The sequence below is a fragment of the Phascolarctos cinereus genome, unplaced genomic scaffold (assembly GCF_003287225.1).
Source record: "Phascolarctos cinereus isolate Bilbo 61053 unplaced genomic scaffold, phaCin_HiC Scaffold_4;HRSCAF=312, whole genome shotgun sequence".
Classification (NCBI taxonomy): domain Eukaryota; kingdom Metazoa; phylum Chordata; class Mammalia; order Diprotodontia; family Phascolarctidae; genus Phascolarctos; species Phascolarctos cinereus.
The window spans coordinates 667,116,625-667,249,234 of NW_027555847.1; the positions used below are offsets into that span (position 1 = coordinate 667,116,625).

Here is a 132,610-nt window from a genome sequence, read left to right on the forward strand (position 1 = left end):
GGGAGGTTGGCTGTCCAGTGACACTTCCCTAGCCCCACCACTTAAAAACACAGAATGTCAGAAGGCAGAGGTCCATCTTAGAGAGCATCTAGTCCAAATCCCTTATTTCACAGAGAAGGGAAATGGTGCCCACAGAGGTGAAATGATTTTCCCAAGCCCATATACCCCATAAGTATCAGAACAAGAGAATGTCCCAACCATGGCTGTTTCCACTATACCACATTTTACCTCCTCCCCCCCAAGATAATAATAATAGTTTAATGTAGCTAGTGATGAGGGCGGGGCCCAAGCCAAGATCTTCACCCTTTGCCTCAAAGGGAATCTGACTCACAGGCCCCAGACCCTCATCTCCCTTTGAAAGCCTTAGCCTTACCTTTTAATCTTATTCAGATGTGCCCTAAAAGCCTTAGGCTCCCTCTTGTCTATAGGCCCCAGAAAGGCCTTCCTTTATCTCCTTTTGAAAGTCCTAGCCCCACCTTGATTTTGTGCAGATGCCTTTCAAACTTCTGCCTTCCTGTTCCTCCATTATCTATTCCCATTGTCTATTCAATCTCGCCGACCTCCCCAATTAGAATTGTTACCTACACCCTTTACCCAACCCCCTTCTCTGGCCACCCAAAGTTACTTTAGTATTTAAGATCCACCTTGGCGCTCATTCAGAGGCTGAGAATCTCACGCTCAAAAGGCTGAGAACCTCTCTTGCCCGTTTACGGGCGTCACCCGGCCTATATGTTTTACCACCAATAAACTTTTCCTCTGGCTGAAGAAGATTTGAGTTGAATTCCTTCAGGCAGGGCCCTTTACCGCGATCTTGGGGTCCCAGCACCCCAAAACCCCTAGACCTCTTCAGCTAGCATCTATAAAGCACCTTAAGGTTTACAGAATACTTTCTATATGTTTTATTATTACATAGGCATTAGATGATAAAGTAGATAGAATGTTGGGCCTGCCTCATATAGGGCTGTTGTGAGGATTAAGTGGGATAATATTTGTAAAGTGCTTAGCGAAGTGGCTGCACACACTGTGTGCTAAATAAATGCTTATTCCCTTCCCTCATTCCTTACATATGTTATCTTATCTGATCCTTACAATCACTTGGAGGTTGGTTTTATTATTATTATTATTACTATCATCATCATCTTCATCATTCCCATTTTGTAGCAGAGGAAACTGAGGCAGACAGGGTCACACAGCTAGGAAGTGTCTGAAGCAGGATTTAAACTCAGGTCTTCCTGACTCCAAGCCCAACTCTTTATCCACTGTGTTATTAGCTACCAAGCTGGACTCCCAAAAAAGATATAGGTGTCTGAAACAAGAAATGGATTTGGCTGGGGGGATGGGGAGTGGGGTTGTGCTCACAGGGACTGCTTCCTACTGGCTTGTTAAAAGATTAATTGGATTAATTTGGAGGAACAGCTTTCATGGTGGAGAAGGAAGAAGAGGCAGGAGAATTATGATTCCTAATAGGCCTAACCCTACTCTCATTCCTCCAGCCCAGATTTCTGTCTCTGCCCCTGACGACCTCACCTCTGATTCATCCACAAAGCAATAGTTTATCATTTGTCAGGAACATATGAATGGGCTGAGAGAAGAGGGAGGAAGACTAGAGCCAGAGCTTTTGGGGGCAGAGCCAGAGAGGCAGCAGCCAGAAAGGGGTCAATGAGTGCTGACCAAGTGGCCTCCTCAAGCAGCCCATCTTGCTGGGTTAAGACTAAGATTGGGATGTTCTGTCTCCCTCATTGATGGGACTAGGAACAATTATGGTGGGGGGTTTCTCTCAGCTCACAAATGAAGGCCCAGAGGGTAGATGTTTCTCAGCCATGCCACACAGCTGTCTAGAACCCAGGTCTCTGATTCCCAGGCCAGGATTCTGTCTGCCACGTCATCCTATTTTTCTCTGCCTCCTCTTACCCCTCCCCTCTGTTCTTGAAATGGGACGAGATATTCTCTGATCTCTTCCCTTTCGGCATCTGTGTGTTCACAAATAGTTGGCAGCTTTCCCTCCTCCATCCGCCCTTCTACCCCCACCCCAACCCTCCTGCCAATAGACCAGTTAGGTTAATTCTTCCTTACCACCCACTCTCACACACCACATCCCTCATCCCCCTAGGAAAGAGGCTTTGTGGGTTGGAGGGACAGCTAAGGAGAGAAGAGAGAGAGGCCTCAGCAAGGCTTTAGAATCAGAGGTTCCCAAAGTGGGGGCACTGAACGATCCAGGGTGGGGTGATAGTAGTTTAAAATGATACAAAATTTTTTAAAACTGCTAAAGGTTCAAAGACAGTAGATTTCCGGGGGGGCACTGAGCAATTTTTGTAAAAGGGGCGGTAGGCCAAATAAGTTTGGGAATCCTGGGCCAGCTATGGTGTGAGGAAATTTCACTTAATTTACACTACTCTAAGCAGGTTGAAGACCACGCTATAAGCCTAGGCTGAGCCTCTGACTCTGAACCTTTGACTTAGCCACAATCCAGAACCCAGACAGAGCCAGGAACACTGAATTAGAGAGTGCAACTGACACAGTGAAGTGGACCTTCACTGTTAGGGGACAGCTCAGAACCAGAGACCTCCAGGGGTAGATCAAGAAGGCAGTCTTCATATACCAACTTTGAACGGATATTCCTTACTGTATTGATCCAAGCAGGCTTAATCACTTTGGAAAGACAGGGGCACTGACTTCAAGTACCTGAAGGGAGGGCTGCCGTCAAAAAGAGGGCTGTCTTGTTCTGACGAGCCCCAGAGGGCAGAACCAGAAGGAAAGCAAGGCATTTCCCAGGAAACGGATTTCCTCTGGTTGAAGGTGATAGCTTCCTAACCATGAAAGCTTCCCATAAATAAAATGGGCAGCCTTGGGAGGTGGTGAGTTCACCGTCTCTAGAGATTTTCAAGCAGAAGGCAAGATAATAGACTACCAAATATCATGAAAAGATTTTGAATCAGAGATCTGAGTTCAAATCTAGCTCTTCTCCTCCTTAGTCAAGTGCCCCCGAGGAAGTCACTTCCCCACTCTTGCCCTCAGTTTCCTCATCTGTAAAATGAGGAGGGGGAGTGGGTTGAATCTAGGGTCTCCAAGGTCCCTTCTAGCTCTGACGCCAAGATTATGTAACAAGCAGAACACATTCCTTTGCAACCTGTATTTGAATCAATCCAGAATTCTTAACTTCATAAGAATTTAGAATTCTTGAGTCCTAGACTCAGAGGTAGAAGGACCAGAGGAATCGACTGACGACCAGTCCATCAACAGAAGGAGTTGGGAGAGGAAGAAAGGCAAAAACACAAAAAGCAGCTCCTGGCCTCAGGGAGATCATCTACTAATGGAAGCAGCTAGTCCAGCTCCCAGCTGCCTAGAATAGGGATGTGGGGAGGGAGACATGGGCAAAAAAACCCCAGGTTAACTCTCTATGTGCTGAACTGTTTGGGGGACGCAGCCAAATCTCCCCTTTTCTTCATTTCCTACCTAGGACAGCAGCCCACCCACCCTCAGAGAAGCCAGGGACCACAGGAAGTGCCTTGTTATCAACAGTAGGATCCCAGGGATCCCTGTCCGTAGGATTTTCCCAGGAGGTCTCTGACAGGAGACAATGACATCAGCCTCAAGACTTGTTTTGCAGCCTCCAGCCACCTCCCAAGCCTTCCAGCCAGTGGGCTCCCTCGGCCTCCCCCCCACCCCAGCTCTGCCAGAAACCCCAGCCAAGTCTGGCCTGTCAGAGCCATCCAGATCATCAGTAACGTCAGGAGCCTCAAGGGATGGGGGCCAGGAAGTTTTTTGCCCTGTGAGCCAGCCTCCTCCAGGCTTCTAGCACTGCTTCCGTTGCTCCTATTGGAACACAGGAAATCGGGGTTCTTTGATTCAGAGGCATGCAGGTAAATGTTTAACAACCAGCTCTCCAAAACTGCATGACCTACTTTTAATTTCAATCTGAAGTATTAACATTTTCTCTATCACTTTCTTAAAGCTATCTAATCAACCAAATAATAAACAAAGTGCTGATTTTGTAGCATTTGCTGATTTCCGAGATGTGAATACTCCAACTGACAATTTAGCAATCTGCTCTCAGAGCCGTACCAGCTGGTTCCCGCCCACCCCTGGTTCTTCCTCTCCTGGCTCTTCTGCAGAATTACCTTGACCTTAGGCTAGTCTCTTTCTTTCTTCAGGCTTCCATTTTCCCAGGCTCAGGGGCTGGTCATAGGGTAAGAGAAAGTCCCAGAGCAAAATGACTAGGCAAGAAAAGGCACTATGAAGATTGATGAGGGAACTGGAAATGTTTAACCCACAGAGAAGAAGACTTAGCAGACACAGGACATTCTCAGGGACTTGAAAGCCTGTCCTGAGGGAGTGAAATTTCCTTGTTATGCCTGGCCCCAGAAGGCAGAATGAGGAACAAGGAGTAATGTAGTACAGGGGAATACTTCAGAGATTCAGAGCCAGAAGATGCAGATTGGAGGCCTGGCTCTGCCACTCCCTTATTCGAGGTGTAAGACAACCTCTCTGGGACTCAGTTTCCTCATCTGCAAAACGGAGAGGAGAGGAAGAAAGAAGAATGGTATCAGGTGACTTCCAAAGTCCCTTCTAGTTCTAAACCTATAATCCTAACATACCAGTAGAAATGTTTTTGTTAGTGGCAGCTAGGTGGATAGAGCACCGGCCCTGAAGTCAGGGGGACCTGAGTTCAAATCTGGCTTCTGGACAAGTCACTTAACCCCAATTGCCAAAAAAAAAAAAAAAGAAAAAAAGAAATGTTTTTGTTTTGCCATAAGAAAAAACTTACAAGAAATTTGAGCTGTCTAAAAGTGGATAGACAGCCAGTGTAAGTAGTGAGTAAGCAGTGTAAGTAGAGGTCTTTAGGTAATGAGAAAACAGGACTCATTGGAAAAGACCCTGATGTTGGGAAAGGTTGAAAGCCAAAGGAAAGGGGGAAGGCAGAGAATGAGATGGATAGATATTGTCAATGAACATGAACATGAACTTGGACAGACTTCAAGAGATAATGGAGGATAGAAGGGCCTGATGTGCTATAGTCCATAGGGTCATGAAGAGTTGGACAAGACTGAATGATTGAACAACAATAAAAAATAGTCCAGGTGAGAAGTGAGGGTGCCCTGAAATGGGGCGATGGATTGCTATGAGTAGAGAGAAGAGGAATGTTACAGGAGATATTTTGGTGGTAGAATTAACACAACTTGTCAGCTAATTTCATTGTGGAAGGAGGAGTGGGGAAAGTCAATGATGAAGCCAAGGTTGCAGACCTGGGTCACTGGAAAGACAATGGTGTCCTGAACATAAATGGAGATGTCTGGAAAGAGTGGGTTAGGGGAGAGAAAAGATAAGTCTGCTTTTGATATGTTGAGTCTGGGATACTTATGGCATATCCAATTGGATGATTGGTGATGAAGCATTGGAGCTCAGTAGAAAGACTAGGCCTGGATATATGGATCTGGGAGTCATCTTCATAGAGAAGATAATAGAACCTCTAGGAAGAAAGGCCAGAAAGAATCACAGACAAGCAGGACTGCTTTGAAAGTTATGTGTTGATTTTATATAGATTTTAAAAGAAAAGCAAGCTGTACGTGATGGATTCAGTTTCACATCCAGTCCTTTTTCTCTTTTACTACATGTGTAGAAATATTCATTTTATATGGTGTTTATTAAATTCAGAAGAAATTTTTAAAAATTGAACTGTGGGAACTGATGAGATCACAAAGAATATGGTTGTAGAGAAAGAAAACAAAAGGGCTTTGGGGGATGCCAGAGGTTAGGAAGCAGGACACAGATCATGATGTAACAAAGGACCCTGGGAAGTAATGGGGAGAGAGGTCAAAGGAGAACTAGGAGAGGAATGAAAGAAAACCCAAGAGGAAAGAGTATCTAGGAGAAGAGGGTGATCAATAGTGTCTAAAGCAGGAAAGAGGTCAGGAAGGAGAAGTACTGAGAAAATGTCATCTAATTTAGAAAATAAGACATCATAGCCTCATAGATTAAGATCATGGAGGCCATTGAGTTCAGAGATGGGAGATGTTTGTAGGGGGAAGGAGTTAGTAAATGGAGAAGAACTAGAAGTAAAGGGAGGGCAGCTGCCAGAGGAGACAGGAGATGTGGACAAGGGGCACACATTGACCTGGACAAGAAGGGTCACTTCCTCCTCAGAGACTGGAGCGTAGGGTGCTTTCCCATATGACCTACTGCCTCCCCTAATCTGACCTGAAACTGGGGCCTGCCCCACCCCAAGCTGCACTCCCCGAGCCTGGGCCTCCCAAAAGGGCTTCCTGTTGTTGAAGTTTTATCTCCCGGATGCACCAGGCTCCCCAAGTACCAGGTTCCTGCCTGAAGCCAAACCTAATGTTATGCCCCTAGTGAGCAGAGGACCCAAGAGGAAGAGATGGCCATGGACAGTTGGGGCTGTGAGGGAGAGATGAGGCCAAGAGAGGCTCCCCCGCCCATCAAGCTGATTCTCCCTCTGAAGCATCCTACATGTCCCTCAAACCGATCTAGAACTCTAACCCCGGGGTGGGCTGGGGCTGGGGGAGGAACCCTGGAGACCTTGCTCTCCCAGAGGGACCCAGGCTGCAAACAGATCTAGGCCCCTGGAGGGCCTGAGAAATCCTCCTTCCCCACTGTGGGAGCTGGAGAGTCTGGGGCCAGATACAGCTTGGACAGGCGTGCCAAGGAAGGTGGCTGTAGTCCATCCCACTCCCACCCCAAACCTGGGTCAAGGCAGAACTGGTAACAGGCTAACCCTGGGGAACCATCTCTGACCCTCAGAGGTTCAGATGCCTGGTCAAGGTTGAGCAAATCCATCCTAGACTGAGAGGCCGTTTCTCTATTCCCCTCTTCTGCCTTCTTTCCTGCTTGTCCACTTCTGATAATCCTATTGCCTCCACTAGAGATGTCTGCTTACTGAAGAAACTACCTGGTCAGTCCATTTCAGGAGATGGAACCTTTAATCTTCCCTCTTCCCCAGCCCTGGCTGCCCCAATTTCCCCTCTTCCATGTGCCCCCCCTCCACTCTAGTCAGTGACCTCCTGCTTGGGATGGGGTGAGAGTCGGGGTGAAGGCAGCAATTTTGCTTGTTCGGGGGCACTATCCGAATTTTACCAGCCAGGGTTCCACATTCCTGGGTTCTTTACTTGGTTCTCATCTGAGGGAAAATGGATTTCTAAGGAGTGAGTGGGGACAGGAGAGAAGGAGAGAAACCTTCCATATTTAATAGCCTGAAAAGTCTGGATTTAAGGATCTTCCTGCTGGGCTGAAACAGAAACCAGAGACAGAAAGCCTGAGGTAAAGATGGACACACAGGGAAACTGAGGCAGGGACAGAGAAAATGAGGCAGAAACAGAGAAGCAGGATTACTAAGAGAGTGCCTAACATAGGCCATCACACATTGTAAGAGTTTAACAAATATTTATCAAATCAGAGAGAGAGAGAGAGAAACTGAGGCAGAGACACAGAAACATAAAACCAGTGAAAGACAGAGACTAAGAAAAATTGAGAGACAAAGACAGAGAAACAGAAGCAGAAAACTGACTCCCCCTCCCCTCTCAGCACAGCTAGACAGGAAGGGACTATTTATAACTCTCCCTACCAACCCCTATCCCAGCTAGGAGGCCCGGAAACGACCCCCATTAGCCTGTGGGACTTACCCCTCCCTGCCCAGGCTGGGGGCCCTAAGGTGGGGAACCTCCCTGCCCAGGCCCTATGAACATTGAGCTCCGATGTCCATGGACAGCCTCAGACCCCTCCTCCTCTTCCATACCTATTGACCCAGCTACCTTGTGGTTTCTTTCCTCATAGACCCGGGAGGACAGCCCCAACCCCACAGGAAACACATCTAAGGTAAGGAGTGGGGGGAAGGTTGTTTGACTCTAAATGCTTTTGATGGAACGTCCCCAAACCCACTCCTGCAGCCCCCTCTCATGGACCCCTATAGCCAGCCCCCAACATCTTGGGCTTCACAGCCTTGACCCCTCTGCCCTGTTCCCTTCCTTCCCTCCTGTCCACCCAACCAGTAGTAAACTCTTCCTAACCCCAGTAATGAGGGAACTATTTTTAGCTTGTCTTGGCCTCATAGACCATCTCAGGCAATGGAATCTCTTTTTCTAGGTTCCCGGGCCCAATTCCATGTGTCTGCTTGGTTAGCAGCCCTTCTCCTGGAATTTGCACCTCAGTTTCCCTATGACCCACAGTATTCCATCTACAGGCAGAGACAACAAGGGGCTAGCTAGGCGTGAGTGCTTATTCCCATCCTCCTCTCCTCTCCCCCTACCCTCTCGAGCTGCGTCAGGCTTCCCCACCCCAAGTCCTGGCCCTCTGCACTCCCTGACTGACCCCTGACCCCTGTCCAGAGCGAGCACTCCGGAGCCTGAAGGGGTTAACCCCCACGTGCTTCTCCGTCCCCAGCCCTCCTCCCCTTCTCCTCCCGGCTCCCTCTCTGTCTGTCTCTGTGTCTGTCTCTCCAACACTTTCAGTCACATCCGCCTGCGGGGGCACGGCTCCCCCAGCTCATACATCCCCAGCCTGTGCAGATCTTTCTGATTTCCGCAGGATCTCTCCGTCTGCCCTGGCCAGGCTCTCCGGATCCCCTGCTCCAGGTGAGTGAGCTTCAGGTCCCAGGCTGGAGCTGATTTTTCTCTCTCGGGATTTATTTCCCCCAACAACCACCGCCCCCCTTTGCCCTCTTCCCCACCGGCCCCCCACCCCTGTCTACCCACTCCTACCACTACAGGCAGGAGTAGGGGCTCCCGGCTGGACTGGCATGGCTGCAAGTGACTGGAAAGGGAAAGCAGCTGTTCCCACCAGAATCCCACCAGTTCCACCACTAGCACCAACATGCCTGGCCTCTAGTCGAGCCTTTTATGGAAGAGATAGGAGAGGTCTTTGGGAAAATAAATCTAGTGACTGGGAAACGGGGGGTACAGGAGGAGATGGGGGACAGGCTTGGTCAATGGCACATGGAGGCCCCCCTCACCTCTGTCCTCCTAGGCTGCCCCAGAGACAGTCCTGGGCTGGGCTGATTTGAACCCTCTTGGGGAAATAGAGAAACACCAGCTGCTCTAGCCTAATATACAGCCTGATTGGAACCATATGTGGGTTGGGTGTGACAGTGAACAACTGTATGATTCAGAATTGTGCATGTGTATGATTTGTGGTACTGCATGGGGGTGATACATGTGTGAGATGGATGACTGGGCAAGATGCACATTATGTATAACTGTGAAATTGTGTGACCGCTTGTGATTGTGTGGCTGTGGATTGTGTAATATGGTGGCTAAGGTTGCAGTTCTGTGTGACCATTTGTAATTGTGTGTCACTGAATGCTGTTTGTCATGGGTCACTTGTTTCTTGCCTCTGGCTCAATGTCAACGGGACCCTGCTGCAGTTCTTCATTTTCACACGTCCATTACTTTCAGTGCCTCGTTGAGTGTGTGTCCTGAGAAGGAGGGTGGGTGAGCAATTGCATGTGCAGATGTTTGGGATCTTAGGAGAAACAGAGCGGTACCCGTGAAATGAACAGAGAAGCTCAGGGAACAAATCTGAAGATGTTCCATATGGTTCAGTTTTTATTTTGTGTAATATGTCACACTTGTATCATGTTCCATAGAAGGAAAATACGTTGGGAAGTGTTTGACAAGGGGTGTATGTGTTTGCACATGCACATGTGTGTAGCTGTGTCCAGTGTGCATAGGCATCCATGTGGATACACGCATGTGCAGGGTACCTGCTCCACAAACAGGAAGAGTGAAAAGGAAGCCCACAAGGTGTGAGGTGTGTCCGAGGTGTGGCTGGGGCAGGAATGGGAAAAAGGATCCCCATCCTCAAGCAGTGAATCAGGTAGAGCCGCCAGCTCTGCTGCTGAGGGCCACTGACAGGCTTCCATGGACCTGGAGCTGCAAGTTGCCTTCCATTTTACAGAAGAGGAAACTGAGGCTCAGAGGTCAAGGGACTTTCCCACAGCCACAGAGGTAGTAAGTGAAAGAGGCAGGCATTGGGAAATAAATAACAACAACGGCAAAAACAACAATGATATGTAGCATTTATAAGTAGCTTTAAGGTTTAAAGAGCACTGTACATGTTATCTAATTTGAATTGTCAATCAGAGATTAGCCCTTCTAATCAGACCCTGATGCTTTTCTTGGGGAAACCACAGAGAGATAAGACTTGAAAGACCTGTCTCAATGTAACCAGGGAGAGTTTAGAACCACTAATGATGAAAGCTGGGCAGGGCCTTAAAACATAAAATGTCAGGGCTGGAAGGGGCTTTAGAACACAGGGTGGCAGAGCTGGGAGGGGTCTTAGAATATAGAATGGCAGAACTTTGAGGGTCTTAGAACACAGGATGGCAGAGCTAAGAGCAACCTTAAAGCAATGAATGGCAGATTTGGAAGGGACCCTAGAACATATAATGTCAGAGATAGGAAGAACCTTAAAACACAGAAAGTGATAGCTGGACAAAACCTTAGGAGATAATCCAGTTCAACCCCCTCAGTCAATAATGAAACTGAGGCCCAGAGAAAAAATGCCCTGCCTAAGATCACAAAGAAACTTAAACTTAAGATTGACCTAGGCCAATATAGAGTCAACTGGGAGATCCTTAAATACCAACTGAAAGGTAAAGCCCATAGGTGCTCAGAGGAGGAAGAGAGGAGGGAAAGACAAACCAAAGCCATAAGGGAAGACTTCTGAGAGAAAAGAGGTTTTGCAAAGGATAATTATGGTTTAGCTAGAAGGAAGAAGAGCTTCCAGACACAGGACAAGTTAGAAAGGTGGAATGAAGCCCTCTTGCCTGTTAAAAATCTGTAGTAGTGGGAGTTGAGCAAGCCGGGGTGGATGGTTGGGGGAAAGGCCCCAGAGTGCGTTACCAATAAGGTTGGCTGCAGCTCTCATATCAGTGGGACTCAGATAGGAAGAAAATACCCCAGCCTCATATATGGTAAAGTATCAGTCTCCAAAACAGACTCTAATATCAGGGGCTCCTATCCCACTCACTGCCTTCCTCTATGTACCCCTGCCCAGGATCTAAAGAAAAAAGTGATATTGGTGATACCACTGAGCTCTAAGGCCTTTTTTAGCTCCAGAGCTGTAGGAGTGTCCCTCTCTTCTGGTTCCTGGCATTCGGAGTCCAGTTTCCCCATCCCTTCTCAGACGGTGACTCCTTGTTTCAACTCCTTCCCCAGAGAATAGTGCCTTTATGAGTCTATGGTTCTGGAATCACAGAATCTCAGAGCTAGTTGGAGAGCTTGGAGGACCACTGACCCAAACCCCTACCTGAGTAAGAATCCTCTTCACAGAATCCTATCCCCACCTGTGGTTTAGCAGGATCCAAACAAACAATCCATTTAATATAAATTCATTAAAATACTCCCTGGCAATAGCAGTTCCCAAGCCAGCTAAAAGAATTCAGGAAAATAAAAGCGATTGGCAAGACATTTAAATGCAGCTGCTGATGTGGTTAACTCACATCTCCCCGGTTCTGCTAGTAGTTCACAACCTCAGCACCAAGTGGTCATCTACACCTGAAGACCCACAGCATGGGTTCATAACCCTTTTCTGTGTCCTGGACCCCTTCGGCAATTAAAGTATAAAATAAAGTACATGGCATTAGAGAGGAAACCAATTATATTGAAATACAGTTGTCAAAAATATTTTTTTTGGTTCTCAGACCTCAAGTTAAGAACCCCTGCAAGGTGACAAGAAATTTATTACCTCATGAAGTGGCCCCATTGTACCTTGAGACACTATGAACAGTTCCACATATGGAACTGAAAAATGCCTCTTTTCAACTCTGCCTGTGTTGGGCTTAATCGTTCGCCCAGGGGCCAGCCAGAACATGTCCATCCTTTCACACGGCAGCCCCTTGAAAAGATACTTGAAGAGAGCACTCGTGTGGCTACCAAGCTTTCTCTTCTCCAAGCTAAATGCCCCCAATTCCTTCAAAGGATCTTCCTAAGATGTGGTTTCTAGGTCCCTTCTCCATTCTAGTCATTGTCCTCTGGAAGTTTCTGGCTCATCAATGGCCTTTCTAAAATGTGCTTCAGATGGGGTCTGACCAGGGCAGAGGATAGGGGAACTTTCCCCTCCTTTTTTCTGTTTCCTTAGATATAGCCTAAAGTCGAAGCTAGAAGATGTCCGGTTAAGTACAGAGAAACACAACCCTAGCAGCTGGCTATTTAAGATGATAAATTTTTTGACCACAGACACCCATGAGACAGATCAAATCCAAAATGGCCCTCAGTCCCTTGTAGTCTCCTTGTATGCCTTGCTGATGGTGGCAGAGTTGGTGGAAAGGGGACAGAGGTTGCTAAAAATCCCTATTTTTAGTCTACCTACTAATTGTTGGCACAGAAGATGTGATGTCTTTGACTGATAACCAAGAAGTTGACCTGCTACTGGAAGAACTAAACCACATCTTCAACAGCCACGAATTATAAATGAAACTACAATACTTAAAGACACTATAGATAAAATAATAGTTGGAATTTATTTATCATTAATATATATTGCTGAATACATATAAAAATAATAGAAATTTATATATACATATATATGTATGTATGTATGTATAGGTTTGCAAAGGGCTTTGCACACATTGCCTCATTTGGTCCAAAGAACAACCCAATAAGGTAGGTACTGTTATTATCCCTATTTTACAGATGAGGACATTAAAGATTAGAAAGGTTAAATGATTTGACAAGGGTCACATAATGATTGTGTCTGAGCTAGGAGGTGAACCCAAGTCTTGCCGAATCAAAGTTTCACTCTCTACTTGGTAAATTAGAAGGATGGCCCTCAGGTTTTCTCAGAGGAGGCAAATAAAGAGCTCGACAAAGTTGGTTTTGACATGGGCCCAAGGAAAATGAGAAACAGCCTTTCATGAAACATTGGGTCATCCTAAACTGCAGAGCTTCTGATGAAAAGAGTCTACTTCTGCAGCAAAAGACAAAAAAGGAAAGAAACTCCACAAGGAACTAGACAAGGTCCCCAAACCAAGTCAACACATACTTGGATATGCCTTGACTTCAATGTAAAGGTGGGCGCAGGAGTGAAAAGGTGAAAATATATTGGAAAAGATGGTCAGGTTGAAAAAATGTTGGCTAAAGGCTTATAGATTAGTCAGAAGGCTCACATGTATGTAGCATGTATATTTTCTTCAAGAAAAGATTTCAAAAGTATAGGAAATAGTGAGAATCAAATAACACCACAAAAAGTAAATGTGATTTCATTTTAACAGACAGGAAAGTTCTATTTATTGACATCAGAGTAATTTCTGATCTGTATACTGCCAGATCATTGTCTGGTTAAAAACAAAAGCCAAAATTCATTGCAAATTAGAAGAAAGAACAGAGAAGAAAATAGTGCATGAAATCCCAACAGTTCCAACTCACCATATTTAAACAAGTTAAAAAATACAAAATGGATAAAAGTAAAGACATTACTAATATCACTACTCATTAAAGAAGTTTAAGCAACATCAAACAGTTGCCACAGTGAAGAGCTCAAATGAGCCTAGAGACTTCTCCAGTCAAAAAAACAGCTGATGTCTTAGAGACCTGGGCAGCAAGGACAACACCAGATTATAATAAAAACTCTTTCACCAAACATTGTGAAGGAGGATAATGGAAAAATTAGAAATAATAGCACTTTACACACTAGCCTGCAAAAAGCATGGCATGTGACTCCACTATCTGAGAAAGTAGAAATGGCATCGAAGAAAACAGAAAGAGGCTACACTTGACTAAATAAACACAGAAGAAATCCTGACTAGAGACAACACAAACCTAAACATGAAAATTATACAAAGACCATATAAAATGAGCATTTCCATATACAAAGTAGATCAGAAGAGGATTGTAACATGAATCTGCAAATTGCTGTAATGTCTGACTTGCTTTTCCTTTTAAGCAAAGAATAAATTCAATATGTAACTTAATCTGATCCTGTTTCTCTGTTTCCTTTTGGCCCTTTTGCTCTCTTCTGTGCATTTTTAAAACTGTTTCAATGACCTTTTTTTCCTTCCCTCTTTCCTTTCTTCCTTCTTTCCTTTATTTCTTTCTTTCCTTTCTTTCACACACTTATCATTAATCTCCCTGTTCCTCCACACCCTTCACCCAAAATGGGTATACATACTCAAGCAAAACAAATTCCCACGTTGGTCTTGTTAGAAAATATGTCTCATTTTGCACATTGAATCCATCACCTCTCTGTCAGGAAATGGGTAGTAGGTTTCGTAATCAATTCTCTGGAATAATGTTTGATCATTGCACTGATCAGAGTTCTTGAGTTCTTTCAAATTTGTCTTTACAATGTGGTTGTTATTGTATAAATTGTTCTCCTGGTTCTGCTCACTTTTCTCTGCATCAGTTCATACAAATCCTCCCAGATTTCTTAGAAAAAATCCCTTTCAGTAGTATTCTACTATGTTCATTTGATCAATCACTCTCCAGTTGATGGGCACCTTCTTAGTTTCTAGTTCTTTGATGTAATAATAAAAAAAAAAAGAGTTGCTACAAATATTTTTGTATAGACGGGTTCTTTTTTTTTTTCGATGTCTGAGTTATATGACTGGTAGTAGTATAGCTGAGTCAGAGGGTACACACAATTTAGTAGTTTTTTAGGTATAGTTCCAAATTGCTTTCCAGAATGGCTAGACCAACTCACAGGTACACCAACAGTCCATTTACTTTGCCTGTCTTCCTGCAGCCCTTTCAATAATTGTCAGAGTTGCTTTAATTTCTGTTTCCTTATTTATTAGTAATTTGGAGCATTTTTTCATATAACTGTTGATAGTTCTGATTTCTTTGAGACATGCTTATTCATATCTTTTAACGATTTATTTATTAGCAAATAGTTCTCTTTATACGTTGTTGTTTTTTCATTTGTTCTCAAAGAGGACAATGTCATCATGAGGGTGATGTCTTGACTTTCGTGTGAATTGAATTTAAGTGAGGCAGAGCTGCACAAAGTTGTCAGCCTCACTCTATCAATCAGCTCCTTATATATTTGGGATATATTCATTATTATCTTTTTCTAGCACTCTAAAGTGATTCTTTAGTAATTTGATTGGTATAGCACTCAGTAAGCAAATTAGCTGAGGTCGTATTGTGATGTTTATTCCATTGACTGGATATGTGTGTGTGTGTGTGTGTGTGTGTGTGTGTATGTGTGTGTGTATAAACACATAAATGAATAATTATTCATCTCTAGTTTGGTCTATATTTATTTCTACAAAAAGCATTTTTTAAAAGTGCTCATAGTTCCTATATGTGTCTTGATAAGTAGATTTCTAAATATTTTATACATTCTGTAGTTTTTTTAATATAATTTTTCTATCTTTTTCTGCAGGGTTTTGTTGGTAATATGTTGGTAAATATTGATGAGTTATGTGGGTTTATTTTATAATTTGCAACTTTACTAAAGTTATTGTTTCAACTGATTTTCAGTTGATTCTTTGGAGTTTACTAGATAAACCATCATATCATCTGCAAAAAAGTGGTAATTTTGTTTCTTCTTTGTGTATGTTTATTCCCTCAATTTATTTTTTCTTGTCTTATTGCTATAGCAAGCATTTCTAAAACTCTGTGAAATAATGATGTAATCTCGAGGTAATCTCAATTTTACTGGTATTCTGGTATTGTCTATTTTATTTATACTTTACCTAATACTGAATCAACTCTGTATTTCTACCACAAATCTACCTTAGTTCTACTGTGTAACTTTTAAATATATTGCTGTCTCCTTTTCACTAAATTTTATTTAATATTTTTATGTCAATAGTCACTAGCGTATTGGCCTATAGTTTTATTTTTAATTTAATTTAATTTTAAATTTAAATTTTCAATCAGCAAAAATTGTCCTTTTCTTTCTCCCATCCTACCCCTCTCCCAAGTGAGGAGAGAAAAGCAAACCCTGTTACAAACATGTATAATTAAGCAATTGGCCATGTCCAAAAAAATTCTAGTTATATACTCTGAATCCTTCACTTCTCTGTCAGGAGGTAGGCAGCATTTTCATCATGAATCCTCTGTAATTGGAGTTGGTCATTATGCTAATCAGATGCTAAGACTTTCAAAGTTGTTTGTTTTTATGATACTGTCATTATTGTTCTGGTTCTATTTACTTCTCTGAACCTATTCTCTTCATTATTTCTTACAGCACAATAATATTCCATGCCATTTATATACTATAATTTTTGAGCCATTCTCTAATTGTTGAGCACTCCCTCAGTTTCCAATTCTATGCCACCACAAAAAAAAGTTGCTCTAAACATTTATTTTGCTCACAACTCATCCTTCCCTTAATCTATTCTCTTTGTTATTCCTTCATCTCCCTTTTCAGCTTTCCCTCCCATTTCACTTTTTAGTGAAATGCATTCCTGTACTGAACTGTGTTTTATTTGACCAGTTCAGATCAAAGTGAGATTCAAGTGTCATCCACTCCCCCACCCCTTCCTCCTTGTTTGCATAGAGTTCTGCTGGTGAGCTCCAATTAAGTGAGATAATTTTCCCTAACCAAGATCTTCTTCTTTCCCCTCCCCTGCCCTAGGTTTTTCCTCTTACCTCCTCTCCATTATTTTTTAAAGATGATCAAGACATAACAGAACCACTATCAGGCCTTCTGCCTAATTAGACAGTTTATCCTAGTTTAATCCCTTGTGGATGTTCACTCATGTTTACTTTTTTTATGTTTCTCTTGACTCCTGAGGTTGCACTTCAAATTTTCTCTGCAACTCCGGTATTTTCATTAGGAATACTTGGGAGTCCTCTGTTTCATTAGAGGTACATTTCCCCCCATAGAATCATATTTAATTTTGCTGGATATTATTCTTGGTTATAAACCTATATCTTTTGCCTTCTGGATTATTATATTCAAAGTTCTCCACTCCTTTGTAGTAGTGGCTGCTAAAGCATGTGTGATCTTGACTATGGATTCTTGGTACTTGAATTCTTTTTTTCTCACTGCTTACAGTACTTTTTCTTTGACTTGGAAACTGGATTTTAGCTATAATATTCCTTAGCATTTTCATCTTGGGTTTGTTTTTGTGTTTGCTTGTTTGTTTTTTTTTCCCAGGAGGTGACCGGTAGATTCTTGCTATTTTTTTTTTTGCAAATAGTATTTTTTTCCAATTCCATGTAAAGATAATTTTCAACATTCATTTTTGTAAGATTTTGAGTTGAAAATTTTCCTCCCTTCCCTCCCTCCTCCCCAAGAGAGCAAACAATCTGATATAGGTTATACATATACAATCATGTTAAACATATTTCCACATTAGTCATGTTGTGAAAGAAGAAACAGAAAAGGAAAAACCACCCAAAAAACCCCTGAAAATAGTGTGCTTCAATCTGCATTCAGACTATCAGTTCTTTCTCTGGATGTGGATAGCATTTTCCATCAAGAGTCTTTTGGAATTGTCTTAGATCATTGCATTGCTGAGAAGAGCCAAGTCTATGAACGTTAGTCATCGCACAATGTTGTTGTTACTGTGTACAATGTTCTCCTGGTTCTCCTGGTTCTGCTCACTTCACTCAGCATCACACCATACAAGTCTTTCCAGGTTTTTCTGAAGTCTACTTGCTCATCATTTCTTATAGCATAATAGTATTCCATTACATTCATATACCACCACTTGTTCAGCCATTCCTCAATTGATGGGCATCCCCTCAATTCCCAATTCTTTGCCACCACAGAAAGAGCTACTATAAATATTTTTGTACATGTAATTCCTTTCCCTGTAGTAGAGTCTTTCACTACACTGCAAAGACTAGTATTGATCTTATCATAAACATTATTGAAAAGGGGATACCAGAAGGGACCTCGGAGATTCTTTCATTTTCACTTTGTCCCCAGGTTCTAAGAGATCTGGGTAGTTTCTTTTATGATTTCTTGAAATAGGATGTCTAGTTTTGTTTTGTTTTGTTTTTTAGTCATAGCTTTCAGGTAGTCCAGTTAAATTATTTCTCTTTGACCTATTTTTCAAGTCAGTTGCTTTTGCTATGACATATTATATTTTTGTCTATTTTAAAAAAAAAACTTTCTTGTTCAACCCTCAACTGGATGGAGGCGTTTACAGATATTTCTCTTTCATTGTCTTTATTACTGTCCCTTGTGGTACATTTTTTAGACTTTACTGGGTTGTTTATGTGGTCTTGGGGCTCAGGCTTTAACACACTTCCAGAAGTCACTGGGATTGATGTTGAATATAATAAAAAATCTTAAAGGTAATAATAGTATTATCTCCCAAAATAACAGGAATAAAATATTAGTCACTACTATAGAAGCATATTAAAAACTTCCTTTATAGTTCAACTGAAAAACATTAAGAAATAAGTTTAAAGTCTTTTCTAGAATTTTCCTTCTAAGAAAATGTGTAAGAGGTTAAGAATCAAGACTAAGGTAGAAGGAGGAGGTCTTTCTTTCCTTCTTTCTTTCCTTCTTTCTTTCTTTTTTTGGTGAGGCAATTGGGGTTAAAGTGACTTGCCCAGAGTCACACAGCTACTGAGTGTTATGTATGTAAGGCCAGATTTGAACTCAGGTCCTCCTGACTCCAAGGCTGGTGCTCTATCCACTGTTCCATGTAGCTGCCCCTTAAGTCTTTCTAAAGCTCATTGCCTTCCCATCTGAAATGAATGGGCTATAACCCTCTTAAGGGCAACACCTTATCCATACAGAAATGATCAATATATTAAAGAATAAATCTTTTCTTCCTTAGGAGAGTGGTCAAGGAGGGAATTGAGTAGTTCTAAAGATTAAATTACTTTTCTAATTCACTACTGTTCTGGAATGTTAACCCCAAATCTTCACATATTGTTACCTTTTCCTCATTCAATATTTCTATGTGTCACCTCAAATTATCTTGGGGAAAAGAAATGTCCAAGAGCAGAGTAGGGACTATGTCAGTTTGGACTTTTCTATCTCCAAATAAGAAATCCTGAGATAGAGAATAACATTAAATTAATAAGAAATTGTTTCTGACAAACGTGCCTAAAACCTAGAATACAGTACAGAATTCATATTTTACTTTGATGATACCAACCTACTTTCTCATCTATAAAATTTTTATGAGTGGTCTAGGGCACACAGGATGGGTATTCTTGATGAAAAGAAAGGAGCCAAATTGGCTGTCAGATGAAATGTTCTACAGCAGACATCTTTACAGTGACATGATTGACGAAGAGATGAGATGTTAAAAGGGGGGGGGGACTTTTGACTCCATTGAGCAAAATGAAGCCTTGAAAGTTCTGCCATAAGCAAGGGCTCTTCTGTGCCCATGTTCAGATCACATAAGGTCTCCTGATACCCCAAATGTTTCTTTTGCGCCATCCATAAATTTGATAAGTATGTCATCTGTGCATTCATCTAAGTTATTGATAAAAATGGTGAACAGAATAGGACCAAGGACAGATTTCTGGAACACAGAAGTAGAAACCTCTATCCAGGATGACATTAACTCCTCCCTACTCTTTGGGTCCATTTATTCAATGAAGAACAAATCTCTCCAAACTCTACTATTATCCAACTCTCATTTCTAAGTTGTGGCACAACTTGTCCATGAGGATATTGTGAGTTTTTCAAATGCCTTGCTGAAGCCCAGATATCTGATTTATTCCTTTTTAATCAAATATATTCGTACATTACCACATTCAAATCATGGAGCCACGTATTACCGAATATCACTAAAACATGTCTGCATTTACCTCCTTGACTTAAAATCCCTAGTTCACCTTATCACCCACACTCTCTCCTTTTGTATATAGACATCTAGGGTCATGATGGACATTGTCACATGTAAACTAGGCCTCTGTTCTGTTATTCTTATTCCTTTGTCATATCTGATGCTTTCTGTGGTGTCCTGCTCCACAGATGTAGGTAACTAGTTCCATCCCTTCCTCTTCCTGCATTTTCAGCTCAAATCCCTTTGAATCAGGTCAGTAACATTCAAGCCCTCATTAAATGCACTCCATCCCTAGCTCCTCATTCCTGTATCTTAAATCCAAATCTTGTTCTCAGACACCATTTCCTTCACCAGCTACTCACTCCCCACATCTTCTTGCTTTAGCTACCTTCAGCAGTGACAAAAATACCATCTGTGACCATAAGGTCTTTAATTTCTTGCCCAGGACTCCAGCGATAACTTTGAGGTTCCTTTTGGTGATATCCTATGTCCCTAGGTGAATTACCATAAATGAGTAAAGGTTTTAGACTTCAGATGGCTCTCAAGAAACTTTCTGTCCTACACATAATACAACACCCAGAAAGGGATCTTATTTCCCAGTTACTCATCTCTGGTCCATATATAGCTGTCTTACCTCATGGTGTCACCAACCCTCGAGAACTATTCCTTCACAACAATAGCCAGCGTTTATATTGTGCCTTAAGGTTTGCAATGTACTCTGCATGTTATCTCATTTGATCCTCACTGTGAGGTAGATACTATTATTATCCCCATTTTATAGATGAGGTTACTGAGGCACAGAGAAGTTGAGTGATTTTCCATGGGTTACACAACTAGGAAGTAGCAGAGACAAGATCAGTCCTCTCCAGCTCTTATTCATAATTCTATTGACAAGACAATCAAAAGGCCCTAATCTGAGAGGATGGGAGGTTAAGAAGGACTTTTTTTTTGATAGCAGGCTCTCTTCTTATCCAAATCTGCTTTCACTGAACTCTAATTAGCAAATTCCTGCTGGAGTCTTAACCTAAACAGTAGTTGCCTTCAACTTATCAGGAGGCTTGCCAAAGGAATGGTACAGTCAGACTTTATCAGACTCCTCCTCTTTCTTCTCTTCTCCTCTCTTCCCTCTCTCTAGATACCATATACGTGCATCTTTCTTCTTCCCTGTCTTCTGTGGCACAAAAGTTCCAGTTAGGAGTCCATGATTCCAAGACTCTATGCTTCCAGAATTCTTAATATTCTAAGGTAGGCTTCTAACTTAGACTCCACTCCCAAGGAAGAAAAATAAAGGAGGTCCTAGGTCACCTAGCTCAACAGAGACAGAGCTGGGACAAGCCTTTCAGGTTAGGGCTCTTTTGCAACAGCAGACAAGAGACCCAGGGGGCCTGGACCCCAGATTCACTAGCCAGAGGCTGTTCTAGATTCCTTAGAAGGAGCTAGGACATATATTTTTCTGAGCTCCCTGCACTTCCCTTCTTCCCTTAGTGATCCCCACCTTGGCCCTAGGGTGTCCCTGTGTTTCTGTCCCAAAATTGCTACTTACAGATCTGCCATTGAAACCAGACCATCTCTCTCCCATTTGTCCATCTCCTCCTTTCTATTCCCACGACCTCACTCTGGCATCCTAGTCTCCTGGTCCAGATCCCCTGGCCCTGGACCCAGACTCCTTCTGGCACTGACTATACTGAAAGTCTGAGAATTTTAAAAGTCCTGAAAGTCCCAAGTTCCCAAGCTGGCTGATGATATGTATTGTTCCTTGGAAGAAGTCCTGGTTGTCTCTTCCTCTTTGGAAGGGGGAAGACTTCCAGCCCCCTCCAGCACCTACATTTCCTACTTTCTGCCTCAGAATCATAGACTCATACCTTGGAGGATTCTTAGTGTATAGATCGGGAAACAAGTCTAGTGACTTGCCCAAGGTGGTAAGGCTCATACCAGACTCAGGTTTCCTGGTTTCCTTGGCTATTTCTGATACTCTGAGTGGAAAAGTTTGGTTAGGGAGAGAGAAAAAGAGAGAGAGAGAGAGAGAGAGAGAGAGAGAGAGAGAGAAGAGAGAGAGAGAGAGAGAGAGAGAGAGAAGAAAGCTGAACAGGCAGGGAGGACCCTGAACTGATTCAACTCTGCTCTAACTCTTAGCTGTTCTACCCATCTAGGTAGTTAGGTGGCACAGTGGATAGACTATTAGGCCTTGAGTCAGGAAGACCTGAGTCCACATCTAGACTCAGATACTCCCTAGCTGTGTGACCCTCAGAAATTCACTTAGCCTCTATTTGCCGTAGTTTCCTCAACCGTAAAATAGAGACAATAATAGCACCTACCTCCTAAGGTTACTGTGAGGATCAAATAAGATAACATTTGTCAAATGTTTAGCGCGGTGCCTGGCACATGGTAGATGCTTAATAAATGTTTGTTCTTCATCCCTTGAGACTTCAGTTGCAGAAAGATTAAGGGTGGGCAGATATCTGGGGACCAAGAAGACAGCATTCCTTTTTCCCTCAGCCTGGAACAAACAAGCAAAAATCAGAAAGATAATGATACCAAAGAATCCGAAAGACCCAAAGGTCTTAGGATGTTTCAAAATATGTGTGTGTGTGTGTGTGTGTATTATTAATATATTTTGTGTTTAACATCATCTTAATTTCACCCTGTGTCTCTACTCCTCTCCCCCTCCCAGAAAGACATCCCACATAGTATTTTTTAAAGAAAAACACTCAGCAAAACTGATCAATAAATCAAAAAACCTGAAAGTATATGCATCAGACCAATGGACCTCTCACCACTGCAAAGGAGTGGGGGAAGGTGTCCTCTCTTATCTCTTCTTAGGGGCCCTGGCTTGTTCTTTGTCATCCTACAACATTCACTTTTGATTGTTTTGTGGTGGTGGTTATTTCCATCTCCATTGTTGTCTTCCCTGTGTATTCTGCTTTCTGGGCTATTCTTGCTTCATTCTGTCTCTGTTCATGTAAGTCTTTCCATGCTTCTCAGTATGCATCCTATTCTTCATTTCTAAGAGCGCAGAAATATGGATAGAGCACCAGGCCTGGAGTAGGAAGACTCATCTTCCTGAGTTCAAATCTGGCCTTAGATACCCACTAGCAGTGTGACCCTGGGCAAGACACTTAAACCTGTTTACCTCAGTTTCCTCATCTATAAAATGACCTGGAGAAGAAAATGGCAAACCACTCTAGTATCTTTGCCAAGAGAACCCCAAATGGGGCCACAAAGAGTCAGACGTAACTGAAACACTAACCAACAACAAATATTATGTTATATTCATGACCCACCATTTGTTTATTCCTCAATTGATGGGCATTTATCTACCTTCCAGTTCTTTTTTTTCCAGTATTTTTTTACACTTTTTTTTTTTGGCTAGGCAATGGGGCTAAAGTGACTTGCCCAAGGTCACACAGCTAGTAAGTATCAAGAGTCTGAGACCGTATTTGAACTCACGTCCTCCTGACTCTAGGGGCCAGCACTCTATCCACTGCACCACCTAGCTGCCCCCAGTTTTTTTACTATCACAAAAAGTGTTGCTGTGAATATCTATATATGAAGTTTTATTTTTTATCAATAATCAGATAATCCTAGGATGGAGTGATGGAGAGGGTAAGGACGAGGCAGGGACCATGGACAGAGATGGGATTAGACCCATTTGTTTTCTGAGTATCTCTAAGCCTTTCCCAGGTCCCTGGGAAGGGGACTTAAAGGAAGGAAGGGACCCAAGCTATTCCACCCAACTTCCACCTTGGGCAGTGGCTCAGCAAACCCTTGGAGGCAGGAGAAGGGAGGTCATAGTAAATATGCTTTGCTTGCCATAACCCCAGTACTACCCCTCACCCTAGATGATTAGGGGCAGGGAGACAGGAACTTGAAACCACCTGCAGAGAACTTAAAACCACAAGCTAGGGATGCCCACGCATGCCTAGTTCAAGTTCTCAGCCTAGCCCAACCAGATCACAGGCCAGCTGGCATCTGAACAGAGTTTGTGCTAGTATGCCCCTCAATATGTGTGTATGTGTGCATATCCAGTGTTTGTCTATCTTGTATGTTTCCATTTTTGCCAACAAGAGTGTCTATACATTAGCATGCCCATCTTTTGTGTATATGTGTATGTTAATAGTGTCTATCCCTCTATTCACATACACACACACACACACACACACACACACAACTTACAAGATCAAACACTTTGAGAGCCCTACAGGAAAGAACAAAAAACAAGTTACTGATTATTGGGGAGATTTTTGTAAGCCCCTGGATCATTGAAGTAAGGTCATCTGCTTTCCCTAGATCTTAGCAAAGAGAAAAGTCCCTGAACCTGCCCCCACAGAGATAGTGTGTGTGTGTGTGTGTGTGTGTGTGTGTGTATGTGTGTGTGTGTGTGTGTGTGTGTGTGTGACAGACAGAGAGAAAGAGACAGAGAGAGACAGAGAGAGAAAGAGAGACAGAGACAGAGAAAGACAGAGAGAGAAACAGAGACAGAGGAGACAGAGAGAGAGAGAAAGAGAGAGAGACAGAGAGAGAAAGACAGAGACAGAGAGAGAAAGTCAGAGACAGAGAGAGAAACAGAGACAGAGGAGACAGAGAGAAAGAGAGAGACAGAGAGAGAGAGAGAGAGAGAAAGACAGAGACAGAGAGAGAGAGAGAGAGACAGAGAGAGAGAGAGAGAGAGAGCGCGAGAGAGAGCCTCACATCAGCACCACAAGCTTCCAGGTAGAACCCTGACACTAGCTTTACCAAATAAAGATGGCTTACCATCTTCCCCAAGAAGCTGTCTACCATTCAGCTGTATTGGGGAGGGCAGAAGGCTCAGTCCTGGAACATGCCCTCTCAAAGGTCAAAGTCTCTCGGGAGGTAGAAAAGGGGCAGATGTGGACATTGTCATCTGTGGGAGACTCAGAAGGGCTAGACTTGAGCCTGCCCCTTGGGGGCAGTCACAGTCTAGGGGAAACAGAGAGCCAACAGAATTACAGAATCTTCTAGTTGGAAAGGACCAGCTGCTATTTAGCCCAAACCATGCTAGGGGGAGAAATGGAGAGAGCACTAGGTCTGAAATCAAGAAAACCTGAGTTCAAATTCAGCCTCAGACACTTAGTAGCTGGGTGACCCTAACAATTCACCTAACTTCTGTTTGCCTTAGTTTCCTCATCTGTAAAATGGGGATAATAATAATAGCACCTACCTTCCAAAGTTGTTGTGAGGATCAAATGAAATAATATTTGTAAAGTGCTTAGCATGGCATCTTTTACATAGTAGGTGCTCTCTAAATATTAGTTGTTGTTGTTATCGTTATTATTATTATTATTATTCCCAAAGAATCCCCTTTACCATACACCTGACAAAAAGATACTGAGCCTTTAGTTAAAGACCTCCAAGGAGGATAAATCCATGTTGCTGGAAGCAGCCCATTCCACTTTGCTATAGCTCTAATTAGGACTAATTAGAGGTAATTAGAAAGTTCTTCCATCCAACATAAATCAGCCTCTTTTGCAACTTCTCCCCACAGCTCCCTGGTCCTGCCCTTGGGGACCAGGCAGAACAAGACTAATCCCTCCCCACAAGACAGCCCTTTTAGGTACTTTGAGATACTGCCAGGTCCCCTCCAGCATTCTATAGTCAAGAAAAGTGAAAATAGCTCCTGCCTTTAAGAAGCGGGTTGGGTGGGTCATAAGGATTGGGAGTCCAGGGAACAACATCACAGAAATAAGGAGTGTTTACATGATACGTACAAAATGGATACAAAGCAACCTTTGGGGGGATGCACCGGCAGCTGAGGAAATCGGGAAAGGCCACCTGCAGACGATGCCCACTTGAGTTAAGTCATAAGGAAGCTGGGAAGTCTAACAGTTAGAATTGAGGAGAAAGAGCATTCCAGGCATTGGAGATAGCCAGAGCATGGGCAATATGGTGGGATTGGAGGAGACCAATGTTAAAACTCTGGCAAGATATGAGGGGCCAGTGAAGAGCTCTAAAAGCCAAACAGAGAAGGTTTTACATTTGACCCTGGAGGCAATAGGGAGCCACTGAATTTATTGACCACCTTCTCCTCCTAGATACCCTTTTCTTTCTGGATTTTCATGATATGTCTGACTACTCCTTTGCAGTTTTCTTTGCTGGATTCTTATTTCATGCCTACTAACTTCGGTGACCCCCAAGCCTCTGTCCTGGGGTCCTTTTCCCTTTTCACTGGCAGCTAGGTGGTGCAATGGATAGAGTGCTAGGCCTGGAGTCAGGAAGACCTGAGTTCAGATCCTACCTCAGACACTGATTAGCTATGAGACCTTGGATGTCATTTTATCTCTGTCTGCCTTTATTTCCTCAACTGTAAAATGGGGCTAATAATAGTACCTACTTCCCAAAGTTGTTGGGAGGATAAAATAATATTTGTAAAGAGTGCTGCAAGCTTTAAAGTACCATAATTGCTAGATAGTGTTTTTCATCTTTATATCGGGATTTTTTAACCTGAGGTCTGTGAACTTTTTAAAAATATTTTTATGACTTGTATTTCAATATAATTGGAGGGGGAAAATGTGATCAGATCTTCATTTTAGAGAATTCATTTTGCTGCCAGTATAGAGGATGGATTGGAGTGGTGAGAGACTTGTTGCAAAGACTAATTAGAAGGATGTCCCAATACTCCAGGCAAAAAGTGATGAGGGCCTAAACCAGGGATGTGGAGCCAACTGGAGATTAAATTTTAAAGTGTGTTAAATGGAAAACCCATTGTTAAACATTTACCAGCATACCCAAACTACCACGGTGGTTATATGGGTGAAAAGTAAGGGATATGAGAGATATTGTTGAGATAGAAATGATAAGACTTAGCAACTGATTGTATATGTAGGATAAATGAGAGTGAGATGATGAGCATGACACCAAGGTTGGGAACCTGGATGACTGAGAAGATCACAGAGCTGGGACTGGAAGAGACCTCAGGATATTTGTAACAGGAAGGGAGGAAGATAGGGGGTTAGGGGAGGAGAGGAGAAAATAATGAGATCTATTTTTGGACATGTTGGTTCTGGCCTCCCATTCAAAATATCCTCTAGGAAGTTTGGTAATGTTGGACTAGAGCTCAGAAAATGGAGGAAGGTTGGATATATAGATCTGGAAGTCAGCTGCAGAGAAATGAAAATGGAACCTGACGAGTTTACAAGGTCACAAGGTGAGAGAACAGAGAGCCAGGATTCTCACCCTTTTATGTGTCCTGAACCTCATTGGTAGTCTCACCCTTCTTGGAATGGTTTTTTCTTTTGTTTCGTTGTTCTTTTCTTTTTTTTTTTTTTTTGTGAGGCAATTGGAGTTAAGTGACTTGCCCAGAGTCACACAGCTAGGAAGTGTTACATGTCTGAGGCCAAATTTGGACTCGGGTCCTCCTGATTCCAGAGCCGGTGCTCTATCCACTGCACCAACCTAGCTGCCTTGGAATGTTTTTAAATGCATAAAATAAAATATATAAGATTCAAAGAAAATCAACCATTTTGGAACACAGTTATCAAAAAAAATTTGTTTTTAAAGTTCAGGGATTCCAAGTTAAGAAACCTTGGTGTAGAGAGAAAGGAAGAGGTCTCAAGACAGAGTCACAGTTAGTGGGCATGACATAGATAAAGTTCCAGCCAAGGAAACTGAGAGGGTACAGTCAGACATGTAGGAGAAAACCAAGAGAGATCAGGGTCATGAAAACCTGCAGAGGAAAGAGTATACAGGCAGACAAAGTGGTCAACAGCATCACGTGTTGCAGAGAAGTCTTCAGACTGAAAAAAGGCCATTCGATTTTAAGAGACCATTGGTAATGTGGAAAAAGAAGTTTCAGTTGAACAATGAGGTTTGACTCAATTTTGCAGAAAGTTTAGAAGAGAATGAAAGAAGAGGAAGTGGAAGCCCCACGTGCAGATAGTTTTTTGAGGATTTTCACTGTGAAGGAGAGGAGAGATATAAGATGATAACCAGTTAAGAAAACAAGCATTTATTTAGAGTTTACTATGTGCCAGGCACTATGCAAAGAGCCAGGGATACAAAGAAAGGCAAAAAAGAGTTCCCTGCCTTCAAGGAGCTCACATTCTATTGTAGTATATGATACACAAATAACTAGATAGGAGATATTGAGAAGGTGGAAACTAATCTCAATGGGAAAATCACTAGCTGCTGGAGGAGGGAAAGAGACTGAGAAAGAAGGTGGGATAAATAGCAAGGATGGTAGAAGCTAGTAAGGGATTTTGGTTTTGGTTTTAAGAAGGGGAGAGACCGCCATGTTTATAGGCAGCCGGGAAGGCACCAGTAGACATGAAGGTATTGGAGATTAGACAGAAGGGGATGTTGCAGAAGCAATCTGGTAAAGAAGATGAGAGGGGATGGGATCAAGGGTCCACGTGATGATACTGGCCTTGGCAGGGAGAAGGGTTGTTGTTATTCAGCCATGTCCAATTCTGTGACCCCATGTGAGGTTTTCTTGGCAAAGATATTGGAATAGTTTGACATTTCCTTCTCCCCTTGATTAAAGCAAACAGAGGTTAATGACCTGCCCAGAGTCACACTCTTACTGAGTGTCTGAGGCCAAATTTGAATTCAGGTCTTCCTGACTCCAGGTCCAGTACTCTATCTACTGAGCCACCTAGCTGCCTCCAAGAAGAAGGGCTGGTCTTCAAAAGAGAGGGGAGTAAAAGAGAAGATAGTGGGGTGTGCTATCAGGAAAATGTGAAATGAAGAGAGTGGAATAAGAGGAAGCTCCCTGATGAATGGTCTCAATTTTTTTTTTCAAGTATGAGGAGAAGTCCTCAGAGGAAGGATGGGGGGAGGTACTGTGGGAGGCTTAAGAATAAAGAAAAGATGGGGCAGCTAAGTGGCGTGATGGATAGAGCTCCAGCCTTGGAATCAGGAGGACCTGAGTTCAAATGCAGCCTCAGACACTTGACACTTACTAGCAGTGTGACCCTAGGCATGTCACTTAACCCTGATTGCCTCACACAAAAAAAAAGAATAAAGAGAGAGTCTGAAATAGCTTTGATGGTGAATAGGATAGAGAATCAATTAGGGGAGGAATAAAAGGATAGTGTCTTGCTGGAGTCAGGGCCTAGTTAAGAGCCAATAACAGCAGTTTGTGGTGGGCGGGTCACCATGATCTCATGACTTCTTCCAGCTCTGTGTAGCAGCATCTCTTGTTTCTGCAAACAGTCTTGATACGACATGAACTTGAGGCTTTTCGCCCATCTGAACATTCTCCAGCTTATCCATGGCCTTAAACCCAGAACTATACACAAACAGAAAGGTCACACAGTTTCAGGAACAGGGCTAAAGGCTCGGAATGGGACGGCTTTGAGGATGATGAGGTTGGGGAAAAGATCAGATATGTGCAGAAGGGACTCTCTCATCCTATGTCAGGAGGGGATTGGCCTCAGAACCCATACCCTAGGGAAGGGTGTATGGTGTGGGGTGCTTATCTGCACATGTGATTTCTAGAGGCAGGCCTGTGATCGCCACAGTAACTGCCAACAGCAACACCCACAAACCCCCCATAGACACATACACACACACACACACACACACACACACACAATCTTTCTTGCCCAAGGTGGATCAGGTTTCAGGAGCCTGAGGAAGAGAGACCAAGATAAAGTTAGCTTGCTATGGTCTAATGAAAAAAACACTAAATTTGGAAACAGGAAATATGGGTTCAGTCTCTAGTCCTGAAACAAATTAGCTATGTGACCTTGGACAAGCTACCTTCCTTCTCTTGAACCTATCTTCCTTACGTGTCAAATGAGGATGGGGCCCTGTGGTACACACACCTGTAATCTGAGCCACTGGGGAAGTGGCGGCTTCGGATGTCTAGAGCTCAGGAGTTCTGGGCGGCAGTGGACTGCAACAGGGATGTCCACACATTAATATGGTGACCTCTCTGGGAGAAGGAAGGCCACCAGGTTGCCTAAAGAGGGCCAAAATTACTCATGTTGGAAACTGAACAGGCTAAAGCTGCCATGATGATCAGTGGGATGAGGCCTGGGAGTAGCCCCTGAACCTCCGAACTGAGTGACATGAGGAGACCCATCTTTTTAAAAGATGGGGATTATTGATCCTTGCAATGCTGACATCATAAGGACATTGTGGGGAAAGTGCTTTGTCTGTTGTACATGCTTATGAAAACGGAAGCATTTTTATCTGAAGCAGGAACAGAGACCCAAGTCTTAGATCCTTGGGGTGCATCTAGTTACACCATTTCTTGTCCTTCTCTATCCATTCCTCAATGTTCCTCCATCCTTTGCTCTGTTTTCTCTCAAGGTGGGAGGGGTTAGGACTAGATTGAAGGGGTATTGTGTGGTCCTAGGGGAGGGGTGTGTGTGTGTGTGTGTGTGTGTGATAACAGTAGTTGATGGGATTCAACAGTTGTTGGGAAAAGGTCGGTGTTATCCCTTTGGGGACACGTGCTGCTGTTCCCTCCTTCTTCTCTTCCCCTACATGAGTATCAAAGATTCTTGGTAGGAGTCTTTTCCTGACCCAGCCCATAGGCCTTGGCCTGGGAAGTGGTGGAAACAGCCATGGCACTGGAATCCAGTATCGCCTCGGCCTAGGCCTGGCCAGATAGGCCTATCCTAACCATGACATTGACCCTAACCCCGGCATCCTGGTCTGACCTGACCTTAGCCTCCAGCCTTGGTCCCCACACGTGGCCAGAACATCTGGCTCCAGACAGGCTGCAAGGAAGGTCCTGAGCTGATGGTGGGGGGAGGTTCCGGAAGAGCTTCCTGAGCAAAGAAGTTGAAGAATGGGATGGGGGAGGGGAGAATCACAGAATCATGAAATCTCAGCATTATGAAGGCCCTCAGGTTATTAAGTCCAACACATACCTGAACAAGAATCCCCTCTACCACATGCCTGCCAAGTGGTCATTTGGTCTTTCCTTGAAAACCTCCAGTGATGGAGAGCTCACTGCTTTCCAAGGCAGCCAATTCTACTCCGTGATGGCCTTGATGCTAAAGAAGTTTTTCCTGATGTCAAACCTTTATCTGCCTCTCAGCAGCTTCCACCCATTGTCCCTATTTCTGCCTTCTGATGCCAAGCAAAACAAGTCTGATCCCTCTTTTACCTGACAACCATCAAATGTTTGAAAGAACTGTAACGCTGCTTTCCCACCCCCAACCGTCCATTCGATGCTTCTTTTTCCCCAAGCTGAACGTCCCCAGTTCCTTCACCGTATCCCCAAGTGGCATTATCTCAATACCCTTGCTGCCCCTCTCCAAACCTTCTCTAGCTTATCCTTCCTAAATGTCTTTCCTAAAATGTGATTCCCGACACTGAACACGTACTCCAAATGTAATCTAATCTGAATAGAGCACATCCAGCCCATTACCTCCCTTGTCCTGGGAGGTCTCTCTCAATGGAGCTTAAGGTGCATTAGCTTTTTTTTTTTTTGGCTTCAATAACTGTTGGTTCATATTGGGCTTACTATCTATTGAAACCTCTAGATCTTTTCCAAGTGAACTGCTATGTAGTCACGACACCTCAAGTGTAAAATTTCCCCTTTATCCCTATTAAACTTCATCTTACCAAATTCATCCTAATATCTTTAGATCTTGACCCTTTCAACCATCATGTTTGATAAGTATACCATCCATGTCTTTATCCAAACTACTGATAAAAAGGTTAATTACAGCGTCAAAAAGAGAGGTCCCTAGGCTACTGTACTGGAGACCTCCTAAGCTGACATTGAACTCTTGATGACTTCTCTGTGGCTTCAGCCATTTAGCTAGCTCTGAAGCCACCCAATTAACCATCTAGCCCACATCACCCCAGATTATCCACAAGAACAACATGGGATGCTTTTGCAAGCTGTGCCAAAATCTAGGTTAACTTATACGGACACATTACTGTGACCGACCAGTCAAATGACCCCACTGAGAAAAGGAAAAGAAATTCGCTGCTGTAGTGGAGCCATGCCAGCTCTTTGTAATCAGCTCTTCCTTTTTCTAGAGGTTCATTAACAGTCTGCCTCTTTAATATTGTCAGTGATTTTGCCAGAAATGAACGCCATGCGACCTGTCCCCTCATTTTCTGACTGCCTTGCCTTGGGAAGTTGGCACAGAGGGACAAATGAGCCTGGTGAGAGAAACTGGAGGCCTATGAGAAAGACCACTGGGCCTGGGTCTCACTGCCTGCTCTACTAGATAACAGCTGCATTACCTTAGGCGAGTCACTTTTACTGTGAGCCTCAGTTTCCTCATCTGTAAAAGGATAGGTTTTAACTAGATGATTTCTAATGACCCTTCAAGCTCTTTCACCTCCAGAATCAATTCAAAAATCCTCTGTTTGGCTCTCAAAGCCCTTCATGCTCTGGCCCCTTTCTACCTTTCCAGTCTTCTTCATATGCTTAAAATGTACCCTGCCATGCAGTGACACTATCCTCCTTGCTGCCCCTCAGACAAAACTCTCCGTCTCCCGATTCTGTCCACTTTCACTGGCCATCCTCCCTCACTCCCTGTCTGGAACTCTCTCTCTCTCTCCATATCTCTGCCTCCTGGCTTCCCTGGCTTCCTTCAGGTCTCAGCTACTCGTCCCACCTTCTGCAAGAAACCTCTCCTGGCCTCCTTCAATCTGAGTCTCCCTTTGAATTTCTCCCAATTTACCCTCTAGATATCTTGTGCATTCGTTCTTAGAGGTTTGTGCTTGGTTTCCCTCTTTAGACTTTGAGTTCCTTAAGGGCAGGGACTTTCTTTGTATTCACAGATGACTGACTGGGTGACTGACAGACATTCTGCAATTCTTCCTGCAGAGAATAGGGAGAAGGAGCCCAGCCTGACTTAAGGGGAGGGATCCTCAAAGAGGAGGTGGACCTGGAGTATGGGATGTCAGGCTGAGGATCTGGACTTTTCGCTGTGTGCGATGGGGACCTGCTGAAAGCTTCTAAACTAGGGAAGGTCCTTATCAGAGTTGGGCTTTGGAAAGTCAACTCTGGCGCTTTATACAGGAGGAAAATAAGTAAGCAGGCCTACAGAAGGAGCCCCATCTCCTTCCTCTTTAGTAGTCTAGGCAGAAGGAAATGAGCCTAATACTCAGATGGAGGCTCAATGGAATCAAAGAGAGGATGGATATGAGACACCATAGGATGCCACAGCTGGGGGAAGGGTTCCTGCTCCCCTTTCTGGCCTGAGGCTTCTGAGGGGATCAGAATTGATCCCCTTTCCTCAGGGGTCCAGCAGCTGCTCAGGCTATCTACCCCCCTCCTAAACCTGGCATTTGGAGCGTCTATTGAAGAGATGGGAAGGGGATGCTAGATTCAAGAAACAGATGCTGTTGTCTTAGGACCTGGGGGAATGAGTTCTGACACTTTGGAAGGGGAGAACAGCATCCCTTCTGGTCAGTGGCAGAAGCAAGCAGGCCCTGCTGTGTTCAGGTCACATCTGGAGAGCTGCATCAGCATCTGAGGAGAAACGTGGACAAGCTAGAGGGGCTCTGTTGCCTTACAAACAAGGGGAGGGGGAGGGGATGGGTGGGGAGGGGAACTTTGGGAAAGAAGGGAGGAGCTCTCTGAGGCTTTGGCCAGAGGCCCAGGGAGCAGGAGCATTGAGAAACTTGGTCCCAGGAGTTGATTCCCCACTGGATAATTTATAGAGGAGATAAGAGACAGACAACTGCCAGCGGAGCTTTAACCCAGCCAGGGACCCAATTACAATGATGGGAAAAGGGCCTGGGCTGGAGGGGAAGATCCAGAGGTTCCAGGGCTGAGGGCCAAAGTCACCTTGCCACCTGTGGCACTGGACTCATCACGCTGCTCCCCCCCTCAGGAGTCTTCCATGCTTCCCTGTCCCTGACCCCAAGCCAGGGTCTGGCCTGGGCACCTCTCCAACCCTCTCTCCCCCTGCTCCCTGCACCATCCCTCTGCCCTTGGCAAGTCTCCAGATCCCTGTTAATGTCCTTTCCCAATCCAGTCCCATCCCTACCCCCAAACCCAGTGATCTCCTCTCTCCTCTCTGCTTTTTTAGCCTTCAAGGCCCAGCTCAAGCCCTTCCTCCTCCAGGAAGCCTTCCTTAGCCACCCCAATCTTCAGTGGTTTTCTCCTTCCTTGAATCTCCAACAGCCCTGACTGCGTGGCCCGTGGCCCACACATGACGGCATGGGATCATAGGATGCATCTCTGTGCCACGCGTGGGAGTCATTCATCTCCCCAGTCGGACTGTGAGCTTCCCAAGGAGAGGCAGGAGGGACTGTGCCATCTTCTGCAACCCCCACAGCCCAGGACCCAGAACACCAGGGGGCCCAGGAACAGCTCCACGGGCAGAGAAGGGGACAGACCCAAGCTCAGAGAAGGGATAAGAAGTGTGGAATGCTTCATCCCAGGGAGGCTGAGGCAAGGACCAGAGAGGGATGCTGCCCCAGCTTTGTGGAGGGAGCAGTGTCGTGGAAAGAGAGCTGGGCTTGGACCCCGGAGGGCTCGCACTGCTAGCTCACCCTGTGACCATGGCCCAGTTACCTTCCCTCTCTGAAAAGTATGTGCTTCCCAGGATTGGGTTAGGAAAGCGGCCACTTCGAAAGGCCACTGAATGGTGCAGCGGATGGGCTGGGCCTGGACTCAGGAGAACCTGAATTCAAATCCAGCCTCAGACACTTCCTAGCTGTGTGACCTTGGGCAAGCCACCTAACCTGTGCCTCACCTTCCTCCCCTGTAAAATGGGGATAATAATAGCACCTCCCTCACAGGCTCAAATGAGGTAATACTTGCACAGTGCTTAGTCTTGTACCTGTCACACGGTGGGTGCTTAAATAAGCATTTTAATGGGTGCTTATGCCCTCCCTCAGGATCGGGAGTATTTATCATTATCATCATCATTATTATTATTATTACTGTTATTATAATAATTATTATTGTACTACTATTATTATTATTAGAGCAGAAGTATGTGGGGCTTGAAAGAAAATCCTGGGACTCTGGTCCCCAGATTGCCTTTGCCAAACAAATACTCCCCACCCACCACCCTCCACCCTCCTGAAGGGTTCAGACAAGGCAGTTGGCCCCTGACTTACCAGGTCCTGTCCTTTATCTCGGACTTATTTCCCCTCTGGAAGATGATTAGCTGGTCCCTAAGACAGGATCGTCCCCACCTCTGACTTTCTCTGTTCCAGGCTCTCCCATTTGACATTTAAAAAGCCTTCTTAAACTTTACTCCCTTCCATGTTCTGCACAACACAACCTCTCTGGTCCTCTCTCAATCTCCCATCTCCACACTTTTGCCCTGGCTGTCACCCAGGCTCTCCTTCCTCGCCTCTACTTCCCAGCTTTCACTGGCTTGCTTAAAGACTTGACTCAAATCCCACCTTCCACAGGAAGCATTTCCCAATTCCCCACTTCCCTCTCCTCCCTCCCCAGTGCCTTCCCTCTGATATTACTTTCCATTGTATTGTTTACATCATTTTGCACATTAGTTATTTACACACTATCTCCCCTATTAGAATGTGAGCTCCCTGAGAGCAAGCATCATATTTCTGCCTTTCTTTGTATTCCTAGCACAGTGCATGGCATACAGTCAGAGCTTAATAAATGTTTGCTGACTGACTGCCGTCCTCTGGTCTAAGGCCCCTTCCCAGCTCTGGCGTTCCCTGTTGTAAGTTCCTTTCCCGCTGACTCCGAGATGCTACCCTTCCGTTATAACTGATATTTCTGTCTTTGCCCCCAGGGGTATCCTTGAAGGGGACGCCAGTGTGCCAGGCAGAAGCCATCCTACAGCCACACATCTTTTGCAAGTTTTGCCAGGGAATGGGGCTGTGAGCCCTGCTTTTGCCATGTGCCTGCCAGGGGAAGTGGCCCCATGCCTGATGCCAACCTCTCAAAACACCAGTGCCCCTGCCCCACTGCCCTGTTCCCGGCCTATGAACATCAGCCAGGATGAACGGCGGCTCATCGCTTCACCCTGGTTTGCTGCCACCTTCTGCCTGGTGGGCCTGGCCTCTAACCTTCTGGCCTTGGCGGTGCTGGCCAGCGCCCGACGGGTGAACAGCTACCGGGCTCGCTCCTCCTTCCTTACCTTCCTCTGTGGCTTGGTGCTCACTGACTTCCTGGGGCTGTTTGTAACTGGCTCTGTGGTTGTCTCTCAACATGCCACACTCTTTGACTGGGCTGGCACTGACCCTGGCTGCCACCTGTGTAAGTTCATGGGTGTAGCCATGGTTTTCTTTGGCCTGAGCCCGCTCCTCCTGGGCACTGCCATGGCAGCCGAGCGCTTTGTGGGTATCAACCAGCCTTTTTCACGCCCGGCAGCTGCATCCCAGCGCCGGGCCTGGGCCACCGTGGGACTAGTATGGGCAGCCTCCTTTAGCCTGGGCCTCCTCCCTGTCATTGGCCTGGGTCGATACACCATCCAGTACCCCGGCTCCTGGTGCTTCTTGACTCTGGGGTCCCAGGTGGGTGACGTGACCTTCGGTCTGCTCTTTGCGCTGCTGGGTGCCTTTTGTGGGCCTCTCCTTCATCTTCAACACCATCAGCGTGGTCACCCTGTGCCGTGTCTACCATGACCAAGAGGCGGCGTGCCAGCGGCCACGAGACAGCGAGGTGGAGATGATGGCACAGCTGCTGGGCATCATGGTCGTCGCCACCGTCTGTTGGATGCCTTTGTTGGTGAGTGCCCTCAGCTGTCTGCCCTCTGCCCTCATCCCATTGTCCCCTTTTTGGGAGAAGATGAAGGAAGGGGAAATTAGCACTGGTCCTGACCATGCAAATCCCTTAGAAGAGGCCTCCGATGGAGCGAGCTCTGGACTTGGATCAAACTCCACCACAGTTACAAACTGTTGAGTCCTTTCAGTTGTGTCTGACTCTTTGTGACCCTGTTTGGGGTTTTCTTGGCAGAGATACTGGAGCACTTTGCCATTTCCTTCTCCAACTCATTTTACAGATGAGGAAACTGAGGCAAACAGGGTTAAGTGACTTGCCCAGGGCCACACTGCTAGTGAGTGTTTGAGACTTTCTCAGCCTGTTTCCTCTTTTGTAAAACGATGATAATAAAAATAATAATAACAAAATTAATACCTACCTTACAAGGTTGTGAGGATAAAATAAGATGAGATAGATAGATAGATAGAGATACAGTTATAAAATGCTTTGCAACCCTCAAAGTGCTATATTAATGTAAGATATTACCATTATGGAGATGGAATCCATTGATGCCCCTTGTTTATGCAAATCCTTTTGTGGATAATTGCATATAGGACAGAGAACATCAATACAGGGAGAAACTCTAGAACACCAAACATTGAAGGTAGAAAGGACCTTAAAACGCAGAATGTTCTAAGTGGAAGCTGTGGGCTAGGTGAGGCTGGAGGAGATGTGAGAGATGAGAGGTGAGAGGTGGGGATGAATTGCAGAATGCAAATGCATTCACTGTAAGACAAGGGCCTCTTACTGACTCTAGGGAAGGAGAGGGAAAAGGAGAGAATCTCAGAGGTAGAAGGGACCTTAAATTGTAGAATTACAGAGCTGGAAGGGATGCTAAGACATGGAAAGTCAGAGCTAGGAGGCTCATTAGAATACAAAACGTCAGACGGGAAGGGCCCTTAGAATGCCCTTAGAACACAGGATGTCAGAGTTGGGAGGGCCCTTAGAACACAGGATGTCAAGGCTAGGAGGGCCCTTAGAACACAGGATGTCAGAATTGGGAGAACCTAGAGACCAGTCAGTCAGTCAAATAAACATTTCACCTCTCTCCTACAAAGCCTTAGGCCTAAAAAGGGAAGGTCACAAAGTGAGTAAAGAGCAGAGCCAGGACTTACTGGGGGCCCCTGACCCTCCCATCTAGAGTTCTTTCCAACACACTATAGTTACCAGGAATTTTCTTTGTCAGCTTGCTGGAAATTGAATACCTATTTTCAGTGTAATAAGTGGAGGAACTCAGCTATTCCCCCAGCTCCTCAACCTAGTTTTCTGTAAACTGGATCACCTGCCCACAGGTGAGCTGGTTTGTTTAGCTGGCTTGTTGGAGGTGGGGGATGGGGGCAGATGGAGGTAGCATTGTTGTCTAATGGGTTTTCTCAAATCGAGGCCTGATTTCCAGCATCAGTGTTACAGGTCATAAGTAATTCATGAGCTCCTTCCATCTCAAAACTGTGTTTAAAAGGGAGTAGAAGCTCGTTTGTGTGTAAGGTCCCTTCCACTGCCTTGGCCTCGATTTCCCCAGCTATAAAATGAGAGGGCTCAACTGGATGATCCCTCGGTCCTTTCTAGTTCAATTCAATAAACATTGATTGAGTACCTGCTGGTGCAAGGCTAGAGGCTCAGGGCTGGGAAGACCAGCAGAAGCATCACGTGGCTCCTGCCATCTAGGGGTATCGGGTCGAATAGTCTAGGAGGGTGTTACAAATGCACAAAGAGCCAATGGAAAGAAAAGCGTGATAGAGCACAGGAGAGCCAAGCCCAACGCTATGAGAAATTTGAGGACCCAGAGATCATTTGCACTTGGCAGCCAGGGGAATGGAGGGGATGCAGAAGAGGGGGCTGGGAGTTGTCAGAGATGGCTTTAGGATGGCGTCTCTGAATTGGGCCTTGAAGGAAGGAAAGTACCCAAATAGATGAAGATGGTAGAAAGCGGAGGAGGAATGAGCAGGGTAGAAGGGAAGTGGCTATTTCAGTGGCTTGGGGAGAGGGGGGAAATAATCAAAGGGACAGGAAAAGGTAGCAGGAGCTACATAGAACAATGAGAGAGATAGTGTAAGAGAGGCTGAAAAGGTGAGTCGGAAATATTACATGAGTACATAACCCATAACCATCTTGTGGGGGGGGAGGAGTAAGGGAGGGAAGCAGAAAATTTAGAACTTAAAAAATTTTTTAATGAATGTTAAAAATTATCTTTACATGTAGTTGGGAAAAAATTAAATACTATATTAAAATATTTTTTAAATAAAAAAAAAGAAACAAAAATATTAGGTGAGGCCATTGGTTGTAAGATTAGGAGCCACTGCTGGGAAAGGGCAGAGGTTAGGAATAGAAGGAAGAAAGGAGAATAAGGGAGCACTGGGGGCAGCAGGGAGGGGGTTAAAGTCTAACTGCAGAGGGCCTTTGGAGGCCAGGGTCCTAAGTTTAAACTTTACTCAGTAAGCAGTAGACATTGAAGCTTTTTGGAAAAAGGAGTGATCTCACCATAGAAATGTAAAGGAAGGTTACTTGGACACTAGTGAAGAGGATAGATTGAAGAGGAGGCAGGAAGACCAGTAAGAAGGATCTTACAAGAATTGGGTGGAGATGAGATGAGGGATCTACCCTGGGGCATTTTAAGAGCGGAGAGGAGGGACCATGTGTAAGGAGATCACCAAGGCAGAAAAGATGAGACTTAGCAACGGATTAGATGGATAGCAAGAGGGAAAGACTAGGAAAAATGAAAGGTAACATCAAAAGTTATGCCAAGGATGGGCAGCTAGGTGGTGCAACGGATAGTGCATGATCCTGGAGTCAGGAGGACTTGGGTTCAAATTTGACCTTAGACACTTACTAGCTGTGTGACCCTAGGCAAGTCACTTAACCCTGATCACCTCAAAAAAAAAAAGAGGTATGCCAAGGTTGATTGAAAGGTTGGTGTTATTAACAGATAAAGAGAAGGTAGAGATGGAAAATGATCAGATCAGTTTTAGACACATTGAGTTTGAGGTGCTAGCAAGTAGAGTTAGAAATATGGAAATGAAGTTTCGGAGAGAGGTCAGAAATGATATCTATTTTGGAGTCATCTGCATAGAAGACATGGAAGTAGAGATCACCAGAGGAGACCACAAAGAGAAATAAGAGGGCCTACGATAGATCCTAGTGAGAATGCCAGAGCTGTAACTAGGGAGGAGTAACTGGGAGCTTTGCTCCAGCTAGAACATCAAATTTAGAGGGTGCTGAAAGCCCTTGCAGTCCTCTGACATATAAAAACAACAGAGCTTAACACACTTCATCCCCTTGGCAGTCACCCCAAATAAGCTCCTTCCAGACCCAACCCAGTCCTGCTGTCCTTATCTCTCCCCCTGCTCCATCCCACAACCCTACTGGGCACTGTCCTGGGGTCTCTGATGGATCTGGAAGTGCAAGGATTGGAGGGCACAAGGCATCTTGTGATGTGAGGAATGGATCACCGGGCCGCCTACTGCCAAGATTGAGATGAGGAGGGCTGAGGCATCATGGGGAAGTACTAAACTGGGAATCAAGGAGACCTGAATTCAAATCACACCTCAGATACTTACTGTATGACCATGGACAGATCATTTAGACACTATGAGCCTCAGTTTCCCCATCTGCTAAATGAGGAGGCTCCGTCTCTAAAATCTATGATCATATCATCGCTTCTTCACTCATTTATCTGTTTCTTCCCCATATGGTACTACTACTTCTAAGTTTTCTGGACTCTCTTCACACTGACAGTGGATGAGCTCCAGCCCTAGCCATGGGGTGGTAAAGGGCCTATGCTACTATATTAAGGGATTAAGTTGGCATTGACTCAGGTCTAGCTGAGCAGGTATCCTCCCCCGCTGACAAAAATGGTCCTTAGGGGGCAGCTAGGTGGCACAGTAGATAGAGTACTAGCCCTGGACTCAGAAGGACCTGAGTTCGAATCCGGCCTCAGACACATAACACTCACTAGTTCTGTGACTTGGGGCAAGTCACTTAACCCCAATTGCCTCACCAAAAACACAAATAAAGTTTTTTAAATGGTCCTTATATACACAAGTGCTCCCACAGAAAAAAAAGGAAAAATCACAAGCCCGTGTCGTCTGGCCTCCATTGTGTGTGGAAAAGGGACATCCGCTCTGCCTGCCTGGATCTGTGAACACAAGAACTGTCCTGGATTCTCCTATTCACCCCTTAAAAAATCCATTTGAAGACATCTTTCATCCCCCTTACCCCATAACCAGTTGGGGCTGCCCCAGGCACAAGAATCACTAGATGCCATGTTTTAAGGGTAGCCGGGGAAGATAAGGAACCAGTAAAGGAGAGAGATGTTCAATCAGGAAAAGAACCATGAAAGAAGGGTATCATGGAAGCCAAGGACAATCCAGCGTTCAGTGCTGACAAGAGGTCAAGATGAATAAGACAGAAAAAAGACCATTGAATATGATGAAAAGGAGATTTGCGAAAGTAGAGGGGATGTAAACCAGATTGCAAGGGGCAGAGGAATGGGGAGGTGAGGACAAAGCAGAGTGCATTTATGGTATAAGACCCTATTTCTAAGAGTCTTGCATGTTTTATGTTCTTAGGCCCCTCTTAGCTCTGATATTCTATATCCTAAGGGCCATTCAAGCTCTGATGTTTTGGGTTCTCATGTTTTCCATAACTGATTTCAAGTCTGGGCAAATGGGAGACAAGTTCTGGAGAGAGGGTCAGCCATGAGGCTGAGTTATTTCTTGAGTTATTCCCTTAGGAACACACAAACACCAGCTACCCCTCCCCTGTCTGTTTTTGTGGACAAGATCCAAAGGGAGGGCCAGGAGGGAAATGCATTTCTTGGCTATGAGCTGTAGTGGAGAAATACGATGCTTCCCCTGGGGTTTGGCTGGTGCTCAGGGTCCAGGCACCCTGCCTGCTCTGCTAATGTCTGGCACTGAAAGCTCCAGGGACGCCTAGGGAAGAAAATGGGTTGGGTATCATGTCTCCATACTGATCCCCAAAGAACCCCTTCCAACCCCCCCCAAATTTGAGCCCTTGACTAGACTTTAATTCTGTATAATTTATGCCTCACTTCTTTCAAAAACATACACATATGTGTTCCATACACATGCTATGCACATGGGTCAGTTGATAATATTCAGAGGGGTGTTTTGTTGGTGGTGATGTTCTCCCCCAACACTCCCTTCGTGGAGCCATCATAGAACTCTGTGGGTGATGGATAACTCTGCCCTATACATATATACATGCATGTGCATGATGGAACATTCAACCAGATGGGCTGCAGAAACACTGAAGGGACCCATAATCCTCCTCGCCCTCTGAGACCATGAAAACATTCGTGAGATCTGCTAATGATAATCCTAAGACTTTAGAACACAGAAAGTGAGAGCTAGAAAGGAACCCAGCCCAGAGAATGTCAGAACTGGGAGGGCCCTTAGAACACAGAAGAGAGAATGTCAGGGCTGGAAGGGAACTTAAAACATGAAATACAGGATGTCAGAGCTAGGAGGGACCTTAGGGCATAGAACACAGAACGTCTGGACTAGAAGGGAACTTAGAACACGGAACACAGAATGTCAGAGCTGGGAGGGACAGTAGAAATCATATTGTCCCATGTGACAAGGAAAATGAGGCCCACAGAAGTAGGGGGAAGGGGAATGACCACACAGAATCTCAGAGCAGGAAGAAGTCCGTACGACCGTCCAGCCCATACCACACTTGACAAGAACCCCCTTTCCAACATATATAAACAGTGCAAGAGCTTTTGCTTGAAGAACTCCAAGGAGGAAAGAGCCTACTCCCTCATTTTTTTTCTTTTTTTTGACGAGGCAATTGAGGTTAAGTGACTTTGCCCAGGGTCACACAGCTAGTGAGTATCATGTGTCTGAGGCCGGATTTGAACTCAGGTCCTCCTGACTCCAGGGCCGGTTCTCTAACCACTGTGCCACCTAGCTGCCCCTACCCCACTCCCTCATTTTAAAGATGAAGAAACTGAAACCAAAGAGGATAAATGACTTGCCCACAGTCACACAGATAGTAATGGCAGACAGGCAGGATTTGAACCTGTGTCCTGCCTTCAAACCAGTGCTCTTCACCCAGTGCTCCTAATTCTGCCCTGTCAGGCCAAGCAGAACAAGGCTGACTCTTCTTGTACACAGTAGACTTTTGCACCAGACTTGCCCAAGGTCACACAGCTAGGAAGTGGAGAAAGCAGGTCTCCTGACACCTGGTCCAAAGCTCTTCCCCATTACTCCCAGGGTCCCAAAGCAGGTATTAGAGATCTCTGAGGACCTTAGGAGAGTTAACACCTCCTTCTCCAAGAAGGAACCCCAGAACATCTCTCCATCATGCAGAAGCCCGAGTGAAGAGAATAGCCCGCCTCAGAATGTGATAAGGCAGGGCTGCACGCCTGGGCCCTAGCCCCAGAGCACACCTCACTCTGGCCAGAGACCCAGGAGTCGGCTATTTGGGGCTGGGGAGATCACCCCACCAGCATGTCGGCCCCCAGCCCATTCTTCCCCTCTCCTGCAGGTCTTCATTGCCCAGACGGTCCTTCAGAGCCCACCAGTGATGCTGCCCAGTGGCCAGCTGCCCCGGCATGCAGAGCGTTTGCTCCTCATCTACCTTCGGGTGGCCACCTGGAACCAGATCCTGGACCCCTGGGTCTACATCCTGTTCCGCAGGGCCGTGCTGAAGCGTATCTACCCTCGATTGACAGTTCGGCGTTCCATCCCCTCTCTGGAAACAACCATCCCCCACTCTCTGCAGCCCAAGTGCACCGAGGAGCCACAGCTACAGTAGCCCCAACTGGAGAACAGGGGGCACAGAGGCCAATCAGCACTGCTGGTGGCAAGAACACTGGGCTGTCTAAGCACTAAGTCTGGGAGGGGGCTGCCATCAAGAGAACACAGATTCCAGGCTTAGCAAAGTGAAGCAGACGCTGCATTGTGGACATGTGAACAAGGGGGGGGAGTGAAGTAGGAGCAGGGGGCTTGGGGTCAGAAGGCAAGCCCTAAAGAGATATCTGGGTTCAGCACCCTGGACCCCTGGGGACCTTGTGCTCTCCACTACACTCCTGCCCCCTCCTAATAATTAAACTCCCTTACCCATCCTCCCAGTTCTCCATCGGTCTGATCTGATTGATCAAGTCTATGGGTGGGGGGCGGGGAGGGCATTCAGGGAAGATTGGGGGGAGTGGAGGAGTAGGCACCCTGGCTCTGGTCACTATCATGATCCCTGTTTTGAATGGAAGGAAAAGAGGGGCAGGTTCTGAGGACCTTGATGGGCCCTTGTGGCCTTCCTACCCCCATTTTAGAGATGAAGAGACTGATCCAAGGTGGGGGAGAGACTCTGTAGGTCACAGAAACACAGAATGTCAAAGCTGGAAAGAAACCCTGGATTCTAGAACAGAGAATTCAGGAACTGGAAGGTATCATAGAGACCAATACCTTCATTTTACAGATGGGGACACTGAGTCTCAGAAAGACAAAGTGACATGCCTAATGTCACCCAGCGAGTTGCCGGCAGAGCCAGAACCAGAACCCCAAATCGGAATTCTTTCTTTTTTCCAGGGAAAGACCCTGGAAAGGTCTTTCCACACATACCCATACCCCTCCCTACTCCCAACCTCCTACCAGCCTTCTTCCTTTAGCCAATAAGGACACATCCAAACATAGGAATTGCTTTTAATCTCCACATGCCTCAAGATACAGATAGAAGCGACTAGCTGAGCACTGGGGGGACCTAGATGTCCCTTCTCCCCAGTTCTGGATCCCTTTACGGGCCTCTGAGCCAAAGACTCAGCACAGGCCAGAGCCAGAGGAAACTGAACCCCCTGTTTCCATCTGGCCCCCCCGGCTCCACTTGATTCCGATATCTCCTCCTGGGCCCTGGCCCCAGCTCCCTGGGATCCAGGCACTCTGGGCAAGAGGAATAGAACCACCTTGGGGAGGGGTCTGTGACAACCCACCCTGACCAGGAAGGGACCCTTGAGGAGTAGGAGTGGTCCCCCGGATCCCAGAGCAGGACTTGGGGGGCCCTGAAGGAGGATAAGGGAGAGGACCTCGGGTTAGAGGGATAGGGACCGGGGGATTGTGTGGGGAACTGGGCCGGGGTCTGGGGCCCAGGGTGGAGGGGCCTTGTCTGGAGGCCTGCAGCTGAGGGTTGGGGCCTTGAGCCAGCTTCAAAGGGCTGACAATTTGGGCTAGCTTCTGGGGTCCAGAACTCTGAGCCTGTTTGGGATCTGGCATCTGGGGCTCAATGGTCACAGCTAACTTTTGGGAACTAGAACCCTGAACTTGCTTTGGGGGGTCAGATGCCTGTGCTGATTTCTGGGAGTCTGGGGTATCAACCAGCTTCTGAAGGCCAGTGCACTGAACCTGTTTTGTGGGGTCAGAGATCTGGGCTAGATTTGGGGGGCTAGAGAACTGAACCTGTTTTAGGGGGCCAGAGGGCTGAGTTGGCTTCTGGGGGACAGAAATCTGATCCTGTTTGGGGTCAGAAGGCTGGGCTAACTTCTGAAGGCCAGAGCAATGAGCATGCTTCAGTGAGTCAGAGGGCTGGGTTGGCTTCTGGGAGCCAGATAATTGAGCCTGTTTTGGGGGCCAGAGGGCTGAGCTGCCTTCTGGGGAGCAGAAAACTCAGTTTGTTTGGAGAGATCAGAAGGCTGAGCCAATTTCTGTAGGGTAGAATGCTGATCTTGTTTTGGGTCAGAAGACTGGGCTGACTTCTGAGGGTCAGAGCACTGAGCATGTTTTGAGGGGTCAGAGAGTAAGGCTGGCTTCTGGGGGCCAGAGAATTGAATCTGTACTGGGGAGTCAGAGGGCTGAGCCAACCTCTGGGAGCTAGAGAATTGAACCTGTATTGGGGGGTCAGAGGGCTGAACCAACTTCTGGGGAGCAGAATGCTGATCCTGTTTTGGGTCAGAAGACTGGGCTGACTTCTGAGAGCCAAGGCACTGAGCATGTTTTGAGGGGTCAGAGAGCAGGGCTGGCTTCTGGGGGCCAGAGAATTGAGCCTGTTTTGGGGGGTCAGTGATCTGAGCCAGCTTTGGAGGTACAGGGGGCTGGGTCTGCTTTGGGTGGTCAGATGGCTGTGCTAATTTCTGGGGGCAAGAGAATTGAACCTGTTTGGGGAAGTGAGAAGACTGGACTGGCTTTTGGGGGCCAGAGAATTGAGCCTGTTTTGGGGGTTCAGAAAGTTGAGCAGGTTTCACCAGACCAGAGAACTGAACCTGTTTTGAGAGATCAGAGGGCTGAGCCACCTTTTGGGGGGCCAGAAAACTGAGCCTGTTTTGGGAGGTCAGAGAGCTGAGCCAGCTTCTGGGGAGCAGAGTTCTGGGTCTGTTTCAGAGGGTCAGAAGACTGGGCTGACTTCTGGGGGTCAGAGAATTGAATCTGTCTTGGGGGATCAGAAGATTGAGCTGGTTTCAGCAAGCCAGAAAACTGAACCTGTTTTGGAGGATCATAGGCCTGGTCTAACTTCTGGGAGCCAGATAATTGAGCTTGTTTTGGGGAGTTAGTCATCTGGGACAACTTTGGTGGGGCAGAGTGCAGTTCAGCTGACTGTGCTAATTTATGGGGGTCTAGGGTCTTATCCAGCTTCTGAAGGTTAGAGTACTGGGCCTGTTTTGGGGGATCAGAGATCTGAGCTGGCTTCTGGAGGCTAGAGAACTGAGCCTCTTTTGGGGAGTCAGAAGACTGAACTGGCTTTTGAGGGTGATAAAATTGAGCCTTTTGTCGGGGTTCAGAAGATCGAACCAGATTATGAAGACCAGAGCACTGAGCCTGTTTAGGGGAGTCAGAAGGCTGGTTCTGTTTTGAGGACTCCAAGGGCAGGGCTGGCTCCTGTTTTGGGGGGTCAGAAGTTTGGGCTGGCTTCTGAGGACCAGAACCCTGAGGCTGTTGGGGGGGCTCAGAAGGCTGTACCATTCTCTGGGAGCAGGTTATCTGAGCTAACTTTGGGGAGCTAGAGCCTTGAACAGGTTTTTGGGAGCCAGGACACTGAACTTGTCTGGAGGGTTCAGAGGACTGGGATGGCTTCTGGGAGCCAGGAATTTGGGCCATCCTCTGTGAACCAGAGGGGTGGGCTGGCTTTCGGTGGCCAGAGTACTGAGCTTGTTTAGGGGTGTCAGAAGACTGGCCTAGCTTCTGATGGCTGCACTGAGGCTGAGCTGACTTCTGCAGACCAGCTTTCAAAGCCTGGGTTGGTGCTTGGGGCTGGGGGACTAAGCTGGGGGTCTTGGGCCGGGGCCTGACAGGCGGGGGCCGGACCAGGGTTTCTGGGCCATCCTGGGTTTCAGGGTTCTGGGCCAGAGACCTGCCTAGCCGCAGGCTTCCTTGGCCTCTCCTATCGCTGCCCACACTTCCACCACAAATTCGTCGGGGAAGGCAAACTCGCCCAAGACGGAGTCCAAGCCGCGCGCAAACTCCTGAGCGCTCTGAGTTTCTTTGGACGTCTCCACCAGAGTTGAGGCTGAGGTAAAGGTAGAATGAGGTGAACCTGGGAGCCACAGATCTCAACTCCCATCCCTCCTATCTCTTGACTCTCATTTTCTCCTGACCCCATCCTCTGATCCGTCTCATCCTTCACCTCCATCTGATCCCATCCCTACCATCCCAGCCATCCACCACCTTCCCCTGGCTCCAGACTTCAACTAATCTCTTCTTTCTTCCCTACAACCCAACCTCCTGGGACCCTCCCATTCCTCCCCTTTCCCAACATCTCTCTGTCTGTCTCACTACTCCCACATCCCCTTCCATTCCCCTGCCCCTCAGCTCCAATGGCCCCACCCCACACTGTAGCTCCCAAAGTCCCTTCCTCTCCCATTTCCTTCTATCCCCCAGCTCCAATGGCCCCTCCCCACGCCCTGTGGCTCCCACAGCCCCTGCCCCTCCCCAGGGTCCCCACAGGCTTACCCTGGCCCCTTACCCAGGTCTGGGTCCCGGATGCCCATGTAACTCTCCAACAGGTCATCCACCCTTCGGGCAGCCTCCTCCTCAAACTCACTGGGCTGGGGCAGGAGGGAGGGGGTGGGGTCAAAGATTTGGCCCCCGGTCAGGCAAGGTGGGGAGCATCGTAATCCTTGGATCCGACTATACCCTTCCCTCTCATCTCAACCTCCACTTCATCTTGGGCCCATTGGGGAAACCCCAAGAATCTGGGTGCCTCCTTCTTTCCCTCCCCACCCCACTTACCACCTCCTCCACTGTGGCAGAACCCTTGGACCGGAGGCGAAGAGTCTCCCTCCCACTGGTCACCTTCCCCTCCCCAGGGCACTTGCTGCTCCGGGTCCTCTGACCAATCATATCTAGAAGATATAATGTAGGAAAGAGAGTCAGGGGAGGAAGACTCTAAAACTAATATTTATATTGGTGCTCTCTAGAGCACCTACCCTGAGTAGGGCAAGTCTAGAACTCCTTCCTTGTAAGCACTTAAAAGGCCTGTAGCTGATTTTCTCTAGAACCTGCTGTTCTTCCAGATCCTGTCCCTCACAGGCAGCTCTAGAACTCATGGTCATTCCACAGCTCTCTCCCATGGGCAGTAGACAGCCCTGTGTCCCCCAAATGTCTCTAAGATCCACAGTGGTTCCAGATATCCTACTCCACAAAGCAGGGACTTCCATGGACATCTCTAGAAAATCCTTTTTCTGGAACACTAATCCTACCTAAACTTGCTTCCACAGCATTATTCCCTGTCCCACCACCAATTCAGCTATTCCAGAACCTGTTGGGGAACCACTTTCAACTGCTCTTGAATCCAAATGGATGGCATCATACATAGAAAAGAGCACCTGCCTCAGAACCAGGAGACCTAAGTCCCAGTCTAGTTATTCAACTTGCTGACTTTTGGACTGTGGCCAAATCAGTTAGCCTCTCTCAGCCTCAGCTTCCTCATCTGTAAAATGGGGGTGTTTCTATTTGTGCCACCTTCTTCAGCTCATCCAAGTGCTATGTAAACTTTAACCACTTCAAGGTTTGGCTTGGGTGATTCCAACCTTCATGACTTGATGACTTCAAGTCCATTCATGACTTGAGATATGGCTCCATGAATTGCTATGGCTGAATAAAAGTCCTCACCTCCTGGCCAAACTTCAAGAGGTATGTGTGTCCACACTTCCCTAAGCCAGTCCTGGCACAACAGACATACAGCCAACCCTCTAATCCATTCTTGGTAGGACTCAGTTTATCTCTCCAGCTTGAGTTCCTTTAGCAGAGCATTATGAGAGCCCACCTTTTGGAGGTAAAGCTTAGATACTGCCGTTCCACTCAGGTCCTCCTTGGTGAAGAGGCGACCCTGGGCTCTTAAAGAACATGGCAGTGGGGCACAAATTCTGACAGGTCTTGCTAAGGCAAAGAGGTGACTAGATTGTACCAAGTATGGGCTTAGAGACAGACTATATGTGTGACATTGAGCCAACAGTGCCAAGAGTTTCATCAACAGACAACTGGTCACCAAGTAATGAAGCCACAACCAACCACAAAGGCCATCATGAAAGGGTCAAGGTCTATCCTCGTAGGAAAGACCCATATTGATGAGATCCAGGATCTCTGAAGAATCAGAATGTCAATATGACTTCTTCTGTCATTAGTCCCCAAATCCATCTCCCTGCTGCCCTTAGAGCAAGACTGCTGCTCTAGAACTTGCTTCCTTTCCTGTTTCTCTCTGGACTATTTCAGAAGCCCTTCCACCATGAGCTTCCTTTTCCCACTAACTTCCTCACCAAAGGCCCTTTTGGGCTGCACTAGCCTCAAGGTGAAGGGCTGGGCCTTGGGCAGCTCCCGAAGCATCTTGGCCACCTCATAGTGTCGGCAGCCCACAATGGTCTGGTCATTGATGGCCTCTATGCTGTCGCCCACGCACACCGCCTCAATCCGGTTAATGATGCTTCCTTCCTTGATCCTCTGTGGGGAGGAGGACAATGGTGAAAGGAAGAGTTCCCCACCACCCCTTCCACTCACCTCCTGAGCCCCATAGCCCCTGAGCATCCAGCCCCATCATCTGACCCAAAGGCTTTCTGAGCATTCTTAGCAAGGGAACATATCCCACATCTCCCCACTTTCTCCCAACCTCCTGGTTCAGTGATCTCCAAACACTCATAGTAGCCAAGCACATTTCCCTGGAGACTAAGGATCTCTAAGCACTCAGAAAACAAGCTCATCTCCCTTGAAGATAACATATTTTTCAGCATGCCTAGTGACTCATTGACTGAGAATGTCACTCTGGGGATGAGAGATCTGTAAGCATTCTTGGTAATCAGGCACACCTCCTTAGGGATGACGAATCTAGGGGATCTTTAAAGATTCCTAGAGACTAAGGGCTAGGGATCTTTACACTTTCAGTTAACAAACACATCTTTCCCTCTGGGAGCGATCTCAAAGAACTTAGTTGCCAAGCAAATCTTTCCCCTGGCCAAATTTCCCTCAGATTGGCTAGGGATCCCCAAGGGCTGAGGACCAAATTTCCTCCTGTTTTTGCCTTTCCTAGATTCCAATGCCTGGCACCCAGGTTCCAAGTCTACCCTCCTCTCCCCTGTAGTACCCATTCTTTCTCTTCCAAAACTCCCACTGGTCTAATTCCATTCCCCCTAAGAGCTCTCAAAGCCCTGGAGAATAGGGAAGCATCCACTTGCAGTAGAGCCTGAAGCTCATCTGTCCCCAATAGAATGTAAAAACCTTGAGGATGGGCACTGTGTCATTTTTGTCTTTGAGTCTCTGATACCAAGAACAGCATCTGGAACATAGGAAGCACTTACTAAGTGCTCATCTATTGGTTGAGGCTGGAGATAAATAAAGAACCAGGGATTATGATGGGAGTAAATGACAACCACTAAAAGAAAAAAAAAGAACTGTGGTTTGTGGATAGATTTCACAGGCCCCAAGAACTTGGATGGGAGGGAAAATACCTTATTTTTAACTTCTAACTGAAATTTAGCATTCCTTCACTTATTTAAAAAATATTATTTCTGAGAAGTCATCGAGTGGTTTGCTGAGGGGAAAAATGTTTGCACAACACACTCTTAAACTTAATTTATATCATTAACATTTTCTCCATCACTTTCTTAAATCTGAGTAATCCAATAAAGCAAGAAATTTAGCACTGATTTGTAGTGTTTGTGGATTTCTGAGGTGTGAGTAATCACACTGAAAATTTAACAATTAGCTCAGTGAGCTGGTTAGGGCTGGCTTCAACATACTCCTGTCATAGGCTTCATTAGATTGCCAAAGAAGTCCAGAAAAAATGGTTAGGAACCCTTGATTTAGGGGAAATATCAAAAATGGTACAGGACCTGTGGTAACACTGTGAAAATAGATCCATGCTTTTTTTTGTGGGGGAAAGTGGCAACTTTAAATAATTTCACTCCTATCCTCAGAATCAGTATCTCATACCCTGACCATACGGTGTGTGGGGTGAAACTGGGGGAAGGGGGAGGAGAAGGGGGGGTCAAGAGGTTGCAGGGAGTGGGGAAGGTCCTGAACCTAGAATATCAGAATTGAAAGGGCCCTTAGAATATAACATAAAATGTCAGGGTTCAAAGAGGCCTTGGTTAGATCAGAGAACTGAAAGGGACGTAGGAACCATTTGGAACATCCTCTTCATTTTACAGAGAGGCCTATTTTACCATTAGGTCCAGAAAGGGAAAGACATTTACCCGAGCTCATCCAAGAACCCAGGTCTCCTGACTTCCAGCCCACTGCTCTTTCTGTTGTCCAGTCCCCAATACCTTGATGAAGGCATAGCCCGCCCCGTTGTCTGTGATGGTGAGCCCCAACGCATCCTCTGTCTTCGTGACCTCCACCTCCTTAGTCTCACCACGTACATGGGCAAAGATAAAGTCCTCCAGACCAATCTGGCCCCCCAGCAGCTTCTGCATGTCCACCTTGTGGCTGTTGAGAGTGCAAAACAGAATCTGCCTCCCCACCAAGGAAATGGGGAGAGAGGAAGCCACATGGTTATCGGGAGATGTCTGGCCTTCACTCCCCAGCCAGCCCCATCCCAGAGTAACCTAAGCACTGGTCCAATCCCATTGGAATTCAATCCTGTCTGAAGACTAGACAAGTGTTGTACATTCTTTGGGCCTCAGTATTTGAGTTAGATGCTCCCTCTTTCAGAACAGAGAGAGTCCTTAGAACATAGAATGATAGAACAGGGAAGAGCCTTAGAGAGAGTCCTTAGAACACAGAATGATAGAATAGGAAAGGGCCTTAGAGAGATTGCATATGTTCTAAGGATTTTCTCTAAGGCCCTTCCTTGTTCTATCATTCTATGTTCTAAGGACTCTCTCTGTTCTGACTCTCTGCGCCAAGCTCTTCTAGCTCTGACATTCTATGTTCTGAGGCCCCTCCCTGCTCTGACATTCTATATGCCAAGTCCTCCTCCACCTCTGACATTCTATGCCCTAAGGTCTTTCTTGACATGCTGGGTTCTCATGTCCCTCCCAGCTCTGACAGTCCATGTCCTGAATTCTTTCCAGTTGACATCCTACGTTTTGTTCTCCAAGCTCCTTCCAGCTCCAGTGCGCTAGGATTTCAGGAGTCTAAGTGATCTACTTGCTGGGAGATACAGAGCAGGTGTTATCATTTCCATTTAACAAATGGAAAAGGGAATGCCCAGACAAAGGAAGTGACTGCCGATGGTCACACAGCAAGCCAGCTGCAGAGCCAACACTGAATCCATGCCTCCTTATACCACCTTGTTATGGTCCACAATGCTCTGGGTCCCCCAAAGAATTTAAAGAACAATATTAAGGAATGCCCTTCTCTTCCCCATGATGTTCTTTGCTGTCCCTTAGAGTGTTCAGTACTTTGGAATCCCCTCTCTTTCCACAGTAAGGTTTCCAAATGCCATCTCTATACATTATGCTTCTGACCACGCAGGGTCACTAAGACAGAGGTACTTAGAGGCAGCTAAGTGCCAGAGTTGATAGGGTGCTGGGCCTGGATTCAGGAACACCTGAGTTCAAATCTAGCCTCAGAAACTCATTAGCTATGGGACAAGTCACTTAACCTCAGTTTCCTCTATTGTAAAATTGGAACAATAGCACCTACCTTCCAGGGTTGTTGTGAGGATCAGATGAGATAATATTTGTAAAAGTGCAAAAAATTAGTGCAATGCCTGGCACATAATAGGTGATTGATAAATTAATAAATATTCCCTCCCTCTCTCCCACTTGGAGAGTTTTCTTTGATTCACATTTCCCCTGCATTATTTCTGAATCAGCACCATCTATTTACATCAGGTTATGACTGGGAGGGTAAATTTAGAGCTAGAATGGAGTTCATTTGAGTCTGACTTGCTCATTTTACAGGTGAGGAAACTGAGGCTGGGAGAGGTTAAGAGAATTACCCAAGATCAGAGGTCAATAGTAACAGAACAGGAAAAAGAAGTGAGGTCTTCTAACATCCTCTTGACTAGATGCTAGAAAACACACTCTTGTAGCCTGGAGTGTTTGGAGACAGAGAGGCAAGGGAAGGAGCAGCAGATGCCAGGCTAAGGCATCCATTATGATGGTGGTGGCAGCAAAAGGGGACAATTTATCTTCCTTACAAAGTCACTAATGTGAAAATATGTTTAATAGGAATGTATATGTATAGCCTATATCAGATTGTGCACCATCTTGGGGAGAGAGATGGGGAGGGAGAGGGAGAAAAATTTAAAACTCAAAAGCTTATGGAAGTGATTGTTGATAAATCAAAATCAATTAATAAAAAACTAATAATAATAATAAAAGGGGACAATTTAGAGACTAGGGTAGATCTACAGGGCTTTGAGCACTATGGGAGCTCCGCAGGTCTTTGTCAAACTGCCCTGGATTGAGTCTCTGACCTTACAGAGTCGAGCAGGTGCATTCGAAGGCTAGAAGTTTTATTAAGATTTTGATCTGATGATGGTCAGGAATCAGGGAAAGTTTATAGCAAACAAAGTCCTGGGGCCAAATACAAAGTCTCCAGATCAGCTAGGGGTGGGAGAAGAGTACAGAGAGTCCAGGGATCCAGCCTCCACTGCCTCATCCTAAACATGCAGCTCCAGAGGCTCCTTCCTGCCTCTCCTCTTCCTCACAGCCTAGAGTTCTGAGTGGATCCTGCTGGCTCAGAATAGATCTCCCATCCCCACTCTCCAGCTCTTTCTTTTCTGAATCTCTCCTAAGATCACCTGTACCCCAATTTCTGGTGACTGAGTGTCCCTATCTCAAAGCTGAAATCGTACCTCCCCCCTCCCCAGGGATACTCTGCCACCCTGCTGGAGATGCCCATGATTCCCCTGCGGTCTGGAGATGTCAGCCCCTGGAATCTGGGATTGCTAAAGCTCAGCTCAGATAAGTGGATACAGCACTGGACTGGGAGAGAGGAAGACCTGAATCAAAATCCTGTCTCAGGCACTTACTGGGAGACCCTGGACTAGTCACTTAATCTCTTTCAGTCTGTTTCCTCATCTGTAAAATCAGCTGCAGAAGGAAATAGTAAACCACTCCAGTATCTTTGCCACGAAAACTCCAAATGGGGTTATGCAGAGTTGGACAAGACTGAACAACAACAACCATGATCAAGCAACATTTATTAAGCCCCTACTGTGTGCCAGACACTGAGCTAATCAATGGGGGTCAAATGAGATCACTTTATAAACATCTTCAGTGCTATAGAAATGTGGTCTATTGTTATTGTTAGTTGTAAAGCATTTTCCATACCTGATCTTTTTTGAGCCTAAAATGACTCTGGGAGGTGGGTAGGATCATAGGATCAGAGATTTAGAACTGGAAGGGACCAAAAGGGTTAAGGGACTTATCCAAGGTCACACAGCACAGGTGAAGAGGCAGAAATCAATCAACCAATAAATATGCATCAAGCACCTACTATATGCACTGTGTTAGAACACAAATACAATGAATGAAATTATCTCTGCTCCTAAAGAGTTTACAAAACTAACATGTTTTCATTACTATCCCCATTTAACAGATGAGAAAACTGAGGGACAGAGGGAAATGACTTGCTCCCAGTTAGTAAGGATCAAAGTTAGGAGTCTCAGGGCTCCAAAGGCCATTACTCTTTCCCTACGCCACACGCCCCAGGAGTGAGCTATCCGGATCTCCACGGATCTAGGACCCACTACCCTAGCCAGGGATCTAAGGACTGGGATGTGGGATCAGCTCACCTCAGTGGGGGAGATGCCGAAGGCTTCGGCAATCTTGGCATACAGCTCCCGGACATTGGTGAAGCCTTCAATCTTGCCCGTGGGACTGCCATGAGCCAGCTGGGTGTGGAACACCAGTCGGGGCCGGATGCGAGGGGCGCTGGGGCCCGGCGCTGCCTGCTCAGCAGGTGAGGGAGGGGGTGGCCGGGGGGGCAGAGGGCTGGGCCCCCTGTGCCTCCCGGGCCCCTCCACTCTCCATGGGCTTGCCCAGCCACACAGGGGGCCCCAAGCGTCCGACGGCGCCGGCCGGATCCGGGCTGCTTCCTTCCCCCCCTTCCCCTAGCCGCCCCCGCCTCCTCCTGCTGACAGCCGAGCTCTGGCCTGTAACACAAGCCCAGGGGACAGCGGCAGACACAGGGAACTTGATCCCGGTCCCAGGTAACTGACACCTAGGGAGGGAGGAGCCAGTGAAGGCCCAGGTGGTGGTGGGGGGGCGGGACCCCGGTGTCTCTGCACCTCTGACTGCTCAGTACTGCTGCTCCCTGTCCTGGGGCCTTCACAGTTGGTACCCAAGGGGGGAAGGAGGATCAGATGGGTCCTCTGTACTCTCCTCACATGGAATCACTGTCAACTTAGAGCTCATCCAGAGTAGCTACCTTTTACCAAGGAAGCTGAGGCCCAGACAGAGAGACTTTCCTAAGGTCCCAAGTCAGGGCTATGGCCCTGAACCTAGGCAGGTGTTCTGCCTTCCCACCGAAGATGGTTTCCCAAACTTCCTTGTTCTAGTCAATGCAGGGAAGAGAGCTCCTGGACCTGCAGTTAAGACGCTCGGCTCTGTCCACTCCCTTGGGTGACCTGGACCTGTTTCCACTTCGGTAAGATATTACCTGCCTCATTCCCAAGAGGGTCAGGAGGTTTAGAGATAGCCCAGATATTATCATGCAAATTGGGGGGACTGTTGAGGCCTGAGGCTCTGCCAGGTCCTATCAATCCCCAGGTAATGAGACCTGCCCTTACAGGGGCCAACCCTGCAGAGGGTTGTCTGAGCTGGGGTGAGACCCGACCAAGGGTAAGTCAGTAAGTGTGGGGCCTTCGGAACCCACTGAAAGATCTTCTAGGACACAGCCTGGAAACAGCACCCAGAGGCCTGCATGGCCCAACCACCTAGGCACAGAACTAGAGTCAAGGTGGCTGCTGGCCCAGGCCAGTTCTTCCCTTTTATCACCCCCCCCCCACCAACAAACTCATCAGACAGAGACCCACAAATGGATTTGTGCTGAGTCCGTTTTTATTTAAAAAGTTGATTACTGTAGTCACAGCTGCTGCTTCCAGGAAGGCCTGCGGGCTATAGAGGGGAGCTGCCTGGCTCCCTATGGGGAGGCAGTATGGGGAATAGAGAGGGGAGGCATGGCCTGGGGAAGAGACAGACAGGAGTGGGGAGTCCTAGGAAAGGCGTTGATTTTGTAGATCATGGGGAGCCATTAAGTCTTCTGGAAATCCCAGGCCCAGGAGAGGCTCTGACCCTCCCCTCCCCCATCTCCTATTCTGGGAGGGAGGGGGCTATCAGAAGGTAAGCTAAGTCAGTGAGAGAGAGAGAGAGAGAAAAGCAAGTGCAGGAGAGGGAGCCCAGAGATGGCGCTAGCTCCCATGTAGTTAGGTGTTGGGCAGTGCTATGCTGGATTTGTGTGAACTGGCTGAATGTGTCATGGGTCCTATCTGTGCCCACGTGCTGTTATGGGCACCACCCATACATTGGACTGTGGGGCTGACACATGGCACATGCTCTCTTGACCCTGGCCCATGCAGGGGAAAGGAGAAAAGTTTGAAATAGCTTAGAGATCACCCTGGAGGTTGGTGGGGTGGGACACCAGCCCTGGAGAAGGCAGGAGGATCCAGAGGTGGGGGCTTCCCCCACCCCCAAGAAGGCACAGACAAGACTCCCCAAAACCCATCGAGCACCTCCCTACCCCCTTGCCCTGGGTCCTGACTCAGCTCTGGGGCTGGCAGGCCCTGGAGGAGGTACAGGGAGGCCCAAGGCTGAGCCCTGCCCAGTGACCCAGGAGAAAGGGGGGCAAGGGGCAACACTAGATTGCTGGGACTGATCCTTCCCCAGGATGACTCTGGATCCACAAGGGCCCTTCCTCTGGCCACTACTCACAAGTGCTCACTAAAGATAGACAGGAAGGAAAGGGCCCGTCAGTAGGAAGAGGGGAGGAGCCCCCCCCCCACCAGCCCTGCCAAGACTCCACCCTGTACTGAGGGACCTCCCTGAGCCCCACCTCCTCAGAACAGATCTGGGCCTTGCAGGGAGGGAGCATCCCTTAGTTGGTTTCCACTAGTAGCCCGGTAAGGCAAGTTCCAATGATATGCCCTCTCTAGGTGGCTCCCACTCCGCCTATCTGATCTGGGGGGAGGGGTACCCTCTCCCCATCATCCCTACAGACCCTGCCCAGGGGGGCCCACTAAGATCCCCTGTTGGGCCTACTCAGTTGGGCCTACCTGGCTATCCGAGACAGGATCTCCTTGATGCGCACGATGAGCTTCTCATGCTGCAGGGGGTCCCTCTCAATGGCCCCATGCAGCTTGGCCATATAGAAGTCCAGGGTACTAAGTGTTGGCGTTTCCCCAGTGCCTGGTGGGAAAAAAAAGGGAGAATGCCAGGGTCCTGAAGACGATGTGTTCCCCACCCCCCACCCAAGGGTGTGTCTTGGCAGGTAGAAGTGGGATTCCTCAAGAGAGACACCTGGGTCGAGTCCAGGGCCCCATGCAGGTGTGGGACATGCCAGGAGGCCCAGCCACCGAGAAACAGAGCGGCTCACCAGGTACAGGCAAGGAAGCAAAGCTGGCCGTGAGCGCCTGGCGGACAGCTCGGAGCTGCTGCTGCAGGGCCAGGGTCCGGCGCTCCTCCCTGGCTACCTCCTGCTCCAGCCGCTCCCGGGCACTGCTCATGCTCTGAGTGTGACGCTGGAGGACCGCGTTCTGCTCCTCAAAGGCCACGTTCATCTTCCTCAGACGCCGGAGCTCTGCTTCCCTGGCTGGAAGATGGCAAGCCCCCTCAGAGCCTGCACCCCCAGCTAAAAGCCACCTCTAGGCTCAGCCCAGATATTCAATCCAAAGCCATTATCAAATCTCTCTCTCCTCCAAGGCCCAGCTCAGGGTCTGCTCCTGAAGGAAGCCCACTCTCCTTGAGTCCCAGGAATCTACCCTTTAGTCAGACAAGGCTGGAGCAACCAAGGACCATCGAGTCCATTCCCCTCAACTTACACGTAGGGTGAGATTTCTAAGAACTGACATCGACAAGGTTGGTGAAGCACTTTACAGCTGTTATTCTACCTGATTTTCAAACTCATCCAAGCCCCCAAGTACAGCCTGAACCAGATCAAAATGTAATTGGGAAATGTTGAAACAAAAATGCCAGACAACACAGATGACTCATTTCTATTTGGGTTTGACAGCAACACTCACAACAACCTGGGTAGGCCCTACAGGTCTTATCCCCATTTGAGATGGGGAGATGAGAAAACTGAGGCAACAAGAGGTTAAGTGGCATGCCTACAGTCACACAGCTGGTGAATGCCAAAGGTTGGGTTTAAAGCCAGGCCTCTCCTGATTCCGAGTCCAGCACTCGTGCCATACTGCCACACAGAGGGGAATTGAAAGGAGTTGCCCACAACATTTCCAATGCTACTTGGGAAAGGAATGACCATGGACTGCCCCATGCCTCTGCCCAGGATCTCTGTGACTCTGTGACCAGACTGCCGAGCCTCAGTCGGTCAACAAGTATTTATACAGCTGCAGCTACAAAGAAGGGAAAAACAAACACAGCACAGGTCCCTGCTCTTAAGGAATCTGAAGTCTGATGGGCCACTAACACCCTTCCCTTCCTATCTCCAGCACTCAGCGCGGTGCTTGGCACATAGTAAGCCCTGAACAAATGCTTGTGACTGGCTCCTCCCTCCTTCAGACCCATTCATTTTAGGCCTCCTGGGTCCATATCTAAGGCCCCTCTTCCTCCTCCCCTGTGCCTCGGGGCAGTCCTAGAAGATTCTCCCTCTTAGAACCCACAGCTTACTTCAAGAATCAATGCACTGCCTTCAAAGACTCTTCACTGCTCCCCTCCGTTGTGGGTGCTTCCTTCCCCTAACCATGGTGCATCTTTGTATGCATCCTGTATTTAATTATCTGTGAACATGCGGAATCCCCCAGGAGAATGTAAGCTCCTTGAGGGCAGGGCTATTTGTATTTGTGTTCCCAGGGCTTGGCCTTAGGCATTTAAGAAATGCCTGCTGAGTCAGGACTCGAACCCAGGTCTTCTGGCTCAAAATCTGGTCCACTTTCCACTATCCCCTGGCTTATAAAGCACTTCCCTCCTCATCCTCTAAGGAAGGTAGTTACAAGAATTATTACTGCTATGTTAAAGATGGGGAAACAGGTTCTGTTCTGGTAGTGTAAGTGTCCAGGGTCACAGATGGTGGGATCAAGAGCTGGAGGAGACTTTAACATTGCCTGGTCAGTGCCCAGGCCCAGGAGTTTAAATGATTTGCATGTGGTTACTGGACCAGTAAATGTTAATGGCCATGTGGGACTAGCACCCAGGCCTTCTCAATCTCAGCCCAGGATGGTCGGTCTCCTGTCCTGTGCTGACCCTCACAATAAAGATTCTCTCCCACTCACCCCTCTGAGGTGCAAAGATGGTTATTCCCATTTTGCAGATGGGAAAACAGACTCAGACTGGCACAGAGTGCCAGTGACCGATCAGGACTGAACACAGCTCATCTGATCTCAGTGCTTCCTTCATGTGCATCCACTCACCAGTCAGACCTGCTGGGGGTGGGTGGAGGGGAAGGGAGGAGGCCTTCTCTGTCTCCTCTCTCTAGGATGGACAGTATAGTCATCGAGAGTGAAAGAATGAGCCTTTGCCTGATTGCTTCTAGCCTCTTTCACTGATTCTGGACAGTTACCTCCTGCCAGCTGCCCCATCCCCACAGCTCTGGGTGGCCTCCTGAGAGCTCTGGTCAGCCCTCTGTCTTCTTGCCAGAGTCCTGGGATGCAGCAGGGTCAGAGGGTCAGCTGTGGCCAGGGTGGACACTCCAGGCCTGATTCCCTCCCCTCTCCTCCTGCCACCCGATCCCTGCCCCCAACGACATATGGCTTTATGTCACCTTGCCCGTGACCCAGAGAGGGCAGAAGGAGGAGGAGGCTCACTGAGCATGCCTCACCTTTGTTCTGGTCCAAGAATTCCTCAGTAAAGATGGGGACATCAAAGGTAGAGAAGCCATCAAAGTCCCCGCCCTGGAGGGTGGCAGAGGAAAGCAACATTCCTGGGGTTGGCAGAGAAGAAACAGACCTCTCCCTGGCCCCAAGAGGCCCCTCCCAGGCTTTCCGGGCCCACATAGGGGTCAGCCCAGCTCGGCAGTGCCCTCTTCTGGCACTCACATGGCAGGCCCTCCTTCCCAACAGCATAGGTCACAAACCACTCCTCCCTCCCCTCCCTGCCTGTAGCATGAAGCAGAGCCCCCTCCCCCAGAATTCCCAGGGCCCTACCTTGTGTCCATTCAGGAGGGTGTTCATGGCTGACGCTCCTGGGTCCTCTAAGGGGAAAGGAGAAGCAGGTGAGGGTCTTGGAGAGTTGGAAAAGGAATAAGGTACACCTTGGGAACCCCGCCCCTAATACACACACATATACACCTACCATACATACATACATACACACGTGTGCATGTTCACATACCCACATGCATATATGCCCACACACATACAGACACATATAGATACCCCCCCTCACACACACACACACACCTTTCTTGGCTTTCTTCTCCTGGAGTTTCTCTGCACACATCTTGTACGCCTCAGACTGCTGGTATTCACGGAGCTCCTTCATGTACTGCTGTTTTTCCCTCTCTGCCTCATCAAGGTAACGCTAGGGACAGAGATAGGGACCACATGGGAGGGCTGCTGGTGCATGGGCAGGGAAGGCAAGGGAGGAAGGGGTGGGAATCCTCTTTGGGCTGGATCCCCTTAGAAGGGAAGACCCTGGCTGGGATTCACTAGAGGAGAAGGAGAAAGAGGAGGTAGAGGCATTGATGTAGAAGAAAATCTAGCTCTGGAATAAAGGGCCTATGTTTGAGTCCCGCCCAGGGTGTATCACCTTGGACAAGTCCCGTGGCCTCCCAGGGCCTCAGTTTCCTCATCTGTAAAATGAGGAGCCTGTACTAAGCAGCCTCTGAGGTTTCCTCTAGCTGTAAAGCTAGTATCCAAGGATCCACTACAGAAAATTGATGGAGAAACCTACACCCATGCAGGAAGAGCCTGGTGGCCAGTTCCAAGGGCTTCTGGGAAATCCACAGTTTCCAGGGAGGGGTCTCAGGTTCCCACCTGCTTGTCTGTGGGTTGTAGCTTGCTCCACTCAGCCCCCAGCATCTTAGTGATCTCAGGGAAGGGCAGGTCTGGGTGCAAGGTGCGGATCTGCTCCCGTCGCTCATTCAGGAAGCGAACGTAACCAGTGACCGGTGCCTTTGGCCCATTGGGAAGAATCTTCTTCCTCTTTTTACCTTTGGGCCAACCTCGCTTCTTCACAGGCTAGGAGGAGAAAGGCAGGGATAGTGACCTCCGGGGAAAAGGCAAAGAGCAGGCAGAAAGCCAGGGCCCCTTCTCCCACAAGCCGCAGGCACTCACCTCCTCTTCTGAGTGCCCTTTCTCCATGCCGCTGGCCCGAGGACCCTCCATTTTCTCCTGCTTCACCGGAGCCAGCCCTGCAAGGCTCCCCAGATGCTGCTGTCCAGGGACCTTCCCGTTGCTTGGCCTGAAATCCAAGCCATCCATCTGTCAGGATTCCAACAGAGCCTCCCCTGGGCCCCACGCCCATTCCCATCCCCACCTTCACTTAAAGAGAAAAAGGGTGGGGGAGCAGAGAGAAACCAGTGGGGACCACAGGGACTAAGTCAAGCCAGGGCAAGAAGCATTTATTAACCGCTTACATGGGCCAAGCACTACTAACGACTGGGGTGCCAAGAAAAGACCCTGCCTTCTGGGAGCTCACAGTCTAATGAGGGAGACGCGGAAGCAGCTGCGTACAAAGGTGAAATAGGGTGGACAGAAGGTAATCTTAGCAGAGCCCCGCACGGACCACAGAGCAGAACCTTCTGGAGACCCCGACACCCGGACCCCCAGGGCCTGGCCCCGGGGGAGCATCCTACAAACTCGCGACTCACAGGAAGCCTGGGACTAGCTGCTTGGGGCTCTGGGACATGACTGACAGTCCTCTCCCGTCGCTGCCGCCGCCGGTGGGGGGGGGGGGCCTCTACGAACCTGAAAGATAAGAAAGCCCACCCAGGCAGGTGGGGTAGGGGAGTGGGAGGGAGGCACTGCCCCAGGCCCTGGCTGAGTGCAGAGATTAGGGTCTGGCAGCCTCAGTCTCCACTTCTGTAGAATGGGTTAGACAGGGATACTCCTCCCCAGACTCCTAACCCAGACGCATCACTCATCATCCACAGAGCGCTTAGAGATCTCAGAGGACAGCGTCTGGGGGCGGGGCTTGGGGGGCGGGGAGATGAAACTCCCTAGGTTGGAGGAGGGGGGAGGGGGATGGATCCCACGGCGTGCGAGTGGGGCACACAGCTGGATCCTGCGGATCCCCCCGGGTCCCCTCCAAGCCCAGGGCAGCGGGAGGGAGGGGAGGAACCCGGTGGATCCCTTTGTTGGGGGATCTCCTCCCCCCCACCCGGCGAGGGAATCCTGCCCACCTCCCCGGCTTCCCCGGCTCCCAGCCCCGATCCCTTCGCCCCCGAGCCCCCCAGGGCCACGATCGCCCCCGATCCCCAAGTCCCGCGGCAGATTTTACCTCCTGAGCAAACTTTCTTGGATCTTCGGGTTCGGACTCTCAACCGCCCTTGGCCACGCCCCTCGCCCCGCCTCTCCCGGGTCCATCGCCGGTAGGGAAGGGGCCCCGCCCCCGACTCACGCTCCCATGCTAATAAGCGGGGCCACGAGCTCTGGGATTGGACCCGGTCTCTGGCGCGGGGCAGGGCCATGTAAATAGGACCACAAAGCGACTAAGGGATTGGTTGCAAAGGGGCGGGGTTTCGGGTTGGGCGGTGGAGCGTAAGGCTAAAAGTGCGTCAAGTTTGGCTGCGCCCGACCAGATTCGGACCAATCCGGGGAGAGTGCCTCCTTAAGGGGCGGGTCTTCTGAAAGGGCAGGAGGCCGACCCGAATACTCCAGCCTCTCTCGTCCACTCTTAAGAAGCCCGCTTAACGGAACGAAGGCTTACGCCCGGGTAGCCTGTTGGTCACCGAGCAGCCGCCGGGGGGCCGGACCTGAGTCTTGGCGAGTCAAAGTTTTGCATCCCACGGAGAGAGCGTGCTTTGAGATCCTCAGAATCCCAGCTCCTTCGAGTGTCTGTCTGTAAAATGAGGTTTGGTTAAAGCGAACCCCAGAATTTGCGGTTTGGGGGTGCCATCTAGTCCCACTGGCATCTGAACAACATTCTCCTTAATAAGGTTCCTTGAGCAAAGGTCGTGCAGCCTGGGCTTGAATACCTCCAATGACTGGAGAGCCCACTACTTCCTTCCCAAGCAACTCTTTGCACGTTTGGACGTCTGTCTCTAGTTAGGAAGTTTGTCGAATTGTCTTTATGCTGCTGACTCCTTGCAAAGCACTTTGCACGTATAAAAGAGACTGCTAATAAAGCATTATGTAGGGGTTGATCAGGATCTGATCAGCCAGACAAGGTTATAACCAGTCAGCCAAAATTTATCAAGTCAAAAAGTATGTATTGCGCACCTACTGCGAGCCAGGCACTCTGCTTAGCACTTTACTGGAGGCATAAAGAAAGGCGAAAACAGCCCTTGACTAGAGCTCACGATCTAGTAAACAAGTACCTGTTACGCTCCAGGCATTGTACTAGTCTCTAATGCAAAAAAAAAAAGATAGAAATACAAAAGTGAGACTATCCTTGCTCTCAAAGAATTCTGGAGGAAACATGTCCAAGGATCCGTTAATTCAGGATATATACAAAATAGAAGCACAATGAATTGGGAGAGTAAGAACTGCTGGAGGAATAGAGCCTTGAAGAGAACCAGAAGTTCCAAGAGGCCAAAAGGAAAGAGTACAATTGTAGTCAATGGTCGATAAACACCTACTGTGTGCTGAGCCCAGGGGATACAAATAGAAAGACAGTTCCTACTGTCAAGGAGCTTACAATCTAATGGAAGACAGTACTCAAAAGGAAGCTGAAAGGGCTGGGTGGAGAAAAGAAGGGAAACAGAGGTGATGGAGAGATCTAAAGAAGTCCAACAGCAGTGAAGCTGATGGGGAATGAGAAGACCGTGGTGAGGTCCTGGGAGCCCATAGTCCTGTTCTCCATTCAGAGGGTCCAATCAAAGGGACAGAAGGTAGTGATGAGATGTGAATATTAGGCAGATCCGATCTTTTTTTTTATGTTGTACTATATTTTTATTTATTTTGTTAAACATTTCCCAATTACATTTTAATCTGGTTCTACCTGCTGAGGAGTTTTGCAAGAAGGCCAGAAGTTTGACACCTCTGGTCTATGGTAATTCACCAACTAGCTGCCCTACATTGGGAAGGATCCATACCTAAACCCACCCACAGGTTACACTTTCTCACAGCTGTCTCACAGTTCCTTTTTTTTTTGAAATTATAATTATCTTTATTTTTTCCACTTAATAGTATTTTATTTTTTCCATTTACATGTAAAGATAGTTTTCAACATTCACTTTTATAATATTTTGAGTTCCAAATTTTTTCTCCCTCCCTCCTCTCTTCCCCCCTACCCAGGGTGGCAAGCAATCTGACATAGGTTATACATGTACAATCATATTAAACATATTCCCACATTAGTCATGTTGTGAAAGAAGAATCAAAACAAAAGGGAAAAACCATGAGAAAGAAAAAAAGAGAGAAAATAGTCTGCTTCAATCTGTATTCAGACTCCGTAGCTCTCTCTCTGGATGTGATAGCATTTTCCATCATGAGTCTTTTGGAATTGTCTTAGATCACGTTATTGCTGAGAAGAGCTAAGTCTATCGAAGTTGGTCATCACACAATGTTTTTGTTACTATGTACAATGTTCTCCTGGTTCTGCTCACTTCACTCAGCATCAATTCATGTAAGTCCAGATTTTTCTGAAGTCCACTTGCTCATCATTTCTTATAGCACAGCAGAATTCCATTACATTCATATACCACAACTTGTTCAGTCATTCCCCAATGGATAGGCATCCCCTCAATTTCCAATTCTTTGCCACCACAGAAAGAGCTGCTATAAATATTTTTGCACATGTGGGTCCTTTTCCCATTTGTATGATCTCTTTGGGATATAGCCCTAGAAGTGCTATTGCTGGGTCAAAGGGTATGCACATTTTTATAGCCCCTTGGGCATAGTTCCAAATTGCTCTCCAGAATGGTTAGACCAGCTCACAACTCCACCAACAACGCATTGGCGTTCCAATTTTCCCACATCTTCTCCAACATTTATCATTTTCCTTTTCTGTCATATTAGCCAATCTGATAGGTGTGAGGTAGTACCTCAGAGTTGTTTTAATTTGCATTTCTCTAATCAATAGTGATTTAGAGCATTTTTTCATGTGACTGTAGATAGCTTTAATTTCTTCATAGGCAGATTCAATCTTACAGGGTAGTGAGATTTCCCACCTTGAACATGAGTAGAGAGATGAGGATAGATGAAAGAAATGTTGAGGAGGAATCGACAAGATTTGGCAGTTCATTGGATAGCGGGAGAAGGGGAATGAGTAAAGAGTCAAAGATGATTAGAGGTTGTCAGGATGGCAGGAAAAATGATGATATATTAGACACAATAAAGAAGTTAGGAGGAGAGGTGGGTTTAAAGAAATAGATAATGAATTCTGTTTTGGACATGTTGAGTCTGAGATGCCTATGGAAAACTTCAAAAGGAGATTCAGACTGAATGGAACTCAGGAGGGAGATGTGAGCTAGATATACAGGTTTGAGAGTCAGCCTTATATAGATGATAGCTAAATCCATAGGGGATAATGAGATCACTTTGAGAGTATAGAAAAGGAAGAGGAGGAATCCTAGGACACATCCCAACCTTAGGGAGCACCCTTGCTTGGCAGAGAGCCAGAGAACCTGTAGAGAGGACTGAGAAAGGTCAGACTGGTGGAAAGAGAACCATGATAGAGCAGTGTCATGAAAACCCAGAGAGAAGAGACTTCATAAACTTGTCAACGTTTTTAAATGTTGCAGAGAGGTCAAGAAGGATAGAATCTAAGAAAAGGCCATTGGATTTATCAATAAAGGGTTCATTGATGGGCTTGCAAAGAACAGTTTCATGGAAAGGCAAGTAGGAGGTAAGAAAGTGGAGTCTAGAAGTACAAGCAGCATTTTCTAGAGTTTAAACTGTGAAAGGGAGGCAAGACATAGGATGATGGCTCAAGGGGATAAGAGGGTCAAGTGGAGGATGTCTTTCAAGGATGGGAAAGATGGAAGATCTGGAAGACAAGCCTTAGCCGCTGCCTCTCCATGGCTGGAGCCAGGACCTTTTGCCATTCCTTCCCTGTCCCTTGACCATTGCTATTTCTTGGAACTAAATGATGAGGTTACCGGAGGGGAGTTGAGGAGAGGGATGATATGGAACCCCATTGGAATCCTACCTATAACACTAATCCTTTCCCAGTCACTGTTACTTAATCACTGATCATCCGTCATCAGTGAAGTGAAGGCAAGAACTGTCTTTTGCCTCTTGTTGTATCTCCAGCTCTTAGCACACTGTCTGGCACATAGTAGGCATTTAAAAATGTTTATTGATTGAAATGAGTATCGATTGAACTAACACCCAGGTACGAGAAACATCTTCCTCTTCCCAAGGAGATGCCAGTTGGAATATGTACGCCCTTCATAGGAAGATAGGATCAGAGTCGCAAAGTGTCAGCTCCCTATAATCTCAGTTTGTTGATGGGGTTCCCCCACTCAGAACTCCTACACCTGAAATGAAATGACTCAAGTTTAAATTTGGTTTTGCCATTTCCACCCATTGGCCCTCTGGAGCCAAGGAAAACAAGGCTAATCTCTCTTCCATTTCTCAGTTCCTCAAATACTGACAGATAGCTATTATAAGTCTCCCTAGTTTCCTTCAGAGTAAACTTCCTTAGTTCCTTTTATAGATTAATATGACATGATCGTCATCATCTTGGTCATAATCCCGTGGTCTCTCTCTAGTCATGCCTTAGAGTGCCTCTAGCTGAACATAATACTCCATATTTGGTCTCACCAAAGATTACCACCTACCTAGTGCCACCTATGATCAAATTAGCTTTTGGGGCTAATATAACTTACTGTTGTTTAGCTTGTAGTCCACTAAGGCCCCTAAATCTTTTTCAAATGAACTGCTATCCAGCCATGCCTCCTCTATATTATACTTTTGAAGGTAATTTTTTTAGTTGTTCTTGAGTCATTTTTTCAGTCATATGCAACTCTTCAAGACCCCATTTGGGGTTTCTTGGCAAAGATGTTGGAGTGGTCTGGCATTTCCTTCTCCGGCTCATTTTACAGATGGAGAAACTGAGGCAAACAGCATTTAAGTAACTTGCCCAGGTTCACACAGCTGTAAATGTCTGAGGGTAGAACTCAGGAAGATGAATATTCCTGACTCCAGGCCCAGCACTCTACCCAATGCACCACCTAGCTGTCATTTTTTTTTCAGACCCAAGTGTAAAACTTTATATTTATCTCTAATAAATATCATCTTATTAGATTCAGCTTCACGTTCCAGGCTGTCATAATCTCTGGAGATCCTGAAGGTCATCCAAAGTCTCAGCTATCTTTTCCAACTTTAGTTCATATATAAATTTGACAAGTATGGCATACCTTTATCTAAGCCATTGATAAAAAAAAAATTGAAGCAAGGCAGCTAGATGGCACAGTAGTTAGAGCTCCGACCCTGGAGTCAGGAGGACCTGAGTTCAAATCTGGCCTCAGACATGTAACACTCACTAGCTGTGTGACTCTGGGCAAGTCACTTAACCCCAATTGCCTCACACACAAAAAAAATAGAATACTTAATGTTGCAAATCATTCCTTTGAGAATGTTTGTGAACACTGCCAGGAATCAAAGACAAGGTCACTGACCTATAGTTTACAGACTCCACTCATTTCCCTTCTTTGAAAAGGAGGACATTTGTCCTCCTGTCCTGGGGCATCTCTCCATTTCTCTTGGCATCTGTACTAGTACATCTGGGCCTGTTAACTTGACTTCATCAAGGTTAATTGGGTTTTTCCTCACCTGAGTAATGTACAATACAGCTCAAATGCTAGTTCTTACAGGAGTCCTTTCTTCTTTCCTCCTATTCCCCCTCCTTGTTACCTCTCTCCCCCTTCCCCTCAAATGCCTTCTCATTCACTCTGCATATATTTTGTACATATCTATGTTTGTACATGTTCTATCTACATACGCTATTTATGTACATGTTGTTTCTCCCAGGAAAATATAAGCCTCTTGAGGCCAGACACTTTCATTTTTGTCATTATGACCCATCACCTAGCATAGTAGGGATTCAATAAATGTTTATTGAATTTAATCAAATTACCATCTCCTCACTTGTGCTGGCTATTGTGTCAGGGCCTATTCTTGTTGTTCAGTTGTTCAATCATGTATGGCTCTGCATGATCCCATTGACTGTCCATGGGGTTTTCTTAACAAAGATATTGGAGTGTGTTAACTGGCCTTGCCTGATCCCAGAACTGCAAATCGCCTGAGAGCAATCAAAACCAGTTTAAAAAAAAAAAAAAAGGAGCCCCTGTTCTGACCAGGTGTTACCACTCCCAAGACTCCCCCAGCTTTCTCTATGGATTTTCCTTTGTTATGCAGAACAGCTTACAAGCAAAACAGCTTCCCAAGGCTGCTTCTCGGGAGACCCTCTTCCCCTGTTGAAATGTATTTAACCCTGCCCCTCTCTGGCCCTCTTGGGTACTTCAGTACTTTGATGCAATGTGGTGGCCCCAAATGACACTTTCCTTGCTCCCATTAAAGATCCTAATTTTTGCGATTTTGGTAGTATTCTTTACTTCAGGTTGAGCTATCTGGGTGTCAGAAGTGGGATTTGAAGGCACCTGCCTTTTTGAAAGCTGCTGTTTTCAACCTCATATGCCCAATACCAGCCGGGAGTTCTTGTGTACCAGTCCAGATTCAACTCATTGATCTGGCCTGGATAAGCCAGTCTCTTGAATTTCCTGAGCTCCTGTCTGTTTTTGATTAAGTTCTTAGCTCTTTAATCCAGGGTTTGGTAAAGACCCACAGGCAGTTTTGGGTCCATTCGCACAAGTCCCTCTGAAAAAGGGACAGCTGCTGAATTTGTAATTGTGGACCACATGTGGCCACTCCAACAGGACCTTCTAAAAGTCAGGCTGCCAGGCATGAGTTTTGTGTTTTTGTCTGTCTTTGTAGAGTGTTGCTGCATTAAGTGTGTGTGTGTGTGGTGGTGTGTGTGTGTGTGTGTGTGTGTGTGTGTGTGTGTGTGTATGTATGTAAGCACTCCCATATGTCCATAAGTAAAAAGTAGGCGGAATTTTTTTCCTTCTTCTCATGTGGTAGAGAGGGAGGGGAGGGAAGGTGTGGTAATAGCACACAATGGGAGCCAGTAGCAAAAATAGGCCTTGAGAAACAGTTTGAGACAAGCACTTGATGGGTTTTTCTCCACATGCTTCCTTTCCCCTCTGCAAACAATTAATTTGAATAAGGCCCTTACCTTTGATAATGTGGATCACTGAATTATGCAATCTCCCTGCTAGGAAAAGCAGAATTGTCTGAAAGGTAATTTACACAGAGGCAGTTAGAGGTGATCACAGCTTGATTTTTTTTTACCTGTTTTTATGTATTTGTTTCTAACTAAAACTTTGATTGGAAATTGATCTTGATTATTAGAAATTATAAATCCATCTTTAATTGAACCCCAAAATTAACACTTATAGACTATGTTCAATTTGAATCTGGGGAAATAAATGTCTGGCTTTTCAGGTACCAAACAGAGTTGTAAGTGTTAATTTGTGGAAAAGAGAAAAGTTTCTATGAATCAGGGACCAACCAAAAGATAAATAGGATTTGATTAGAAAATCTAATTAGATACTTGGGAGTTTTACAAATTAAAATGAAATAGAAATCAATTTAAAAATAACTTTGGAATCAGTGTGTGTTTGAACTTAGAAATTTTACTATAATTTGTATGAGATTCCTACCCCTTTTTTATAATAGGTTATATATTTACATTTTTGAGAACTAAAATTGTTAAGAACCTCTTAATAGAGTTCTGGTGCCTCCATCTTTTGAGGACTAATAGAATTGAGAGAGAGGTTAAGGAAGAAAGTTTAATCATGTTGAAAAAGGTTTGAGGAAATTTTCTGTTTTCATACAAAAAAAAGCATATGGGAAACTTCACATGGTTATACTTTGTGACGTGCAGCTTGGATTCCGGTACTCTGAAGCTGAGGGATGAAAATGGGAAACTGTTGCTTATCCTTATATGGATAAGGGGATAGGTAACTGACGCTGGGATCTTAGAACTGATCCAGCTCTTGGAGGAAATCAGGAAAAAGTTATAGGGAGCTGGGAAGTGTCACCATGTGACTTTAAAAATGAGTTTATTGATGATAATAATGGACTCTCTTTTTGAAATGCTAACAGTAGATGGGCCTTAGATAAACTGCAATTTAAATATTACCATTAGTGATTATAAACCCAGATTTGATTTGGTTAAAATATGTCCTGAATCTAAATGTGGTCTTAAAGTTACTTCCTTATCAACAATCATGGTAGATTAAAGCTTAAGATGAGGAATTGCCACCTTAGATTTTTGACCTTAGATTAGCTGAAAATTGAAGGCCTTGTGAAATAGTTGAAATAATTTGGTCTTAAAAGAATGATTCTGAATAATTGAAATTATTACTTAAGTATTCTGTATGATACCATTTGAGAACATAGATCCTGGTGTAATTGAATTTATTCTGGTCTTATTTTAAGTGAAATATATCTCTCCTAATAAGATGCTTTTGATAAGTCAGAATTTGTTGTGCTATATGGTATTAAGACAAAGTATTTAAAAATACATAGATCTGGAAATTGGTTAATTATGTGATCTTAAAACAAGTTACCTCAGTTTACCAATCTGTAATGTGGATAAAAATAATACTTCACATTGATTTGATAATTCATTGCATTAGGACTTGGTAAAATGATAAATTCCTTTTAGATCAGTATTCTTTTGGCTTATAGATTAAATGCTTATAGATTCAGTTGTTAAAAGAATGATGTTAAATATTTGAAACTGTTCATTTAGAAGTATATACATATTTATAATGTTTTTATTTAATTTTAGTTGGGAACTAGAAATTACAAAAGGAGAAGATTCTGAAGCTTTGCCCTCTTAGTCCTGCCACCCACCTTTCAGGATGGTTTGTAAGGAGTTCTTGTTTATAGAGTACTTTGACATCAGGCTTTGCCCATATTAGGCAAACGTTGGCTATTTTCACTGCTCTATCCATTGTATCAACTCTCTGTGAAAACTCTCAAAGATTTAAGATGGGGCATGCCCTGGCAGGATCAGGCTAAACTCTGTAGAGTCTTTGTGTGGGCCAAAAATCAGCCCTCCACCTAGAACAATAGTCGTTGTCCTTCATGCTTAAAGAGGACCAAAATGACATCAATATGTTGGAGTCAAGGTACAGTGCGTTCAGCTGTGGCTGATCAGACCAGTACGAATCTGAAAGGCACAGGTCAGGAACAAATAGTTCATGCAAACATTTGGAGTGGAGATGTCTCTAAATCTGTGCATCTCATGTTTCTTTTGAGCTACTGTGATTCTGCTTTGCTCATAGAACACAGTACCTTCTTTGATGTGGGCACGCCATGCTGGGTGGTCTTTGCCAGTGTTTCCCAATCCCAAAGTTCTTCAGAGAGACCTTGAGAGTGTTCTTGTATTGCTTCTTCTGACCACCATGTGAGCACCTGTCTTACATGACTCTCCATAAAATAGTCTTTTAGGCAAACATACATTTGGCATTCCAACAACATGGATGAACCATTGGAGTTATGCTCTCTGCAACAGAGTTTGAATGCTTGGCAGTAGTTCAAGAAAGGACCTCAGTGTCCTGTACCTTATCTTGCCAGGTGATCTCCAGAATCTTCCTAAGACAATTCAAGTAGAAGTGATTCACCTTCCTGGTCTGATGCTGGTATGCTGTCCAGACTTCACAGGCATATGACAATGAGCACAACAGCTCTGTGGACCTTCAGTTTGGTAGACAGCCTAATACCTCTTCTCTCTCACACTTCCTTTGGAGCCTCTCAAATACTGAGCTAGCTCTGGCAACGCATGTGTCAATCTCATCGCCTACATGGACAACCCTGGAAAGTATACTGCTGAGGTTAGTGTACTTATCCATGGTATTCACATTTTCTCCATTTGCTGTAACCAATGGTTCCACATATGGATGGTGTGGTGCTGGCTGGTGGAGACCATCTGTTTTCTCGGTTTTGATTCTTAGGCCAGAATTAGTACAGGCAGCAGAGAATTGATCTATACTTCCTTGCATCTCAGCTTCAGAGGCAGCATTGAGTGCACAATCACCTGTGAACAAAAAATCGGGCGCCAACTCTCCCCCCACATAGCCTTTTCAAGTTAAATAATTTACATTTTTGTCCTCATTGAAAGCTTCTGACAACATTGCAGAAAACATCACGCTAAAAAGCACAGGAGCAAGCACATAGCTTTGTTTCACTCCATTGGTGACTGGGAAAGCATGAGAGCATTGTCCATTATCCAGAACCCAGACAAGCATGCAGCCATGAAATTGATGTACAATACTGATGACTTCTCCAGACAGCCAAATTTTTACATAATTTTCCACAAGCCGTCATGACTGACAGTAACAAAGGCCTTAGTCAGATCAATGAATGTTGTATACAGACCTCTGTTCTGCTCTTGGCATTTTCCCTGGAGTTGTCAGGCAGCAAACACCGTATCAACTGTTCCTCGGCCCTTTCTGAAGCCACACTGGCTCTAGCATAGATGACCATCTTCCAGCTGAAGGATCAGCCTGTTAAGGAGGATTCTGGCAAGAATCTTGCCAGAAATGCCTAAGAGAGAGACATCCCCGCCCCATGATTGTCACAGAACAATCTGTTTCTTTTACCTTTGTAGAGATGGACAATAGAGGAATCCTTAAACTCCTGGGGGATTACCTCCACTTGCCGTATAACCAGTAAAATTTCAGTCAGCTTTTGTGAGCAGTGGACCCCCTGCCTTGTAAACCTTGGCTGGAATAGAATCAGCACCAAGAGCTTTGCTGCAGGAGAGGAGCCTAATGGCATTTAAAACCTCCTCTTCAGTCGGAAGTTCAGCTAGAGAGGGATTAACTTCAACCAGATGTATATGGTCAGTGGCTTCAGCACTGATTGATAATGGTCTGTTGAGAACGCTATGGAAGTGTTCAGCCCATCTCTCCAGGATCATGTCCTTAACACTAATCAATGTGGCTCCACAGCACTGAATAGTTGAGATGCATCCTGCAGTCTTTGGCCCATAAGTAGCTGTCAGGGCACCATAAAAGTGCTTTGGATTGTTACTATTAGTATAAAATATACTTATTAGTATATTTCATCTGTCTTCTTACTGAGCCAAGAATACTGCATCTCTCTAAACTTCACTTGCACTTTACTTTTGATGGAGTTAAATGCTGCCTTCTTAGAAGTGGATGAACCATCCTGCTGGTAAACCTGTGGAGTTCTCATTTTCAGTTTAGCAGCTTCTGAATTTCCCCATCATTTTTAAAAAAAATTTTTTTTTTTGGTGAGGCAATTGGGATTAAGTGACTCGCCCAAGGGTCACACAGCTAGTTAGTGTCAAGTGTCTGAGGCCAGATCTGAACTCAGATCCTCCTGATTCCAGGGCTGGTGCTCTATCCACTGCACCACCTAGCTTCCCCATTCCCATCATTTTTGTCAAACCAGTCTTAATGTTTGTGAGTGTTCTGGCCCAGATGTACACCGAACCTCTGAAAGCTGCCCACTCCTTTTCTGCTCCACTGTTGCCAGCTGTGTTTTGGCTCAGCTTTCCCTTTGGGTTAGCAACAAACTTCCGGGCTTGGAGAAGCACTCTCATCTGTTGACTTTACATCTTCTGGTAGTCTTCAGCCCTGGGGCTGCCACTTTTGTTGAATGTGAATATTTAACTTGGAGAAGATAAGTCTATGATCACACATCAGCTTCATCACTCTCATATCCTGTGTGGCTCTTCTCCTTACAATGACATAGTCTATTCAATGCCAACGGAGGGTACATCCATAAAGTTTTATTGCATTTAGGTAAATGGAAGATGGTGATTAGGTCATGACATGCACAAATCTTCAGTAGAAGTGGCTGTTGCTGTTGCTATTTCTAACTCCATTCCTCCCAAAGACTCCCTGGCATGTCTGGTAGTCTGTGCCTACTCTGGCATTAAAGTCACCCAAAATTCTAAGCTTGTACTCTTTGGCACATTGATGATGAGGGTCTCCAGGTCTTCATAAAAAAAAAAAAACTTTTGGATATCATCAAGGTTCATCATGGCGGGAGCATATACACTGATGATGGTGGCCCGGCACCTGCCTGCAAGTGGCAATCACATTGTCAAGAGTCTGTCATTCACTCCTTTTTGGTAGGTGTACAAGCTCATTAACTAGATTAATTTTGATTGCAAAACCTACACCAGCTTCATGGCACTCCCCTTCACTGCAGCCACTCCAGAAAAAACGCATGTATCTAGCTCCAGTTTCAGCAAGCTGGCCTTCATTTGCCAGCTTTGTTTCACTCAGGGCTGCTATTTGGATGTGATACTTGTTGAGGTCTCTCACAACAAGAGCTGTTTGTCTTTCAGGTCTACTGGATTTCGTGTTGTCCATAAGCATGCACACATTCCATGATGTGATGGTGAGTGGAATCATCTTTGCAAAAGTTTTTGTACATTTTTTTTGTGCTTAGACCACAGTGTGTGATCCCCACCTGCCTTAGTAAGCAGGACAGGCTTAGGTGAAGGAGACAATTTTTAGGACACCTCTTCTAGCCTCTTCCTCACACCAGGAGGTAAGCAGTGTGGTCCTTTAAAAAGGCTGCTCAGATATCCCACTGCTGTGGGAAGGCGATCCTATGGCCTGTGCTACCTGTGTGCAGGGTTGTAACTATAGCACCCAGTGTATCTACATCTGCTGCTTCATCACTTGCCTGTCGTCACAAGACTCTGAGATAGGTAAAGATGATTAAGATGGCATGGGTTATATCTTTTGATTTGTGCATAAATCGGATTTAAGTGAAGCAGAGTTGCACAAAGTTGTCAGCCTCACTCTCTCTTCCAGAGTCATTGAAGTCCAGTGGTGAGACAAAGTCAAGACAAGTGGTAATGGTTCAGGATGCAGGAGATGACCTTGGTGTCTTTCATGTCTAACCAAGCTCTAAGCTCTCAGCAGCATCTGCTTCAGTCTACTTCATGACCATTGGAACAAATTGTTCTCATGTGACCATTCCACTGCGGGAAGTCTTCACATGCTTGGGATAGACACCCCCCCAATTCGCCATGGGTTTGGGACCCCTTGGTTTCCCTCAACCTGGTTAAGCCCATTTGCTGAAATGGTTACGGGGGTGTGGCTGCTGAGCATGCCATAGCTTCTTGGAGCCCTGGTGAGAATTAGATGATAGGTGGATACCAAAAGTAGGTGAGCAGCCCTGAAAAGGGCTTGGTATACCTTACGCCAGAGGTGCTAGTCTTCCCTGAACACACCCTATACCCCACTTAGAACAATAATACTCGCCCTACCGTACCATGAGCTAACCTAATATTCACAACAGTTATGAAATGAGTAAGGCTTCATATTATTTTTGTTGAATGCGTTTTATTTTATTAAGATTGTAAAATTTCTTCACTGTTTTATCTGGTAAGGTATGTGAGACTTGCCTTTTGACGTGGTTATAAGTTTGTTTCAGCTCTGCAGGTGGTGATATGGTATAAGGTTTTATAATGCTTAAATCGGAGAGCGGCAAGATTCAGAGGTGGAAGAACTAGCTTCACACCCAGTTAGAATGAGTAAGTCTACAGATTAGCTTGCAATTAAGAAAGTAAGTCCCACCTACATTTATTAAGCTGTATTAAAGTCTTAACTTAGAAATGGGAAAAGTATGAGTTTTCAGATTACAGGAGAGATATATAACAAGGAAAAGAAGGTTTGAATACCCTGCAATCTTTAGAAAGGCAAAACCCCTTCCCTAATGTATTTACATTTTTGAACAGTTCTGGGGAGGAGGAGAGCTATTGGGCTGGGAATACAATTATCCCTTCCACATCTCTGGGGTTAAGGGCATGGCCCCACCTCTATCTGGAAAATCTGTGCAACATTTTTTGGCCCTCTCTTCATATACCAGAGAAGAAGTCTGAATTATTATGGCATTAAAAGATAAAATATATTGATATTGTACAATACTATATATATATTTATTTATGCATTTCTGAGTTTCTAAACTTTTTCTGTGTCATCTGCTAGCCTTCATGTGTCATCTGTGGCTTCCACAAAACTCCGCAATAATTCCCATGTAATTTCTTATGCTGACCCAAGATATATTGAAACCGTGATGGGGAGCTTCTCCTGTGGAAGGGATAACTGTAGTTCACAGCCCTGGCTTACTAAATCTTTGTTAATTACTTGTCTTTTATGTCATAATTTAAAGTACTAAAGCCTTGGTCAAAGAACTAAAGCTGAACAGTGTCTAGGTAGAATCAAAACCTGGGAATCTGAGGAAAATGGACCTTGCCAAGGTTATCAGGTGTGTTGGAAGCTGCTGGGCTTGGAGATGGGAACGGATTCATGGAATACTAGATGGAGAAGTGATCTTAAAGCCTGGAACCCTGGGGGTTCAAGCGAGTCCTCAGAGATACTTCCCTGGGCGTAATGATCGTGTGACTCTGGGCAAATCACTTGGCCTCTTGGCGTAAGTAGCCAGAAAATTTCAGAAAAAAAAAACAAAACCTGAAAACTGGAGGCTTCCTTAATAGGCCCAGGAAACTTTTATCTCACTTGGTCCTGGTGCTATATTTGAGTTGTGGTTTTTTTTTTAATAGCTCTGTTAATAGCCCAGTTTCTTTCATCTAAAGCCACATATTTAAATTTCTGAGGGCAAAATTTGGATATGGAGCAATGAGGGATTTGTATGCAAGTCTGTATGTATGTGAGGAAGCTTTTGGTCTCCTACCCTTTAATACGCTTGAAAGACTGTCGCATGCTTCACTTTTTTTATGCTGACATGTTTGTTCTTTTCATTATGGTGAAAGTGTCTGTTGTTTGGAACCTCATTGATTCTACCAATGTGTAGTCCATGGATAACAAGGGAAAATGCGCAGTTGTACCAAAGCCTGGAACAGCCTACAACTTGGTTCGCTCTAGTTTGTTTGCATGTTTGCCATTTAATACACATCACATACGCATACGTTGGCACCATTTGGCTTTTGCAGCAGCGACATACAAGAGTTATTTTAAAAACTGATCCATCTCTACACACCAAAGAGGATGAAAGTGATTAGGTATTTGGTACCAATATTAATACTCATCTATGTTTGCTATAAGTTCTAGTCAGGAATGATGGCACAGCTGTCAGAGTTGAGAGAATTCTCATGACCCAGACCCAGCGGAGCTGATGAGCTAGATTGAGTCAAACGCTCCCAGTAAGGCTGTCTTTGCTGGAAGTGTGCAATTGTTAGCCAGTCAAACTGTGCACAGGAGGACCTTAACCAGGCACTCACACTATGAAGGTAAGGGACTGAGAGAGGGAATAGAGGGAAAGAGGTTTATCAGATGTATACAAAGAGCTCTCCTGAGGAAGTCAACCAGCAAGAGCTCATGGTAAATTAATTTCACCTGTAGTTCAGTACTACAAGATTAACAGGCACTCTAGAAATGTACATGAGTGGTGCTGTTTTTTAAAGCGTTTTACATAAAATGTTTCTTTTTCTCTGGCTTTGTCCACTGGTATTCATGGCATTGAATGTAAACAGGTTTCTAATAATGACCTAGAACGTTGTAGTTTGAGCTGTGTCCAACGGGGAGAGGGGGTGTGGGGAGGGGAATACTGAGTCTGCTTAGGGTTGGAAACGTTTTTTTAAGCAAACTTTGAATTTTATTGAACTAGACCAAGGGTCTTTGTAACAGAATCAGTTAATATCCTTCCAATTTAACTATTACATGCTATTAAAGTATTACATACACTAATAATGGTGTTATTGTTCAGTCTTTTTTTTGGTAATTTTTTTTTATTTTACATTTAAATACAAAATGAGAAATGAAAAAAATGAGGGGATTCAATCTAAAGCAATAAATTTCCATTTCAAGAAAACCTATATAGTAAATACTACACATTGTTTTCAAAGCTACCCAGCTTTTCTTTGCTTCCTTGTTTTTTAATAATAGAGACAAAAGGTTTGAGCTAACTTTCATTACTTGACCTAGTTATTGGCAAAATAAATTTAAAGTTGTGTTTAGACCGGTTTCCTAGGAGATTTTTAGCAGAGAAGAATATCTCTATTAATGACCTGAACCGTCAAAGAATTGTTCTGAGATCACACCCAAACCACAGGACTGCATCAGATGCTTCCAGAGAAACAGAAGGCTATGTGGTGTATGAAACTTATGATACGCACAATTTTATTACTGTTTCCTTTTTCCCTTTGCCCCTTTTTTCTGTAAGGTCTACTTATGAAAGCCATTCTCTGTCTCATTTCTTACCTAGCCTTAATCATTGAATGGGCGTTGCCTCATCAAATTGAAACCTATGAAAGACTTTAGCTTAAAAAGGCCAAGGCCTCCTGCTACATCCCGGGCCATCTCCAGTCATCTTGATCTATATCTGGCCCTGGACCCAGATGGCTCTGGGGGAGAGAGTGAAGCTGGTGACTTTGCACAGCCCTCCCTCACTTACACCCAAATTACTTGCATGTCACAGCATCACCTCCCTGATGTCATGGTCTTTGAGAGCAAAGGATAAATAACAGCTACAACAACTTTTTGGTTTTCTTTTGTTCTCTGCTGAGTACTTTTTACTTTATTTTTTCCCCTCTTTACCCCCCCACCCTAAAGAAGGCTACAATTAAGCATATTTATGCATATACGTTGATATCTATAAACATAGATATATGAACACATACACATGACCGTTCCGTGCTTATTTCATCCTATCATGTTTCTCTGAAGGTGGATAGCATCTTTCTTCATAAGTCCAAGTCTTTCCATGTTTTTCTAAATCAACCAGCCATCATTTCCTATACCACAGCGATCATCCTTTCTGTATTCAAACAGCATCTTCCTTCATAGGATCTTTGAGGTTAACTTGGGTATTTATAATAGTCAGAATTATTTGGTTGCTCAAAGCTGTTCTTAAAACAATATTGCTGTTATTGTATACAATGTTCTCTTGATTCTGCTCATTTCACGCTTCATTATTTTGTGGAGGTCTCTCCATGCTTTTCTAAAATCACTGAGCTCATCGTTTCTTTTCTTTTCTTTTTTTTTTTTAGTGAGGCAATTGGAGTTAAGTGACTTGCCCAGAGTCACACAGCTAGGAAGTGTTATGTATCTGAGGCTAGATTTGAACTCAGGTCCTTCTGACTCCAGGGCTCTATCCACTGTGCCACCTAGCTGCCCCGAGCTCACCATTTCTTATAGCAGAGTAATATTCCATCATGAACATATACCACAATTTGTTTAGCCATTCCCCAGTTGACAAGCATCCCTGCAATTTACAGTTCTTGTCCACCACAAAGAGAGCTGCTAGAAATATTTTAGAACATGTAGGCTCTTTCTCATTTTTCCTAACCCTCTTGGGAAACAGACCTAATCGTGGTATTGCTGGGTCAAAGGGCATAGGTAGTTTCACAGCTCTTTGGGCATAATTCCAAATCTCTCTCCAAAATGGTTGGATCAGCTTACAAGTCCACCAATTAATTAAGGTCCCAATTTTTCCACATACCCTCCAACATTTCTCATTTTCTTCTTTTATCATTTTAGCCAATCTTATAGGTGTTATATGATATCGCAAGGTTGTTTTAATTTGCATTTCTCTAATCAATAATGATTTAGAGCATTTTTTTTTCATATGACTATAAATTGTTTTAATTTCTTCATCAGAAAACTGCCTGTTCATATCCTTTGACCATTTATCAGTTGGGGAATGACTCACGTTCTTATAGATTTGACAAAGTTCTTTATATATTTGAGATATGAGATCTGAGGAATTATCGATAAAATTTTTTTCCCAGTTTTCTGCTTTCCTTCTGATCTTGGCTACCTTAGTTGTTGTTTCATCATTTTTTCAGTCATGTCAGACTCTTCTTGACCTCATCTGGGGTTTTCTTGGCAGAGATACTGGAGTGGTTTGCCATTTCCTTTCCCAGCTCATTTTATAGATGAGGAAACTGAGACAAATGGGGTTAAGTGACTTACCCAAGGTCACACAGCTAGTAAGTATCTGAGGAAGGATTTGAGCTCTGGTTTTCTTGACTTCAGACCCAGCACTTTATCTACTGAGCCACTTAGCTGCCCAAAATTTTGATTACTTTTATGTGTTGTTAGGGGCAGTGCCAAAATGGTAGAGAAAATGCAGGAACTTGAGCTCTCCCCAAACCTTGCCAAAAACTTTAAATAATGCCCCAAAACAAATTCTGGAGTGACAGAACCCACAAAAATATGGGGTGAAACAATTTTCCAGCCCAAGACAGCTTAGAAGATCGGCAGCAAAGATCTGTTGCACCTTGGTGAGAGTGGAACTCAGTCCAGTGCAGGCCACACCCCAGCAAACCAGCAGTAGGCCTTGGGGGCAACTGAATCAGTGGGGGCAGTGACAGTTTCCAGACCTCTCAGCCCCAAGACAACTAGTCAGAAGGAGATTACAAGGGTCCCTTGGCTGGTACCAGGGGCAGGACTCTATTGCATTGTCCATACTTGGATCTGTGTTGAAATTCTGGGTCTCTTTCCTCTCTGAAAGGCTACCCCAATACTGAAATACTTATAAGCAGCCCTAGCAATATATATATACTCGCTCAAGAAATTCCTGGTAATTGCTATTACAATTCATTTCTAATGAAAATGTAAAAAAGAGGGGACAGCTATGTGACGCAGTGGATAGAGCACCAGCCTGAAGTCAGGAGGACCTGAGTTCAAATCTGGCCTCAGACACTTGACACTCACTAGCTGTATGACCCTGGACAAGTCAATTAACACCAATTGCTTCACCAAAAAGAAAAAAAAAAGGAAAAAAGAGACTGCTAAAAGCATATTCTATATTCAGTTAAATCAAGATGGCTAATGAGATGAACTTTCACCACTGCTCTATGCACCAATGACTTAAAGGCTACCCCCTTGTAGTTGTTCTAAGGTATATTACCAAAGGGATTGAGATGGAGATGTCACATGTTCAAATAATTTTTTAGCAAATACTTATTAAGCACCATTCAGAATCTTTCTGCACTTTCATGTGGAGCACAAAAGTATGGTAAGCTTTTAGTAAAATTTATTTAAATCAACACTTGACAGTGGCTGGTGCATTAAATTGTACATCTCCTGAATTATTTCTTTCCTGCACCCTTTAATAGGGTTGGAGTCTAATGCAGTTTAACATAATACATGTATGCTTGCCTAAAAGACTATTTTATGGAGAATTCACACAAGGCAAGCACTCACATGGTGATCAGAAGAAGTGATACAAGGACACACTTCAAGTAGACTTCATTTTTCTTGAGGTTTTTTTAGTCCATGTTTTCTTTTATAACATGACTATTATGGATATGTTTTGCATGACTACCCATGTAGAGCCTATATTGAATTGCTTCACTTCTCATTAGGGGAGTGGGAGTGGAGGGAGGAAGAGAATTTGGAACTCAAACTTTTGAAAACAAATGTTAAAAATTATTTTTACATGTAACTGAGGGAAATAAAATATTAAATAAATACAAAAAAATGAAAAAAGTAAAAAAAAAGAACTTTGGAATTGATTGTGTGACATGGGAGACACTGGCACAGGAGCACCAAGCTTGGCGTACCCTCATCAGAGAAGGTGCTGTGCCCTAGGAGCAAAGCAGAATTGAAGTAGCTCAAAAGAACACAAGATGTGCAAATTTAGAAAATTCACCCCAAATGTTCACATGGACTATTTGTGCCCTACCTGTGGTAGAGCCTTCCAAGCTCATATTGGTTGGATCAGCCACAGTCAGAGACACTGAAACTTGACTCTAACATAGTGATATCATTTTGGTCCTCTTTGAGAATGAAAGACAACAACCATACATCACGCAATAATAAAACATTTTAATCGGCATCAAAACTTTGATTATGCCAGGGATGATACATCCCTGTTGTAGCTGACAGCATGGGTCAGTAAGTTCTTCACTGAGTGCTTTAGAATAGTTGAAAATCAAGCCCCTGTAAGGTATTGTGTCAGACTGTGGGGTTCAGATTTAAATCATCAGCTCTCTTATCATATATTTGAGCAAAACCCTAAAGAGCCCCAAAGTCAATCTCCCAGATATCACCTACACATTTTCAGAGCTTGAGTCAGAGCTCTTCCCTTTGTCCTTTTGAACCTTAGGGTAACCCATTTTGGGAAGTTTTCCTTTTTCCCCCATGGTGATTCCCTCATCACCAAGATTTCTTGTCTGTCCTATAGCCAGAGACTCACTCAGACTTTTTGAGACCTTAACCATCTTGTTTCTCAGTCATTTTCTAGTGACCCAGCTCCAGACCAGTCTACTTTGCAGCTAGAACCTGGAAACTTGATCTATTTGAAAAGATGCTTGTGCAAGGATGCCCTACAGGCCAAGGAGAAAGGACCCTACCATGTCCTCCTGACCAATCTGTTGACAGCTAGATACATCTGTCTCATCTAAAGAGGGCCCCAACTCCTGAGTGGACAACCCAGCCCACTACTAGTGATTTCAAGCTCCATCTGGCCGGAATGCAGACAACTGCAGTAGGAGATGCTCTCAGAAACCAGACATCTACATGAGAAGTCTGAACTCTAAGATATGATGGGTTGATGAAATGGACAGTAGGAGTGAGTTACCCTTCCCTTTCTCTTCTTTCCCATCTGCTATTGTTCTTTGCAAGGTCTGTTTGCCCCCAGTAGCTCCTATCAATGTGCAAGTCAATCTCTTTTCCTCTTCCCCTCACACTATTCCTATCATGGTGAGCCACATAGTTAAAAACCCTTGCTAATCCCACTACCTTGGTGGACATTTTTAGTTGGCTTACTTTTAGTCTTAGGAATGTCTACCCTCTTTTTCAGGGACTATTGGCTCTCCTTGTATGCACCTTACTCCTTTTTAGAGGAAGGGAAGTGTTGCCCATACATGCCTTCTCATACTGGGGTCCATATTACTGATACTGTCATGGTACAGCAGCTCATAGAACTGCTCAATGCCTCCCTTGGTTATTGACAGAATTAGTCCTGACAAAGAAGGGGGAATGTTGAATACATATGACTATGAACTGACCTTGACTGAGCCCAGAGCTTTAAATTGCCTGAGGGCAATTGAAACCAGTTAAAAAAAAAGGAACCCCTGTTACCACTCCCCAGACTCCCCCAGTTTTCTCTACGGATTTTCTGTTGTTTTGTAAAACAACAGCTTCCCAAGTCTATGCCTCCCATGAGACCCTCCCTCCCTGTTGAAATGTATTTGACCCTGTCCCTCCTCTGGCCCTCTTGGGCATTCCAGTAATCTGGTGCTGTTCGGTGGCCCTGAATGGCAATTTCCTCACCTCTATTAAAGATCCTAGCTTTTTGCTACTTTGGTAGCATTCTTTATTTCAGGTTGACAAGTGATTTGCCATTTCCTTCTCTAGCTCATTTTACACATGAGGAAACTGAGGCAAACAGGGTTACACGACCGGCCCAGAATCACACAGCTAGTCAGGCCAGATTTGAACTCAGGAAGATGAGTCTTCCTAACTATAGGCTCAGTGCTCTATGCACTGTGCCACCACCTACAGGCCTGCATCACAGACTAGTTTGGTCTTTTGTCTGTGGCCTACCCTGAGCAGTAAGCAGTGGTCCTATATCTTATTTGAGCTTCTTCCTTCCTCTAGTATAGCTAAAAGTATGGGCATTCTTTCAGAATCTTCAGCATTCCTTGACAGCCTTAGTTCATTCTGAGCTTTAGCACTCCTTTAGGACACCTCAACACTTCCTGGCTGTTTCCAAACTATGCTGCCTTCAAGGTAGCCTAATCTCCTCCCCCTTTCCTCCTTGCCAACTGTAGTTTCCCTTTATGTATTGCCTTGCCCTATTAGATTATAAGCTCCTGGAGGACAAGCACTGTCTTGCTTGTTTGTATTTGCTATCCTCAGTGTTTAACACAGGGACAAGTACATAGTAAATGATTAATAGATGTCTTTTTCATGTGTTCATCCATTCAAGAACTCAGAGGAGTCACAGGAGCACATACAGCTCTGCTGAGTGGCCTGAGAAAGAATGAGAATGTGAGACTGCGTGTTGGGCACATCGCCGTTGCTACTGCCCAAGGAGTGAGACCCTGGGAAAAGACCATAACTGAGCCTACCAGGTCGGGACTCCACCTGAACTATAACATTGATACATATAGCTTCCCCAAAGCAGAGAAGACACCAAGTGCCTCTATGTAGTCTAAATTCTAAACCATTCTAAAGGGGGAGGAGGCTTGGTGAGTGAGCAGGAGTTAACCAGATCTAAGCAAGCATCCTCAGGCAATTTTCCTTCCATCATCTCTTCTGAGGCAGGTTTAATGAAGGCCATTCCCAGAGGAAGACCTTAAAGTTGTTGACCAAGGAGAAAAGTCTAGCCCACTGGGAAGGGCCGGGAGAGTGGCTCCGCCCAAATGAGGGTGAGGAGGAGAGAGGGGATAGGGGAGAGGAAAGAGGAGAGAGAGGAGAGAGAGGCTGTTCCCTCTTCTCAGCCAAACACCTCCAACCCCCTACAAGAATCAGAAATTCAGTCCAGAAGCAAACTTTTGCTCTTTGTAGGAGCTCTTAACAACAGTTTCTTAGAAGCCCTACTAAGGCCATGAGAGCAGGATCTTATCTCTGTAAGAACAAGCCCAAAGTTGGACACAGAATCACCCAATTCCTCTCCCCATTTCTCTTTCTCCCTCCTTTCTCCTTTGTCCTAAAAATAGATTTTAGAGCAGAGGCAACAGATAAAATCTTGTTTCTCCTCCAGTAATCACCCTGGAGGCCCTGAAGAGCTGGAGAGCATTCTTAACACAAATCAGAGATGGGACTTTTCCCTTTACAAATGAAGGGCCAAAAGCCATCTTTGGAGCTAGTACATCATGTTTCCAATCTGAATGCAGACTTGGAAGATCAATACATCCTTCCCATATCTAGTGAGTTGTAAAAAAATAAAAATAAATAAATTTCGTTTGGGCACACATGCCTTAGGCATAGATTTTCTCCTTTACCCCTCCCTAATAGACATTGGTTTATCACACAATCACTCAGAGAGGCCTTTGCTACCAAATGTAAAAACTGAAAAAGGTAGGAGAAACTGATTAAGTTTCCTCATTTTAAACTCCTTCAACTCACACAAATAGACCCCATTCAAATTGCTACAATGATATAACAATGCAAATCAAAAGAACAAAATCTACAAAATAAGATATATCAGGAGTATTGCAAAATTACAAAAAACTCATTTGGGTCCCCAAAATGAGCATATAAGAAAAAACTTCCCACTCTTTTGCAGGAACGGGGGTCAGTGGGTGTGGAACATTGCATTTAATGTTGAGGTTTATTTTTTTCCAATATGTTGACCAACTTTGCTGTGTTTTTTTTACCCTCTTCTTTTTCCTTTTAAAAATTCTTTGTTAGAAGAGATATCTTGAAGGCTCACTAGGAACCCTGCCCACTTCTGTTGGCGTTCCAATAAACCTTGTCATTTGACTGGAAACAAAAAAGAAGAGATATCTCTCTGAGAGAGAAGAGGAAGGGATATGGGAAAATTTAAGAGGTGTAAAAAATAAAAGATTAATAAAAATGTATTATTAAAATATTGCAGCAAATGGCTCTAATTTAGGTGCTAGCTCCCTGTTAGTTGATTTCTAATCAACTTCTAATCCAAAGGCCATTGTCCTTGAAAGAAGAAAAGTAAAACAAGACTTGAACAGTTCGGTCGTCTCTCTGTGGTCCACCCTGAGCAGTGGGCAATGGTTCTAGACTTGCCCCTTTCCTCCAAGATAACTCAGAGAACCTTTTTTGTCCTTAGCATTCTTTGCCAGCGTCAGCTCATTCTTACCCTTGGCACTGCTGACGCTGTTCTGAAGTAACTGGAGCATGCTTCTGTCTTCGTGCTCCATTACCAAACCTTGATTCTGTCTTCTATACTTTGGGAAAAATAATTAGGTTGGTTGATGAGTTCCCTGTAAATCTGCCCTGGTCTATTTCAACAACTCAACCATTTTGCTTCTTTGTTAGAAATAATGTTTCCCTCTTCATTCTCAGAATTTCCTTCTTCAAAGTTTCCTATTCCTCCTGGACTGAATTCTCCTATAGAATTTTAGGCCATTTCTTTGAACCCTTTGAAATCTACTCTCCAAAAATCTTAGCTACTTGTCCAATTTTCCCTATTTTTCCTGTTTCACAGATGCCAAGATGGATGGTGTGGGCTCCACCCTGGGTTCCTATCACTTTTACTTCAAAAACCAGTTCATCCTTGTCATTCAGGATCAAGCACGTCCAGAAGAGCCATTTCCCTGTTGCTTTCTCTGCCTTTTGAAGGATGAAGTTAGGGCAAGCCAAGACATTTTCTGGTTTGTGTTTAGTTTCGTCTTTAGCAGATAAGGGGTTCTAGAAGATTTTAGATTATTGAAGTCTCCCATCACTATGATATTATAACTTGGTGCTAAACTTGAAATCTTTTTTTTTCTCAAACTTCTCATCTATTTCCTACTAAGCGGTCTATGAAAAGTTCCAATGACAATATGACTTCTTTTTTTAAGGATATTTAAAAAAAACATTTTTACTTAAAATTTTGAGTTCCAAATTCTATTCCTCCCCTTCCCCCTCCCTGAGATAGTAAGCAATCAGATATAGGTTATACATATGCAATTATGTAAAACATTTGCATACTAGTCATTTTGCAGAAGAAGACTTGAATAAAAGGAAAAAATGAAAGAAAGAAAGTGAAGAATAACATGCTTCAGTCTGTTTTCAGACAATATCAGTTCTTCCTCTGGAAGTAGATAGTATACTTCATCAGTAGGCCCTTAGGATTATCTTGGATTGTTGTATTGCTGAGAATAGCCAAGTCATTCACAATTCTTCCTTGAGCAACATTGCTATTACTGTGTACAATGTTCTGGTTCTGCTCACTTCACTATGCATCAGTTTATGTAAGTCTTTCCAAGTTTTTCTGAAATCATCCTGCTTGTCATTTCTTAAAGCACAGTAATATTCCATTACAATCACATACCACACCTTGTTTAGCCATTACCCAATTGATGGACATCCCTTTGATTTCCAATCCTTAGCCACCACAAAAAAAAAAAAAAACTGCTACAAATATTTTTGTACAAGTAGGTCCTTTTCCCTTTTTTTGGATGTCTTTGGGATTTAGACTTAGCAGTGGTATTGCTGGATCAAAGGGTATGCACAGTTTTATAGCCCTTTGGGCAGGCATAGTTCCAAATTGTTCTTCAGAATGGTTGGGTCAGTTCACAACTCCATCAATAGTGCATTAGTGTCCCAGTTTTCCCATATCCCCTCCAACATCCAGTGTTTCCTTTTTTGTCATATTAGCCAATGGATAGGTGTGAGGTAGTTCCTCAGAGTTATTTTAATTTGCATTTCTCTAATCAATAGTGACTTATAGCGTTTTTTCACATGACTATAGATAGCTTTGATTTCTTGTCTGAAAACTGCCTGTTCATATCCTTTGACCATTTATCAATTGGGGAATGACTTGTATTTTTATAAATTTGCCTCAGTTCTCAATATAGCTGAGAAATGAGGCTTTTATCAGAGATATTTGTTGCAAACCCCCCCCCCGAGTTTTCTGCTTTCCTTATAATTTTGGTTGCATTGGTTTTGTTTGTGCAAAAACTTTTTAATTTTATACAAACAAAATTATCTATTTTATATTTTGTGATATTCTCTGTATCATCTTGGGTCCTAAATTCTCCCCTTATCCATAAATCTGACAAACAAACTATTTCATGCTCTCTTAATTTACTTATGGTATCACCTTTTATGTGTTAGTCATGTGCCCACTTTGATCTCATCTTGGCATACAGTGTGAGACATACCTAGTTCTATGTGGCCATTTCCAGTTTTCCCAGCAGTTTTTGTCAAATAATGAGTTTTTGTTTCAAAAGCTTGGATCTCTGGGTTTATTATATACCAGATTATTATGGGTCATTTACTATAAGGTAATTTGTACCTAATCTATTCCACTGATCCACCACTCAATTTCTTAGCTGGTACCAGATTATTTTGATAATTACCACATCATAATATAGTTTGAGATCTGGTACTGCCAGACCACCTTCTTTCATATTTTTTTCATTGATTCCATTGATATCCTTGAGTTTTTGTTCTCCAGATGAGTTTTGTTATTATTTTTTCTAGCTCTATAAAATATTTTTGATAATTTGATTGATATGGAATTGAATAAATAGATTAATTAGGTAGAATTGCCATTTTTATTATAATGGCTTGGCCTACCCATTAGCAAATGATATTTTTGTTTAGATCTGATTTTATTTGTATGAAAAGTGTTTTGTAATTGTGTTCGTATAGTTCCTGGGTTTGTCTTGGCAGGTAGACTCCCAAGTATTTTATATTGTCTACAGTTATTCTAAATGGAATTTTTCTTTCTATTTCTTGCTACTGGACTTTGTTGGTAACTTATAGAAATGCTGATGATATATGTGGGTTTATTTTGTGTCCTGCAACTTTGCTAAAGTTGCTAATAATTTCAAACAGTTTTTTAGTTGATTCTTTAGGATTCTCTAAGTATACCATTGTATCATCTGCAAAGAGTAATAGTTTTGTTTCTTCATTGCCTATTCTAATTCCTTCAATTTCTTTTTCTTCTCTTATTGCTGTAGCTAACATTTCTAATACCATATTGAACAATAGTCATGATAATGGGAATCCCTTGTTTCATCCCTGATCTTATTGGGAATGCTTCTAGCTTGTCCCCATTACAGATAATGGTTCCAGATGATTTTAGGTAGTACTTATCATTTTAAGGTAAGCTCCATTTACTCCTAGGTTCTCTAGTGTTTTTAATAGGAATAGCATTGTATTTTGTCAAAGGCTTTTTCTGCATCTATTGGGATAATCATATGATTTCTGTTGGTTTTGTTATTGGTGTGGTCAATTATGCTGATAGCTTTCCTCATATTGAACCAGCCCTGCATTCCTGGTATAAATCCCACCTAGTCGTAGTATGTGATCTTTGTGATACATTGTTGTAATCTCTTTGATAGTATTTTATTTAAAAATTTTGCATCAATATTAATTAGGGAAATTGGTCTGTAATTTTCTTACTCTGTTTTGGCTCTTCCTGGTTTAGGTATTAGGTTTAGGTAATATATTTGTGTTGTAAAAGGAATTTGGTAGGACTCCTTCACCTATTTTTTTCAGATAATTTATATAGTATTGGGATTAAGTGTCCTTTAAATGTTTGACAGAATTCACTTGTGAATCCATCTGGTCCAGGGGATTTTTTCTTGGGAATTTCATTGATGGTTTGTTTAGTTTCTTTTTTCTTTTTTTTTTTTTTGGCTAGGCAATGGGGTAAGTGACTTGTCCAGAGTCACACAGCTAGTAAGTGTTATGTGTCTAAGGTCAGATTTGAACTCAGGTCCACCTGAATGCAGGGCCGGTACTCTATCCACTGCGCCACCTAGCTGCCCCTAAACACTGATTGAGGTGGGCGAGATTTTAAGAACCTGCACTTTGTTTTTTGGGTTTTTTTTTTAGGCAATTGGGGTTAAGTGACTTGCCCAGGGTCACACAGCTAGTGTCAAGTGTTTGTTCTGAGGCTGGATTTGAACTCAGGTCCTCCTGACTTCAGGGCTGGTAGCTCTATCCACTGTGCCACCTAGCTGCCCCTTTAGTTTCTTTTTCTAAGATTGGGTTATTTAAGTATTTTTTTCTTCTGTTAATCTGGGTAATTTATATTTTTGTAGATATTCATCCATTTCATTTAATTGTCAAAGTTATTGGCATATAATTGGACAAAATAGCTTTTAACAATTGTCTTAATTTCCTCTTCATTGGTGGTCAATTTACTCCTTTCATTTTTGATACTAGTAATTGGTTTTCTTCTTTCTTTTTTGCAATCAAATTAACCCATGGTTTGTCTATTTTATTGTTGTTGTTGTTGTTTTCATAAAACCAGCTTCTAGTTTTATTTCTTAGTTCAATGGTTTTCTTACTTTCAATTCTATTAATCTCTTCTTTGATTTTCAGGATTTCCAATTTGGTGTTTAATTGGGGATTTTTAATTTGTTCTTTTTCTAGTTTTTTGTTTTAGTTACATACCCAATTCATTGATCTGCTTTTTCTATATTTTACTGATATAAGCAATTAGAGATATAAAATTTCCCGTAAGTACTGTTTTGGCTGTATCCCATAATTCCAGTATATTGTCTCATTGTTGTCATTTTCTTTAATGAAATTATTGTTTCTATGATTTGTTCTTTGACTCACTTATATTTTAGGATCGGATTATTTAATTTCCAATTAATTTTTAATCTCTCTTTCCATTGTTCATTATTTAATGTAATTTTATTGCATTATGATCTGAGAAGGATGCATTTACTATTTCTGCTTTTCTGCATTTGGTTGTGAGGTTTTTATGTCCCAAAATATGGTCAGTTTTTGTGTAGGTGCCATGTACTTACTGCTGAGAAAAAAGGTATATTCCTTTCTATTCCCATTCAATTTTCTCCAAAGATCCATCACATCTAACTTTTCCAGAATTTTATTTACCACTTTATCTTCTTTCTTGTTTATTTTTGTGGTTAGATTTATCTAACTCTGAAAGGGGAACGTTGAGGTTCCCCACTAGTATAGTTTTATTATCTATTTCCTCCTGTAACTCATTCAGCTTTTCCTTCAAAAATTTAGATGCTATACCATTTGGTGCATATATGTTTAGTATTGATATGATTTCATTGTCTATGGTTCCTTTTAGCAAGATATAGTTTCCTTCCTTATCTCTTTTAGTTAGATCTATTTTTGCTTTTCCTTTGTCTGAGGTCACAATTGCTACCCCTGCTTTCTTTGCTTCAGTCTTGTGTAACCTAGGTCCCCTTATCTCACCAATCTTCTTATTCCTTACTCCTTAACCTGGTACTCTTTGATCCAGTGACACCAGTCTCCTATCTGTTCTATGAAGTAGACATTCCAGATCTCAGCTCCAGGCATCTTCTCTGGCTGTCCTTCATGCCTGGAATGCTCTCCCTCCTACCCTCCACCTACTGACCTCTCTGGCTAAGTCCCAAGGAAAACCTCATATTTTATAGGAAGCCTTCCTTAACTCCATATAGCTTGCTTTGTATATATTTGTTTACATGTTCTCTCCCTCATTAGATTGGAAGTTCCTTGAGGGCAGGGGCTGGCTTTTGACTCTTTTTGTATCCCTAGTGCCTCCCACAGTGCCTGGCACCTAGTAGGCACTTAACAAACTTTTATTTATTGACTGATTCTCATAAAACTATGTCTTCTTAATCTATAATCCTACTTATTATCCCCTTCTAACTATTCTATTCTTTTCAAAGAAAATAAACCTTTTTAGAGCTGTATTCCATTCAGGGGCCCATCCCAAATCTCAGAAAACCCAGTGAGATCCAATTTGCTTCCTTGCTTTCTAATTCAGAGCTGTCAAACAGGAAGCCCTCAGGTCCCCAATATCTCCCAATGCCCCCTAGTGCTCAGGAACTTGATTAAAATATAACCAGGAAATATTTAACAAAACTAAATGAAATACAATAAAACACAGATAATGTTATATTTTTAAGTTAAGTCACTGTGTAGCCCACAGGAATACTTATGTATAGATAAGTTGTTTTAGTTTTAGCTCACCTGCTTATTACTCAGACTTAGTGCATTTAGTATAAACAGCTGATGCCATGGGTTTTACTGCAGACTGCTTTCTTGAATATTGTGTTCTGTGGATTTTAGGGTATGTTTACTTTATTCTTACGTTGTAGCTAGTGACTTTCTATGGTAACTAGTTTGGTGGACATATGTAAGCAATTTTTTCCTCTTCCCCTTCTTTTTCAGTTTAAAGCAAGACTCCAGGAAAACACATCTTTACTAGCTCTTGTTAGATGTTCTCCATTCCTGGCCAAAAGCTCATTATTCTTATTTTCCTTTTAGCCATGGTCAAGAAATCCCAAACCTCTTCTCAGACACCTTTTGCTTCACTGGATCTTCCCTTTCCAATTTTGCCCTTCTCTTTTTAACTCCTAGACTTAAATCAACAGCAGAGATTAAAATACAGGTTGCCAAATTCTTTCAGAAGACAATTTTCTTTCCTCTTTTTTGGCGTCTCTTTTACCAAGCTATTAATTGCCTTTTTTATAATTTTCTTGCGCTGCTTTCACTTGTTTTCCCAATTTTTCTTCTATCACTGTTATTTGATTTTTAAAAAATCTTCCCCCCCCTTTCTTTAACCTCTTTTAGGAATTCTTGCTGGGCTTATTCCAATTTGGATTTTTCTTTGAGACTTTGCTTGTAGATGTTTTCACATCATTGTCTTCTTCTGAGTTTGTCTCTTGCTCTTCCCTGTTACCATAGTACCTTTTTATGGTAAAGTACTTTTTTTGGTTATTTGCTCATTTTTACAATTTATTTCCTGATTTTGAACTTTATGTTAAACTTGACCTCTGCTCCACCTGGTGGGTGGAGGAGTGGGACACTGATCTAAGCTTCAGGCTTTCTCCATCTCTTCCTCCCTTCTCCCCCTTTCCCATGCTGTTTTCATATCTAGTTCTGGGAGTGTGTATGTTTTTGGTACTTTCAAGATGGAGTGATCCAGGAAGACGTGTGTTACTGCTGTCTTGGTCTGTACTCTGGTCTTTACCTAAGAAAGGACTCTGATCCCTTGAGGCCAAAAATGCTCTGGCTCCTCAGGGCCCTGCTCCCTTGTGACTGTAAGCATTCCTTTCTACCCTGCAACTACATACAGGTAATGTGACCAAACAGCATCTGATTCTGTGCCAGTGCTAGTATGAGGATCCTCTGTAATCTCTTTCTGACCTGCTGTCCAGTCCCCTTGCTTTGTCTGGGCTGAGAGCTCTGGAAGCTGCTGCTGCTGCTGCTGCCACAGCTGCCCCCAAGGCTCATAACTAATGTCACTGCCAAGTATGCCAGCCCCCACCCAGTGTCACAGGCCTCTCCTTTTGACTTCCTAAGTTGTCTTGGATTGGAAAAAGGTTTCAACCCAACCTTTTGCTAGCTGTGCCAGAATTTGATTTGAGGTGATATTTTAAAGTTGTTTGGAGGGGAATGCTGGGAGAGCTCTGCTGTAAAGCTTCCTCTAGTCTGCCATTTTGGCTCCAACAAGTTTCTTTTCTAAGACTTCTTAATCCTTGGCAATAATTTCTGAATTCTTTCCCCATGTATGATACTCCAAGTCTTACCTCCATGTTTTTGCAAAGTTGTCCCCCTTATCTAGAATTCACTACCTCCATTCACCTCTGTCTCACTGTGTTGCTAGCTTCCTTCAGTACATAGTATAGGGCCAAAGTCCTATAAGATGCTTTTCCTCTTTTTTAAAATTAAATTTTATTTTATCTCCTGATACAAATTCTCTCCCACTTCCCCCGTCACCAATTCAGAAAGCAAGAAAAATAAAAGCTCTCTTACAAGCATATATAGTCATGCAAAACAAATTGTTGGTCACGTCCTTAAAAACATTTGTCTCAGTCTGCACCCTGAGTCCATCATCTCCCTATCAGGAGGTAGACTGTGTAATTTTAATTCTCCTCCCCATTCCTAGAAAAATGTAAGTTCCTTTTTGGTTTTGTGTCCGGTGCAGTGTAGGCACTTAATAAATGTTTGCTAAATTGAATCCAATTCTAGCAGTATCATTTGTGTCCCCATGGATCACCAAAAGTGGGTAGTAGTCATCTAGTTTATGAAGTCTTCCTGGGAGGTTCTCTATTTGGCCCCAAGGAAACGGCAGATCTCTCTCTCCCATTCTAAGTTCCCTTCTATCTCAGACGCGTTCTGTTCTATCCCCTTGAGTCCCAACAGACTGAGGTTGAAAGGTTTCAAAATCCATGTGTGTGAAGCCCCAAAGGGGAAGGGATGGATAAAGCAGGGATAACAGATGAGTTCTGGAACTCAAACGGGCACCAATGGTAGGACAATGATCCTGACATCCTGGTTCCTCCAGAAGGGTCCAGGATGGGAGCAGAGCCAGGCCACTAGAGGATCAGAGAAGTCCCCAAAAGGTGAGACTCTCCCTTAGGGTAGATGGGTCCCACCGGGCCTAGGAAGGAGCATGCCTCTCATTTTCACCTACTGGGGGCTGCCAAGGACAGAGTCCTGGCAGTAGGAGACAGACCCAGAAGCCATTTCTGACTTCAATTTAAGGCTAAACTTTAGCTTCAGTCTTTTGATTGCCGGATTCCCTCCCCATTTGGCACTAAACTACTTGATTGTGCTAATCCAGCCTATGGAGCCTCTGGATTTTACACCCCCCCCAATGAATTTCTTGCCCTTTATATACTAGTCTTTCCAGCTAGGCCCATCTCTGAAATCATAGATCCTACCCACTCTTCAAAGTCTCATAGCCTTCCCTTAACAAAATCTCAACTGCCTTTGCTCAACAACTCAGCCCTCATTAGCTAACAATAATAGTAAACACTTATATTGTCCTTACTGTGGGCCAAGCACTGAGCGGAGTGCTTTACAATTAGCACCTCATTTGATCTTCATAGCAACCCCAGGAGATAGGTGCTACTATCATCCTCATTTTATAGATGAGGAAACTGAGACAGAGTTTGTGTGATTTGTCCAGGGTCACACAATTAGTGTCTGAGATCAAATTTGAACTCAGGTGCTCTTCACTCCAATCCTGCTGCTCTCTCCACTGTACTATCTAGCTATCAGAAATCTCTCTGCTCAGCTCCTCTAGCCCGATCTGATTCAATGACCCTGCACAGACCACAACTGGCCTTGGTACAGCTTTTGTCTCCAACTGTTTCTCAACCAAACTGGCAAGGGCAGGGTTTCTTCTCCTATGTCTCCATGGAGAATTCTCCATGGTTAATAGCAGATCACAGAAGTCTTCAATTCTAACCTTCTGATCTTATGGATGAAGAAAGGGAGGCCCGGAAAAGTTAAGTGCTTTGTCCATAGTAGCTACTAAGTGTCCAAGGCAGGGTTGGAACACAGGTATTCCTGAATCCAAGTCAGGTACTCTATCCAATCCTTTCACCAGCTCTGCCCCCAGCCTGGACCCTTGTGGAAAACGAGGATGCTAGGGCCACTCTCCTGGTGGAGAGTGGAGTCACGCTCAGAGACACACAATCTGGGATACACAGGGATGCACTGACATACAAGGGCCAGCACACAGATGCTTGAAGAGACAGACAGGGACACACACAGAGATATACTGAGATACTGACACCTGGACACACACCATCGTCTTAGAAGATTCTGTGTTCTAAGTCCCTCTTCCAGCTTGAATGTTCTCAGTTCTATGTTCCTTCAGGTCCAGTTGAAGGTGATGACCTTAGCACCTCATTTGATCCTCGTAGCAAATGTAGGAGATAGATGGTATTATTGTCATCCTCATTTTACAGATGAGGAAACTGAGACCTCCAGACTGAGGTGATGACAATAATGATAATAAAAAGTTAGCATTTATATAGCTCTTAATGTTTACAAAGGCTTCCCATGCATGATCTCATTTGATCCTCATGACAATCCTGTGAGATAGGTGTTTTTATTATCCCCACTTTACAGATGATAAAACTGAGGCTAAGAGTGACTCAGTGACTTGCCCATGGTCATACAACTAATAAGTGTCTGAGGCCAGAGTAGAACTCAGGTCTTCCTGACTCCAGCTCCAACATCTTATCCACTCCAGTTCAGAATATACAATCTATTTGTAAAACCCTCAAAAGGAAAGGGTAAGTGGAGCAGGGATTTGTCTTCTAAACACTGGCTCTTATGGCAGAAGTCCATGTGTATCTTCCTCAGTGTCTGAGAGTACCTCTCTTGGAGTATCCATATGTATGCTTTTGTGTGACCATGCATCCCTGTGTGTGTGCTTAAGCATGACTCCATTCTGCACCAGGAAAGTGACCTTGACATCCACATGCCTTCTAACAGAAGCAGACTATTGAGCACAGGAGAGGCAGGGACAATAACTTTCTTTCAATTTGACTTTATGAAACTCTTGAGTTTCCTGCCTTCAGGAAGTTGGGGTAAAAGACAGGCTTTCATCAGGGTCTCCATTACACTTCCCACCCCTACAATCAGGCTCCAACCTATTCCCTGAAGCAATTCTCAGATCTAAGGCAATTTCCATTTGATCTGGGCAACCTCTTACTTCAGCAGGATTTGGGTCTGAGGGGCCCAGAAGATCAAGGGAGGTTGTGACTGAGATCTGAGGAGTGGGGGATGGCATAGATGGGGTGGAGGGAGTGGGGGAAAGATTGGGAGGAAGAGTCTGTGGGATATTTGATCTTCTATGGGAAGCTGCTGAGATCAGATGTCGGGAAAGAACCCAGCTACCCAGCCAGCCTCAGGCAGAGAGGGGAAAAGGAATGAGCCAATAGGGAGGGATATTTAGAATATCAGACATCTTGAATGTCTCCAGTTTTTTCCTTCCTCTGTATTCACATCTGCTTGTCCTTGTGAAGACCAGAATACCTAGTTTCCGCTTCTGGCACTCCCACTGACCTGGGGGAGGCCACTTACCCTTTTTGCACTTCAGTTTTCTCATTACTAGGTGGTCCTTTCCATCTCCAACATTTTACATCCTAAGATACATTCCAGCTCTGACATTGTGTTGTCTACATTCTAAGTTTCCTTCTAGCTCTGACTATATTTTAAGGTCCAATCATGGTCAGGTTTCACACCCTCAGTTCCTTGGTACCCAAGCTTCTCTCGGTTTCTAATCTCCAAAGTTGTCTCTGGACCAGTCATATCTTATCTTCACCACACCATCTAGGAGGGAAGAAGGAGGAGCAGGAATGATTATTTCCACATTACAGATAATAAGCAGAGGCAAGCACATTGCTCCTCAGTTGATTCATTATTAATAGGTTAGAGCTGGTCTTAACTCCACTACTCACTGAGTGACCTTTAGCAAATGCCTGTGATTTTCTGTTGCATTAAGAGGAATCATGCCCAGGACTGGAGCAGCAGAAAGAAGGCTAGATGTGGAGTCAGAGGTCTGGGATTTGGATCCCAGCCTTGCCACTCATTGCCTATGTTACCTTGGGCAAGTCATATGATTTTTCTGGACTTCATTTTTCTAGCCTGTAAAATGAGAGGGTAGGATTAAATGACCCCTAAGGGCCCTTCCAGCTCAGAATCTACCATCCTAAAATAGGTGGGGGAAGGGCAGTATTCTGTCATATCCGGACATTAGTGTTCAATTCTGGGCACTACATTTTAGAAAGGACATTCAAAAGCTGGAAAGCACCTAGAGGATGCCAACTAGGCTAGTGAAAGGCCATGTAAGACATATGAAGATCAGCTGAGGAACTGGGGAATAGTCTGGAGAAGACTTAGAAAGAACATAATAGCTGCCTTCAATATTCCAAGATCAGTGTCATTGAAGAGGTTGCATTTGCACTCAGAAGATACCACTAAGAACAAACGGGTTACAAGTTGAAGAGAGGCAGATTCAAGATGGAAGGGAAGGGGGCAAAGGATGGAGCATTTATTTAGCACCTGCTATGTTCCAGGCACTGTGCTAAGCATGCTACAAGTATTATCTTATTTGATCCTCAAAATATCCCTGAGATGCTATTATTATCCCTGTTTTACAAATGAGGAAACTGACTTGCCCAGGATCACAAAGCCAGCGTCTGGATCAGAACTCAGCTAGTGCTGCTAAGGCTGAGAGGTTGTCCAGTTCAAGAGGTAGTGTGTTTCCCCTACTTCAAGGCTTCAGATAGAGACAGAGTGAGTTGGGAATACTGAAAAAAAATGGAATCTTAATCAATTATTGGTTAGACTGGATGATCTGAGATTCCTTCCAGCTCTGAGAGATTCGACTTCCTGACTTCTGACTCTCAGGTTCTCTTTCCCCCGGTAAGCACAGGGTCGTGGACTTGGGAAGTGGAGATCCTATTCGATTTGCACAGGGTAGTTACAGGTTTTAAAAAATACAGTCTCTGCTAGAGGTATTGGGTTAGGGACCAACTTCTTAATCAATGCTTGTAGATTGGTGGATTGTTAAAACCAGAAACAACACGATTACGGAGGTAAAGATCCCTTCATTTATTTCCAGGGTCCTTATCGAACTGGCCTTTCTTTTCCTGGATATTTTACCTCCCAGAAGTAATCTCCCATCTCTAGTCCCCATCCTCGCCCGGAGCTTCAGCCCCACACTCCTTTCTAGGTCAGCCCCATCCCTAAAGAGAGAAGAAGAGTTTTAAAGATTCCAGGCTCAACTGAACTAGGTTAACAATTTAAGCGCCTACTGGGATCTCCGCGTCGTGCTAGGTGCTAGGGGTACAAAGATACAGTGTGAGTGTCCTGCGTGCGGGGGTGGGGGTGCTTTGCACAAAGCCAGGGCCTGTTGGAGAGCGTTTAATAGATACGAGGCTGTAGAGTGAATGCATTTGTTTGTTTCTGTGTTTCGGCGCGTTTCCAGGGGTACGTTCTTCGTAGCGGCGATCTGTCTGCTCCAGGGTCTGGGGGGATCGGGTCTGAAGCTGACCCGTCTCCTCTTGTCCTTGGGCGTCCGTCCATGCATCCCTTCGCGTACGAAGCCCCAGGGGGCGGCCTCCGGGGAGGAGAGGGGAGGAAGGTGGGAGAGGAAGGAGTGGAAGGAAGGGGGACAGAGGACGAAGAGGGGGGAGAGGGAGGGGGGAACGGGAGGAGGAGGAAGGGAGGTAGGACAGAAGGGGAAAGGGGAGAGGGACGAAGGTGAGGGGGGGAAACAGCGGAGGGAAGCGGGGCGCGAACTACACCGCTGATGCCCCGGGGCCCTGGAAAAGTAGGGGAGCCTGGAGAGGCGCCAGCCAACAGCGCTATCCCAATAAACCAGCCCGGCGCGAGCCTGGGCGTGGCTGAGTCGGGGGGGGAAGGGTTCCCTCCTCCTTCCTCCGCTCCATAGCCCTGGAAGAGGGATGGCCTCTCCAGCTGCGGCCTCAGCCAGAGCCAACCCACCGCGACCGCAGCGACTCAGGGTTCTGGGACCCAGCTGGGGCCGAAGAGGAGACTGGGGCGGGGCTAACCTCAGGTCCCGCCCCCTGACCTCCCCTGCGGCCGGCCGGGTCCTGGCTCCCGGCGCCTATTGGCCAAGGCGCCCGCCAATCGTTGGGAATCCCCCCCTGTGCTCCTTGAGCCCCTGGCCCGGCACAGTTCAGTCTCTGGGACCCGGGTACAGGCTGCTGCAGGCGGGATCGGCGAGGAAGCCGGTACCTGACTCCGCACTCGCAGAAGGGGCTTCCTCCGTGCGGGCCGGGGTGGAGGCGAGCTCGGCAGGCAGGGTGTCGGCGGACTGGGTGTAGCCGAGGATCTCCCACGCGTGTCCTCGGAAGACAAGGGTCCTCTTCAGGGCAGCCAGGCCGCCCCCGGGAAGGGGCACAGCGCCCAGCCAGTCCCGCCCTGGGGCGGATGACTGGGGCCGTGTGAGCCACGAGGCCCGTTCGTGGACTGACAGTCCCCGAAGTGACCAGTTCGGAGAGGGGCCGGTTCGGAGAGTGACCAGTCCAAAGCAAGGCCTGGCGAGAGGGATCAGTCCGGGCAAGGGGCGGTCCTGCTGAGGGAGGGCGGCCGAGCCGCGGGACTCCCGGGCGGACGGCGGTGGGCAGAGGGGGAGGGCCGGGCCAGGTGGCGGGCGGGCGGCCCGGGCCCATGGCGGAGCCGGCGCTGCCGCTGGTGACTCGGCTCAGCTATGCCGTGGGCCACTTCCTGAACGACTTGTGCGCTTCCATGTGGTTCACGTACCTGCTGCTGTACCTGCACTCGGTGCAGGGCTACAGCTCGTGGGGCGCCGGCGTCCTGCTGCTGCTGGGCCAGCTGGCCGACGGCGTGTGCACGCCCCTCGTGGGCTACGAGGCGGACCACTCCGGGGGCTGCTGCGGGAACTACGGGCCCCGAAAGTCCTGGCACCTAGTCGGTAAGGACCCCCACCCCTGCTCCGCCCTGGTATCCCCCTGGTGTCGCCTAGTCCTTCCCCATCCCCCCCTCTTCTAGGGAGGGGGCACAAGGGTAGGTGCATTCCCCTTCCACCCTTACCTCCCCACCCCGACCTCCCCTCACTAGTGGCTCTGCCCGGGGTTTGCTTCTCTCCTTCCAGCTTAGCGTGTGCCTCCCTCCTGTCTTTCCGCCACTTCCCCACTTTCAGTATTTTTCTCCATTTTCCCAAGACTGAAAGATCTCCAGAAGGGGTTGTTGACAGGAGAGTCCCTGAGTGATGGAGATGTGAGGAAGCCAGCCTGAACTTCGCAGGCCAATCTAGGATCCTAGCTTTCTTCTGACACCTGTCTGTTTAGGGTTTATGTTTTGGAAGGAGTGACATGCCGACTCTGTGTGAGTGAGTGAGTGAGTGAGTGAGTGAGTGTGTGTGTGTGTGTGTGTGTGTGTGTGTGTGTGTGTGTGTAGCTAGCCCACGAGTCTTCCTGATTCTAAGACAGAGATGACACTCCTAAGTCAGAGCTGTGAAAGTCGCTATCCAGTGACACTTCAGAGAGGTCATCCCAGGTGAAAGAGCGTTGGTTGGAGTCACGGGGGCTGTAATGATGCCTACTACCTTACCTCCTTTTGTCATTTCGTCTATTCAGGGAGGAAGGACATCTTTCCTAGCCTACGATCATGAGGGACATTCAGCCTTTGACTGAGGTGGAGGAGGAGGAGGGATAGTTGGGTCCTGTTTCAGGAAGCTTGGCTAGAGGCCAGATTGCTGGATTTGGGGTGGAGGCAAAAGTTCAAGGAACCAAGAGGAACCTAAGAGTGTAGTGGGGCTGCTGACGGGTAAGAAGGTGATAATCCTCCTTCTGGTTGGCTCCCTGCCTTGACTTTGAATGCTAAGGGGATGTGCTGATAAGATCCTGCTCCACCCCTCCATCCACTTTCCCCTTCTCACCCCAGATCTAAGGGGCAGCAATATAGGATGATATTATTTATTTTCCTCTGTTCTCTCTCCAGCCCTTTCTTGAATCTTTGTAATATTCTGTAATGGTGAGGATCTTGTACAATTCAGGCTGATGTTTTATGGAATCCAGACACAGTTCTAGAATTTGAGTGGCATTCTGATAATTGGACAGGTTCCTAGAAGTCAGGTGGTGTACCCCCTTGCCCTACAGGGCAAGGACCAAAGGGAGGGAGGCTTAGTGAGGATTGTTTTGTAAGAGTCCAAAAGGGAAGATCCCTGCTGGGCCTCCTATGGTCTCCTCCACCCAACCTTCTATCCCACCCCACCCGTGTCTACCTTCTAGTGCTATACTACAGTTTCATGAGTGTTGGGAAAAGCTGATTGCTGTCTGAGGGTTAGATTGGTGTCTGTGAGGACAGGGTGGGGTTAATTCTTCCTTGCTGACCAGGTATCTGCCAAGATTCTGCAATGCTATACAGAAACCCATGCTGGTCCTGAAGTCAGGACATCAGGTTCATAGCCTTATTCTCCAGTTTACTAGCTGGGTGACTGAAATGCTTTTCCTCCTCTCCAGAAGGATGACTATAATCCTTTTTCAGTGAAATGATCTTCCTTTCCCACCCAGTCAGGGAGCCAAGGACTAGGGACCAGGTCATCAGGAGGAGGTTCAGATCATTTCTATTTCTCTCCTTCCTTCTCCTAAGTTTGTAGGAAAGGCCAGCTCTGTCAGCCAACTCCTCTGTTAACAGCATAAGTTCATTTCTGAAAAGTTAGACTGTTTATTTCAAACATTTTCTCCTAAATATCTTTCCATCCCTTTTCTCTCACTTGACTTTCTCCAGCTCCCTTGCTGATTATTTTCCCTTTGATAGATAGGAAAACCAAGAATCCAGTCAGGGGAGATGACTTGTACAAGGTCAAACAACAGATAAGCGGCTGAACTTGAAATTGAAGCTATGTGTTTGGTTTTGGATGCCATATTTTAGAAGGGTATCAATAAACTGGAGAGTCTTAGAGATGATGCAAAAAAGGCTTTGAATTAGAGCATAGAGTTAAAAGAACTGGCCATATTTAGCCTAGATGAAGGAAGACTCCAGCATGATAGGGTTCAAGAGTTTGAGGGGCTGTAAGTAGAAGAGAGCTCAGACCTGTTCTATTTGGCTGCAGAGGATGCAACTAGGAGACGTGGCTGGAACTTGCAGACAAATTCAGGCTTGACTAAAGCCTTCCTAACAACTGGAGTTATTCAAAAGAGGGATAAGCTAGTCTTACGAAGTGGGGGGGGGGGTGTCCCCTTCCCCAGAGCTTCTGAAGCCAGGGGTTGGGGGCCACTTTTTGTCAGCTAAGCTACAGAGGAGATACTCATGCAGAATCTCCTTTGAGGTTCCTAGCTCCATTATGAGGTAGACCCAGAGGGCCTCCTGGAAAGAGGGAGGTGGTAACCTAGGAAAGGACAGGTTTGCACGACCAGGGGGAGACTGGTTATCAAGAATTTGGTGGGAGGAAAAGTATGGTTGTCTTGGGTCTTGCCCTCAGCATAGCCAGCCCCCGGTGCAAGAAGTGGCTGGTGCCCAAGAGCTGGGCAGATCTTGACTTCCGGAGATACACTTTACAACTGATTTGGTTGCTATCTAGTGCCTGGATCAACTCTTCCTTCCCTTTCATTCTTAGCACACATCCACACACTTCTTCCCTCCTCAGCTCATCCCCATTTCCCTCTTCCCCCCACTCTGGCTGAGTGGGGTATGCTCTACATTTGGACTGTTCATTCATTCATGGGCCACCTTTTTCATTTATTCAACAATCTGATTGTCTCATTCATTTGACAAACATTTATGTGCTGAACTCTATACTAGGTGCTGGACCCATGCCTAATTGAGTTGCAGCTGTCTAGCAATCCACAAAAGACCCGAACACAAATGTCATATAAAATGATATGTTATGGTTAAGTACATTAAAGAGGGGAAGAACAAGGTGCTAATTGAAGTCCAGAAGGGAAAGGTCCTTACCAACCGTGGGAGGTCAGCGGAGCTTTAAAAATGGGAAGGAATACCACTGAAGAAGGCAAAGGAGCTGAGGTAATTAGTATGTGCCTGTTGTAGCTTCATTCCCAGGATAATGAAATTTAGGAGGCCCTGACAGTGCTGGAAATACGTTTATATTGTGGAAACAACTGAATTTTGCACCTAATTGGCCAGACAAGTTACAGGAAGCTACGCCAGGTTTCCCCCTTAGCTGCTCCGATCCAGAGGAACTCCTTACAATCCTGCCTCTGCCAGTCAAGTTACTGCTTTCTCTCCCCTCTCCTAACTGAATTGCCTCAAGCAGCACAATGCAATGTCTAGCTAAGGATGGGAAGGAGGATACTCCAGTTCCAAGACCAGGCATTTAGGGTGGCTGGGGAGAGGTGGGGATAGGGATATCCAGAGATTGGTTGTAGCATAGAAGGTGTCAAGGGAAGTAATTTGAGAGAATTGTGGAGAGTGGAGGGTCTTGAGTACTAGGCACAGGACCAAGTTCATTCCAGAAGCAATGGGGAGCCACTGAAAGAAAGACCTTTTAAGATATTATTGCCATAGGCAGGGTGGTAATAAGGGAGCAGATAAGAGTGACCAGAGTGGGAATAATGATAACAGCACTTTATTAAATTTTAACAAACTTTATTAAAAGGGTTGGAGTTTCCTTGTCACCCAGTTCTCCCTATATTTAAATAACCCTTTAAGGTTTACAGAACACTCTTTACCCTTTTCTCACTAATAACCAGAGGTGGGGAACAGATATGGTTTGGGGCTGGATGTTGGGGAATTTGACAGGGTGACAGGATCTAGGATTTAGAGCTGGGAAGAGGCTTAGAAATCTAATCCAACCCCCTCAATTTACTAAAGAGGTAGTGAAGAGCAGAGCCAGCTGGGAACCCAGGTCTGTTGTCTCCAAATCCAGCGCTTGTTTTCCCCTTATATCCCAGGGCTCCAGTAAGAAAGGCCCAGACTAGAGAGAGCATTGAAGACCATGCCAAGGGTGCAAACAGGAAAGATCTGCCAGAGACCTGGGAGTGAGGTCAGGAGGAAGAACAGCAGCAGGGGCAAAGATGATGAGCTTGCTTTCCATCACAGTGAGTGTGAGGTGCTGGGGGGGGGACACTCAGGTAGTGATATCCTTGGCAAAGGCCAACACATGACCACGCTCTTCCCTGATTCCTTCACTGTGGGTGCCTGTTGAAACCTGAGGCATTTCCCAGGACAAGTGACTCCTTCCTCCCTGCAACACTTGGTCTCTCTCCTCTCTCTTGTTCTCTCGCTCTCTTCTTCTCGCCCCTCTCTTCTCTTCTCTTCCTTCGCTCTTTCCTCCCTCCCTCCCTCTCTCCCTCTCTTTCCTTCTCTCTCCTCTTGTCTCTCTCCTCTTCCCTGTCTCCTTTTTGTCTCTATCTGTCTCACTTTCTTCTCTCTGTTTCTGTCTTTCCCTCTCTTTCCTCTCTCCTGTCTCTCTCCTCTTTGTTTCTGTCTCTCCTCCCTTGCTCCTTTCTGTTTGCCTCTATCTCTCTGTTGTACTCTCTCCTGTTTCTGTCTCTCCTCCTCCCTCTCTCCTCTCTGTCTCTCTGCCCCTCTCCCATCCTGTACCCTGAAGCTATGTTTGGAAGCCCCCACTGAGCTGTCCTAGCTGTTGTGTATAGGGGACAAAGAGCAAGTCTTCTGCCCCTTGATGGTGCCTTTGCCTAGGGCATGAAATCCAGGCCCTGGTATGTCTGTCTCCTTCCCTTTACCGAGCCCTTGGAGGGGAGAAGCCCTTCTCTTTGAAGCCTCTTCCCAGTAGGGAATACAGATAATCTAAGGAGTCCCTACAGGAGATGATGAAGACTAAGTGTCCCTGGAGACTGGCTACCCAGGGACCCTTAACCCCAACTGCTTCTTGGTCCTTGGGAAAGCTGCTTCTCCTCACCCCAGACTCCGTGGGAATCATTAACACTGGCAGGGGGAAAGAGGGAAGAAGCGGGGCTGGAGAGAATGGGCAGAGCTGGCGATTCTACAGGGGTCCATCTGTTCAGAGTCCAACAGCTGGGACTTCATGAGTTCTGGCACAGAAGGCCCTTGAGAACATGTTAAGGCAGAAAGGGATCATAGAATTTCATTTAGAGCTGGAAGAGACCTTGGAAGTACAACCCCCATGTTTCACAGAAACAGCCACAGAAGGGAAGTGGCTTGCCCTTAAGGAAGCTGGTCAGAAAATCTTGGGCTCCCTCCATTCCTGGGTCTTTTAACTCCAGTGAATTCCAGAGAAACCCAGGAGAGCCAGTTTTGGTTTCACTTCCCAAATCTGAAGTCAGGAAGGGGAAGGAAGGAAGGTCACTTGGGGATGAGACAATAGATTATGTCACAGAGTAGAGCAGCCTGACAGGTAACTGGCTGGTCTGAAGCTCTGGCACAGGGCCTGTTCCTGTGCCAGCTGGGTGGAAGACTCTCCCTTTAAGGAGGAAAAGGAATCACTTTCCCCAGAGGTAGGGGCTTGAATCATTGAATGTTGGTGTTGGAAAGGACCTTAGGAACTTTTCCTCCCCACACACCCATTTTGTAGATGAGGAGTGGCCCATAGTCACACAGAAACATTGACTGATCTGGATTTAGAAACCCAGGAAGCACTAGCCTGGAGGGAGAAAGGGTTTGGGGTTTCCTTATCACCTAGCCACCCCTCCATCTATCTCCCCCTCCCCCCTCCTCTTCCTCAGTCTCTCTCTTCTTTGTCTCCCCTTCCCTCAGGGCCAACTGGGTCCCATGCCAACCAAAGTGAGAGTCAGCTGTGGTGCTGTGGAAAGAATTCTGAGCTAGAAGTAAGGAGACCTGGGTTCTAGTTTTGGTTCTACCACTGAGTTGATGTGTGACCTCATTCATCTGTGGACCTCATTTAGCCCATTCATAAAATAAGGTTGTTAGATTAGATAATCTGTAAAGACCCAGCTCTGACTGTTTTATGTCCTAAGGGCCCTCCCAGCTCTGACACTGGATCACTGAAATCCATCTGTTGACCTGGTTGTTCATTATTCCTGGGATTGTCATTAGCATTAGCTCTCATTTCTATAATCATTTATATTTTATAAAATCTCTTATCCAAAAACTTCTTCTCCCAGTGTGATCTGAGGTTAGAGTGGGTCGGAGTTGGGCCCAGGATCTTAACATTAGGCCCTGTCAAGATGGAGTGAAAGAACCTGGCCTGGAAAATCAGAACACTTGTTCTAGTTCCAGTTCAGTGCAGTTCAGCAAACATTAAGTGTATTGTATACAAAGTAAATTTTAAAAGGTGCTTCCCTTCCCTTCTATGGGGGGCTGGGAGCAGTGATGACAGGTGCACAAGGACCATGGCAAAGGAGGGAATGAGGGGGTGGAAGAGACATAGCCAGGTGTTCTGAGAGCCCCCTTTTAGCTGGGGGATCAGAGAAGGCTTCACAGGGAAGGTAGCCACTGAGCTAAGGCGCAAAGCGAAGACTTTGAAAGGCAAAGATGAAGTAGAAGGGTATTCCAGGCATAGGGGGATGGCATGAATGCCCAGAAGGAAGGAAACAAGCTTCTATTAGGTGCCTGCTATGTGCCATGAACTATTCTAAGCGCTTTACAAATATCTCATTTGATCCTCATAACATCAAAGTAGTTATTAGTATTATCCCCATTTTATAGTTGAGGAAACTGAGGCAGACAGAAGTTAAGCTACTTGCTCAGGATCACCCAGCCAGTGTCTGAGGTCAGATTGGACCTCGGGTCTTCCTGACTTTGTCCACTGTGGCTCCCAGCTGCCAGGAGGCGAGATGTCAGGTCATTCTCAAAAAATGACCGGTTGAGTGGTTTGACCTCAGTTGAATGTGTGAAGGGGAGTCATTTGAAGTAAGATAGGAAAGATAAACTGAATCCAGATTGTAGAGGGCCTTCCATGCCAGGCTAAGGAGTTTGGGTTTTGTCTATCCTGGGGGTAGTAGGTGTTGAGGTTTAGGAGTTAAGGGGTGCTAGGACCCCAAAATCACAATATGTGGGTACTGCCGGAAAGAATTCGACCCAAGCCTTCTTTCAGCCAAACACAAGGTTTATTAGAACATCAGTCATATTGGGCAGACTCTTAAGGAGTTTGAACATTAGTAAGCCATTAGCTAGATTTTAAGAATCTAAGTGTCTTAATAGAGACAAGATGGACCTTATATATGGGAAAGACTATGGGAGGGATCTAGGTAGGAGTGGTCAAGTAGTCTAATAAGGTAATAGAAATCCAGGGGGGGCCTAGGGAGAATGGGAGCCTAAATAGGATTAAGGGTGGGAAGTGGCCGGGTCTTAGGGAGGTAAAACAATGGAGGACTAGGTTAGGTTGAGGGTAACAATCGGGAGATTGGGTGTAGCCACAATGAAAAGCCAGTTGATGGATTATAGCCTCAGGCAAATGCCAGAGATTTGGCCTTGTGGGAAGGTCCAGGGTTTTTCCTTTTTGGGGTCTAGATCCCATCCTCATCAGTACGGAGCCACTGAAGGTTTTTAAGCAAGAGGGAGGGGATGACATGGACAGATCCAATCCCAGGAGGTTCTTTTGGCAATCATATGAAAGAAGGACCATAGGAATTGGCAGGGAGCTCAGAGGCCAAGCTCCTCATTCTACAGATGAGGAAACTGAGGCTCGGAAAGGCTGGGTCACTTGCTTGGGTCAGAGCAAGGATTCAAGCCAGTGTCTTCTGATTCCAGAGCCAGAGTTCTTTCCACTGGACTTCAGGAGAAAGGCTGGAGGCCAGCTGAGATATCAGTCAGGAAGGTCTATGGGGGAAAGGTGAAGAAAGCCTGAATGAAGCAGGGTGTGGTTTCTGTGTGGATGGAGAGAGGGGGGCTGCTGGGAAAGATGGCCTGGAGGTTGACTCTACTGGATTTGGTGACTCCTGTCTCAAGGGAGTCACTCAAGGAAGAGGAGTAATCCCTGATTTTTAATGGAAATAGGAGAATTGGCCTGAGAGGGGTAGATTTGGGAGAGAAGCAAGGTTCAGGACCTGTTGAGTTTGAGGTGCCAGTGACAATGTCTGGAGATGTCCAGCATGGTTACGATGGGCTTTCTAGGGTAGAAAAAAAGAGGGGGAAATCTGTTGGCTTTGACTGTCAATTCTACCAGTCCCATTAGTTTAATTCCTCTGTATCAGAACGAGGGCAGAGTCACGTACTAGCATCCTGCTCCAGCCTTGCTGTCAGCCCTGGGGTGGATTTGTCCTTCTGGGTGTGGGGGAGGAGGGAGTCAGTTCTCAGGTCCCTCCGGCACTGATTGTCTAATCTAATGCTGCCTTCTCTTTCCCCCCACTAGGCACCGTTTGTGTCCTGCTCTCTTTCCCTTTCATCTTTAACCCCTGTCTGGGGTGCACAGCGTCCACCTCAGAGTGGGCTGCCCTCATCTACTATGCACCGTTCATTGTGATCTTCCAGTTTGGCTGGGCGGCCACGCAGATCTCCCACCTGTCTCTAATCCCTGAGCTGGTCACCAATGACCATGAGAAGGTAGAGCTCACCGCCTTCAGGTAATTCTGGGCACTTGAGGGGCACCAGATGGGTTAGAGGTAGCAGCGGTTCTCTGGAGCACCCCCCTTGCTCCTTTACCTCGCCTTTGTTTGCTGCCCTTCTCCACTGCCGTTAAGGTGGTAAAATGTAAAAATAACTGGCACACTCCAGCACTGTGTAAAGTGTCTGGCCATGCACTGTTGGGCGATACAAAAATACAGAGGACACTCTCTCTGCTCTTTGGGATTTCAAGTACCTCTAGGAAAACTAGATCAAAAGAAACCCCAAGCTAGGGAATGTTAAAATATTGATGTCAAAAATCCGTGGCATCGATAGAAGAAAGCCAACATCTAGTTCCGGCTCTGCCTCTATCGCCTCCTGGGGCCTGTTTCTTCAGCTTTAAAATGAAAGTTTTATTCGATGAAAGATTCTTAACCTTTTCTCAGTTTGTCAGTCAACAAGCATTTATTAAGTGCCTACTGTGTGCCAGGCACTGTGCTAAGCGCAAAAGCATGGTTCCTGTCCTCAAGGATCTCACAATCTAGAATATGTCATGGACACCTTTTACGATCAAACATATAAAATGCATAGAATTGCAAAGGAAACCAATTATATTGAATAAAGATATTAAAATTTTAAAAAGTTCTCAGCCCCCAGGTTAAGAATCCTTGGACGATTGGGTGATCTCCAGATCCCTCCTTTCTAGCCTAATGTGCATTGTGGCCTAAGGCTCTTTCTCCCTCTGATATTCTAAGACTATGAACTCTGGGCATTGGCTCCAGCCCACAGCCCACAGCCCACTCACTTTCTTTCCCCATAACTACCCAGTTGTGGGGTGTTTCTCTGGGGTTCCATCTGAAGCCCTCTGTTGATAGAGGGTTAGGTTTCCCCTCACCGACTGCCTTATCTCCCTACTTAGGGCTGTTGCCTGTCCCAGGGAACAGGGGGTTGGTGAATTGGGCAATGGTCAGTATTACATAACCGTGGGTATGCTGCAGGGCCCCCAGATAAAGGAACAGGCAGGGCCCTGGGGGATGGTTAGCTGCCTCTTTCTCAGCTTTCACCCTTAATTAGAGACGACTCTTAAGACCTGGGCCTGGCTGGGCCTTGGGGGAGCTGTTCCCTGTGGTTTAGGGGGAAAGGAAAGGGATAGCCAGATAGATGTGTCAGTCTCACTTAGGCCTCAGTGTTTGGGTGTGGGAAAGAGGGAAATGATAGGGCCTTGCCCAGGAGTCTCCCTCCCACCCCAACCTTTGCTGATGCCTGCCTCTTTTCCTCCCTACCCATCATTCCAGGTATGCCTTCACCGTAGTGGCCAACATTGCTGTGTATGGGGCTGCCTGGCTGCTTCTCCATTTCCAGGGGTCCCACTCTGAGGCCCCTGATTTAGACACCAGTGACCAGCTAGGCCTACAGGATGTGCCGGTGTTCAGGGTGAGCAGGGGTCCGGCAGGGACTGGGGGAAAGAGAGCTAGGATTAAGGGGAAGGATTGAGGAAGTGGGTGTGAGGAGGTATAAAGGAGAAGTAGAGGGCTGGGAGAGATTTGGAGGAAGACTGGGAAGGGAGGCATGGAATTATGGGGAGGGAGGATTAAGGAGTAGAGCAAAGTCTAGGAATCAGAATGGACAGAGGCTAGAAGGCATAGAGGGGAGGGGTGCCACCTGCTGAAGAAGGAAATTCTCCCAGGGACTGACAGGTTTGGAAGGTCTGCTAGGCTCTGGTGACCACATCTGGGTCCTCCACCAGCTGGAGCTAGATAAGAAAAGGATGGCGAGGTGAGGGACGAAGGTCTGCTGACGGAGGAGGCAGGTCGAAGGGCATTAGTGCTTAAATGCTGGCTGAGTAGTCCAGGAGGCTCCATGTGTCCAGCCCTGGCCCGGGCTTCACTGGTTGAGGAACAGGAGGGGAGCGGGGCAGAGCAAGGAGAAAGGGCAGCTGTAGGTATGCCCTTGAGGAGCTCTCAGCTAGGCTGGGAAGGGTTGGGGTTGAGGAATGAGCCAGGATGAAAGCCTGGCCTGCAGGCTGAAGCAACATAAACCCCCCCCAACTCCCCCCAGAACCTTTCCCTGATGGTCGTCTGTGTCGGTGCCATCTTCTCCCTGCTCTTCCACCTGGGCACCAAAGAGCGGCCTCGGCAGCGGCATGGGCTTGAGGAGCCCGGCGAGCACAGCCCCCTGCTCCCGCCCACCACCCAGCCCATGCTCCTCTGGAAGCACTGGCTTCGGGAGCCGTCCTTTTACCAGGTATGAGCGGCCTGGGCCTTCCCAAACACCAGACAAAACCACCAGGGAGCCTTCCCTGCCTTGCTCTCCTGCCTCCCCCGCCACTTTCCCTCAAGCTCATGGGCACTCTTCCACCTGAGTCCTGGATCACTGCCCACTCTGCCAGACCTCACGTCCAAAGCCTGCTCTGCCTTCATCTGCCTGCCCTCTGTGCGGCTCCCCCCCACACACAGACATTGTAGGGCCTTGAGTGTCCATTCCTCTGCCCCGTCTGTCCATTCCTCAGGTGGGCATGCTGTATATGAGCACACGGCTCATTGTGAACCTGTCACAGACGTATATGGCTATGTATCTGACCTACTCTCTCAGCTTGCCCAAGGTGAGGCCCGGGAGAGGCAGGGAATCAGACTCCGCAGAATGGGAAGGAGTCTGAGAGAAATGTGGAAAGTCAGGGCTGGGAAGGAGACCTTAGAACAGAAAGTAGTATGGCTGGGAAGAATCTCATAAAGTCCAGTTGTCTCCATTTTACAGATGAGGAAATTGAGGCCCAGGAGTGGGGAGGGGAAGAGGAAGGAAGTAATTTTTCCAAGGTCACAGGCTGACAAGACTTAGGGCTGTCGAGGAGATTGGGGTATGGAGGTGGGGAGTGACAGCTTGGCGGGGTGGACAGCAATGAGCAAACAGGAGAACCCTGTAACCTGCCATACCCCATTAATCCCCTCCAACAGAAGTTCATTGCGACCATCCCCCTTGTGATGTATGTCAGCGGCTTCTTCTCCTCTTTCTTCATGAAGCCAGTGAACAAGCGCATTGGTCGGAATGTGAGTGAGATGATGGGGTCTGATGGAGAGTCCTTAGACCTTACAGTGTTAGAGATGGGTCCTGCCTTAGACACACTGGCCGGCCAGAGGCCCAGAGAAGGCAAGGGAATCGTTCCAGGTTCACATGGTGAGCAGCTGTCAGGATTAGAGATGCCTCAGGTCTGAGAATCCCAGCCTCCTCTAATCCAGCCCATCCCTGACCGGGAGTCCCAGCTAAGAAGGACATTCCTGAGAAGTGGTCAGCTAGCCCCTCCTTGAGGATCTCCCAGGAAGGGGGAACTGCCACCTCGGGAAGCAGCCTGTTCCACTTTGGGCCAGCTATCATCATCCGCAGGAAGTTTTTTCTGGCTTCCAGCCTCAGTTGGCCTTGTTGCAACTTTCTACTCACTGCTCCTAATTATGCCCCTGGGGCCGAGTACAACAAGTCTAATCTGCAGAGCTCTTCTGAGTACACCTATTGCCTTCCTCATCGTGGAGAGAAAGGCTCCCCGGAAGAGGTGGCTGATATTTGGGGGATCTACAGAAAAGAAAAGAAGGGACGGCCTGTAGAAGACAGACCCTACCACCATGTGGTGTGCCTGCGTGTCTATACATAGACACACATGCACGTCTGTGTGTGTATATACATGCATACTGTGTACATATATAAACATATATGTGTGTATGTTTGTCATGTATTCTTTTCTCTCTTCTCCACTCTTGTCCTCTACCAGCTGACATACTTTGTAGGCCTCTTGGTCATCCTGGCTTTCGCCTCATGGGTGGCGCTGGGCAACTCACTAGGGATAGCTGTGTATGGAGCGGCAGTACTCCTGGGTATTGGCTCAGCCACCATCCTGGTTATGTCCCTGTCCATGACAGCTGACCTTATTGGCAGCCACACGGTAAGGCCTGGGCTGGGCTGGGAAGAGCTTGCGGGAGTCTCCTCTGCCTGCCCACCCAGTAGGGTCTAGTACAGGGGGACATGCTGACAGACCTCTTCTCTCTTCCAGAACAGTGGGGCCTTTGTGTATGGGGCCATGAGCTTCACAGACAAGGTAGCCAACGGGCTGGCTGTGATGGCCATCCAGAGCCTATACCCCTGCTCGTGAGTCTGAGGAGGCTGTCTCACTGTCTAGGGAAGGGGGCATTTCTGGGCCGGGGGGGTGTACCTGAGTGGAGAAAGGGTGCTATGTCAAATTGTAGTGTGGGTGGCTATGTAATGGTGACAGTACCTCTGGGTTTGGGGCCCCCGGTCTGTCTCAGCTCCTTGTTTGGGGCAGGCAGGTTGGTGGGCAGGGGAACTCACAGGGTGGCATCTCTCTAGCTCAGAACTGTGCTGTGCAGCCTGCATGGGCTTCTACCATTGGGTGATGGTGGCCGTGACAGGAGGTGTGGGCGTGGCCGCTGCCCTCTGTCTCTGTAGCATCTTTCTCTGGCCCATCCAAGTTCGATTCTGTGAGTTGCTCCTAGCCCCTCCCATTCCTTACCCCATCTCTTCTCCCCTGGATCAAGGGCAGGATCATTTTGCCCCAGATAGGGTAAGGGAGTAGGGAATGAAGTTGGGGGAAGTCTTTCCCTTCTGCTGAAGTAGCTATCTTTCTCCCTCCCCTTCTCTTTCAGAAGATGATGAAGGTTAGCCTTAAACGAGGCTAGCAGGGAGAGTGGGGGCAGGGCTCCGTGCCCAGGCTCCATGGGAGGATGGAGCTGACTATGCCTTCCCAAGCCCATAAAATATATGCAAATCTATGTAAATTTGAACCTGAAACCTTGTCTACAAGCTTCAGAATAGAGCTTTTCCCTACACCCTTTGCCTATTCTCTGCCTTCCCCCACCTCATCGCAGTTCTTTTCCCCAGAGGCCTCCTTGGAGGATGAGAATCCTGATGTGGATCCCATTTGTGGGTGAAAGTGAGGCCATGTTAAACTTTATCCTCGTGGCCCTTTTCGATGTCCCTCTACCAGGATGCTTAGGAACTAGGTTTGAGGGGGGTGAAGAGAGGGTGATTCCTTTGCAAAGGGGTTTTCCCTCCACCCCAGCATTCCTGAGGGGTGGGGTTTGTCAGCTGAGGATTGAGGGAGGGCCCACTCCCATTCTCTCCAGGACCTTTCCCGGTGACCCTGTAGGGTGAGCCAAGGAGACCTCAGGGATTAGGGGTTCAGAGGAGGAGGGGAAGTGGCCTTGAGTTCTGAGCTAATCCTTCTGTGTGCCCCTTCTTCTGACTCTCCTACCCCCAGATGATACAACTGCGGCTGGCCCAGCTGAAGGTGCCGCTAGACCAAACTCGGGAGCCTCACAGGACATTACAGTCAACTGAACACTCAGGATACCTCAGGCGTCTGTGCACATGGACTCTCCTCCTCCTCCTTCCCTGGGTACTGGGACTCACATCTAAGGGTCTCCTGCAATGGAACACCCCCAGCGGGTCTGGGGAATCCTCGTTTGTCTCTCGGGCCCATTTCTCTGACCAGGGATCTCTGGGCTGCTAGCTGTTTACAAAGAATGTTGGACTAATGAATAAAAGTCCCACTGTGAGTGTGGGAATTCTGCATTTGGAGCCGGTGTGCACACTTGGAGGGACTGAAGGGTGATGAGGAGAGGGTGACGGAAATTTGAACCTCCTGGATCCCAGTATCTTCTCTTATCTCATCCTTAGCTCTGAGCTTATGGGGATTACTGGCTTCAGGATGGAGGGGCCCAGAAGGGAAGGAGGAGCAAGGTCTCGTGTCTTTTGTCCTTCTTCTACTTCTGGAGCACAGCTATCTGAGGGCAGGTGACATTGCAGGCACTAAGGAGGTCTCCATCCCCTACTGAAGAGGGAGAGGGAAGGGACGCCACTTGGCTCTTCACCTTGACTTACTCTGACCTTAGAAAATAACTTCTTTCTGGGCTTCATTTTTTCCATCTGCAAAAGGGGCATGATCCCGCCTAATTCCCTTACGGGGACTTTTGGAGAGGATTTTTTTGCCTTTCAAGAGGGATCTTTGTGTGGCCTGTGCATGTGCTGTTTGCCATGCTGTAATTAATACCTGGGCCCTCCTGAATGCCTCCGGTCTTGGGGAACTCACTACCTCCCTGTAAGCTTTTCTCTCCTCCCCTTCCTGGTCTCCCCTTCCAGCCCCCTTCCCCCCCCCCACCCCAATGGTTCCTGTGTCTGTCCTCTGGTGCCAAATAAAACAAGTTTTATCCCTCTACTCTATGTCACCCCTTGAACAATTTTAAGAAAGCTTTCTTATCTCCCCCCCCCACACACACACTTTCTTTGCCACGTGTATGGTATGGTTTTCTTCACTCTCCCCACCCTGGTCACCCTTCTCTGTCCACAGTCCAGTCCTGCTTGTCAGTTTTCCTCCTAGAACTGACCTCCAGAACTGAGCATGGGACTCCCACTACAACTGTGGTCTGACCAGGGGGAGAGCAGAGAGGGATTATGCTCTCTCCCCTCCCCAGACATTCAGCATAACCCAAAATGGCTTTGGGCTGGACCCACACCGAGATCTTTTAACCAAGAAACATTGTCTGGTCACATCTGCCCCCACCCTATACTTGGGCAACTGATCATTTGAACCCAAGTGTCAGACTTCACTTTTGTCCCTGATGAATTTTATTCTGTTAGGTTTAGCCTATTACTTTGGCCTGTCAGAAAGTTACACACATGCACACAGATGTCCAGGTGTGTGTGTTTGTGTGGCATATGTATTTATATATGTAGATCAGTTTGGTTTTTTTAACCATTTTTGTTTCACGGACCCCTTTGACAGTCTGGCGGAATCTAGGGATCCCTTGTCTGAATAAAATTTGTTTCCTACGTTTATATGAAGGAAATGCTAAATTTCAGTTAGATAAGTTAAATTTAAGATGCATTTTTTCCCTACCCAAGTTGAGGTTTGACATCTATCTCAATTTAAGAGCCCCTAACGTACATGTATGCCCGTGGCAAATGAGATTAGCTAAAGCACTGTAGGGATGCAGGTGTCCATGTAGTGGCAGGTATATATGCCAAGTCAATCTGCAGCCTGGAGTTACTGAAAAGAATGCTAGGCCAGGCTAGACTCTCTCTACCAAGGCACAGACCTCACCTGACATTGGCCATGTGACCAGCCCCTCTCCCATCCCAGATGCATCTTGGTATTCTTTCTGTCCCCTACAGCCTCATTCCTACTATTCCCTTCCTGTCCATATAACCTGTGCCTCAAGTTTCTCTATCTGCAAAATGGAGATAATACTTTACTACCTACCTCACAGTATTATAAGGATCAAACAGATATGGAATGCACTTTGCAAACCTTAGAGAACCATAAAATGTCAGCAGTTATAAGTTAGGCATGTGTTTCGCCATTTGGGACTGTTTAGCTAGAGGGGTCCAAATGGGATTGTATGTGAGTCTATGCCTTAGGCTGTCCCACCTTAGTCCCATCCCAGCAGCTGGATGGACAGTGCCCTCGAAGGACCTGTCCTAGAGAGAATGGAGGGAAGGGTGAGTGGGAGGGCTGGCGCCAATTCCTCTCAAAGGCCCTAGGAGAAGTGGGTCATGCACAGTGTTACACCTTTATTAGTGTTTGGGTCTGTGGACAGGTGGGGGCCGCTGCTTGGTAGACGGGCAGTAGGGCTCTAGATTCCATAGTCGGAAGTTCTGGGTGGTATAACATGGCCGGTTGGGCACAGACAGGAAGGGGACATAGTTGGAGCCTTTGCCAGTTGGAGTCCCAAAGTGATTCCGGTTAACAACTGGGGAAAGGTGGGAGTGGGGAGGAGAAATGTCATTGCATGGTCTGGGCAACTTCCCTCTTTTTGAGAGGGGCCTTGGAGACAGGTTCACCTGAACCTGGACTGGGACGGGGTTTGGCCCTACCAGATGGGAAGTAGGGGAAAGATTGGCAATGACCCTCTCCCTCTGTGATAGCCCCTCTTCCCTCTAGCCAGCCCTCCTACCTTTAGCCCTCTGAACCCAGATGCAATCTTGCCCCCTACTGTCCATCCCCCACACCCTCCCACCCCTGCTTAGCTCCTACTCACCAAACTCCTTGCCTGGGAGGAGCTTTTCCTGCCATAGAAGGTTCCCCCGGCGGGTGCTAGGCTCCATGTATTGGGCAGGGAGTATGGGATCATACCAGGAGCTTTCTCGAAGATGCTGGGTATAGGCTATCGGGGAGGAAGATGTCAGGTTCTGAGTGAAGCCCCTTTCTTCCCCAGTGTGTTTTCCTTTCTTGTCCCAAGGATAACGTCCCACTTTGCCCTCTGTCCCCAGAGAGAAAACGAGGGTGGTTCCTGCCACTATGGACCCTCACATAAACTCCCCCTGCAGACACAGCATTAAGGGTAATGGAAAGACCTTTGGAACTAAGAATTAAGAGACTTGAATACTAGTCTCAACCCCATCCCTAACTTCACAATGTGGTCTTGAGTGAGTCTCCCTCATTCTTTGGGCCTCAGTAAAATAAGAGTGGAAGCTAGCTGCCTACTCAGCCCAGCTCAGAATGTCCAAGTGGAGAGAGGGCCCTGGCCTTACCAGGGGCGAAGGTCTGCTCCCGCTGGGAATAGGATCGGTGCCATCGGGTGTAGGCTGGGCGGCTGATAGGATTGGTCATGTTGTACCAGACATCTGGGTTGTTGCTCAAGCCCGTGTACACCACTGTCCTATGGCATCATGTCCCATAGGAGTGAACTTCCATCGGACACTCTGCTTCATGGTGGGTGCCCATCTAGGGCCTGGAAGAGTGAGGTACTCATCGCTATGAGGAAAGAGAAAGGTCAGTAGGGCTGGGCTGGGAGTACGGGGAACCCTCAGCTTTTTCCAGGGGTATGTTGAGGCTTCAGGGGGCCTTAGTGGGAAGAGAAGGAGGTGGTCTATGAACTCCTCATAATAATGTTTTTAAATGCATAAAATACAAAGGAAACAGATTATATTGAAAGATAGTTGTTAAAAAAAATTTTTTTTTTAAAGTTCATGGACTCCAGGTTGAGAATACCTGCTTTTGGGATAGGAGAGCAGGGAAAAGGGAGGGGAGAGGGACATTGAGTTTGCAAGTTTTTTCCGAAGTTAAGTTAGCTGTGAAGGGATAGGAAGGCTATGAAAAAAATCTGGGGCTGGGATCCCTGTTGATTCATTAAGGGCCTGGGGTGGAGGAGACATGGTCTGTGTATGTTCATATAACCACATCAGGTATTAAGGTGCCAACTCTTCTATTTAGAAGGCAGAGGGACAGTCTAATCCTTCTTGGCAATTTTAAGAAACCCATTGGGCCAGGAGAGAGGAAGAGGGACAAAGAGAACTCAGTCTAGTTGGGGGTCATGTTGCAGCAACTGGTGACTGCCAGGACCATTGAGAACCCACTGGGTGATTGGAGTCCTGGGTTCAGCTCCCAGCTTTCTTCCTGAATCCTTGCGTACCCTTGACCAAACCCCACTGCCTTGCCCTGCACCTCCATTTCTTCATCTTTGGTAAACCTTAAAAGCAGTACATAATGTGAGATTGTTGCTACCTGGAGAAAGAGAATAATTCTTGAATTCCTTACTCCACAGGGTAGTTATTCTGAGGATCACAGGAGCTAAAAAGGCTTCATAATCATAAAGAACTATAAAGGTAATCACAATAATGACCATCCCAATAATAATGATTAGAAACCTTCTGCAGGGGGTGGGTTATTCCATTGCTCCAAAAGACTGGGAGAAATTTCCATTTAAACATTTCTGTGCCTTGTAAAAACAGTCAGCCAACTTTTATTAGTAAAGCATACTATGTGCCAGGCAATGTGCTATAAGCACTGGGTATACAAAGAAAGGCAACAATAATTCCTGCCCTCAAGGAACTTAGAGTCTAATGGAGTTAGATAATATCCAATGCAAATAACTAAATAAACCTGGGTGGCTCTGTAGATAATGTTAGGCCTGGAGTCAGAAGACCAGAGTTAAAATCCAGCCCCAAACTGGCTATGTGACTCTGGGCAAATCACTTTACCCTTATTTGCCTCAGTTTCCTCAACTGTAAAATGGGAATACCAATAGCACCTACTTCTCAGAATTGTTCTGATGACCAAATGAGATATTCCTAAATTGATTAGCACTATGTAGGTGCTAAATAAAGGCTGGTAACACATTGTAGGCGCTATATAAATGCTTGTTAACACATTGTAAGTGCTATATAGATTCTTATTCCCCTTTTATTGTTGTTGAGGCCTTTCAGTCTGCCCAACTCTTTGTGGCCCCCTTTGGGGTTTTCTTAGCAGAGATACTAGAATGGTTTGCCATTCCTTCTTCAATGCATTTGACAGATGAGGAAACTAAGGCAAACAGGGTGAAGTGACTTGCTCAATGTCACGCAGCCAGTAAGTGTCTGGGGCCAGATTTGAACCCAGGAAGATGATCCTTCCTAACTCCAGGCCTGGTATTGGACCCCCTTTTCCTTCCCCATATGTGCAAAGTTATTTAGATGTTGTCTTCTCCATTAGAATATGAGCTCTCTGAAGGCCTGAACAGTGTTTTTACTTTTTCAAAACTTTTTATCACTAGTGATTGTTTGGACACGAGATAGATTCTGAGTGGAGGAAAAGTGATCTAAGAAGTGGAAGTACTAGCAGTGGCAAAGATGAGGGGCACCAGGAACAGGGCCTGTGCAGAAGGCGGGATTTGAACTGAGCCTTGACGGGAGATCTGGTTTGAGGGCTCAGATGAGAGGTAAATCTATGAAGACTGCAAAGGGAGGAAAGTGACCAAGCTGAGAAGAGCCTGAAGGTGAGAAGATGAGGGCTTGATAACCATTGTTACATGAAACTAGAAACAGAAAGTGTGAATGGGACTTCGTGACCTGTAAGGGCCCTTCTCAGTTCTAATAGTCTGTTCTCTGTTCGCTGATTCTGTTTTCTATGTTCTAAGGTACATTTTTAGTTCTGATAGACTATGTTCTAAGGTCCTTTCCTTGCTCCGATATTCAGTGCTCTAAGATCCCTTCTGGCATCAGCTGTTTGGGAGGTTGGAATCAAGCAGCTCCCTATTTTCCCAATCTAAACCCACTCCAGCTCCATGAGACTTCTGCTGTCTGTAGCCTTGAGCTGGACAGAGATGGTAGGGGTGGGGGTGGGAGGCGGTGCCCATCCTCCATCCTAGAGACTCACCTATAGAGAGGTGTGGGGAAGTCAGTTTCCAGAGTCCCCTGAGGGACGTAAGGACGATCATGCTCCCACTTAGGACCCCCCCATGTTTCCTGATCAGGCTAGAACTGCTGCCACTGTCCTCTTTGTAGGAGGGGAGGTCTATTGTTGCTAACAACAAAGAGAGGACAAGCAGCAAGGCCCTAGCAACAAATGAAGGTGGGGCCTGGGGGGCTGGGGTGGGAGCCCTGGGTGTTACCCTGCTTGGCTGGGACTACAGGCAGAGGAATCTGGTCACCCGTCGGGGGAGTCTGTGTCTGCTTTTGATGGGGGAAATCAGAAGAGCTCTTGTTTCAGTTTGACCCTGAGTCGGCTTCTTGGGGGACCATCTCTGCAGAGTTGAGCTGATCCCACAGGTCTTTTATTAATTGGTTCCATATAAAGTAGATACAGAGTGGATCACAGGTAATCTCAGAGGAGAAAGTCCTAGCCGGGGACCAGGGGAAGACACCAGGAAATACTTCTTGCAGAAAGTGGGATGTGAGCGGTCTTGAAGGAGGCCATGAGAGCCAGGAGGTAGAAATGAGGAGGGGACGGTATTCTAGGCACGCAGAACAGCCAGGGCAAAGGTAGGGAGAAGGGAAAAAGAGTGTGGTGGCATAGGAGCTACTTTGGTCCCAGAGCTTTTGTCTTTCACTACTTTTACAAAGTGTTTTTGTTGACTCCCACCCTCCTCTTCCTCATCCTGGTAAAGCAGTATAGTTAAGGACAAATCAACAAAGTGGCATGTCAGACAAAGGATGCCTCATTCCAGACATACCCCACCACCTCTCACACAGGAGGCAGGAATAGAATCAGAGTGAGTCCTACCATTTGTCCTCTGACATCACAACTGAGCATCTCAGCAATCCGAGTTCTAAAGTGCTTTATTGGTATTCTCCTTTACCCAGTTGCTTTGGCTGTTTTCTAAAAGAACCAAAGGCACTGAATTCCCTGACCTTTCTGGTCCCTAAGGCTGTTTGGGCCTTAGTTTTAGCTATCAGCTGGATGCAAATACTAATTGCTATTTTCCTTCTCCTGTCACCTCCACCAGAAAATCTGAAGTGCAAACATAGGAGTTAAGAGAAACATAAAAAAGAAAAACACAAGTGAACAATCATAAGAGACTAAATGCAGATAAACTATATTCTAATACAGGGAGATGATGCATGCATTTCCTTGGAAGGCTAGTGTCATCAGAGGTCAGCTCAGGTGACCCAGTAGATAGAGTGCCATGCCTGAAGTCAGGAAGACTCAACTACCTGAGTTCAAATATAGCCCCAGACGCTTACCAGCTTTGTGATCCTGGGACAGTCACTTAACCCTCTTCGCCTCGGTTTCTTCATCTTTAAAATGAACTGGAGAAGGAAATGGCAAATTACTCTAGTGTCTTTGCCAAGAAAACTCCAAATAGGGTCATGAAGAGTCAGACACGACTGAAATAGACGAACATCATCATCATCAGGGGTCATAGAAATAGTTTAATAAGTAAGATAGAAGGTCTGAGAGTAGTTCTATAAGGTCTTAATTATCTTAAAAGAAAATGGGAGAGGGAAAGGAAGAGGAATACACTGGGGAGAGAGAGGCGAAGAAGGTCAGGGAAGATTATCTTACCTAGTCAAGGTGTCCAAGTAAAGGTCTGTACAAAGGAGGAGAAAGGGATGTGAGGAACAGCTGACAGCTGAATCTCATTCTCATTTGAACTGGTCAAAAGAAGGAAGAATATCTATGTACACCGTTTGGTACAAGGAAAAAGAAGGGAGAAAGAGGAATAAGAGAGATGTCGGATTAAGGGAGGGATTAGTTCTAAGCAAAACAAATTCTAAAATGAGCAAAAATATTTATAGCCACTCTTTTTTTTCAGTGGCAAAGAATTGGACACTAAAGTGGTGCTCTCCAATTGGGAAATGACTGAGCAAGTTATGGTATATACATACATATATGGAATGGGATACTATTGTGCTGTGAGAAATGGAGGGGATGGTTTCAGAGAAACCTGAAAAGACTTGTACGAACTGACGTAGAGTGAAGTGAGCAGAATCAGGAGAACAATATATACAATGACAACAATATTATAAAGACAACTTTGAAAGATTTACGAATTCTGATCAGCTATGATTTCAGAGGACTATGATGAAACACGCTACCCACCTCTTGATAGGTGAAAGATTCAAAATACAAAATAAGAAATAATTTTTTGGAAATGGCTGATGGGGAAATTTGTTTTGCTTGACTATACATAGCTGTAGTAGTTTTGTTTTTCTTTTTCATTTGGAAGAGAAGGATGGGTAGAAAGGAGAGGGTGGATTTTTTCTGACTGAAAATAAAATTTTAATTTAACAAACAAAAATAATGTAAAAATTGGGAATGGTGATAATTGGCATCCTTGCTTTATTCCTGATATTATTGGAAAATCTTTTCACTTTTCTGCATTACATATGTTTGTTCTTGTATTTATATAGATTTTATTTGCTATATTAGTGAAAGATCCATTTATTCCCATTTTTTTTTAGAGTTTTTAATAGAAGTGTATGCTGGATATTGTCAGAAGCCTTTTCAGCATCGATTGATATGATAATATGGTGTTTATTATTTATATTTATTAACATTATTCTATTGATAGTATTCCTTATGTTGAACCAATCCTGCCTTTCTGGTATAAACTCAATCTGGTCATAGTATAACACAGTCCTTCTAATATGTTTTAGTAACCTGATGGCTAATAGTGTTAAATTTTTTGTTTCAATGTTCATTAGGCATATTGGTTTGTAGTTTTCTTTGTGTTTTGTGTCTCTTGCCGGCACATAGTATCAAGACCATATTTGTAACCTAAAGAGATTAGAGTGGTGCCTTCTTTCCTTATGTTAAAAAGGTTATTGTTCTTTGAATGTTTGATAAAAATTGACACGTAAAACCATCTGGCCCTTGGACTTTTTCTTTGGAAGGTCATTTACGGCCTGTTCAATTTATTTTTTCATATACTGGATTATTTAAGTCATCTATTTCTTCTTTTGTTAATATGGATATTTTATATTTTTGTAAGTATTCGTCCTTTCCTCTAAGTTAATCTGTTTTGCTGCTATTTGGGCAAAGTAGTTTCTGATAACTTCATTTTTTCTCCAGTTGAGAGCTCTCCTTTTTAATTTTTGATATGGGCAATTCAGTTTTCCTTTATCTTTAAAAAATCAAGTTAACTAACTTTTTATCTATTTTATTAGTTTTTTCATAAAACCAGTTTCTAGCTTTTTAAAATCAATTCAACGATCTTTTTGCTGTCAATTTTACTAATCTTTTCTTTAATTTTCAAAATTTCTACTTTGTTGTGAGAAATTTTATTTGTTGTTCAAGTTTTTTTTTTTAGTATAAACTTTTATTAAACACCTACTAAAAATGCTGGAAGAAAAAAAGCATTCAGAGATACAAAATTTTCCCTCAGAAATAGCTGCATCCCACAAGTTTTGGAATGTTCTCTCATACTTGTTAATTTCTTTTATGAAATTCCCTATTGTTTCTGCAGTTTGTTTTTTTCATTCATCAGTTCTTTAGAATTGTTATTTAGTCTCCAATTACTTTTTAATTATTTTAAAGACCTTTTACTGAACATAATTTTTATTGCATTGTGATTGGCAGATGATATGTTTAGTATTTGTCTTTTGCTGTATTTTTGAGCGGTATTTATGCCTCAATATATGGTCAGTTCTTTTTTTTTTTCGCTTTTAGGCAATTGGGGTTAAGTGACTTACCCAGGGTCACACAGCTAGTAAGTGTCAAATGTTTGGTCTGAGGCCGGATTTGAACTCAGGTCCTCCTGACTTCAGGGCTGGTGCTCTATCCACTGAGCCACCTAGCTGCCCCTGTATGGTCAGTTCTTATAAAGGCAATGTGTAGGGGCAGCTAGGTGGTGCAGTGGATGGAGCACTGGCCCTGGAGTCTGGAGGATCTGAGTTCAAATGTGGCCCCAGACACATAACACTCACTGAGTGACTCTGGGCAAGTCACTTAACCCCAATTACCTCACTAAAAAAAAAATAAAATTAATCTGCAACTCTTTTCTATTCCTATTCAATAAGGGCCAGAGCTCTATCATTGCTAATTTTGTAAAGTTCTATTCAGGTCCTTATTTCTTGATTATTTTTTGGTTAGAAATGTCTATATGCAGCAGCTAGGTGGCACAGTGGAGTCAGGAGGGGACGTGAGTTCAAATCTGATCTCAGACACATAACACTTACTAGCTGTGTGACCCCAGACAAGTCACTTAACCCCATTGATTAGCCAAAAAAAAAAAGAAGAAATCTTAAAAAAAAAAATTTAAAAAAAAAGAAGTGTCTATATCTGAAAGGGGTACATTAAGGTCCCCCACTATTATAGTTTTTACTTCTCCTAATTCAATTAACTTTTTTTTTAAGCATTTAGATGCTATGCTATTATTTGTGGTATCTTAAGCACAATAGATGTAACAGACAAATGCAATTTTACTTCTGTCTCATCTCACTTATTAGTTGATCACATCTGTATTTACTGTAGCCTTATCTCAAATCATGATTGCCATGGCTGCTTTTTTCAGTTCAGCTGAAGCATAACACATTTTGCTCCAGTCCTTCATTTTAATTCTATATGTTTAAAGTATTTCTTGTTAAGTGACACATTGTCAGATTCGATTTTCTGTTTTGTTCTGCTGTTCTCTTCTGTTTTATGGGTAAATTCATTCAAGTTATCAACAATCAACAAGCATTTAATAATGTCCTATTATGTGCCAGACACTGTGCAAAGCACTGGTGAAAAGAAAAAAAAAAACAAAGCATAAAATTCCTACTTTCAAAAAGTTCACTGTCTAGTGGGGGAAGACAACATGCAAATATTGCAAACAAATAGGATATGTGCAGGATAAACAGGAGCTCATCTTAGAGGGAAGGCACTAACTTGAAGGGGGACTGGCAAAAGACTTCCTTTTTTTTAGTATTTGTTTTTAATTTTTACTGATACATTTTTATTAATTTATTTTGAATTATCAACAATCACTTCCATAAGGTTTTGAGTTTAAAATTTTTCTCCCCTTCCCTCCCCAAGATGGCGCGCAATCTAATATAGGCTCTACATATACGTTCCTATTAAACATATTTTCACATTAGTGATGTAAGAATTAGAACCAATAGGAGGAACCACCAGAAAGAGTAAGCAAAACACAACAGAAGGAAAAAAAATAGCAAATAGTATGCTTCGATCTGCATTCAAACTCCATAGTTCTTCTTTGTGGACAGCATTTTCCATCATGAGGCCTTTGGAGAAGTCTTAGATCCTTCTATTGCTGGGAAGGGTTAAGTCTATCAATATTAGTCATCGCACAACGTGGCTGTTACTGTGTACAGCATTCTCCTGGTTCTGGCAAAAGACTTCTTTTTTTTTTTTAATTTATTTTGATTTATCAACAATCACTTCCATATGCTTTTGAGTTGAAAATTTTTCTCCCCCTTCCCCCCCCAAGATGGCGCACAATCTGACATAGGCTTTACATTTACATACCCATTAAACGTATTTTCACATTAGCGAAGTTGTAAGTAAAAATTAAAACCAATAGGAAAAACCATCAGAAAGATGAAACAAAACTCAATAGAAGGTAAAAATAAGTGATAGCGATTCGACTTCCATAGTTCTTTCTTTGGATGTGGACAGCCTTTTCCATCCCGAGGCCTCTGGAGATGTCTTAGATCCTTGTAATGCTGAGAAGGGTTCAGTTTAATAATATTAGTCATCGCATAACGTGGCTGTTATTGTGTACAAAGTTCTCTTGGTTCTGCTCACTTCACTCAGCATCAGACCATGTAAGTCTTTCCAGGTTTTTCTGAAGTCAGCCTGTTCATCATTTCTTACAGCACAATAGCATTCCACTACATTCATATACCACAACTTGCTTCTTGCAGAAGCTATTTTACCTGGAACCTAAAAGAATCCAAGAGGCAACTAGGTGGTGCCATAATGCACAGAGCAGTGTGCCTGGAGTCAGGAAGACTCATCTTCCTGAGTTCAAACAGGGCCTCAGCCACTAGCTGGGTGACCCTGGGCAAGTCACTTAAGCCTGCTTGCCTCAGTTTTCTCATCTGTAAAATGAGTTGGAGAAGGAAATGGCAAACCACCCCAGGATCTTTGCCAGTTGGGGTCATGAAGAGTCAGACATGACTGAAAAATGACTTGAGAACAAAAGGAAATCCAAGGAAGACAGGAGACGGAGATAAGGAGAGAGAGAATTCCAGGCACATGAGACAGCCAGTGAAAATGTCCACAGTCTGGAGATGGAGCGTCATATTTGAGGAACAGTAAGGAGGCAATTGTCACTGGATCTTAGAATAATGAGGAAGGGAGTGAGGTATAAAAGGCCTGGGAAGGCGGTGGTGGGAGAGGTTATGAGGCGCTTTGAAGGGTTTTGTTTCATCCTGATCACTCTCTCCATCTATCCATCCTCCTGTCCTTCTCCCTCTCTTTGCTTCCACCTCTTTCTTTACGAATAAGAAGGTGGTAGAAAAGAGGGAGTTTGCCTAACATGTAATCTAAAACCATGAAGGCTTGTTTCCTTTCTGTTGCAGCTTTTCTCTTCCCCTTCCCCCATCCCTGATGCTGTTTCCTCTTTCTTCTTCCCTTTTAATTCTCCTTCATGTTCCTCTTTCCAACATTTGAAGTCTGTTTCACTTATGACTATTTCCTGACCTATCCTGCTCGTGAGGGCAAATCAAGCCCTTTTCAGGGCTGCTTGTCCATCTTTGGAGTCCACCTTCATCCCCAGCTCTCATGTGTGGCTCCAAGAAGCCATAGCATGTGCAACAGGAGACACACCTCAGTGAAAACATCTTGGCAGACAGGCTAAGCCAGGCTGAAGATAAGGGTCATAGAGTATAGTAAATATAGTAAAAATAACAGACCTTTTAGTGGTTTTGTTTGTTCTGATGGTCCGAGGAGAAAGGCATAAATGGGATGCAATGGGATGCGTACTGGGGAAGCCAGAAGGAAGGGGAGTTCATGGGATGACATTCCATTCCCATATCCCTTCTCTTATTATTATATATTCTTAATTTTAGACACTTTTGTGATAGTGATTTCCCTCCCCTTCCTTCTTGCTTCCCCAGTATGCATCCCATTGCATCCCATTTATGCCTTTCTCCTCGGACCATCAGAACAAACAAAACCACTAAAAGGTCTGTTATTTTTACTATATTTACTATACTCTATGACCCTTAAAAATAGCAGGGTTTTGAGAAGAATTTATTTCTTATTCCCCTACTAGTATGTTAAACAATTTATCCACATATATTCTCTTCTAATTACACCACCAATGTGTGTGCCTTTCTACACTTCTCTTGGTCACTATATTTTCATTTTAAAATGTGTATTCATTTCAGGCTTTTCCATAAGGAATGCTTAGAAATCCTCTATTCCATTAATAATCCATTCCCCTCCTCACCTCCCACTCCCTGTCTTCTCCCCAACTAGGAATACACTTACTTTTGCTGGATAGGTTATTTTTGGTTTTAAGACTTTCTTTTGCCTTGTGGAATATTATATTCCAAGCTCCCCTTCTTTATGGTGGCAGCTGCCAAGTCATGTGTGATTCTTAGCTGAGAATCTTCCCTCATATTCTGAAGCCTTTCACCAAGAGCTATCTCTTCTCTCATTGTCCTCATCTTATATAGAGATGCCTTCTGTCACTTCAGTCTCTCCCTATCTACTGGTTCCTTCCCTATTGCCTAAAAATATACCCATATTTCCCCCATCCTCAAATAATCTTCATTTGATCCTTCTATCCTTGCTATCATCCTATATTTTTTCTGCCCTTTGTGACTGAACTTGAGAAGGTTGTCTACAATGTATGCCTCCACTTCCTCTCCTGTTGCTCTCTTAACTGCCCACAATCTTTTGGCTTTCAACCTTAACATTCCACCAAAACTGCTCTCTCCAAAGTTACCAATGATCTCCTAACTGTGAAATCCAATGACCTTTTCTCATTCTCATTTTCCTTGCCCTCTCTGAAACCTTTGACACTATTGATCACCCTCCTCTTTACAGTCTCTTCTCTCTAAGAGATTTTTGGGACATCGCTCTTTCCCAGTTCTCCTTCTACCTATCCATTCCTCTGAGTTTCTTTTACTGGAACCTCATTAAAGTCATACCCACTAACTATGGGTGTTCCAAAGGGCTCTATCCTGGGGCCTCTTCTTTCTCCTTTTATACTACTTCATTTGTTGATCTCATCAGCCTTTATGGATTTAACTAATGATTCTCAAATCTACTTATCTAGCCCTAACCTCTTTTCTGATTAGGCATTTCCAATTGCCTATCAGATAACTCAAATTGGATGTCCAGAAGACAACTCAACATTCCGAAACAGAACTCATTGTCTTTCTCCCTAAACCTTCCCCCCTTCCAAACTTCCCTGTTACTGGGGAGGGTATCACCATTCTTCTAGTCACCCAGGCATCATTCTCACTGACATTCCCCTCCTATATCCAAACTGTTGCCAAAACCTATTGATTTCACCCTTGCAACAATCTCTCATGTATGTCCCCTTCTGACAATGCCACCACCCTAGTACAGTCACCTCATGGCTGGACTATTCTAATAGCCTGCTGGTGGATCTTCCTGCTACAAGTCTCTCCCCACTTCAGGCCATCCTCCATTCAGCCACCAAAGTGATTTTCCTACAGAATAGGTCTGACCACATCACCCTCATACTTAAACTCTAATGGCCCCCTTTCACCTCCAGGATCAAATAGAGTACTATGTTTCACATTCAAAGCCCTTTGTAACCTAGCCCCATTCCTTCTCCCTACCTTTCTAGTCTTCTTACACCCCTACCATGTACTCTTACTACACTGGCTTCCTTCTTTGCTGTTCCTGGAACAAGACACTCCACCTCTGGGCTCTGAGCATTTTCTTTGGTTGTCCCCCAAGCCTGGAAGGGTCACACTGCTCATGTCTGTCTACTGGCTTCCCTGGCTTCCTTCACACAGCAGCTAAAATCTCATCTTCTATAGGAAGCCTTCCCAATCCCTCTTAATTCTAGTGCCTTCCCTATGTCAATTATTTCCTATTTATTCTGTGTATAGCTTGTTTATATATATTTATTTGCTTGTGGTCTCCTGTCACTGTGAGCTCTGTGAGGGCAAGGAATGTCTTTTGCCTTTCTTTATAACCTAGCAAAGGTGTTTAGGGAGGACCAGCATAGCACCTCTGGTGTGAGGGCTTGCTGAGCCCTTTTCAGGGCTCTTCATCCACCTTTGGTGTCCACCTTTAACCAATTCTCACCTGTGGCTCCAAGAAGTTGTAGCATGCACAGCGGCAGCCACACCCTCGTAAACTGTCTAGGCAGACAGGCTAAACCAGGCTGAGGAGTACCAACAGGCCTCAAACCTGTCAGCGAGATAGAGGGATGTCTACCACAAGCACTGAAGATTTCTTCCAGCAGAATTGGGGGATGAGAACCATTTGTTCCAAAGGCCATAAAAGCAGCCGAAGCAGGAGCTGTGGAACGCTAAGAGCTTGGTCAGACATTGAAGATGCTAATATTATCTACTGCATCCCAGGCCATCCCCAGGCAATCTGATTTTACCTTGCCATTGGACTTTGATGACTCTAGAAGAGTGAGGCGAAGGACTTGGTGCAACTCTGCCTCACTTAAATCCAATTCATGTGCAAATCAAGACATCACCCTTTGATGTCACTGGTCCTCTTCAAAAATGAAGGATGAAAAACAACAATCCTAGCACTTAGCACAGTGCCTTGAACCTAATAAGTCCTTAATAAAATGTTTATTAACCGTCTTTACCCTATTATCCTCAGCCAATCAGGAAGTTTCCAGGTCACCGGGTGGTTTTAGTGTGTACTGTTCCCTTTCTTGCCCTAATAATCAACTCCCCTCTCCAGTACCAAGGGAAAGACCAGGAATTCCAGATTCACCTTCCCCATCACTTGGAGTAAACACCATTCCCATATGACAACACTTATGGTGTCTGTGACCTCAACTATATGGATACTCCTTTCCACTGTTACCTAGGTAACAAACCTTACAAGCTTTCCCATTTTGTGTAATGGTCATCACACCTTTCTGTAAATCCTTCAAAGATGTTTCATTCAACATGCTCTTCCTTGAGTTGTTCCACTAGTCTTGTAAGCTTAGCATATTGCTGGTTTTGGCCTATCTCTATGACTTCATTAAGTGTAGGGAATTCCCGAAGAGTCAACTCTTTACTCCAAGGTAGTTGTTCAGTCATTTTGGTTCCACCTGACTCTTCATGAAAACCTCATTTGGAGTTTTCTTGGCAAAGACACTGGCTTGCTATTTTCTGCTCCAGCTCATTTTATAGATGAAGAAATGGAGAAAACAGGAATTGTGTTGGAGGCAGGATTGGAACTCAGGAAGATGAGTTTTCTAGACTCCAGGCCCAGTGCTCTAACCACTCACCACCTAGCTACTCCAAGGTAGACCTCCAATTATTTTGCAATTAATTGTCTTTCAGAGTTCCCTGGAGGCACAGAAAGTTGAGTGACTTGCTTTTAGGTCATAAACCCAGTAGGACTTAAAAAGTTAAGCCTTCCTCTCTCTAGAGATCCAATCCTTATCAAGTAGACTCTCTTTGCACATAGTAGGTACTTAGTACTTATTGAACTGAATAAGATGGAGGTACCCCAAAACACAAGCTCTGGGAAGACCTACCAGGCTAGGCAGCTTTGGGTACAGCTCTGAGCTGGGCTGTGTCTACTATCTGAGGATTTGCTTAGCTAAGAATGAAGCTTATCACTCACTAAAGGGTTATCCACTTGGGGAAGAGGCCGAATAAGAGTGATAAATTGACAATAAGTATCTAATAATGATAATGATAACCATGTTCATTCCTTTGTTCCCCCTGCCTAGAATGCCCTTCTCCTTTCCCCTAGACCTAAGTCTCAGTTCTTCAAGGCCCCATTTTTCAATAGTTATTAAGTATCTAGTACATACAGAAACTTCTGCTTAGTGCTAGGGACTGGGTCCTTGTCCCCAGTCACATTCTAGTAGAGAGATGATAGCCATAGTTACTTATACATAATAAAACATGAAAAAGGGATGAGGTTGACAAATGAGTAGTAGTTAGGGTTGGTCCTGGTGGACTGGTCATTACTGCCTGGGCTGATCAGGGAAGGCTTTCTGGAAGAGGTTATATTTAATCTGGGCTTTAAAGAGTGGGCATCAAAGGATGGATATGAGGGTTATGGTATTCCACAAGCAGGAAAGAGCCGACAAAGGTACAGAGGTAGAAGAATATAAACCACGTGCAGAGATCAAGCAGTAAGTTTGGCTGAGGCATCAAGGGTAGCGGGAATAGCATGGAATAAGCCCGAAAAGATAGAGGTGGTTGTGGAAGAACTTGAAAACCAGCCCATGAGATCCTTTGCTCCTGTGGGTTCCTACAGTCTTGAACTCATTCAGAGAGTACTGAAGCAAGCTGATCCAATACAACCCAGAGCCCTAAAGAATCTCTTTGAAAGGAAAAGAAATTGATAGGTATTCCAGCAAAAATGGGTGTGTGGCACCCCAAGACTGGGAACAACCAACACATAGTTTCATCTTAAATTTTTGCTTAACTCATAAAACAACTAGCCTCCTCCCATCAATGCCACCTTCTTTAGGAAGCCTTCCCTGGTAACTCCCTCTCTTGGTAACAACCATCCCATTCAGCTTTTGTGTAGTACTTTGCTCTACACCTCTCTAATTCACTTATGTGACATTGTGTGCTTGTAGTTATCCATCAGTCACTAAACATGCATTAAGCACCTACTAGGGCCAGGCACTGTGCCAAATGCTTCATTTTGTCCCCTTACGAGACTATAGTTTTACTGTAACTTTCTCACCCATTAAGTGGTAATGAGCTTTGAACATAGCTGGTGCTTAATGTTTGTTGAATTTTAAACTCAAAAGCCTTGAACATCCCCTTCTCAATTATTACATTCCCTTAATCTTCCTTCCCTTATTCTAAAAACAAGCATCTCCAACCCCAGGAGGTGGGCGATACTTATTTGAATCTAGAGAGGGGAGGGAGGGAACGTCCTATCTTCTTCCTTTGCTGGTCTAATAGGATTCTCCTATGACAAATGCAAGAACATTGGAGTTGGAGACAGAGAATCTGGTTTTGAATACCAGCTGTGCCACTTATTACCTGTCTGCAAGTCACTTTGTGAGTCTAAGTTTCTTTCTCCATAAAATGAGGGCATTTGACTAGATAATTAAGTAGCATTTAAATGTGAGGCAACTTGGCACAGCGGATAGACTGCTGGGCTCGACATCAGGAAGTTCCTGATGTGTACTAGCTGTGTGACCAGGGGCCAAGTCATTTAACCTCAGGCCCTAGGTCACTCTAAGACTGACCTGCAGTGGTAGTTTCTCTACCTGACGATTCTCTACAAAGACGTAATCACAGGCCCAGGCAGATACATGTAATTTGTAAAGCACTTTACATTTCATCTCATGAAGATAAGAGCATTGACTTTGGAGTTGGGAAAGACCTAAGTCTAAATCCCACCTTTAACACTGTGTTAACATGGTAGCCAGGGAGAAAGTTGGTGGAGATAAAGCAGTGAAGCAAAGCATGACCTGGGCTTTTTAGATGGAAGTGTAAAGAAACTGCCTTCCTTCTGGTGAAGGCAGTGGAGCTGCTGTGGAAAAAGTGGCATTTACCAATGTTTGTATCTGGCACACAGTAGGAGGTAAATGTTTGTTGATTAATCACACCATCCTCTGAAATTTAGTTTTCACTCTAGTTAAAAGATAACTGGTTAGGGGCAGCTAGGGGTGCAGTGGATAGAGCACCAGCCCTGAAGTCAGGAGGACCTGAGTTCAAATTCGGCCTCAGACCAAACACTTGACACTTACTAGCTGTGTGACCCTGGGCAAGTCACTTAACCCCAATTGCCTAAAAATAAAAATTAACATCCCCCCCCAAAAAAAGGGATAACTGGTTAGATGGAAGATTTTCCTTCAGTGATACCCATCTATAACAGGTTTTCTTGGTATGATATATATAGATAGTGGGGAAAAAAACCCTATGATTTGATCAGACTTGGGTCATCTGGCTCTGCCCCCTTGGATAAAATCAACTCCTGGCTCTACTATTTGGGTAGTCATTTACCTTCTCTGGGCCTTAGTCTTTCTTATCTCCGAATGGGCAGGATGTTTCCTCTACCAATTTCACTGAGATACTGTGAGATAACTGCTTTGTCAA

The 132,610-nt window shown here is 45.3% G+C and overlaps 6 protein-coding genes and 1 long non-coding RNA gene across 11 annotated transcripts; 3 read left to right on the forward strand and 4 right to left on the reverse strand.

Annotated features, from left to right (window-relative positions):
- Positions 1–3,720: 3,720 nt before the first annotated feature.
- Positions 3,721–43,375, forward strand: TBXA2R (thromboxane A2 receptor). Its single transcript, XM_020969201.2, is given in 6 exon segments — positions 3,721–3,860; positions 7,786–7,827; positions 8,536–8,582; positions 35,317–36,087; positions 36,089–36,254; positions 42,795–43,375. Coding segments are annotated over 6 exon segments (1,302 nt in total). The 5' UTR covers positions 3,721–3,854; the 3' UTR covers positions 43,065–43,375.
- A 559-nt stretch (positions 43,376–43,934) lies between these two features.
- On the reverse strand, positions 43,935–45,609 carry LOC144456594 (uncharacterized; the record flags this gene model as incomplete). The annotated part of the gene is given in 2 exon segments (XM_078151819.1): positions 43,935–44,868; positions 44,871–45,609. Coding segments are annotated over 2 exon segments (1,545 nt in total), but the record flags the coding sequence as incomplete, so codon positions are not given.
- Positions 45,610–46,488: 879 nt separating this feature from the next.
- On the reverse strand, positions 46,489–54,750 carry GIPC3 (GIPC PDZ domain containing family member 3). Its single transcript, XM_020969204.2, is given in 7 exon segments — positions 46,489–46,736; positions 47,193–47,274; positions 47,459–47,571; positions 48,985–49,165; positions 50,986–51,171; positions 54,411–54,590; positions 54,592–54,750. Coding segments are annotated over 7 exon segments (951 nt in total). The 5' UTR covers positions 54,649–54,750; the 3' UTR covers positions 46,489–46,584.
- Positions 54,737–59,062, forward strand: LOC110196111 (uncharacterized). Its single transcript, XR_002321125.2, has 3 exons — positions 54,737–54,827; positions 55,176–55,264; positions 57,089–59,062. It is a non-coding gene; the product is annotated as an uncharacterized LOC110196111 (long non-coding RNA).
- HMG20B (high mobility group 20B) lies at positions 55,656–62,330 on the reverse strand. 3 transcript variants are annotated; one of them, XM_078154016.1, is made up of 11 exons: positions 62,230–62,330; positions 61,601–61,697; positions 61,065–61,191; positions 60,765–60,968; positions 60,189–60,309; positions 59,934–59,980; positions 59,609–59,681; positions 59,351–59,431; positions 57,209–57,424; positions 56,889–57,021; positions 55,656–56,556 (listed from the first exon to the last, which is right to left on the reverse strand). In XM_078154016.1, exons 2-11 carry the CDS (start codon positions 61,636–61,638, stop codon positions 56,544–56,546), a joined length of 1,053 nt encoding a protein of 350 aa, XP_078010142.1. In that variant the 5' UTR covers positions 61,639–61,697; positions 62,230–62,330; the 3' UTR covers positions 55,656–56,543. The 3 variants fall into 3 exon arrangements, with proteins under 3 accessions (XP_078010142.1, XP_020824861.1, XP_078010143.1); XM_020969202.2 differs by lacking the exon at positions 59,351–59,431 and having other exon boundaries at positions 62,230–62,329; XM_078154017.1 differs by lacking the exon at positions 62,230–62,330 and having other exon boundaries at positions 61,601–62,112.
- A 36,299-nt stretch (positions 62,331–98,629) lies between these two features.
- MFSD12 (major facilitator superfamily domain containing 12) lies at positions 98,630–113,803 on the forward strand. 3 transcript variants are annotated; one of them, XM_020969350.1, is made up of 11 exons: positions 99,664–99,749; positions 103,690–103,836; positions 108,033–108,243; positions 109,519–109,657; positions 110,282–110,467; positions 110,733–110,825; positions 111,175–111,267; positions 111,981–112,151; positions 112,260–112,354; positions 112,574–112,704; positions 113,484–113,803. In XM_020969350.1, exons 2-11 carry the CDS (start codon positions 103,734–103,736, stop codon positions 113,561–113,563), a joined length of 1,302 nt encoding a protein of 433 aa, XP_020825009.1. In that variant the 5' UTR covers positions 99,664–99,749; positions 103,690–103,733; the 3' UTR covers positions 113,564–113,803. The 3 variants fall into 3 exon arrangements, with proteins under 3 accessions (XP_020825008.1, XP_020825007.1, XP_020825009.1); XM_020969349.2 differs by lacking the exon at positions 103,690–103,836 and having other exon boundaries at positions 98,630–99,749; positions 112,579–112,704; positions 113,484–113,575; XM_020969348.2 differs by lacking the exon at positions 103,690–103,836 and having other exon boundaries at positions 98,640–99,749.
- A 606-nt stretch (positions 113,804–114,409) lies between these two features.
- On the reverse strand, positions 114,410–120,077 carry TEKTIP1 (tektin bundle interacting protein 1). Its single transcript, XM_078151820.1, is given in 6 exon segments — positions 114,410–115,974; positions 116,263–116,388; positions 116,756–116,875; positions 116,878–116,978; positions 119,358–119,446; positions 120,063–120,077. Coding segments are annotated over 6 exon segments (627 nt in total). The 3' UTR covers positions 114,410–115,798.
- Between the last annotated feature and the right edge of the window lie 12,533 nt (positions 120,078–132,610).

Excerpts from the sequence above, each read along its gene's own strand:
- HMG20B (XM_078154016.1), bottom strand. The coding sequence starts at position 61,638 with ATGTCCCAGAGCCCCAAGCAGCTAGTCCCAGGCTTCCT. Across the intron at positions 61,192-61,600 it reads CAGCTAGTCCCAGGCTTCCT|GCCAAGCAACGGGAAGGTCC; the intron begins GTGAGTCGCGAG and ends CTTGGATTTCAG. Across the intron at positions 60,969-61,064 it reads AAGGGCACTCAGAAGAGGAG|CCTGTGAAGAAGCGAGGTTG; the intron begins GTGAGTGCCTGC and ends TTCTCCTCCTAG.
- MFSD12 (XM_020969348.2), top strand. The coding sequence starts at position 99,485 with ATGGCGGAGCCGGCGCTGCCGCTGGTGACTCGGCTCAGCTATGCCGTG. Across the intron at positions 111,268-111,980 it reads ACAAGCGCATTGGTCGGAAT|CTGACATACTTTGTAGGCCT; the intron begins GTGAGTGAGATG and ends GTCCTCTACCAG. Across the intron at positions 112,355-112,573 it reads CAGAGCCTATACCCCTGCTC|CTCAGAACTGTGCTGTGCAG; the intron begins GTGAGTCTGAGG and ends GCATCTCTCTAG.